The following is a 140275-nucleotide window of genomic DNA, read 5'->3' on the forward strand; positions in this document are numbered from 1 at the left end:
AGCTGTGTTTTATGGAACTTAAATATTTAGTTCTCATCATTCTGCTGCAATATAACCAAGTCTATTTATTTTGCAATAATAAACTTTCAAAATATTTTAAAAATCATGACTACAATGAAGATTTTGGTGTAACATCTGAACCTAATGGCAACACCTTGAAATTAGTTATACTTCCAATAACACTTTAAACTCTCAGACAAGCACTGGCTTCTCTTCAGATTGTATAAATCTAAAACTCTCAAACATTATCAAATCATAGGCAAATAGAATTAGAAACTGTTCTGCCAGAATCCGAAGTGCCTTATCATTGGGGATACAAATGAAGTATGCCTATGGACACTGTGCCCTTCCATAAAGATTATATTGCAATTTTCTCTTAATAACACTCATGGCATTACCCCATAAGCAGTGGTTTTTACAACATACAAACTTAGAAAGCAATGTTTTCACTGTAACTAAAAGCATAATCTACCCCCCTCCTTTAATAAACTGCCAAAGAGAAAAAGAAGATGTCACTTTGATATTTGGATGAAGCATTTGGTTGGATATTTGCCAAGTTGTACGAATCACTAGTATTATAGTTCATTGTCCTTCCTTCCTTCTCTCTCTCTCTCTCTCTTTCACTTTTTTTTTTTGAGACAAAGTCTCACTCTGTCACCCCTGATAAAGTGACATCTTATTTTTCTCTTTGGCAGTTTATTAAAGGAGGGGGGTAGATTATGCTTTTAGTTACAGTGAAAACATTGCTTTCTAAGTTTGTATGTTGTAAAAACCACTGCTTATGGGGTAATGCCATGAGTGTTATTAAGAGAAAATTGCAATATAATCTTTATGGAAGGGCACAGTGTCCATAGGCATACTTCATTTGTATCCCCAATGATAAGGCACTTCGGATTCTGGCAGAACAGTTTCTAATTCTATTTGCCTATGATTTTTACCTCAAATACATAGGGATATTTACCTCAAATACAGAGGGATATTGTCTGTGTCATTGCTCCAGTAACAACCCCCCCGCAACGATTCCTACGTAGGTGTGTTTGCCTTTCACCTGGACTGCTGGGTCCCCTAACCGTAGCGATGTGCTTACGTGCAGGTAATTGCTATCATACTTGCTGAGGATCCAGTCATTAATCCATATATATGGCCAGATAGCCCCAGTTCTGCAGTGGTTAACATTTTATAATGTTCAAATGCTAAAAACTAGATTGCACTATAAAGAAAGATTAAATCATAATTGCACTGTGTTCTTTTATAAAATACAAGGTCTCTCCTTTTGGGGAATAGCACATAATGTAGAAAAGCCAATTCTTAGTTGATTGAGTCCCTGATGAATCAGACGTTTTACCTCCTTTTTTATAGGACCCGAAGTGTACATTGTCACAAACAGTGTAGTTCCTAGAAAGAACTTTTCAAACACAATTATATAGATGAAATTGCCCATACACTTTTCTTCAAGGTGCCAAAAGGCAATCCACAAATAAATTATACAGCACCAGGCTCCTTTGCACTGGGCCATAAAGTTTCTCCACATATGAGAAAGCCTGAGTCCTAATGTGTGGAGAAAGTAGCAGTGCTAATAACTGCTTACTGTCATGTAAAATATTGGTAGAAGAAGTTGTTAAGAAGATATTTTAATATCATTTTGTATTTGCCTATATGCACAATACTATCCTTAAATCTAGTCATATTCAGTGCTTGAAAAAAACTGTAAGATATTCTTAGGCATAACTGAAGGTGGACTTGAGTTCTGGCTATCAGAATAGACAAAGAAAGGAATATACAACTAATGAATAAGTAAATAATTTAAATGTCAATTTTTAAAAAGGAAATCTCAGGAGTTTGAAAGAATCACTTTATTGTGGCTCAGAATGAAAGATTTGACATGAATAATGTGAAAAAGATGGCAGAATCTGGCCGGGTGCGATGGCTCATGCCTGTAATCCTAGCACTCTGGGAGGCTGAGATGGGTGGATTGCTTGAGGTCAGGAGTTTGAAACCAGCCTGAGCAAGAGCGAGACCCTGTCTCTACTATAAATAGAAAGAAATTAATTGGCCAACTAAAAATATATGTACAAAAAATTAGCCGTGCGTGGTGGCGCATGCCTGTGTTCCCAGCTACTCGGGAGGCCGAGGCAGGAGGATCACTTGAGCCCAGGAGTTTGAGGTTGCTGTGAGCTAGGCTGATGCCACGGCACTCACTCTAGCCTGGGCAATAAAGCGAGACTGTCTCAAAAAAAAAGAAAAAAAAAGGCAGAATCTACAGTGAAATTTTTCAGTAAATATTTGAAAAATCATGCTTCCATATTTTCTTAATCTTCGGGCCTCCTATGAAGCATATTTTTCCCTATAGTTAAGTAGATTTATAATTCATTCAAACTCTTTTTTTCTCAACTGTTTTGCTCACTCAGGATTTAAAAGATTTGATACATAAGTTAGAATCTTCTGTTTACATCCTTGCTGTTAAAGTGTGGTCTATAGACCAGCAGTATTGGTGTTACATGCTTGTTAGAAATGCAGAAATATCAGGCCTCACTCTGGATCTATTAATTCAATAGAATCTGCATTTTAATAAGATCCCCAGTGATTCATATGCACATTAAAGTTTGAAAAACACAGAAAAGAACTTGAAATAGATTAGTTTTATAAAGAATAGTCACCACAATTTCAGTAACATAATTTTACACTCTCAATTTATATATCTACTTAAGAGGCATAGATATCAAGAAATCAAATATTTTTGTAATCTGTGAAAACTTATGGCTAAACAATTAGCACCCCATTTATCCATAATTATCAAAGAAAGATTTACAGTCAAAACTCATGACTCCCCCTATAGCTTGGTAAGTATATTTGGCCATCCCACTCTATATTAGTCCCTGTTTCCATCGTCCCTGCCTCTAAGCACACGTTCCTGGCTTGTGGCTGGGGCATCCTGCTTTCCCGCCTACAGGAATGGCCACTTGCAGGTTGCAACCCTTTAGAGAAATAAAACTCTCAAATCTGGAAGCATCACATTACCAGACTTCAAACTATACTACAAGGTTATAGTAACTAAGAGAGCATGGTATTGGTACGAAAATAGAGACATAGACCAATGGAACAGAACAGAGAACTCAGATATAAAACCAACTACCTACAACCAACTCATCTTCAACAAAGCAAACAACATATGCTGGGGAAAAGAAACTCTATTCAATAAATGGTGCTGGGGGAAATTGGATAGCCACACGCAAACAATGAAAAAGGACCCCTATCTCTCAGCACTCACAAAAAATAATTCAAGATGGATAAAAAAACTTAAATGTAAGGCATTTGGTTATGAAACCATAACCATTCTAGAAGACATGCAGGGAGATAGGACTGCAAATAATACAACTTTCCTCTTTGGAAAGTAGTATGGAGATATCTCAAGGAACTAAAAGTAGACCTACCATTTGATCCAGCAATCCCACTACTGAGTGACTATCCAAAGGAACAAGGGACATTTTATAAGAAAGACACCTGTACCTGAATGTTTATAGCAGCACAATTCACAATTGCAGAGATGTGGAAATAACTCAAGTACCCATCAATACATGAGTGGATTAATAAAATGTGGTTTATGTATACTGTGGAGTACTACTCAGCCATAAAAAAGAATAAATTAATGCCTTTTGCAACAATTTGGATAGAACTGGAGATCATTCTCCTAAGTGAAGTATCTCAAAAATGGAAAAACAAACACCACACACACTCACTATTACATTGGAATTAACCAATGAGCATGCATGTGCACAGAGGGAAGTAAAAGTCATTGGAAATCAAGCAGGGGGGAGGAAGGGAGGGGCAAAAATCTACCTAATGGGTCCAGTGAACACTATTTGGGTGATGGGCACATCTATAGCCATGACTCATGTATTACAAAAACAATTCATTTAGCTAAAAACATTTGTGCTACTTTAATATTCTGAAATTTAAAAATAAACTCCCCTTTCCAAATTATGAACCTTGTTTTATATATATATGTACATATATGTATATATATGTATGTATGTATATATTTTCTTTTTTTCATTAACAACACTATGATGAGTTTTCCAAGAAAAGCTGAAGAAGTACCAGTGGCGTGCAAATACCCAAGTAATCTGGCTTCCTCATCTTCCTTATCTTATCTCCTCCCACTTTCCCTCTTTCTCTCCTCTGTCCAGAGTAACCTCTTGCTCTTCCCAAGCACACTGGGCATGTCTTTGACTTGGGATGTTTACAACTGCTGTGTACTCTGTTCTGAAATGCTCTTCCTCTAAGTATTTTTATGGCTCAGTCTATGATCTTACTCAGATTTCCACTCACATGGCTCCTCCTCAGGAATGACCTTCCTGGCCACAATACTTGGAATTGAAACAACACCCCCCCTCACCCTAGCAGCTTTCTTTTTTTTTTTTCTTTTTTTTTTTTTAGAAATTAGTATTAATATTATTGTGTATTCTAAATGTTTTACTTGTTAATTTTATATATTGTCTGCCTCCTCCCAAAAGATGGTGAGGATTTGAGGCCTGTTTTTGTCCACTGCTGTACTTAGGTGCCTCCTAGGCCTTCAATTAATATGTGTGAAATAAATAAAGTAAAAATAGTGTGATTCAATCTGTGTTCTGAAAATGATGAGACTTTTAAAAACATTTCGGAGACAATAACCACCAACCCTCCAAGAGAAATATTTTTCTCAATGAAATTGAATATTGATGCTGTGGTAAATTTTTCTTTTCTTTTCTCTTTCCTTTCCTTTCCTTTCCTTTCCTTATTTCCTTTCCTTTCTTTTCGACAGGTAAAGTTTTCTTTTTTCTTTTCTTTTTCTCTTCTCTTCTTTTTTTCTCTTCTCTTGTCTTTCTTTTCTTTTCAACAGAGTCTTGCTCTGTTGCCATAGCATCAGCCTAGCTCACAGCAACCTCAAACTCCTGGGCTCAAGGGAACCTGTTGCCTCAGTCTCCCGAGTAGCTGGGACTACAGGCATGTACCACCATGCCCGGATAATTTTTTCTATTTTAGTAGAGATGAGGTCTTGTTCTTGCTCAGGCTGGTCTCGAACTCCTGACCTCAAGCGGTCCTCCTGCCTCAGCCTCCCAGGGTGCTAGGATTATAGGTGTGAGCCACTGCGCCCGGCCAATTTTTAAAAATATCTATGTTTGTTTGTATTATTGCAGTCTGTCCCCTTGAGATTTTAGTATCCCAGCATTTTTAATGACTATAATAATGTAAAATTGGACTAGGCCCTTTGTAATTTGCACATATTAACTACTTGCTTCCTGTCCAGCACCTCTTGTCCTCACGGCAATTATTAACTGCTGATGCACTATTTATTTGTCATGCAGGATGAGATGACATCAGGGTCACAAGGAGAAATTATGAGTTTCTTTTGCAGAAGAAATGAATGTTGTGAAATATTTGCAACTAGATGCTGACACCTAGAAGTCTGATTACACAAGGTGTTATTGGAGACTGAAAACAACGCGGACTTCTCCCTCCCTTTCCCCCATCCTGCATAAAAGCTCACTGCCTCATCTCTGCAACAAAATAGATTAGAGAAATTCGCTTTCTTATCTTCTTGCTTTAGCCAAAGCCAATAACCTTTCTTTATCTCCAAACACCAATGTCACAGTGTTTGGCTTTAGCTGCACATTGGGTTCAGGAGCCCAGATTTAGGGTTCTACAACATTATCTAAAAGTAAACAGGAAACTTCTGGAACAGAGATAAGAGATATTCTTACTTAGAGTGATAAACTTCCCTGTTCCCCTTTGCCCTAGTTCTTTCTGCTCTGCAGCAATGTGATAAGAGCCAGATGGGCAGAACTGCAAATGCAAAATTAGCTATAGGATAAAAATCCAAAAAAATATGAATTTGGGAGTTTATAGACATATATTATCCTCTCTTGTCCTGAGATCGAGAAACTTGCTCTCCCTAATAAACAATTATAATTGAGAGGAGAAAAAGAGTCCTGAGTTCTTATCTTTTGGAATGTACATAAATGTCTCCAGGGATTGGATGAATCCAATGCCTCCAGCTTTGCAAGCCCTGGAGTTTCCTGATTCCAGATTTTATTCCTCTTTGAAATGTAAACACCTGCCTCAGGGAGAGCAAATCTCAGCTCTCACTCTCTTTCCATTTACCATTTAACTGCCAAGGTGTGTTGGTTAACCTAGGTCACAGATTTCTTTGCTCAGAAAGCCTTAGCCAAACAAAAACATGAAAATATTTTTGCTATAGTCCTACTGTTAGGGACTGACCTTCCACAGCCCCACCGGACAGAAAAGCAGAGACATCGAGGATGCAATCACACAAGAGGAGGTTTATTTTCTGGCTAGCCAGGGTCCAAGCCCCAGAGCACCAACGCAGTGGCCACTCTCGCAGGCAAGGACCCCGACCGGAACAACGGCATGCCTTTTATCCCCATGGTGCACAAGCTGCCCACAAGCCGACTACGCATGGATCATGCGTTGACCTTTAAAATGATTGGTTGCCCACTATTGCCTTTTGAAATAATTGGCGGGTTGATTGCCCTCTATTGCCTGATGGGCCAGTCGCCCGTGCTTCAATGACCTCATCCCATAATTCCCCCTACAGCGGTGTAGCAAGCAAGCAATGACCAGAAGCAAAGGTTTGCGGTTAGCTCATTGCCCCACCCAAGTAAATTCCCGACAATTGGAAGAATTCCTCTGCCCTTCCTCTGCCCTACAAATTCCTCTGCCCTACACTACCATCTGGGTATCTTTTTACTTATATTATGTGTTAGGGTGGAAAAGGTTAGGTGCTCACGGCGAGGGTGGAGAAAGATTTCTCACACAGAGAAAAAGTTATAAAAATGAAAAACAAAAATGTACTTTATCCTTAGAAGGAGGAGGAGGGGGAAGAGAGCAGAGAGTTGGTGTGGCATCCCAAAGACAGAGAAGGGCGATGCCCGCAGAAAGACCAATCAGCTTGCTGCTTTTATGGAGACCAAGAGAAAAATAGTACTTGTTGTGAAGTAATTAGCAGGCAGTCTGGAGAGATCAAATCGTCCCTCTTTCAGGTTTCCTCTGTTTCTGGAGACGTGGTTATCTCTGAGATATAGTCAGTCCTATCACAGGGGATGTGATTTTTTGCCCCTGAGATATGGTTTCATATTTGGGGCAGGAATTGAAGGCCTACCAGTGTCCTCAAACTATGGCCCATGGGCCACATGCAGGTGTTTTTGCCCGCTTGTTTTTTTACTTCAAAATAAGATATGTGCAGTGTGCATAGGAATTTGTTCATAGTTTTTTTTAAACTATAGTCCGGCCCTCCAACGGTCTGAGGGACAGTGAACTGGCCCCCTGTTTAAAAAGTTTGAGGACCCCTGGCCTAGACTTTACCCCCCTGTAGGCTAGTCCCAGAGCTTCTCGGGAACTCCCTCAGGCTATAGAAACAGATTCTAAAGGCTGAGAGCTGGTGACTGTAAAGAGAAAGATTTTCCTTTCCTTTCTTTCAGCTCTTTTCTCCTGTTTGTGAAAATAGAGTCCCAGCAGGTTGCCTGCTACTTTGGGACAGAAACTAGCAGCAAAGAGTAGGCAGACTATAATCCTAGCACTCTGGGAGACCAAGGCGGGCGGATTGATTGAGGTCAGGAGTTTGAAACCAGCCTGAGCAAGAGCCAGACCCATCTCTGCTATAAATAGAAAGAAATTAATTGGCAGACTAATATATAGAGAAAAAATTAGCCGGGCATGGTGGCGCATGCCTGTAGTCCCAGCTACTAGGGAGGCTGAGGCAGCAGGATCGCTTGAGCCCAGGAATTTGAGGTTGCTGTGAGCTAGGCTGACGCCACGGCATTCTAGCCCAGGCAACAAAGTGAGACTCTGTCTCAAAAAAAAAAAAAAAAAAAAGTAAAAAATAGAGTAAGCAGAGCTCAAGATTAACCTTCAGTGGTTATTAGGAAATTGGGAGATTCAAGGCCGATGTTAACACTCTTTTCTTCTATTATTTTTAGTCTGTCTTTTCTTCTAATATTTTTAGTCTTTCTTCTCTATGAGTTGTTTTTAATTTCCCAAGTAACACACACACACTGCTACACGATCACATTATACAACTATCAACTATATATGGATGAAGCAATCACCCACACAATTTCACATTGTTGTTCTGACATCTTTCCAGCCCAGTTTATAGGCATTTGCCTATATGTATATGTATACTATTAGTAAAATAATGCACCTATATTGAGAAATAAAATAATGATATTTATATATTGATAGATAACTATCTGTAAGACATTCTTGAGTGACAAAAACTGGGGAAAAACAATTTATAGAGCATGATCTCCTTAATGTAAGATACACAAAATAAAATTATATCTCTACTGAATGGTTAAATGCCTTTACCTCCTTTTCTCCCTAAAGAGAATCTTGTTTCTCTCTTCCCTCTTTCTTCCTTTGAGAAATTTGAGTTGTCTTTTACAACTCAGCTCATCACATACTGTCTTTTTAGGAAGACTTTCTCCACACTCAGGCTAAGTCAACTTTCTGCACTAATTGCATGGGAGGTTGGGAGGAAAAGAGAAGTGAGGACAGGACTAAAGGAACTGAAGCATCTGTAGAGTTTACCCCCTGCAGGAGTGTCTGAAAATCAAGGCACAAAGTCCATTGGAGTATAACAAACTGGAGGGTGATTGTGGATGCCCATTGGAGAAAAAGGCTTTAGGTGGGGAGTCTCCTAAGTGGTGATATTTGAAAATCAGTGGATAAGAGGGGGAAGGCTCGGTGTAGGGGTTCCAGACCTCTTCATATTCTGAATAATATTTTCCTCAGTAATTAGAATGACCAGGAGAAGCATCTGATCCTAACGTAGATAAAATCCGAGCACATATCAAGATCTCTTCCAACTAGTCTAAAGGTCGGCACAGAATTCCAGTTCAGGATAGGGCCAGGAAGAAGTTGTTTCATGTGGATTAGCACACTTTTGAAGTTAACGGAAAAGGCAGTTTGGAAAGCGCAGTGAATAAAGTGAATTTTCTCAGAAATGGTCTTAAAATGAGAAAATGAATTTAAAACTCTCTTTTCTTCTACCAAGCTCTGTCAAGCACTGGAAGGAATAACACCACTGTAGATTAAAATCTTCTACCTGAAATTGATCAAAGTAGGGAAAGTGAAGATATTTACTCTTCCTCTTTTTAATATATTTTCTTCATATGGTATACTTGGTGGCAGTCTTATTATAGTGTGAACTCCTTGAAGGTAAGTCTATCTCTTATTGAACTGTATGTGTTCAGTGATTAGCATCTGACACTTAGCTGATACTAAGAAAACATTTTTTAAAAATAATTTTTAAATCTTAAGTAATTTAATTTTAAAAACTGATTATTTCAATCAGAAAAATGAGACAGATTTATTCACTCTCACAAAACTTAAAAAACAGCAGGAAATTAGTAACAGGGTATCATTGCCTAGTCCATCTAGCTGCAGATATAGACGTTTGCCCCTAGAGGGCAGAAGTCTCCTGTACTGCTAGAATAGTCTAAAACCTCAGAAAATTCTGGGCTTGATGAGGAGATACAAAGTCATCAACAGAAAATTAGTCTACTGTTTTATTTAGAATGTGCCATGTGGAAAAACAAATAATTTAAAGTAATTAAAAGATATAATTTTCGTCTTCAAGAAGCCAATATTTAAATAATTAATAAGTAGTTTGTTTATTTTTTCGTATCCACATAGCATCAATTTTGTTCAAATTCTGCTCCAATAGTGAAATGCAAACAAGTCTCAATAAGCAAAGTTTGAAAGGACTTATATATTTTTATTAATAGTCTTCTTTTTCTATAATATACTTAAAACTTTAAAAAAATGTATAATGCCATGAAAGAATAAAAATTAAGTTAGCGATTATCTAGGAAGTGGAAAAGATGTTTATTTTCATTTCACATATTAGAGTAATATTTTTGTTTTTTCTATAGGTTTTTTTGGTACTATGACTATGTATGTCTTTTGTAATGAGAATGTGAATATGAGGAAAATAATTAAGACATTTGTGTGTCACTTTTTTGCATTAGTTGAGATTGAACAAATCTGGCAAGAGAACCTGTAACTGAGAGGACGGTCCAAAAAAAGAAAAAAAATGTGTTTTCTGTCTCTCACGAAAGCCAGCTTCCCTGCCTGAGGCCAGCAGCTGGGAGGGCCAGAAGAGTGTTTTCTTTGTAAAACCGTCACCCTTTAGAGTGTTAATTCTGTCTCTCACTAAAACAGGCTTCCCTGCCTGAGGCCCCAGCTGGGTGGGGCAGGGGAGTGTTTCCTTTGTTCTTTGCATTGCAGGAGATAAAAGGCCCAGGGCAGTTTGGGTGGTTTGGCAGCTCCAGGGCAGTGTGGGGTCCCAACAAACTCTGGAGGTGAAAGGATCAGAACCATCAATAGTAGTTGACAACAACATCCTGAACCTGAGAACACTCTCCCTATAAGCTCTGTATTTTCCCTTATAGGGGAGGAAAAATTGGATTTTGGGAGGGTAGTCTGCCTTTTTCCTCCTTTGCTGGTAAAGTAATAAATCTCTTTCCTTCTTTTCAACTACTTTCCTTTTTTTCAACTCCTGTCCAACCGTTAAGTAGATAGTGAGGGATTCCAGGTCTCCTAGGGATGAAAGTGGGTGCTGTTGCCCCCATCTTGGTCCTGCCCAGCCCTGATTCTCCATACCTGGGGGAGCAGGGACTACCTTGTGGATCTACCAATCAGAACTTGGGCGACAGCTGCAAAAGATGCAGAGGACTGTCTGCCCATGGGCCAAGCTTCATGGGTACCATAAAGTCTAGAAAGTGACCTAGAACCCACATGTGTAATTAAGGCTCAGGTCATGTGACTCCCAACCTGTCCAATCAAAGTGGTTCCATGGTGACCTCTGAACCTCAAGGGAGGGCCCTATCCGGACACTCTAAAATAGGATGCAGATCACAATCAACTTCTCTCTTGGGCCTTCCTCTTACATGCCCTGCTGCGACAGTGGGTCCAGTTGTCATCTGTGGTGTATGCACCATGCTCTATAAACCTATATCTTGCTCTTGCCCTATAATCCTACCTTTCTCTTGTTGATAAACCACATTTTCATGCTTACCTAACTTTGTCGTGTCTGGTCATTCTTCGGACATGGGTACACCAAGAACCAGCGGTTTTGGACTGAAACCTAGCACTAGTTCTTTTAATTTGGCTTCGTGAACAAGTGCTGAGCTTTCTGTAGCAACTTACTGGTGAGCACTTAGTCACCTGAGCTCTTGCAGGTGAAGGGCTCCCCCTGAAATGCAACTGCCAGCGCAAGAGCTCTCAGTTAATCATGAAACCACCTGTTTACACAGATGCTGATAAATCCAACCATTTAGCAATATACTAAGCAATATACTAAGAAGAAGAACAAAAACAGCACTGTTAAAATACATTTTCTCATATTACTGGAATCATGTAAGACTTACCTGAAAAAATCATGAAACCTCCAGAAGGATGAAAACTAAGTCTTAAGCAATTGAAAGATCTGGTGATTTTACGTAGAAAGACACAAACTCACACAGATAACAATTCTTTCTAAGTTAGCTAATAAAAGCAATAAAAATATAAGCTTTGTTTTACATTTTAATTAGACATGTTGATTCTAAGGTCATATAGAAAAGTCAGGCCCAGTGATGCCTCACTCCTACAATCCTGGCACTCTGGGAGACCAACATGGGAGGATTGCTTGAGCTCAAGAGTTTGAGACAAGCCTGAGCAAGAACGAGACCCCCGTGTCTTCTAGAAATAAAAAAATGGCCTGATGTCGTGGCACACGCCTGTAGTCCCAGCTACTCGGTAGGCTGAGGCAGGAGGATCGCTGGAGCCCAGGAGTTGGAGGTTACACCCAGGGTGACAGTGTGAGACTCTGTCTCAGAAAACCAAAAGGAAATTGAACCTCTCTCCTTACTTCTCCCCTTCCTATTGTTAGGGACAGCAAACGAGGTAATGGAATGATAGGAGCAGAAAAACAAGAAAGAAGAGACAGTTAGAGAAAAACAATAAGAAGGAAATAGTCACAGAAAAATAACCAGGGAAAATCAGTCTTAAAGAATGGGGTAATTAGACCATGGAACACTGACTACCAATTAGAAAAGAGAAAAACAGCATAAACGATGGCTTTCCCCATCACATGTATAGGAGAAAGGAATGTCTGGAACATAACCTTTAAGTTATGTCCATACCCGGAAAACATCCAGGCCCCAGAACCCGTGATACAGAGTCATAAATGGCATAAGTCATAACTGACCTTACATCAGCATACACTTCTTGCATATAAAAGGAAAAACAGACAAGAAGACAGGGTCTTCTCCACTTGCAGAGACAGACCCATTTCCCCTTAGGAAATGTACTTTCACTTTCCACCCTTAAACTTCGCTTACAATAAATTCTTCACACACACTTGCCGTGTGTCTGCCATCTCTCTCTGTCGCAGGGGCCAATGCTTGCGATTCCTCCAAGCCAGGAGCCCAAGAACTGGAGAAACACTTCAGAGTCAAGCCACGGACAGGGCCATGACATTATTAAACCATCTATATTAAAAAAACACAAACAAACAAGAAAAGTCAACAAGAATAGCCACATGTAAGCTCCTTCAAGGAGGCTCCTTCGTCAGTTTTTTAAAAAAATTTTTTTTAATTAAAAATAAAAAAGATTTTAAAACATTTTCTCTTTTTTTATTTACTTTCTTGATTTTTCCCATCTGATTTGGTGTGTATCCTTCGTCAATTCTGACTGGGTTGCTGTAATGCCCTTTCCTCCTGCCCAATCTGTGGGTGCCTCAGTATTCCTCATCAGTTTCTTTAACCTTGCCTGTATACCTGTAAATAGTTTCTTCTTTAAATCTTCAGGGAAACCTTGTTGAGTGAAATGATATTCCTGCTTTAGATTGGATGTGGTGGTTCACACTTGTAATCCCAGCACTTTGGGAGGTTGAGGCTGGAGAATCACTTGAGGCCGGAAGTTCAAGACCAACCTGGGCATCATAGCTAGACCCCATGTCTCTAACAAAAATACAAATATTAGCCAGGAGTGGTGGCACATTTCTTTAGTCTCAGCTACTCAGGAGGCTGAGGCTGGAGAATCATTTGAGCCCAGGGGTTTGAGGTACGGTCAGCTATGGTGATGCCACCACACCGGCATCTTTGGAATGTCCATACAGGAGTTTGACAAATTACCTCTTTGGAGACACAACAACATGGGGAAAAAAACGAAATTCTTCTAAGTCCCGCACATAAATGGCAATTAGAAAAAGGACTGACAATGGTGGTGATGCATAATAGGATGTCGTGTTGAGGCCAAACTTGATTGGAGAATTTGCAGACTACTGTCCCTCAGCAACACCAAAAAGGGGAAGTCTGGTTAAAACACCCATGAGTCCAGTATGGGGCCAACCAACAGTAACACTTGCCAGGAAGCAATGGGGCAGAAATTTCTATGTTCCCAGGCTCTGCAGTGTGCCCGCGTGTGACCTTTTACATCACTTTATGTACACAACAGGAGCTACTTTTTGTCCTCTTTTATTTTTGTTTAACTGTTGCCCAGCAATAGCGGTGACTGTATGGATAAGCCCACAAGTGCCCTTTAGGATGCCTCATGGGAAAAATCAGTTGTAATAATTCCAAAGCATGAATATATTTACTATATAGCACTGTGGCTGAGAAAGAGGAGCCCGAGGGACAAGTCCATGTGGTAGCGGCGACTTTGCACTCGCCCTTCCTAGCTGGCCTCCCGGAACCTGCCCGGGAACCGGGCCGCTCTGCTGGAGTGAGCTGAAACATCAGCAAAAATAATTTTTAACAAGCTCCTTGTTCTCTACTGTTTGCCAGGAACTGGTTGGCAAATTACTTAGCTGTTATTTTTTTTTATTTCTATTTTTATTCTAGCCCAGGTAGCAGAGAGAGAGTTTGTAAAAAAAAAAAAAAAAAAAAAAAAAAAAATTCCTGCTTGACTACAATACAGTTGTAAACAAACAAAAGGTTTATTTATTTGTTTTTGGTAAACTTGGAGAAGGGAAGACTTTTTCCATCTAGAACTCAAAATCAGATAGTATATGAGAACGTGAGATAAATTTGACTACATAAAATTAAAACCCCCTGTTCTGCATTGAAAAAGAATTACAAACAAGATCAAAAGATAGTGACAAATAGCACACAATATTTGCAACTCTAAATATGGATTAAGGTGTAATCTTTCTAGCATGTAACTTAGCTCCAAAAAAGTTAATTAGGCAAAGAACTATAACTGAAAAGAAAAAGGATATGAAAAAGTAATGTAAAGAAAAAGAAATACAAAAGGCTTTTAAACATGAATGGAAGCTCAACCTCATTCATAGTGAGAGAAATGCTAATTAAAACTATGCTGAGTACCATTTTTCTATCATATTGGCAAAATTTATTAATACAAGCACTAATAGTGGTTATCTAGGGGGAAGAAAAAAATGCGAATTAATCAGATAGATGGAGGATAAAGATGGGAGAGATACATTTCAGTATATCCTTTTATACTTTGTTTTGTTTTGCTTTTTTGGAGTCAGGATCGCCTGTGAGGTGCAGTGGCTATTCACAGGCGTGACCAGAACACGCTACAGCCTGAACTCCTGGGTTCAAGGAGATCAACTCCTGATCAACTCAAGATCAACTCCTGATCTTCCTGCCTCAACCTCCTGTGTAGCTGGGTCCATAGATGCCTGCCACCATCCCAGGCTTCTCTTTGACATTTAATCCTATTCTGATACAATTTGCCATTCTCCCATGAAATATAAAAATAATAAATAACTGAGGTTTATGTCATGGAAAGATATAGTTTCTAGAACTAGACATACATTTGTCCCACGAGGGTAGTCGTGAATCCAGATGTGCAGCTTCAGAAGAGAACTAAAATCCCAAGTAAAAAAGCTTCCAGGAACTTCTCTTTTTCCCATACCTGGTCTTTTCTTCTCTCCCTCTTTGTCTCCCTTTACTCCTTAATTCACAGTTGCAGGGGTGAGGGGAAACTTCTCCTTTCCCCTCAAAGTTTGCTGAAAGATCAACTCACAATTAAGGCAGGTTAATAATAATAAGAAGTTTCTTTATCCTAGAGTGATTAACCAATATCCCAATGGGATTCAGATTGTTTTTTTTTTTTTTTTTTTTTTTTTTTTACCTCCCTTTAGAGGGTGGGAGAGATGAGGAATATAGGTAATTCTGTTTAGGGGCAATTAGCCTTGAGAGACAGGTTTTTTTTTATGGGTTTTTTTTTTTTTTTTTTTTTTTTTTGAGGCAGAGTCTCACTGTTTGCCCTGGCTAGAGTGCCATGGCATCAGCCTAGCTCACAGCAACCTCAAACTCCTGGGCTCAAGCGATCTTCCTGCCTCAGCCTGAGTAGTTGGGACTATAGGCATGCGCCACCACATCTGGCTAATTTTTTTTTATTTTTAGACCAACTCTCAACCAGCAAATATCTTCTACTAAACATCCCATCCTGAGAATAGGCTGGCCTTAGAATGGAACGTTCTCTGATCTCCTCTTTCATCAAGCCACTCTTTCATCCCACTAGTCCATACATACTTCTTCCTATTAATAGTTTCATTGATGCCTCTATAGGAAAGAAAAACTCTTTCTGCCTAATCCTTAAGATGCTTGCTCATCTTATGGTCAGAACCTTTTCCCTATTGCAATAACCACCTTCTACTATTGCAATAATTCATCCCTACTTCCTAGCCTCTGCCTCCTTGAGATAATCCTTTCAAAGAAAATACTTAGTAAATCCAGATTTGTTCTTTATTTGATATTACAATTATCACAATCCAGAAGGGATATTCTCCGTATCACTGCCAGAGTAAATGCCCTTCTGAAATACAAATCTGACCTTGTTTTTTGGAAGTAATTGGCTTGCCCAGTTCCACCTCATAATACCAGCTCTAAACGCTTATAGACTTGTTCTTCACTTCCAATTATATATGGCTTATGTCCTAGATAAGAAACTTTTTTCATGTAGAGCCATCTTTCTTTCTTAAATCTGTGCAAAAGTACATAACTCCTGAATTACTTTAGTGCCCCTTATAATATACTTTTAAAATGCAGTATTCTTTCCTTATATTAACCAATATAACATATATTGTAATATAAGTCAATAGGATCATTATTTATTTAGTGCCTATCTTCAGTGATAGTCTAGGGCAGGGGTCCTCAAACTTTTTAAACAAGGCGCCAGTTCACTGTCCCTCAGACCGTTTGACGGCCGGACTATAGTTTAAAAAAAAAAACTATGAACAAATTCCTATGCACACTGCACATATCTTACTTTGAAGTAAGAAAACAAACCGGCAAAAACACCTGCATGTGGCTCTCGGGCCGTAGTTTGAGGACGCCTGCTCTAGGAATTCACAAAGGTGTTACCAAAATCTCAGCACTTGTCCCCAAGGCCACATCGGAAGAACAAGGACAAGTGGTTGAGAGAAAGGAAAGAGGAGTTTATTAATTTGCCAGCAAATGAGGCAGATGGTAGACTCCTGTCTTAAAGTACCACTTCCCTAAGAATTAGGAGAAGTACAGAGCTTTTAAAAGGAGGGTTTCCAGCTTCAGGTTACTTTAGTTGGTGATTCTGATCAATCTCCTCTCTGGCAAAGACAATCTCATGACCTACACCCTACCACAATTGCTTTGAGCCATCTCCTGTGACACAGTGAACAAAAGACACTACCCTGCCCCTACCCGCCACTGGCCTGAGGCAGGGATGCAGGTTTCAGTTCTCAAAAGGGTGAGGGGGTTTTAAAGAGACAGAAAACATTTTTACTCTGTTTCAGGCTGTTGCCTCTATCCAAAGACAGGCATCTGTGTACACCGGGACAGTTCTGTTGTGCAAAGAATAAAAGCCACCCCTCTGCCCCACTGATCACTGGCTTCAGGAAGGGATACAGGTTTTAATTCCTAAAAGAGTGGGGGGAGTTTTAAAGAGACAATTTGTTAAATATTTTACCTCTTTTCAGGCCATTCCCTCTGTTACAAGTGAATATATAGGTGTAATATAATGCAGAGTGGATACATTTAATAAGCTATCTATGAAACATACGTTGAGTTTTAAAAAGAAGAAATTATATTCTAACAAAGTGGAGTAGAATGTGTCTAGCAGATGACTTTTAATAAAGGATAAGATTTATAAATACTGATAAAAGAATGGCACTTGCTATTACAGATGCAAAGAACAGTAGCAAGGTGAAGAAAATAAGAAATGATTTAGAAAAAGCATTTTTGGCAAAACATGGGGGATATATATTAGAATAAAAGAAGACAAATCAGTAATTATGGCATAAAATAATATACTGAAGAGCCTTGAAATCTTATTTGAACAGCTTAAACATAATTTGAATATTTAAAAAAAATCTCTGCATGTGTCTGATTGCAAAGTGAATAACCAAATTTTGTAGGATATATTCGAATGAAGAGAAACTGACAGAAGTTTTTTCCAAAGTTTGTAGATTATCATAATAGACTATGTGGAAAGTAATAAGAAACTGAGCTTTGATGTTAACCCTCATAACAGAAATTTGAGCTCAGTCCAAAACTTATTTTAAAAAAAAAAAGCTTTGCATCTGATTAAATATGGAGAGTAAGGAGTTTACGCTTGATTAAAATTAGGGATTTTAACCCAAGTGTGGTGGCATTTGCCTGTAGTCCCAGCAGCTCAGGAAGCTGTGGAGGAGCATGTCTTGGGCCCAGGAGTTTGACACCAGCCTGGATTACATAATGAGACCTTCCCATGTCAATAAAAAATAAATGAATAAATAATTAATTAAAATTAGGGATTTTAGAATTATGTGCAAATTCTTCAATATCTCATTAGAGTGCGCGTATAGATTGGCTCCTTGCTTCCTGCTATAGAAATTGTCAGAAAAGGTTAGCAGATTCTTTTACAGGTGGAACCTGCCATCGTGTCATTCCCTTGTCTGTAAGCTATGGGCCTGTGAGCCAGAAAGGAAGGAAAGATGACAGCGGGCCGGGCAAGAGGGTTCCAATCTGACTCTGTTGCATATCAACAAAAACTTGAAAGATTTCTACTCTCTTTACAAGGTTTGTAAAATGCTCTTGTAAGAAAAATGGCCACATTCCAACACTACATCTATTTGACTGCATACATTCATAGCCACTGCTTACTCCCCTGTGTGGCTTAAATGCTCAAATAACCTGGGTGACATGGAATTGCTAAACCACCTCTGAGCCATGTATTTCAGGACTTGTTCTTTCGCCTGGTAGCAGAGGGGCAGAAGGAAGTAGGAAAGGAGAGCAATATGCAGATGCGTTCTCATTTACATTTTGATGATAGCCATTGTTGTGTGTGCCTCCCTTTTGGCTATACTATAAGAACCTGTTAAGTAATTCAATAGAAACATACCTTCTTGCTAATATTTTAATGGTATAGATCTGATAATGAATTCTCTTAGAACCGTTACACTTAGTGTACTCTGTTGCTTTACGTTTGATTTTAAATTGAGCATTAAGGGAATGCAGTATTTTAATCAGAAATCGGCCAGTAGTTTTATCTAGAGACCTGTTGCCATTTTTGTCTTCTGTGAAATTTTTGTCTCGAGAAAGGCAGGATTACATTTTTTCCTAACAGATGGAGTTGATGTAGTGTATTTTTGGTTATCAAAATACTCACATAGCTTTGGGATTTGGGATTGGTAAATATTCACGATGTGTGAAAAAGCATGATGCATACTGTATGATCTCAATACCATGAAATTGGATGTTGGGTAAGTCAGGATCTAGAAGGACACATCCAACGTAAACTGCTTGTGATTGTGGATGACTTTGTTCTTTGCTTCTTGTGTTTTTCAGTTTCCTATACTGCATACATTAACTTTTTTTTTCAATAAAGGTTATTTTAAAAACTTCAAAAAAATAACGTGGGTGAGTGACAGCTTCCTTCTGGGAAGTCTATCTTGAGCTTTGAAATATATAAAAAAGGGAGGAAGCCAATAAAGTTCAAAACTCAGAAAATAAAGGCTTATCCTCTTTATCTACAGTGAAAGAGAAAATTATTTTTTCCTTCTTTCTGACAATAGGATTTTATAATATAATAAAGTAATAAACTTCAATGAGAGTAGATAGCAACTTTTTTTACAAAAGGAACTATGCACTGACAATTTTTTTCTGAGCCCAGAAAAAGAAAACTTGGAAGCATTCTTCCCAGGGACTCTGAGATGAGGCTTATTAGAGCCAGAACTGTCTGAATAGTTTCCAGCTACTGTGGGCTTGGCTGTTGAAAATTGACAGGCAGGACTTTATTAGCATTTTTGCTTCACTTGGACTTCTAATGACAGAAGCATTTATAAAATTAGAATTAAACTTGTTCTATGTTGAATGGCTCAGTAACATTGGTTTGATTCTTAGCTTCTTTTTATCTGGTGTTAAAAGGGGTGTTAGCTGAATCATCTACTTATAGGTTATAGATAATTGTCTTACTCCCTTATTAACTTTCTATGAGATGTGTATAAGAAAGAGATTGGAGGACATAATGTGTAGAGTCAGATTGACTCTTACATTTCTCTGTGTTTTAAAATATAGTGTATTAATAGAAAATGTGAGGTGTAGAAAGACCAACAGAGCAAAAGATGATTGCCATTGAAAAGGTAAGTTTTTTACTCACAATTCCCAAGAGTAGGAGGCACATCACATCATGGGGGTACCAAACAGGGAAGCACTAAGGTCTGTCAGCAGATAGAGGAGGAAGGAACTATTGAAGACCTTCATTATAGTTTCCACAGGAAAAAAAAATGGGTGAAGTGGTATAAGCAGACTTAGGTTGGATAGTGTGAATAATTCCAGTGGGCTTTGGGGTATAAGAGCTGTCCCTAGTGTCCTGGAATCTAGCCCTGGGGCCATTAGGGCAGGTGTGTAGTGACCTGGAACATGAGAATGAGAGCCAGATAAAGAAGAAGGTTGGACTTGGTTGGTTCACATTTGAAAAGCCTACTATCAGGAGGAAGACTCCTCCCCAGGAGGTAGGGTAGGCAGTCAAGGGCAGGTGACTCAGGCATATTATCAAGGTTGCTCAGAACAAAGTATACCTGGCACAGTGCCCAGAGGGCAGATGCCAAAGCATAAAATTTACAGAAGCTGGAAACAGTGTTAACATGCTATGTTTTTAGAACTGTTTGCTTTCAAGGCTCAAGTGCTTTGCTCAGTTGCAAGGAATCATTGTTATTCATGAAAGGAGACATGGTCAAACCTTGCATTGCATTGTCTGAGAGTCTTTGCACAAAATACTTCTAGTATTCCTCAAACCCATGCTTCTTATATCTCTTAAACTAGGGTTACCTGATGTAGCAAATAAAATACAGACTGTCCAGTTAAATTTGCATTTCAGGTGAAATAAAATTTTAATTGTGAATGTAAGGGTGGCCTTGCTGAAATAACATGAAAATATCTAATTCCACAATTTTCTATTAATAATAATAGCAAAAGATCAATTCTATGAGCTTTCTCTCTTTTTCTCTCACTAGCTAGCAGGCACTCTGCAGGGATTCTGTTTTGACAACATCTAAAAGGAACCCAACAGATAAAAAGGAAATGTAAAACTTTCTCCACCTGTACCCTGAGCACCTACTAGTCTTTCCACCCTAACATTTGGTGGCTGGTACCTAAGAATGAGTATAACCCATGCAATGTTTGGGAAATACTTATGCTATTTTTTTATTGTTTGTATAAAATTCAAATGTCGGTGGGTAGCCTCTATTTTATCCACTACTACTTTGGACCCCCTCTCTTATTTCTCTCCATTAAGGATGGCCTGAGTAGAACAATCCAATGAAATTCTCATGTGCTGCATAGCACATGAGCCAACTATGTAAACAAGCTTAGGCGTAATTCAGGGAATCATCTGTATCAGGAGATCTGATTGGCTTCTTGGAACTCTGCAAGGAATTCTGACTTAGTTTTAATTTGGAAATTGGGTAGGTTAGTTTGCAGAGATATGTCCTTATTTTCCAGGACCCCTTCTGTTTTAGTCAGCAATTACTAAAATCAGACAATAAACAGTAGTGACTTATAAAGCAAAACATTCATTTCTTGCTCACGCTGCTATGTCTCATCTAAACTCTGCTGAAGTTCGTGTGTCTTTTTAGTCAGGGATCAAAGGTGAAGGACTAGCTACTATCTGGGACACTTTGTTCTCATGGTGGAGGGACAGAGTCAAAGCACACAGAAGCATTTCAAACTTTCACTCCGACATGGTGACATCAGGTTTGCGCACATTCCATGGCCAAGTATGAAATATTTGGAGTAGGGAATTATACTCTGTTTGCAGGTAGCAAGGCCAGTGTATTAATTTCCCAGGGTGCGGGGAGTTAGCTATGCTCCCAAAAAAATCGGGTCCCTTTGGCAAGGGTCATCGCAAGAGATATGGAAATAATATAAATCGAAAATGGAGAATATAGAAATAAAAGAAGACACAGAAAAGAAAATATAGTTTTAAAAGATGGGGGGTTAGGGGTCCTCCAGCATTCAGGTGAGCTGTGAGGCCATGAGTGAAGTCCAGCATCAGAATTTATTGGTGCACCAATCAGTTGCCAGTGGTAAGAGATTTAAATAATAACAGGTAATTCGTTTAGGTTTAAAGTCTCCCCAAAAGCTTCTAGAGATTCCTTAATTAACTATTTACATGAACGAATGGTTACGAAATCTTTCTAAGACAAACTTGTGAGTCCTAAGATAAAATGATCACTTAGCAGAAAGGCTAAACAGAAATATAGTGGTTCTGTATTTCTTTATCTAGTTTTTTGTTGATTGAGACAGGTAGTCAGGAGTGAAGCAGGAACTGTCCCTGAGGCCAATTGTTTCTAGCCACAAGTGTCTGTCAGGTGGGCTCTGTTTGATCAGCTTTCACCCTGTGGCCCCATGCGACCCTTGTCCTACAGAGGCTCAGGTGCTAGCCAACAGGTCTGAGACAGCATTGTCATGGAAAGTGCTATTAATCTGTGAGATGCCCTCCTGAGGCATGCAGCTTTTGATATGTGTACTAACATGTTCACATATTCCTTCAGGGCAAAGCCCTGCAAAACTCCTGAAGTCTTTTATGTCTCTCTATATAGACCAACACTAGGGCTGTCATAACAAAGTGCTACAAGCTGGGAAGCTTAAAACAACAGAAATTTATTCTCTTCCCAGTTCTGGAGGTTAGAAGCCCCAAAATCAAGGTGTTAGCAGAACCATGCTCCTTCTGAAACTGTGGGTAGAATCCTTCTTTGCCTCTGCCTGGTGTTGGTGTGACAGTCAAGACTTGGCATTTCATGGGCTGCAGCTGCATCATTCTAATCTCCACCTGCATCTTCAAATGGCATTCTTCCCTAATACGGTCATATGGTCTTCTCGTAAAGACATTATTTGGATTGGATTAAGGGCCCACCTTACCACAGTACAATTTCATCTGAACTTATAGCATATACAATGACCCTATTTACAAATAAGGTCCCATTCAAAGAGCCTAAGGATTAGGATTTCATCACCTTTTTTTCTTCTCTTCTCTTCTCTTCTCTTCTCTTCTCTTCTCTTCTCTTCTCTTCTCTTCTCTTCTCTTCTCTTCTCTTCTCTTCTCTTCTCTTCTCTTCTCCTCTCCTCTCCTCTCCTCTCCTCTCCTCTCCTCTCCTCTCCTCTCCTCTCCTCTCCTCTCCTCTCCTCTTCTCTCCTCTTCTCTTCTCCTCTCCAATCCTCTCCTCTTCTTTTCTCTTCTTTTTTGAGACAGAGTCTAACTCTGTTGCCCTGGCTAGAGTGAGTGCCGTGGCATCAGCCTAGCTCACAGCAACCTCAAACTCCTGGGCTCAAGCGATCCTTCTGCCTCAGCCTCCCAAGTAGCTGGGACTACAGAGACACTGTGCCCAGCTAACATTTTTTTCTATTTTTTTAATTGTTTGGCTAATTTCTTTCTATTTTTAGTAGAGACGGGGTCTCATTCTTGCTCAGGCTGGTCTTGAACTGCTGAGCTCAAGAAATCCTCCTGCCTCGGCCTCCCAGAGTGCTAGGATTACAGGTATGAGCCACTGCACCTGGCCTCAACATCTCTTTGAAGGACACATTCGACCCATAATGGCAGAGAAGGAATACATTCTTATAAGAAAATCATAAATCTACCCTCTTTTTTCCTTACTTTTGTTCTTGTCCCTGAACTTCCAAGGGTATAAACTACAAAATTTACCTCAGTAATTGAAAAAGTGGAGGAATGATTAAGATTAAAGGTGAAATCCTTTTCTAGCAGACAGCTGAAGGTAAGGAAAATGGTGGAAGAATTCATAGCTTCTGTATCTTTCCTCTGCGCCAGTATGGACCATGTGGCACACTAAGCTGGTCAAACTGGAAGATGAAACCAAATCTATATCACCAAAAATTTAGTGTCTAATGAAGCACTTTCACTTGTACTTATGTTAGCATCACAATAAAAAGATATTAGATAGACAGGGTAGATAGGATCATTTCCCAGATAAGAAAACTGGGTCTCAGAATAGTTCGGAGATTTGCCCAAGAATTACAGGGCTACAAAGAAACAAGAGCAAGTGGTATTCAACCAGGTTCATGACATGTTTTTTTCGGTTTTCAATTCACTTTACTAACTGCTTCTCAAATCAAGCTCCTCCCCCTTATGAACAATTTTAGGCTTATGACTTTTTATTAACTGAGTAACCAGAATTATTATCTAATCTTGTTTTTTTTTTGTTTGTTTGTTTTTCCTTTTGGTGCACAGCTGTAAAATATTTGGATTTAGGAAATGTGTTATTTTTGCAGCCTTGATATTCAGGGTGGATTGTAAAATATAAATTTTTGTTTGAGATTTCAAAGATTAAGGTTATTTTGATAATATTATTTACAGATTTAAAAGATGTGGTTATCACAAGTCTATTGAGGAGAAAACTACTGCATAAAATGACTAATTTGGAATAAATATTTTGCATCAGTTTGCAAAAAAAAATGGAATAAAAATACATATTTCCATCATCCAGTCTCTTGATAATTAAATAATTGTTAATATTTCTTTTTTATTAGCAGCTGTAGAAGAATAACTATTTCTTTCTTTCTTTTTTTTTTTTGGTGATAGCCAGAATGGTTCTGAATTAGAAGAATAACTATTTCTTTATAGTACTTACATGAGTTACTGCTGATATCTATAGCAATAATAAAAGCATTGTGCTATACATTTTGTACCTAATCTCATATATTCTTCAAGCTCTTTGAGGTGAATATAACTTTTATCCTCAGTTTACATCTGAGAAAACTGAGGCTTAAGAAGCCTACATAATGTACCCTAAGTCACATACTTAATAAATATTAATGCCAGGATTCAAAACCTGGGCATTTTCTACCTGAGCCCATATTCTTAACAATTATGCTAATCTGTAGTAAACATATGAAAGGCTCCGTAAGTTTTTATATTCTCTTTAGCATTTTTTTTTCACCTGAAGATTACTTCTTGCCTCATTTCCTGTGTCACTTGTACTATATACCATCATTTTCGCAGTTTTGACAGTTCATTTTCTCTATTTGTGCTAATCGTCATTTTTATTACTCCGGCATGAGAATGATCTAGCCTGACAATTTGGAGATTCTGTGTTTATAAGATATTACTTTAGAGAACAACTTGTATTAAAGCTACTCAGATGTTGACTTTCAAACTGAAAGTGGTTCCAGTGGCCCCAGTGGGTGGAGGTAACAGCCCCCTTTTTGTATAGCTCCTTGATATGGAGAAATTTGAACCTACCTGTTGATACCATTTCTGGAGATTAGACTCGTTGAGGAGTATATTAGTCTGGGTTCTCCTGAGAAACAGAACCAATAAATGGGAATTGGCTCCAGTGATTATGGAGGTTGATAAATGAGAAGTCCCATCTGGGGTGTGCAAGCTAGAGAACTAGGAAAGTCAGTGGTACGATTCAGGCCAAATCTGAAAACCAGGGAAGCCAATGGCACAACTCCAAGTTCAAAGGGATGCCGGTTTCTTCATGTAAGTCCAAGAGTCTGAGGCCTTGAAAACCAGAAGCTCTGATGTCCAAGGGCAGAAGAAATGAAAGATGGAAGGATGTCCCAGCTTAAGGAGAAGGAATTCACCCTTACTTCACCTTTTTTTTTTCATCTTCTTTTATTTATTTATTTTTTATTTCAGCATATTATGGGGGTTCAAACATTAAGGTTACATACATTGCCCTTGTCTCCCCTCCCCCCCTTGAATCAGAACTTTAAATGTGTCCTTCACTTTTTTGTTCTCTGCATGTTCTAAGCAGACTGGATTATGCCCAACCACACTGGTGAGGGTGGATCTCATTCACTCAGTTTACTGATTCAAATGCTAATCTCTTCCAGAAGCACTCTCACAGATACACCAGAAATGTTTTGTCAGCTATCTGGGCTTCCATTAGCCCAGTCAACTTAACATATAAAATTTACCATCACAAACTCCACTTGTTCTTCTTTCTGAGAGTAGTAGGCTCAGGTGGACAAAAGCTGCCATTTTGTTAGGGAGATGCTAAATGCAAAGTGAAAGCTGTTAAACGTTTCAGATTCCAGTCATGTTTTTGTCACTTTGTCTTCTCCCGTCACCCCACCTTGATGGTGGTGGGTAGACTTGACCACATTCCCAGTGGCACAGAGAGAAACCTCACACCCTCTGGCTACTTCAGGTCTGAAGCTATCTCTTAGCTATGCACACAGTTCAAAAGTACCAACTAACTTCTGTGCACCAGCCTATGATTGACTTGCTTAGTACAATTCTCAGAACACAGGTGTATTTGAAAATGCAAATATATTTGTACCTTATTAAAAGGAGAGAAGAAAAGGTAGATAATTAAAAGACTGCATCTGCTGAAGTTCTGGGCCAGACAAGTGCACAGGGCTGTTGGACAGCTGTTTGTAACCCCAAAGTAGCCAAGCAGCCTTCAAAAGCAGTCGTGTGTGCGTGTGCACCCATGTAGATATGTGTGTCTCTCTTTCTCACTCACTCCCGGGTATTGCTGCCGCTTTTGTGCTTATCCCTTACCTTCAGGGTGAGGGGTCCTTAATATTGATCCCAATAATCAAAAGCAGGTTCTTGCTGTCCATATACATTCTGTGTGCTCTTTATTTCTAGCAGAATGAGGGTGGTTTTTTTTTTTTGTTGTTTTTTTGAGACAGAGTCTTGCTTTGTTGCCCATTCTAGAGTGAGTGCTGTGACATTAGCCTAGCTCACAGCAACCTCAAACTCCTGGGCTCAAGCGATCCTCCAGCCTCAGCCTCCCGAGTAGCTGGGACTACAGGCATGCGCCACCATGCCTGGCTAATATTTTTTTCTATATATCTATTAGTTGGCCAATTAATTTATTTCTATTTATAATAGAGATGAGGTCTCACTCTTGATCAGGCTGGTTTCGAACTCCTGACCTTGAGCGATCTTCCCGCCTCAGCCTCCCAGAGTGCTAGGATTGGCGTGAGCCATCGTGCCCGGCCGATGAGGCTGTGTTTTGCATGTCTTGCTATCTGAGCATGCACAACTGCTTGTCCTGTTCTCTTTGGGAGACCCTGGTGCCAGTCAACTCTGTCAGGGAAGACTTGTTGGGTAGTCCATGTCCCGTGTCATCTCAGGTCAGGTGATGTGAGTGACATCATCCTCTCTTTAGCTTCCGGTGCTAGTGTGCGTGGAAAACAATTGATGCTGTAGTTGGTTTTGATGTGATGGCCATGAAAAAATATACCAGATGGTTGTGTAACATTTTCATCCTCACGATCTGGTTTTAAATAAACTATTTTGGGGGAGCTATAATGGGAAAGATCAGGGATTCTCCCAGGAATATCCTAAACTTTGGAAAGCAAGTTGTACTCTTCACTCCCAATAACCAATGGTGAAAATCAGAGTGAAAAATAAAAGATCAGGAGGCCAGAAACTGCTTTTGCTATCTTTATCTAAATATGTTTATAAAAGATAGTCTACTCCTCTATGGAAAATTGGTTCTTATAAATGATTTATTAGGAGTTTCCTAATATCACACAGATACTTTAGTTATCTGTATGAAGAGTACATGCCACAGATTATCAATGCTCTCTTTACTGCCGGAAATAGTCATTAGTGTCCTTAAACCTAATTACATTAGAAACCAAATTCCAGAAACTCTAGAACCAATTCAGGAAATTCATCCTTAAAATTATGTTCCTGTGGACCCACTCTCAGTACATAGTGCTGTGTTGGTCAGGGTTCTTCAGGAAAGCAGATTTAATAGGATATATATGTACATGAAAGAGGAGCTATACTATGGGACGTGGCTCACATGACCGTGGAGGCCAGTATCACGTCTGGGGTGTTAAGTATGCAAATCGTCCTTCTCATCCTTACCACAACAAAAAGCTGAACAAACCAAAAACGAACAAATCTTTTAGGTCCATTAGAGAATTGAGATCACAAGGTGAACTACAGCCCCCAATACTGTAGAGACAGTAAAATATGTGTTAGGTGCAGAGCTGAGAGAGAGAGACACATACGAAGCCACGTGTGTAGCAAAATGCTGTTTATTTTGAGCATTTGGGTGCAGATGGGTGGGGGCTGAAAAAGCATCCACCAAGAGGGAAGGGAAAGCCTTGGGTTTTATAGAGGGTTTTTCCCAGGGAAGTGGGCAACATATGCAGGGATAGGGGAGGGGGTCAGCTTCATTCTTATGGGAGGGGGCATAGGAATGCTGGTGTCATTGCAGCTGTCTGCTCTGCGGTGGGAGTTGGATTTACAACCTCCGGACTCTCCAGACTCCTGCTGCTTTTGTTTCACAGGCTTTGTGATCGTTATCCAAGTTTTCCATTAACCACATTACATCCTATACATACTTTTTGGGTTCCCACCCCACCCTAAGCAAACCTAACATTCCACCCTTTTTTATTATATACATATGATATTCCAAATCACAAGAGGATAGTTACATTGTTCTATAGTTTTTCTTTGTCTTATTCTTTGCTTCTATATTTAATGGAATATTAAAGGGGAAGTAAATATACCAAGACACATGCTTAAATGCAGACTGAATTTTATTTTACACTGCCTTGTCTCCCCAGGGACAGAATCTACTTCAAATACATGACATATTTCCTTGTCCTAAAGAAACAAAAATAAAAAAAATAAAAAAAGGAAAAGGAAGGGCAAGGTATGGGAAACGAAAAAAATAAAAATTAGAAAGATTGGGAAGCAGGTGTCGTCTTTCTGGCTGCTGCCTTGTTTTTTCTGTTCCTGGAGCCTTGGTTATGTCTGAGAGGTGGTCAGGCCTGTTACAGAGAGTGTGATTGTCGCCCCTGAGAGGAGATGTTGGTCAGGAAACAAAGGCTTGGAGTACACCCCGCTGCCGCCTGTCCAGAAGGTCTCTGGAACACCTGGAGGCTGTAAAACAAATTCTAAAAGCTGTGAGCTGGGGAAATGTAAAGAGAAAGATTTATATATTTTTTTCTGGGCTCGTTTTAGGTGTTTGTGAAAATAGAGTCCCAGAAGGTTGCCTGCTGGTTTGGGAGAGAGATAGCAAAGAGTGGGGAGAGCTCAGGATTGATTTTTAGCTGTGATTGGAAAATTGGGAGATTCAAGGCTGCCCTAACATTCTTCCCCTTTCTGTTGTCAAAATTAAATTTCTATTTAAAATGAACTCAGAAGTTGAGAAAATGAGTGGAGATCTTTCTTCTGTAGCTACTTGGAGTTGAGAAGAGGCAAAAAGATCTTTTTATGGAGTTCATTTAAATTATTGAAAGGGAGGCCAGGCACAGTGGCTCATGCCTATAATCCTAGCATTCTGGGAGGCTGAGGCGGGAGGATCACTCAAGGTTAAGAGTTCGAAACCAGCCTGAGCAGGCCCCGTCTCTACTAAAAATAGAAAGAAATTAGCCAAACAACTAAAAATATATAGAAAAAATTAGCTGGGCATGGTGGTGCATGCCTGTAGTCCCAGCTACCTGGGTGGCTGAGGCAGAAGGATTGCTTGAGCCCAGGAGTTTGAGGTTGTTGTGAGCGAGGCTGATGCCACAGCACTCTAGCCTGGGCAACAGAGTGAGATTGTGTCTCAAAAATAAATAAATAAATAAATAAATGAAAGGGCGGGGGTTGAAAATGGACAGTCTTGAAGTTAGAATAGAAGTAGGATGGGGTTTTACTGCAGAGAAATAATTAGGGGCCGATTTTGCTTCCATATGAACATTACTAGATAGTGGAGAATGTAGGGTTTGAAAATCAGAGCTGAAAGAAGAGCCATATGTAGCACAGCATATAATTGGAGCCTGGTATCCACGTGGTGGGTGGGCTGGCCTTTCAGGGAGCTCACCGTGGGTGGAAGCAGGTTCTGGAGGGCCTGTAGGTCTGAGTCTGGAGACATGACTCCCGGATGGCATTCTCAGAAGTTTAGCTGTAGTGGGGGAAGCAGCGAGAATTTTTAAAAGGTTGAAGGGGACCCAGTTTGTACTGGGAAATCCTGGAATAAAATCTAGTCTCTAGGCTGTTAAGTGTTGTGGTCTCTTTAAGAAGTTACCTAGTGAGTTTCATTGCTGGCAGGTAGGCACCAGGTGGGTTAGGGGTGGTGGAGAAAGATAAGGGAACCAAACTTACTAATTTCATTTCTTGAAATCAGTCTTTACAATTTTATATGCCTGTCTCTTTTGCAATAGCCCTTAGGCCTAGAGATGGATTAGATTGGGCTAGATGGAATTTAGTAGTTTAAATCCAGGAGATAACTTTGTTATTTACTTAATACTACTTCAATGGCTTTGGAAAGTAGAGCAAGAAAAATAACAATGTTTTAAATAAAAAGTCATAAAAATGTTAGTTCTTTCCATGACATTTTTCAAAGAAGCAAATCTTCGACTGCAGTTGATTATAAACCATTGTTTAAGAAGGATTGGTGCAAAACAACAACCATCTGTGGCTCAGGTTTTAGTCTGAAAATGTTGGTTTTGGGCGTGCCCAGGGCCAGAGAATGACCAGACACACCAAAGTCAGGCAAGCATGAAAATGAGGTTTATTGAGGAGACAAAGATAGGATTATAGGGCAGAGCAAGATATAGGTGTATAGAGGGTGACACAAGTGCCACAGATGACAGCCAGACCCGTTGCAGCAGCAAAAGGAGAACACAAGGGAGGATGCAGAAATGGCCTGGCTGTGGTCTGCTTCTTGTTTTATGGTGATCAAATTGGGACCTCCCTCGTGGTTCAGAGGTCACCATGGAACCACTTTAACTGGACAGTTGGAAGTCACATGACCTGGGTCTTAACTATGCAGGCAGGTTGTTCTAGGTCAATTTCCAGACTCTATGGTACTTACGCGGCTTGGCCTCTGGGCTAGAGAGTCCTCTGCGTTCTTTCGCAGCTGGTGTGCCAAGTTCTGATTGGCAGATTCATAGTGTATTCCCTCCTCTCCAGGTATGGTAGCCACTCAGGAGATTGGGGTGGGGCAGGACCAAGGTGGGGGTCAACAGCACCCACTTTCATGCCTAGGAGACCTGGAATCCCTCACTATCTACCTAACGTGGATGGTAAAGATTTCACAATAGTCATGGTTACAGATGTAAAGGAGTTTGGTTATATTTGTGACACATAATTTGTATAAATAATTATTATTGATAATGTATGTCAAGGCATACTAGAACTTTAGGAATTTCACACAGCCTTGGGGCAGATATTTATAAAAGTGAATTAATATTTTAAGAAAACTTTGTTTTATCACATACTAAATTCTTTCATAAATTCCCTTTATAAACTTTATTCCAACCCGCACAGACCATCTACCAAACACATCTAAAACTTTCTGTTTTGTCCTGATTTTTTATTTTCTAACTAACTAGTCATTTCAGGACAAAAAAAATTTCGTGTAAGATCCTTTCTTACCAAAAATATATTTCCACACTCATTGCCTTTTTATATCTCATTCTCTTATTCACAAGTTATTTTTTTACTTTGTTTTAAATGAACTATTTAATGTAAGCCAATTAATTAGAGCTCTTTACATATTTTGGCAGAGAAATATTACATATATATGACATATATAGACATGCAAACATATAGATATATAGAAGGAGATAATTTTAGGTGAAATAAGAGAGAAAGTTCTATAGTTTGAAAGCTCAGAGCACACCAAGTTGCATGTAAAGTTCTAGTTAAGATCTTTTCCCAGTGGGGTAATTGAAAAGTATAAAAATGGGTGGACAGGGTTGTTTGATTTTTCTTGTGCAAAGGACCTGAACATAAACTTTTCAAAAGAAGACAGAATAATGGCTAACAAACATATGACAAAATGCTCAACATCTCTAATCATTAGGGAAATGCGAATCAAAACCACAATGAATTTGATCCAGCAATCCCATTGCCGGGCATCTACCCAAAAGATCCAATGACACTCTACAAAAAAGACACCTGCACTCGAATGTTTATAGCAGCACAATTGATAAATGCAAGGCTGTGGAAACAGCTCAAGTGCCCATCAATCCAAGAATGGATTAATAAAACGTGGTATATGTATACCATGGAGTACTATTCAGCTCTAAGAAACAATGGTGATATAGCACATCTTATATTTTCCTGGTTAGAGCTGGAACCCATACTACTAAGTGAAGTATCCCAAGAATGGAAAAACAAGCACCACATGTATTCACCAGCAAACTGGTATTAACTGAGTAGCACCTAAGTGGACACATAGGTACTACAGTAATAGGGTATTGGGCAGGGGCGAGGGGGCAGGGAGGCGGGTATATACATACATAATGAGTGAGATGTGCACCATCTGGGGGATGGTCACGCTGGAAACTCAGACTTGGGGGGGAAGGGCATTTATTGAAACCTTAAAATCTGTACCCCCATAATATGCTGAAATAAAAAAAAAATTAAAAAAAAAAACCACAATGAGATATCACTTATCTCCAATAAGAATGGCCTTTAACAAAAAGTCCCCAAACAATAAATGTTGGCATGGATGCGGAGAGATAGGAACACTCCTACATTGCTGGTGGGACTGCAAACTAGTTCAACCTCTGTGGAAAGCAATATGGAGATACCTTAAAGCGATACAAGTAGATCTACCATTTGATCCAGCAATCTCACTACTGGGCATCTACCCAAAAGAATAAAAGACAATCTACAATAACGACACCTGCACTCAAATGTTTATAGCAGTACATTCACAATTGCAAAGCTGTGGAAACATCCCAAGTGCCCATTAATACATGAGTGGATTAATAAAATGTGGTATATGTATACTATGGAGTAATATTCAGCTCTAAGAAACAATGGTGATCTAGCACCTCTTGTATTTTCCTGGTTAGAGCTGGAACCCATACTACTAAGTGAAGTATCCCAAGAATGGAAAAACAAGCACCACATATACTCACCAGCAAACAGGTATTAACTGAGCAGCACCTAAGTGGACACATAGGAACTACATTTATGGGGTATTGGGTAGGTGGGATGGGGAAGGAAGGGACGGATATATACATACATAATGAGTGAGATGTGCACTGTCTGGGGGATGGTCATGCTTGAAGCTCAGACTGGGGGGGGGGTAAGGGCATTGTATGTAACCTTAACATTTGCACCCCCATAATATGCTGAAATAAAAAAAAAAGGGACGGGTGGACAAATGAAGACTTCATCTCCCAGCAGACAGAAAAATCTATGGAATATACAGAGGGTTTGTATTTTACCTTTCACTCTGATGATGGGGGTAGAAGAGGGAAATAGAGGCCCTGAAAATACAGGAAGAGCAAAGCACGTGGCTCTGGCATTAGTTCTTACCTGTGCCAGAGACTTACCTAAGGCTCGGCCACCCTGATGTGTCAAAGTTGAATCTGTCCCGAAGCCTGACGTGCCCCTCCGACTGAAGCAATTTCAGAGGGTCTGTGGGTTTGGAGGGTGCCCGTTCAGGGTGGGGCAGCCAGTTCCAGAAGGTCGATGTGATCTCCTGTTTTAGGAAGAACATCCTTGCTCTTCCAGTGCCCTTGTTTTGTCAGACGGGGGATAGTCCTGGCAGAGCCCATTTTCTGGAACATTTTTACTCTAGGGACCCAGAGTCATAGTGGAGGCATGGCTCAGTTCCTGTAGAAGGGTGTGGCCTTGTCTACTTGCCTGGGGCCTTTTTGAGTAACTTTCTAGAAAAACTTTTTTGTAGGGGCAGCCAGCCACTATTTGAAAAGTTTTTTTCTATTTTGGGGACTGTTGTAAGTTCCACTCTCTTTTTCCTTCACCTTTCCCTATCTTAGTTATGAAAGACCTTGAAGGCCAGTCTTAGGAGATTTTTTTTGTGAGGTTTGAGGGCCTTTAATTTAGGGGCTTGTGCCTGATGTCAGATGTGGACTGGGAGATAAAATGCATATTGAAGAATAAAGTTCCCTCAGGAGTTCCTACTTGATAATCCCATAATGAGTCTGTTCTAGGGATGGTGACTGTCTCCCCTACTGGCTGGGCAGGGGTATGTCTATGGATTTTATCGTCATTTCCTGGGCATTAAGCCAAACCCTTGCCTTCTCTTCAGGAGATAAAGGAAAGAAAAATGTAGAGGTCATGCCAGTTCAGATCATAAGATTGAGTTAAATAGAAGGGACATACATCTGAGTGAAGTCTTTTACCCCAGTCCCCTCCCTGAGTGGGTGTAAACCCCTTGTGGGAGAGTCTACAGGTCCCACGACTTGAGCAGAATAACAGGAGTAGAGGGTTTTAGGGTAGAGGAAGCAGGGTGAATAGGTTGTACTTAAATAGGGATTTTTAGGGCAATGAAACTATTCTTTTTTTTTTTTTTTTTTTTTAGTGCTCTCATAGCTGAGCTATTTGAAACTATTCTGTATGATACTGTAATGGCAAATGTATGATGTCAACACTCACAAAATTGTATACAACAAAGTGTGAACCCTAATGTAGACTATGGACTTTAGTTAATACTAATGTATTCATATTAGTTATTCAATTCTAACAAACGTACCGCAACTATGCAAGGTATTGATAAAATGGTAAACTATACAGGAGAGTAGGGAAATATAAGACCTTTCTGTTCTATCTCCTCAATTTTTCTAAACCTGTAATTGCTCTAAAAAATAAAGTCTAGGCACTCTAGCCCGGGCAACACAGTGAGACCCTGTCTCAATAAATAAATAAATAAATAAATAAATAAATAAAATAAAATAAAGTTTGTTACTATTTTAAAAGACTCAGTTACAATTCCCCTTATCTTTATCCTGTCAATATCAAACTCTTGTTATTTATGAAACACACTCCATAGGACCATAAAACTCAATCCAAAGGAAGTAAGTGTGTGACACAGAACGAAAAGAAAATGTCCAATAGTCATGAATAAGGAATAGTCATGGGGGACCTTTTTGTCACACAGAGGGGACAGCTCCATGCTTCTTTTCAGTGTTTTAGAGCAGGACAGCTGTACCATGGCATATCTGCCCCGATTATTCTTTTGAACTTTCATAATAGATTTATTGACATATTTCTGGGGTAGCTGCTCAAATTCTGAAGGTCGAGATAAAAGTTTGAAAAACTGGTGCTGTCTGGAAAGGAAGAGGAAAGTTCAGACTATTTGATTCAAACATTTTGTAACTCATTCTGTACACATTACTCATGGAGAAGAATGACGTTTTAGGACCAGTTTGTCAGCTGTTTTATTCTTATCAGCAAATGAATCTTTAACATTTGGAGGATTTTGCCAAGGCTGTGTATTGAACCTCAATGTCACAAGTTATTGTTTACAAGTAAAAATAGATGTTCTGAAAGGTTATACCTCTTCAAATTGGCTTGTAGCTCATTTTATGCATTTTTGGATTAGTGAATAATTAGTAAAATTAATTACTAATTATTGAATTGGATTATTCTTTAATCCAAAGGGAACAAATAGAGAAACAATAAGGGAAACATCCAGATCCTTATCATTAAGAAAATTAAAATGAAGCTATGTTATACAGTTAAAATTATAGTATGTATTAAATTTGTATATTTAATGATTAAGTATTTTTTTTTTTTTTTTGAGACAGAGTCTCGCTTTGTTGCCCAGGCTAGAGTGAGTGCTGTGGCGTTAGCCTGGCTCACAGCAACCTCAATCTCCGGGGCTCAGCGATCCTACTGCCTCAGCCTCCCGAGTAGCTGGGACTACAGGCATGCGCCACCATGCAGGGCTAATTTTTTGTATATATATTTTTAGTTGGTCAATTAATTTATTTCTATTTTTGGTAGAGACGGGGTCTCGCTCAGGCTGGTTTCGAACTCCTGACCTTGAGCAATCCGCCCGCCTCGGCCTCCCAAAGTGCTAGGATTACAGGCGTGAGCCACCACGCCCGGCCTGATTAAGTATTTTTAATACATGTTTTCTTTAACTCAAATAATATGATTGACTACATAAAACCAAATAATATCATAAGCTAAATTTGGACTCCTGGTTATTCCTTCTTTATTTTGATTTTCCATCATGAAAAGCCTCATTTCTCAGACACCACTTAACTCTTTTTACTTTGGGTAAGACTGGATATTATTGCCCTTTCTATAACAACTATAGATCACTTAACTTCTTATTTTTCTTGAATGGATCAGTCACTTTTATTCAATAAATACATATTCAATGTCTAGCCTACTAGATGCCAGGGAGTGTGCTAATTACAGAGCAAGATCATATTTTCAAGGTACTTATAGTCAAATAAAAAAACTGAACAAGTAACTATTATTAATAATTATAGCACAGTGGAATAAGTGCTAGTTAGGAGAAAATACAAGATTTGAAAGTCACTCAGAGAGATGCAGTCTTGTAAAAGTCAGGCAAAGTCTCCCAAAGGAAGTGTAATCTAATTAGAATTGCACAAACAAGAACTTGTTCCAGGTTTGGAACTAACTCTATTGTAGGTTTTGACGAAGTGGAGCAAGTGAAGACAGAGTAGGTGCAGAGAAGTGAAAAGAAGAAAGGTGAAGGATTCATACATTCCACAAACTCTTGATCATTTAATTTTCTCATTCTCCTGTCTGAATTCCAACAGTGTCAACGGCTACATTTACCTGGAAATTCTACCCTACACTATTGTGTGATTGGGAACAGAGAGAAGTGAGGTTTCTAAAATGATAATCCAAAAGTGCGTGATGTTTATTAATACATTCTTTCCTTAGCTGTCATCTTTTTTTTTGTTTTTTTCAGGGCTGCTTAAGAGCTGAAGGCAAAGATTTTAAATAGATGCTTTCCAATTGACTTGTTAGGACACAGCCACGTATTACAAAGCGTTCTTTGGTAGGTTTCAGTGAACTAAACTAGTTCTACTGATCCAGGGTCTTCACTGCCCTCCTAGTTCCTCCCTGTCATTTTCTTCTCTCCCCCAGCCCCGCTTCTCTAAGTTTATTCTTTTGAAGTTCAAACCTATCCATGTTATTCATTAGTGAGTAAACAGGGATTCCCTCTTCTCTATTTCTCTTATGTTTTGCTCCAGGCCTCTTTTTGCTCCCCTTCCCTTTTACTTCCTCTCCTTCCCTCTCCCTAACCCCCCGAGGCTATTGGCAAATTTAGGAGTTTGATTATGAGCCAAAGAATAAAAAACTAATGGCAGAGGCTTCCTACATTTGTGTGAATGAACATGACTCTGAGTGGCTAAATGCATCTGCACGTATGTATTCATATCCATGTTAATCATTGCATCACAGATTTCACAAAGCCAAGCTCCACAGATTAATCTCCGCCTCCTCTGGCATTCAGAATAAAAACTCACCAGAAACATTCCAAATGCATAAGTGGTCCTCATCTCTTTTTTTGCAGCTTAATGCCTGTCTTGGTATTGGAAGAGAACTAAACTAGATCATTCCATTTCTTTCAGAGGATCATCTGAACAGGTTGTACTTTTATTATTATTGATATTAACACTGAGTTTTTAGGGCTAGAATATATAGTATGCAAATTATAGATACAAATCTTTTAAAAAAGAAAGCACAGAAAGAACAAAGTAATTGATACTTTAGTAAATTAATAATGTAAAGCCTTTAACACCTTTTAAAGTTATATGTTTGTCATTATAAGTAATATCTTATATTTATATAGTGTTTTGCCATTTAAAGAGCTTTGACATAAAATCACAGGAGTATAGCTACCTTGCAAGTACTGAATGCTGGGCTTGTTCTCTGCTTTACTGATGAGGGAACAAAGTGAGCAGGGTAGAAACAGGTAGAATGGAGACTGACTTCCAGTCTTGTGGTCACATCTGTGATTGGGGCCTTGCAAACAGTACTGTTAACTTTTACATTAGAAAGTTCAGATAAATTCAGTATATATTCAAAGTCCTTGGTAAATCATTGACAGGTAGCTTAGATAGTACGTCTGTTATCTAGGAATCCTTAGTAGAAACTGCAGAGCACAGAGAGATTTGCTTTGATAATTAAATTTAACAAATATTTCTGAGCAGCTACTTTGTGTCACAGTGGTGGATCCTGGGATAGAAAGATGTACAAAAATATAGTCTCTTTACAGGAAAGCTTGCAAAAAAAAAGAAAAACCATATATATATATATAGTTTTTGCTTTTAGTCACTTTACTCGAATCCAGGTAAATCTAAGAGAATGAGGACTGTGAGAACCCTATGCATCTATACTTACTATAGCCCATAATATTCCAGAGTTTGCCACAATGCTAGGAAGGGAGTAGGCATTCATACAGCGATTATTTACTAGATAAAAAGCAGGTTGGAGGATGCAAGAGGAGAGGATTAAGAAAGGCAGGAAGAGGCACAGGAAGGAAAGAAGGAAGAAAGAGAAAGAAAAAACTTTCTGAATTTAATCAAACTTCTGAGTCACATTTTTAATTATCTTTTGTTGATGTTTCTGAATAACTGTGATATACATACTCAGGGTATAAAACTGATGATTTCTAAACTGAAGTATGTTTTTTGAAAAAAAAAGAGAGCAGCTAGAAAAGAAACCCATACATTGTGCTATGAGACAATTTCTGAAAAGAAATAAAACTAGGAAAGAGATTTTATTACATGCCCCCTAGTTTACCTTTAAGACCAAAATTGACCATGAAGGGGCAGCTAGAAGTCAGCCAACCGTTTAATGATAAATCCACCACTCCCAGCTCACTACAAGCCAATTCTTACAAACTTGGCTGAACACCAAGAAAGAATTCACATGAATAAACAAATCAATGGGCAGGGAAAGGGCAAATGGTGCCTTTAATACATATTTCTTTTAGTGAAAGATCTATTTTCTGAGAGCAAGGAGCAGGTTTGGGGAACAAGTGATTTATTGACAAGACTGATTTCTATTTTGGGAAAAGAAATCTCATCATTTTGGTCAAATTCCATCTAATGTGCCTAAGAGAAAAGTTTTTTTTTTAAAGTTGCAATGTGTGTGTATAATATAATTTACCAGGCAGCTTCTTGGGTAAAGGCAAATAAGAGGGAGATCTAAAAAGGCTCATGTCAAGGAAAGAGAAAATTTGCTGGGATGCTATGTCTTACACTCAAAATAGAGTAAGTGTGGCAGTTACAAAAAAAGGCACCAAAGGAAGTTGAAAGCCAATGAAAGTTTGCTTACTTAAAAATCTTAGGACTAACACTGAACTTGAAATGGATTGTCATGGAATCAGGAGATGAATTAGCAAATAATAACCACCTTGCTTAATTTTATCATTTTCAATCAAATCATTTCCGTGAAAGTATCCATTATTTTATTGATCAAGTGAAAGGAAAAAATAGGGGTCACAAGGAAATTTTCTCTACCCTCAAGATTCTGTGCCTTAAATATAACCATCACAGTGTCATTAATTTCATCTTCTTTTAAATACCTTCACCAAGCAATTTGAATTCTTTTCCCTAAAGGACACATATTCAGAAACTTTTTTTAAAAGGTCTGACTTAGAGATCTGGCAATAATAGTCAAATGTGACTATCAATATTAATTGTTATTTAATGTATGCATAACTGAACCCTTTGCCAAAATCTTGTTGTGTTTCTGGACCTCTTCTTATGGGCTCCATAAATTTTGACAGAAATTGAAGGCTCTGTTGTTTCTATTCATAGTTGAATGTATTATGTATATCTTGCATTTTTCCTTAGTTTTAAGGATTTTACTTTATCATCTCTTGTAATTTCTTATATTTTCATGTGTCCGACACCTTCCTAATAGGATTAAAAACTCCTCAAGCACCGAGACTATGTCACATACAATGTTAATATGCGTTTACCCCAGATTTGCAACAGCTGAGATGTGCTAGACATCTGAGAAGACCTCATTTTACATATTTATAATGCTAAAACATTGTAAAGTATATACAAGATATGAAACATAACTTTTTTTTTCAGTGTATCACTCTCTGATGGATCCTTCCAACCCTGAGTATTATGAATACTTCAAAGAAGTCCATGGGATTCCAATATATAAAGATTTTGCTAAATATTGGAATAATGTGGAAGCATTCCAGGCAAGACCAGATGATCTTGTTATTGCCACCTATCCTAAATCTGGTAAATCTCCCTGTGATGTTGAAGTTTTTTTTTTCCCCACTCAGAAATAATAAATCCACCCTGAATAGTAAATGTTAAGGTGTTTACTTCTTATATACTGATTCTCTACATTAAATAAAGATAGATGTAGACAGAAAAAGTAGCTCTATTTTGTAACTATAATCTGTACCTATCACTTGAATAGCACAATGACAAATGGATATTGTTGATCACATTAGAAACCTGTGTAACATAGAGAGATGGATTTATATTTACCCCATAATGAAATTTAAAACTACCATTTACCTTATATCATTAATGTCATTGTATACACAGAGTATAAGCACTTTACACAGATATTTTAAAACTTTCAGCTAATCAGCTCTTCTTTAGGTCTATCCACACGATTCCATTTTCAAGCCAAGCAACGCCTCTTTTTTTTTTTTTTTTTGAGATGAGCTCAGCTTAATCATAGTTCTAGAGTTTTACAATCATAGACGTTAGAAATTAGAATCCAGACGTCTCTAACTGGCTATTCCATTTACTGCTTAAAAATAAATACATTTAACACTAAGTACATCTTTGGCTGCTTTGATTTTAAATCTGTCCTTTATTTTTCTTCCTTGTTGAAATCAATGTCAGCACTGAAGAAGAAACCTAAGAGCTATTCTTTTTTTTTTTTTTTCTTTCTTTCTTTCTTTTTGAGACAGTCTCCCTTTGTTGCCCAGGCTAGAGTGAGTGCCGTGCCATGCCATCAGCCTAGCTCACAGCAACCTCAAACCCTTGGGCTCAGTCGATCCTGCTGCCTCAGCCTCCCAAGTAGCTGGGACTACAGGCATGCGTCAGCATGCCCGGCTAATTTTTTCTATATATTTTTAGTTGGCCAATTAATTTCTTTCTATTTTTTTAGTAGAGACGTGGTCTCACTCTTGCTCAGGCTGGTTTCAAACTCCTGACCTTGGGCTATCCGCCTCCCAAAGTGATATGATTACAGGCGTGAGCCACCACGCCCGGCCCTGAGAGCTCTTCTAGATTCAATTGCTTTTGCTTCCCACATGCAATCACTCACACTGTTCTGCCCATTTAGTCTGATAGATATGCCTTATAGGGTCTCTATGCTTCTTATAGGGTCTCTAAACATAATCCTGATAATTTTGCTCTCCTGCTTAATATATGCCAATGCCTTTCCATAACTGTTATAAAACAACCCAAACTCTATAGTATGCACTACAATGCATTTTATGCTTGTCTTCTCTTTGCCTTTCGAACCTTAACTCCACTCATTTCTTCAGGTAGACTCTTTGATTTAGGTCATATAGACTATTTCCATTTTTTTTCCTCACCAGTATACCATTCTTAAATATCCTACCTTAGATTTTTTTTAACCCTTGATCTGACCTTGCAAACATATATATATATATAAAATATATATTTATATATATTTTATATATATATAATATATATAATATATATATATTTTTTTTTTGTAAAGAGAGTGGTCTTCTGCCTGTTTGAACCCTTCTCCATCTCCCACAACTGGTGAATTTATGTGAATAACTTACTAAGGCTACACCCAATGATCACATCCCCTTGAAGGCTTTTCTTATCAAAACATCATGGCAGCAGCAGCGACAGTAGCAGCAGCATAGTCTGTTATATATTCCTCCTTTGCAGTCATTTAAATCCTTGTACCAATCTCTGTTATAGCATCTTAAGAAAAAAAAAGTGTTGTAATGATTGGACGATGTTACTGACACTTCAATGGACTTTTGGCCATGATAGGACAGGGACTAGATGTATCCTTTTCTACACTCTCTGAACTAGGACCCATCTGAGGCATAATACCCTATCAATCAGTACAATTTGTGATTGAAAGCGTGCTTGTGTGTATCATGTATTAACTCAAGTCTCCTTACTTTTTAGAGGTAAAAATTGAAGTCCCAAACTGTTATCAGCTTGCACAATGTCACAATTCATTACTGGCAAATTTTGACACATTTCCCAGGTGTGCCTTACTATGATATTAATCTTTATTTTTGAAGGCTATTTTGGGGGCTTGTAATACCAAATATTAGATAAAATATTTCTTAAACCTTGTGGCTATTCAGACACCCTTCAAATAACATTGCATTGGTACCTTCCTATTTCATACACCCATAAATCCAGGACTCCCATTATCAGCCCTGCATAGCAGCCGGGAACTCAGATTTTTAATTTTTTTTTACAGGTACCACCTGGGTTAGTGAAATTGTATACATGATCTATAATGAGGGTGATGTGGAAAAGTGCAAAAAAGAAGCGATTTTTGATCGCGTACCTTTCCTGGAATGCAGAGACGTAGACGACTTCCTCAATGGTAATGTTCAAGGTGCTTTTAAAAGCTGTGTGCATGTATTTGAAGGTGTACACGTAAATGGTACAAGCACAGAGGTGATAAGCAAAAGTGGCAGTGAAAATTAAGTCTTGCACATAAGAGAGCACATTTACACCTTGACAGGGTTTATAGCGTATCATGTGTCTGTCATAGAGTGAATAAAGAGTTCTTATATGCCTTCAGCAGAGCCAAGGTAATACATGAACATTTATTTCCCTGTGGGCTGAATGTGATGATATTTTAAATACTGGAAAAATACCCATACATTTTTCAAGGATACATGCAAAAGGATATTTATCACAGATTTTTTAATATTATAAAAAATTAGAAAAAAACCTAAACATTAAGCAACAAAAAGTGGTTTCAATATAATATATTGAGAAAAAAGGTGTTTAGAAGATATCAAAAATATCATTTCGGTGTATGCTAATGGGACAGCTGTGAATTGGGGCATATACTATATTTATATGCAAGGTTGCTTACCAAAATGTTAATAATGATTTTTCCCAGGTGGTGAAATTTTATTTAATCTTATTTTTTTCTCTATGTGTTCTTCTATCTAGACTTCTTGCCTAGTAAGTATATATTATTATCATGAACGCAATATAGAATCTTAAAGTTACTTCTGTTCTTTTAAAAATAGCTATAGAAATCCATATAAATATTTATAATTTTTGAAATTGCTTAACTTTTAATTTTTTAATATCAGGAATAAAAAAATTAGAAGGAACGCCATCTCCTAGAATAGTGAAGACTCATTTGTCACCTGAACTTCTTCCAGCCTCATTCTGGGAGAAGAACTGCAAGGTAACCAGAACCAGAGCCAAGTGTTCTCAGAACTTCATCCAACTCTGAGCCCTTTTAGAGTAATCTAATCAGACATCATCTTAACTGGGTCTTATACACACATGCTTATTTTATATTTTCATTGAGTCTGTAAACATTTAATAATTGTGGAATATAGTCAGAATAGTCAAAGAGTTTAGATTTTAATTCCAACTTTGCCATTTGCCAGCTGTGGTTCTGAAAAAAAAAAGTGAGACTCTCTCAGCCTCAATTTTCACATCTGTAAAAGAAAGATGATAATATCATCTTCCTCATAGAGTTTTTAGAAGTATTAAATGAAATAATGCTTATAAAGAGTGTGACACAGTCCCCAGCAAATAATTAACAAAAAACAGTAGCTACTTTTGCATTTGTTGTGATTACTATTTGTATTGAATGTCTTCCTTTTACAAAAATATTGTGCTTGGCATCATAAAGCATGTAAGTGAACCAGAAAAGGATAAGTCAGATAAAGTATCATTTAATTATTTATTGAGTGTATATCATGTGCTAGAAACATAGCAATAAAACACATGCAATCCTTATCTTAATGGGCACAGTTCACTGGAGGAAAACGATGAGTAAACAGTTCAGGAGGTTCCATAGGTCAAGTCAGAGAAGAATTCTAACCCCGACACTGTGGGCAGGGAAGGCATCCAGAAGCAAGAAGCATCTCAGCTGGTATTTGAAGGATGCATAGGAGTTGGTCTATGTAAACCTAGAGACAACATGAGGGGGGATACGAAATCGGTTCATTCTGGCTAAAATGTTAACTGTATACATTGGCTGAATGAGTGAAGAGAGATGAGCTAAGGATTGATTACAAGAAACATCAGAAGCCAGATTAAGAAGTTTGGGCTCTACTTCAACGATAATGAGCAGTTATAGACATATTAAGCTGATGATTTACATGAGCAATTTTGCTCTTTGGAAAGAATGTTATACAAAGCTCCAAAGTACAGGCAAAACATAAAGTCTGGGACCACTAATGCTATACTTCAAGACCTTTCTAACTTCATTAGGACACCCTCTGACCCATATTAAACATGTGAGATCATAAAGTACTATATTCAGTTATCTCTAACAAAAACGGGGATTTATAACAGTCATGAAACATTTCCATTTTGTACTCTGATGTTTCATGGCATATTTGACATTTTCAGAGATCAATAGCCTAAGATTCCAAAGATTCCATTTTTTTGATTGTAAGTAATCCTAGATAGAGCATATATTATAAGTCCTGCTGAAGTCATTCCATACATAAGGGCTCTTTTATTAGTGAATACTAGTTATGTATGGGGCAAGAGATATGTCATTACCATTTTTTCAAGATATTTGACCAAGCCACTGTTTTCCTTTGGAGAATGGGTTGTAGGCTTGCTGTTAACGCTTTACTTCTCAAATGAAAATAGGTACCATACATTTGCAAAAGCATAAGTCTTCGCAAAACTGTTTATATTTTGGAGGTCACCAAGAAGTAGGAGACAGCTAGATGGATTAATGTTTGGAATATTTCCAGGGCGATTAATGGTGGAACCAGGAGACACACAGATTAAGAATATTTGCAAAAGTGCATCTAGAGTGGTGGACCAGAAACTATAAGTGAAGAATAGAGAAAGTGACAAAGTATAGCAGACTAATAGATAAGAGAAATAACTAAGGCTAATTGATTTGAGGCCTTTCTGATATTGGAGGAGAGGAATATTGAATAACTGATGGGGAAAAACAAAGAAGCAAGCCTTTCTTGGAAAAAACCATTATGGCCCAGGATAAGCTGTCATAAGTGAAAACTTCAGAGTGAATGCAAGATTCAGGATGTGGTTATAAAAATCATTGGCCAAAAAAAAGAAGTGATGATCAATGAGTACCTAAACTTAGAGAGTCAGATGGATCATGCCTACAGACACTAAAACTACACAGAATGATAAAAGGATTTAGAATGGACAGTGATACCATGAGGCAGGTGTTCAAATCTTCAGTGAAATTAAGAGAATGACCACAAGCTCAGAAATGGCATCACGTAGAAGAGGTATGAATTGGTCAAGTATGACAGGAAGTGTAGGATTTTTAAGAAACATTATATGATCCCAGGTGGACTGTGAGCAAACTAGCAACTTTGGTGAGAGCTGCAGGGGAAGTTGTATCTGCAGGAAAGACGTAGATTGTCATTGCATGCAGAAAGAAGGGCATGTGCAGTGAAGTTTGGGCTATGGAAAGAGATCTGCCAAAAGAGAGAGAATATAAACTGATGGGAGTTTAGGGAAAGGTCACTTTTTTTCCATCTAGTGGAATAAAAAGACTCCTTGAGGAACTGAGCCAAGGTATAAAATATCGATACCATTTTTTGAGATGCAAAAAATATCCAGGAAAGAGAAAACAGCATGAAGAAAGGCAAAAGGTGAAAATCCTGAAGTAAATTCATGGACATAGTGGCAAAGAGTTCCATTCAACTAATAGATGAAAAGAATTAGAGTTGTAAATCAGATTGGCTAATGATAGCTTTCATATGGAAAAAAATTCGCTTTTATTCTGTAGTGATTAGAGGGTTTTATAGCAGGACCATAAAAATGAGCTCCCTACTTTTAAGAATAAACTAGAGTTCTTAAAATTTGTGTGAAAATGGAGAGACAAGTTAGTGGGCCTAATTATATTCAGCAAACAGGAGAGTCAAGGGCAGCCTTCTTTAATGCCATCGCTTAGGTGCCATAACTGTACTGGGATTGATTTTGCAGATCATTTCCTGCAGAATTGAGTACTGAACCTAGAGTAGGCCATGGATGTCGGACCCAACTCAGTTATTTAACAGAGATAAAATTTAGGTACAGAATGATTGGTACTTTGCATAAAGATGATAGAACTTCCTAGTGCCAGAACTGGCAACTAAACCCAAAGCTCCCTGATTATGAATTCACTTGTGTTATTTCCACACCTAAAATGCAAACTCAATAAGATGTCGGTAGAGATTATATTTTCACTGAGATCAATGTGCATTTAAATGGAACCTCATGAACATGTTTTTTTTTTTTTTTCTGCAATATTAAAAGTGAAGAAACAGCAGGGCTCTTTTTTCTTTTTTCTTTAGTATGTAGAACAGTGGTGTAATATAAAGACCAGAGGACATTATTGTTGACTGCATCATTTACCAAATTGTTTACTTTTAATGATTTACTCTCAAAATGCATTCTTACTAAACTTCAGTTTAGTTTCTTCACTTGTAAATTGGGTGCTGGGCCCAGTGGTTCATGCCTGTAATCCCAGTGCTTTGAGAAGCCAGAAGTTCGAGACCAGCCTAAGCAATATAATGAGACCTTGTCTCCACAAGGACATACAAAAATTAGCCAGGCTGTAGTCCTAGCTAATCAGGAGACTGAGGCAGGAGGTTCGGACCACTTGAGTCCCGAAGTTCAAGGCTATAGTGAGCTACGAGCAGGCCACTGCACTCCAGCCTGGACAACAGAGCAAGGCCCAGTTTCTAAATTAAAAAACAAAAAGGTAGGGGTGATAATAAATAATCTAACTGACTCAATTTATATTGATGGAATTTTTGATACCCAAACGAGATATTATATGTAAAAATAGCGTCAAAATTAAAAGTGAGAATGAACATTGAACAATGCTACAAAAGTGGCTGTCACCTCACATCACTGAAGGAGTTTTCTTTATAATTTTATATATTTTATACATTTTGTACAATAAATATGTGTTATGTTTGTAGTTGAAAACACAAATGCTTTCTTTTTATATCTTGGGACCGTTTGAAACAATGTTAAGTGACTTAATATATGATTTCATCCTCTTAGATGATCTGTGTTTGCCGGAATCCAAAGGATGTGGCTGTTTCTTATTATCATTTTTTTCAAATGGCAGCCGGTCATCCCAATCCTGGATCTTTTCCAGAGTTTGTGGAGAATTTCATGCAGGCACAAGGTAAGAACAGCTTCGTATCTCTGATTTTCTTCTAGGTAAGTGATACAAGACGCTGACATCTCTGAGCAAAAATTTGTTCTGTTATGTTACCGTCCCTGATCCATAGTCAAAAGACAGAAAGAAATTTTAGGCCCTTAAGGTTCAGAGTAAGCATAGGGTTTCCAGATGTAGATGGCAAATTGCATGACTTGGACACTCCAGTCCTACAAATAAATATGTAGGAGTATGTTTGGGCTCAGAAGTGGTAATTTCCTTTTCTTAAGATTGAGACTCAGTGTCCAACTCACTGCCTTTTCTATTTTTATTAGAAAAGTTCTTTTTACAACTTGTTAAGACAACCCTATTGAACAAGGGATGGAGGAGAGGATAGGGAAGATGAAATGTCTATTTGTTTCCAAGAAAAATGCTAGGTGCCATACGAAGTCAGAATTCACAGAGAAGGCTGAATATCTGCAAAATCCTTGCTCATTCTACCCTGTGTGCATCCGGAATATTGCAACCTGATTTCTCTGAAACTTTTTAAGAATTACTTGAGTAGACGTTCTGGGAAGTTTTGTCTCCTTGTTAAATCATCTAAGTGTTTAGATTTGAGCAAGAAAGTGTGCTGGAGACTGTAGTATTCGCTAAAGAAGGCCATTTGATCCTGTAGTAATAATTCTAAGGAAAAGTAATAAAGCCATTGTATACCTACAGAAGATAATATTGACTCAACAAAAGTAGGGTCTATGTGTTTTGTGTTCGTTGCTACATTTTGGAAAAAAATTATGCTAAAGCATCATAAATAAAACAGATGCCTCAAGATTGTCATTATAAGGCAGAGAGAAATACTATTGCACCTCTATAAAAACAGTGAACAAGAATCATGGGGAAGTGTTTTCTGTAAAGAAAAATTGCCTAATAGAGTCAAAGAAGAGGAAGTACATAAAGAGTTAATGCAAAGCAGAACACTTTGACTCACACATCATTATATTATTTTGTCAGTTTTTAATTGGATGAAAAATTTTTATATGGGTGAAGGAAGAGAAAGAAAGAGAAGGGAAGAGAGAGTATCAAATCATCTCCAAAATCTTCTAATTTTCTGGAGTGAGAATGACACTAAAGGTCCCTAAGAGAACACACCTTAACATCTAAACTAGTAGCATAATAAGTACTCAGATAGCTACTAGCTTCAGTTGCCAAAGCTAGTTTGTAAATGGTAAATTTGAGACCTAGACTGCACTCTACTGACTGTAAGACCATTCCATTCACTAAAAACCTAATTTCTCTCTCTCTCTCTCTCTCTCATACACACACACACATACCAGTTTTAAAAATGTTCTCATGAGTTCTAAATCAAATTGATGAGAAGAGGACCTTCCTCACTTTTTTGTCATAAACCATATTATAATGATAAAGGTTGACAATATGTTTCTGTACATGGTTTATTCAACATACTTTGCTTCTCTTGCTTCAGAGAATTTTGCTTAAGATGCACAGCTGATCTATTGCTTCTCATTTCATGATCATTTATTTATATGTATTTGTTGCTATTATTTGAACACTTGTTTTAAAACTGTATAAAGATGATACTATGCATTTACATTGTTTTTCTGTCTAATTTTAGTTCCTTATGGTTCCTGGTATAAACACGTAAAATCTTGGTGGGAAAAGAGAACGAATCCGCGTGTGTTAATTCTTTTCTATGAAGACATGAAACAGGTGAGAAATTGAAAACACATAGGCAACTTGGTAATTTCTAAGATGTGAACATTTGACAACATTCTGGATACAAAATTATGCCTTTAAATAAATGATGGAAGCTAACTCCAAAAATTTTAAAAGGAAAAGACTGCAAAATCTGGACACGTTAGCACAGATTTGAGGCTAGCAAATAAAAGTAGTCTGTAGGCCGGGCGTGGTGGCTCACACCTGTAATCCTAGCACTTTGGGAGGCCGAGGCGGGCGGATTGCTCAAGGTCAGGAGTTCGAAACCAGCCTGAGCGAGACCCCGTCTCTACCAAAAATAGAAATAAATTAATTGACCAACTAAAAATATATATACAAAAAATTAGCCGGGCATAGTGGCACATGCCTGTAGTCCCAGCTACTCGGGAGGCTGAGGCAGTAGGATCGCTGAGCCCCGGAGATTGAGGTTGCTGTGAGCCAGGCTGACGCCACAGCACTCACTCTAGCCTGGGCAACAAAGTGAGACTCTGTCTCAAAAAAAAAAAATAAAAAAAATAAAAGTAGTCTGTAAAAAAATTTCAAACTTAAGCCTCAAAAAATTCCAAAAATAAAAATTGAAAGAACTGGAGTTCACAAAATAACAACAACACACACAGACAGACATACATATAAGGAATCACCAGAGTCAACTGGTCTTCAAATCTATATAGGTTGGAATTATCAGATAGGAGTTATAAAATAACTATGCTTACTACATTTAAAGAAATGAAGGATGAAAATTTATCAATTGTAGAGAAACAAGAAGCTACTAAAACTGACAGTGCAAATTTGAAAAATAGGACTTCTAAAAATATTAAAAAAATTAAATATAGAAAATTAAGAAATAGGTTAAATAACAGATTAGACATAGCTAAATAGTGAATTGGGGAAGTGAAAGATAGAGCTGAGGAAATTCCACAAAATGTAGTACATTGATATAAATAGAATACTCGATAAAGAATAATAGGTATATAGGATGGAGTGATAAGATCTCACATATATCGAATCAAATTTCCAGGAGAGAGTAAAAAGAATGCTGAAATAGAAATATGTAAAGGTATGATAAAATTAAAATTTCCTCATAATCTAATTTTTCTTTAGCTTCATTAGTAATCAGAGTAATTCAAAATAAAAATCACTGTGAGATGCCCATTTCACTTACAAACACCATCATATTTAGTTCTTCTAACAATCATTGAAGTATCTTTTATATCCATTTTATGAATGAGAAGAATTATACTTAGAATAATTTTAAAATGCTGGGCATGGTGGCTCACATCTGTAATCCCATCACTTTGGGAAGCTGAGGTGAGAGGATTCCTTGGACTTCGAGACCACCCTGGACAACATAGACCCTGTTTCTACAAAAAGTTTTTACAAACTAGCTGAGCCTGATGGCATGCACCTATAGCCCTAGCTACTCCAGAGGCTGAGTCCAGGAGTTCGAGGCTGCAGTGAGCGATGATCATGCCACTATACTCCAGCCTTGGTGACAGAGCAAGATCATGTCTGGGCAAACAAAAATGAAAACCAAATAATATTTTTAAAAACACTTTCAGGATGGTGGGGAGGAGGAATTTTTTTTCTTGCTCTCTCATTTTTTATCCTAAAAGCAATTTATTCAATTTTAACAATTTTAGCGATTTAATTCTCAAAGCATTTTACCTGTCTCTAGGATATCAGAAAAGAGGTGATGAAAGTATTCCAGTTCCTAGAGAGGAAGCCATCCAAGGAGCTTATGGACAAAATTGCACAGCACACTTCGTTCCAGGAGATGAAGAACAATCCGTATACCAATTATACAACACTACCAGAGGAAGTGATGAACCATAAAGTGTCGCCCTTCATGAGAAAAGGTGAGAAAATCATGGTTTGCTTTTATACTGTAGGAAATTGCAAGTTGACATGGTGATAGGCAAAAATTTAGTGAGGCCTATTCATGCCTGTGGACCCAGCTTGTGTTTGCTTCAGGGCTTGCTCACATTAGATCACCCACTTTACTGAGTTCCCAGTTTTGCAAGCACATAAAACACTACTACTACTACTAAATTGTGGATAATCATTGATCACTTAGTATGTGCAGCATATTATATTAAGAATGAGCAGTAGACACCCTAACCTCAGCACTAGAAATAATATCGCTCTCTACTAGCTATCATTTATTAATACTAAGCCTATGTGCCTCAGTGCTGCACTGTGTACCTTATAAACATTGTCTCTTTAAGTTCTACGCAGAAGCTCAGGAGAAAGGTTCTGTTATTGTCTCTTTTTGAGATGAGGAAACCAGCTTAGAACAATTAGTCAACATATCCTTGAACAAGAGACAGACATTTTTCAAGACTAAGTGGCAAAGGTAGAAATTCAAATATACCTCTGTTTAGCAAAAATACCAACATATAAGGAGGTGAAATTCTATTTGGAAGAAGGCATGGCCTGATGAGGTATAGTCAGTTTATTAATCTAAAGGCATGTAGCAGAGCACTGGGACCTCTGTCTTACTGGTAGGTGAGGAAGCAGAAATAGAGAAAATCTTGCTTGTCCAACCACATTGTCAGTGAAAGGGCAAAGGAATTTGTAAAATAACAGGAATAACAGATGTGCCTCTGGGTAGAAACAGGGAACCACTCAAAACAGATTCAATTCTCAGATTATATTTTCATTATCTTTTCCAAAATGTCTAAATATATATTAATATTTAAGATAAAACAAAGGACTCAAAATAATTTTCAGGCTTGCAAAGGATGGCTTACTGTGGAACCCTCAAATCCTACCTGATTTGCAGGGTACACTTTTTATATCTTTTTATTTTGGGGTTATTTCAATGGGAAAATTTAAACTTCCTTGGGCCAGGGGGCAAGTGAACTCCTGACTAGTTTACAAAGGGGGCTGATTTTCTTCTACAACAAGAGTGTTGGAAGAGCCTGCTGGACCATTATAACGACGTAGTTGGAAAACACTCTCTAACTGGCAGTAGTAGCAGAAGGGAAGGGAAGGCAGTGCTTACAAAGAAAGCCTGAATAGGAATAATGAATTATATGTGTGGCTGAGGGAGTAACGTGTAAGTTTGTGCCTTGGATACCTGGTGTTGCCATTAATCAGGTTATGAAATAGTACGTAGAGAAAACAATTTGGTGGGGACAAGAATTATTATTATTATTTTTTACCTAATTGAATTTGGAATACTTGGAAAGCATCTAGGTGGTAATTCCATGTAGGCAGTTGGATATGGAGGCATGAGTATGAATTTCAGTGTTACCAGCTTTAAGATGATAGTTAACACTTTGGGAGTGGATAAAACATGGGTCTAATCTTGGAAGCCCCAACATTTGAGGGGAAAAATTAAGTAACATAAGAGGGAAGAATCAGAGAATGAATTTTTTAATTTATTTTTTGACAAATCAGGACAAATCCATCTTTGTAAGCTCAAATAAGTATATTACTTAGGATATACATTTTATTCCAAAAATCGAGAATTACAAGAATAATATTTAAGTGTTAATTAAAGTCCCAAATGTTAGAAAAACCTCAATAACTTAACACTTATTATTCTTTCTCCTTTGTTACAGGGATTACAGGAGACTGGAAGAATTACTTTACAGTAGCCCTGAATGAAAGATTTGATAAACACTACGAACAGCAAATGAAGGGATCTACAATGAAGTTTAGAATGGAGATTTAGATACGTCTTTCTTTTCTTAACATATCTAAGATTAAAGATGTCTTTTCACCATTCTTTTTCTTATTTTAGATTAATATAGAAGGAATCATGTAAAGGATCATGGGTCAGTTTCACATGTTTATTCAGCTGTTCATATAAAGGAGAAATGAGTTTTTTTCCTCCCTGTAATCATCTTTTTAATTTTTCCTTTGCTTCCTCTTTTCTATTTTTAACAAATGTTATACAAAGCCATATAATCTATGGGAATTATGTAGTAACACAGATGTTTCAGCTTTTCAGCATTTCATTAAAAATAAATAAGCACTCTGGACTATTTTTTGATTACTATTTTCCATTTAGTAGGACATTTTGTATATATATATATATATATATATATATATATGCATACATGTATATTAATGGTTATACATGAACTTCAAGGACCCTAGAAAAATCAAGGAATATAACAAGGAACAAGGCAAAAATATCTGCTCTTATCACTCTTATTCGACCCAATATTAGAAGTTTTAGCCACTGAAATAAGGAAAGAAAGAGCAATGAAAAGCATACATTGTAAGGAAGGAATAAAGCTACTGTGTCATGCAGATACTCCGTGGATCTGTGGAGACACCTTTGTGGCAAAGAAATGAGGTTGTCTGACAAGAGCTAGCAAGGAGCGGAGATTGTACCCAACAGCCCAGCGAGTGAAGCATCTTGGAGGCAAATCTTCCAGTTCTGGTCAAGCCCTCCGATGACCTGGAGTCCTTCCCAACAATTTGCTTGAGCCAGAACTCCTCTGCTAAATAATTCCCAAACTCCTAACACTCAGAAACTGTGTGAAATAATAAATATTTTTGCTTTTAGTGCTTACATTTTAGAGTAATTAGTTATAGTATGATATATAATTCACCAATGTAGGAAGGATATTTTGAGAGACTAGCTATATCTCTTCAGAAAATACTAATCAATAATAAAGAATAAAATGATGACATTATGATATAAACACCTATCAGACTCTAGTAAGACCAGAAGATCAAGGATAACATATTTCTTTTCTCTCTTCAACCTAAATAAAGTTAAGCTTCATAAAGACAAGGAATTTGTTTTTATTCATTAATATAAGCCAACTGCACAGAAAAGAAACTTGTACACAGTAGGTACTCATAAATATGTGATGAATGAAAGAATGGACGATGAATTGATGAATCAATAATTACCTAGGAACATATGTACATCTCTATTATTAGCAAGACTTTTAGAAAGAAATTCCTTCATTATTTATCAAAGAAAATTCATTATATATAAGTTATTTTTCTAACTTCCATTAACTCTTAGAACGACTGAACAGTAATCCAGTACTTTTTTCCAAATCTCTGAATTTCAAGATCAAAGTTGTCTGTGAGGGGGAAGCTTTATTATACATATATTAGAACAACTACTGCTCATAGGTAAAACATTAAACTAGTCTCCAACTTAGTAATTATTTTAGGAAAAGTCTGTGAAAAGTGATTGTATTAGCCAGCTTTGCTGAAGAAACAAAAACAATCTCAAATCTCTCATTACCTATAAGGACAAAGGATTATTCCTTGCTCATGTTACTTTTAGGTTGCCACATGGTCGTAGGATTTAGAAAGTCTGCGATTCTGTTAGGTATGTTTTTCACTCTGGGATCCTGGCTGAAGTAGCAGTCCCCTCTGTGGGACATGCTCATTCTCAAGGTGGAGGAAAGAACAAGAGACTGAGTGTAAAATGCAATGTCTCTTAAAAAGCCTCATTTGCATGTTCTCACTTCTGCTCTTATCTCATTGGCCAAAGATATTACCAAGTCCAAAGTCATTGGGGCAAGAATGTAAACTCCTCCCACAGGAAAAATAGAGAGCAGTGAATAGCTGCTAACATTAATATAATCAACTCTTCTGTTCTTCTTTTACCTTTTTATAAACTTCCATAATCAGAACTGTGGGTATCTGTTTGATATCCTGCAGGAAATACTGGGCTATCAAGAGTTCAAGCCCTCCCAGTTTCACTGTTAACCCCATCACACCTAGAGCCCAATCAGTTATTCATTTTTTTTTCCCCCTGTGTAGATGCTGACTTCAGCATATGGTGCTCACAATAAGGCCTCTGGCATTCCCAATATTTGTCAAAAGTGTCAGAATCCCTTGAGACTCCTGGACCATGGCAAAAACAAAATTTTATCACATTTTAAAGGTTATCCACAGTACATATGTACTGCCAAAGCTTGTGTAGTTGGAAGAAACCAGGGATCACGCCGTGTTCTTAGGTTCAGTCTTGTCAGAGCCAGGGTAATGTTGATGAAATCCACTGTGATACCTTTCCTTCAAAAATTCAGAGTTTTGTTCCATGTACAATTCAACTTTAGACTAAAGCATATCTTTCCATTTTTTCAATCTTGTTTTATATCTTTACATGCTGTGTGCATAGTGATGTGTATATCATATATATGTATATGTATACACACATAATATGCATTATATAAAAACAGGTTCTGTAAATTTGTAAAATTTACCTCTAGAGAACATTTATTTTATAAATATTTATCCCTACAGAGAAGTTTTTAATACTTTGTGTTTCACCGGTCAAATTGTCCATGCTTTCAGAATAGCAATAATAATTAGGATTTGAGAAAGTGGACCCTGTAAAACATCATTCACACGTACTGTGATGAAAATTAAGACTCACTTTCTACCTCTTGCATTCTGTTCTCTGCCGTAAGAGGATGATGAGTATGGACTACATCATCAGAATCCTGGGCCCTTTGTTTCTATTTGGCAGATGTGAGGGAGAGAAGAGAGTAAAGCCAAGTTAGTATTTCCCTGGTGTTTTCTCATGAGATTAAATTAAGAGAGCTGCATTCCTCCAAATTAATGCCTTTGTTTTCATTATGATAACTTTTTCGAGATATATCTAGTGACTCTAAATCCTGATCCCTAATTGCAATGTTTTCAGAACATAAATCTCCAGTAAGGCAGAGGTGGAAGCATGCTAAAAGTCTAAGGATCGTTTTCTGGCTGCTAGGTATTGGAGAAGCCAACTAGGAATCTTTATTTCATGTTTTGCAGACCAATCAGTAAAAGCACCCAATTGCCTCCAGTTGTTTTGCCTTCAGATAGCTCTATAGCAGCGTGACATTCAGGTTGTTTCTTGTTTTTTTCCCTGGAGCAGACTGTAAGAAAAAAGTCTTGATGAATAACTTTCCACTGGAGTCAAAGAAAATGTTTGTTTGGGATGGATGTTTGTTTGAGGAGGATGATATAAAATAAGTATATTTTTATATGTTGTTAAATGAAAGCTTTCAACTTCAAATTCTACTATTGTACGTAATGATTAACTTGCAGATTTAAAAACTTTGCCCCTTGTCAGAAGCGTAATTTAAAACCTAGAGACCAAAAGAGACCATGTTATACCATGGTTTTGCATGGGTTGCAAAACCATATTTTGCTTATATGAAAAATGACAAGAATCTCAAACCAGTTCTTTTTATTTTGAAATTCTTACTATTACCAAGAGGCTGAGAAAGGTAATAGATATAACAACCTGCTTCTGGTTGGTGCAGGCATCATTTAAACAGCACAGCGTGCTCCAGCTTTTCTTGGCTGTGTTTCCTTTTCCCTTTTCTCCATCACGGGGAATGTGCTCTTGCCTGTCCAACTTGCCCGTGCAGTTCTAGAGGTGTACAGAGAAATCATGTTTAAGTGAAGGTTTCTACTAGGAGCACAGTTGCCATGAAACAGGATTTGTATTTTGCTGGGCTATTTCAATTGAAACCAGATATACTTAAAATAAAAATAAAGGGTCTTTGTTTACTAAACATGATTATTTGATAGCAATAAGTCCAGATGCTAAAATCAGTAGATTTCCATGGGCTCTTTGTTTTACTCTGTCTCATACTACATGCAACAACCAACTGTAAAGCCTTCCTTTAAGCCGTGGATGCTTAAAACAATAACAGACTTCATACAGCTTCACATAACTCATTCGACTTCTTCTTTTTCCTTTCTAATCACATAAAACGAATTAATCTTGGTTGACTGAAACAGCATATCAAGGGGGACTTCTAGTCACCAATTGCTGTACAAAAAAAATCTGGGCTTCAAGTTCCTCAACACAGGCACCAGGTAAGTAATTTGTCATCTCTGTCTTAAAGTGCCCGTATTTTGAATAATACTAAATTCAACAATTGAAAAATCAGAGAATGAAAAATGAAAACGTTTAGAACAGATAGTTCACCATAAAAGGAAAACATAGGGAGATTCCTAGCTCCAGATTTTCTAGATTTCAAGATTACTGTTTATATTTAAAATTGTGTTGAGGTAGTCCACTCTTCTAATTTTTAGGTTTGTAACAGTAAAAGTAATTTTAAAGGCTCTTATTCTTCCACCTTCTCAGTATTTCTATTTATTTCAAAGGAGTGTTCTTGCAGTTAGAACTTAGAACTTTCAGGCTGCATGCTAAGAAAATCTGTGCTTGGGAATATGAAAACCAGAACTTGGCAAGTATACAATTTTAACAAGTCTGCTTTTGTAGATTTTTTCTAGATTCCCCAAAACAATGTGTTACATAGAGGCTAGGTAAATAAATGCCTTTGCCATGGATTACTGCTTTATTATTCTCTTCTAAAATATTTTGAGTATTTGGCATATTTTTCACTAAAATACATTTACAATTTTTTTTTTTATCATTAAACCAAAACCATCACAGTGAAGTGCTCTTCACATTTCTGGAAATTTATTACTTTCAAAAAGATTTTTAATAAGATTTGAGCTTTTGTTTTTGTTCCCCACGCATCTCCCTATTGTCACTGTATTGAATAACTACTGCAGTTTAGTCTCTTATACATCTCTTTCTCTTTTGCGTTCAGATTAATAACAAAGCAATGTTCTAAGAAACTCATGTGAGTACAAAAAATCCTGGTAAAATGAAGAGTCACACAAAACCATTGCTTATTGTAGTAATGTAAATGTTTAATATTGTATTTCAACCACAAATGTAAAAGGCTAAATGCATTTTAAATCCAAATACTTTAAATTAAAACAATTTTAGTAAGTCATGTTAATCTCTTTAGGCTAATTCCTGTGACCCACCATTATAAATTTTTTCAATGGATAAATGTTTCACTATTACTATTTTTTCACAAAAAATAGTTTGTTTCTTTTTAAAGAAAAGTCTAAATATTTTCCTAAGATATATGAAAATTTATATATTTACATTGTATAAGCCAATGTTCTAAAAATGTTATGAAATTACATTTTTATTTTTAATGAAATATAGATTTGCTAGCTATCAGCATGTATAAAGCTACTGTGGACTTTACAATCACTACATCCTCAACTTACAATGAGGAGAATATTATTTTAGCTGAAGCCCACTTTGTACTGTTATATGATATTCAAATTTCCAGATATATTAAAAGAGGTTTCATGAGTGAGACCCCATCTCACTAACAATACAAATAAATTAATTGCCCACTAAAAATATATAGTGCCCACTAAAAATATAGCTCAGCTGGGCATGGTAGGACACGCCTGTAGTCCCAGCTACTCAGGAGGCTGAGGCAGGAGGATCGCTGGAGCCCAGGAGTTTGAGGTTGCTGTGAGCTAGGCTGATGCCACGGCACTCTAGCCCGGGCAACAGAGTGAGACTCTGTCTCAAAAAAAAAATCATTTTTTTTTCTGTGTTGAATGACTCATTCAGTATTTCTTGATGGCCCAGGATAGTTAGAGGATGTTTTTACACATCAATTTGAGTCTTTATTCTCTCTAGGATATTAGCACATTTATATTTTTGTTCTTTTGTTCATTGACTCTAAGAGCAACTTTTTCTTGTGTTCTCAAACTTGATATAACTAACTCTAAAAGACTCTTTGAAACTAAATGTCAAAAGTGGATAAAAGAAGCTTTCAAAAGCCTCTCATGTTGCCTAATACTGTCACGGACTTGTGACCAGACGAAATCTAAGAAATTTCAGTCTATTGTAAGCAAGTGGTGAGAGCAGACAGACATCTATTAATACTTCTATAAAGAATCGAACAGCAACTTTATTCATCTTCACAATGTACATGCCTCATCACATCACATCTTATTTTACTACATCCTGAGAACAGATTTTAGATAGGACGAAGAGTAGAGACAACATTAATCTTTTCCAGTGAAGAAAAATTCATTGTTTGAGAAATGGTCTGAAGATATACATGGTCTAGTTAAATGTTCTTTAGGTCTGATTCAACTCACGATGGATCACTTTGCCCTTTGAAATGTGGATTTAAGTCTAATGATAACTCCAGATTTCTCCTCTGGTTAGTAGAAATTATGAATACCTTTGGCCTATCATATACATTATAGTTTCTCAAAGACACTGAATTTTCTACCCTATCCTGAAAACAAAAGAAAACAAAGCAAAACTCTTGCTATAAAAGTTAAAGTACTTATAGAAGTTGCAGATAGGTGAGGAAGAAGGAAATACATGTTAAAGAGTGATGAAATACTTTTATTAATAAAAGTATTCTCTATGTCAGACATGGTAATCCATGCCTGTAGTCTCCGCTACTGGGCACGCTGAGGCAGAAGGATCAATTGCTTAAGCCTAGGAATTTAAGTCCAGCCTGGACAACATAGTGAGACCCTGTGTCTAAAATAAATATATTATTAATTAAAAGTACTCTCATATTTGTTTAAAAATAAATACTCTGTGTGTGTATATATGTACATATACATGTATATATATAAATATAGGCCTCCACCAAAATGATAGCAATAGAATTCTCCCAAAAGATAGGATTCAAAACAAAAAAGTATTAAGTGATAGGTAAATATAGGTATGAAAATGTACATATTGTGTATATTAAAAATTCCGAGAAGAACTAACAGAAACATAAACATAGAGGGGGTTCTTACATCATATTAATCTATCCAATAGGTTAGATTTTTAAAAAGATATTTAAGATTTGAAATATAATATTGAATTCATTTGTATGTGTATATATATCAGTATACACATTTATGCTTATACTACCAATAAACAATGCAACTGGAAACAAAATGATTATTTATTGGCACAAGAAAATCACAATCAAATGTAAATGTAGAAATTGTGATGTTTGCATTCTGTAGACAGCAAATTAACATAGAGAATCTAATTAAAATTTATTTTCAAATGCAATTGAATAGAAATTTAAAGCCAAAACCTAGTATGTTTTCTATAAAATAATCTATATGGTCAGGAAAATCACTATAAAATCAAATACAATTTATTTAGTAACAATAAACACTGGAAATGCTGAAATCTCTATGATTTGACCAAAGTTGTTATATATGGCTAATTCTTTCATCCTGAGTTAAAAAAAAGAATATGAACTAATTATTCAACTAATAAAAATTAAATAGGATGATCTTCAGAGTCTAATAAAACTGATTTTGATTTTTTACTTTACTGCTTTAAGCTATTTTACTAAATTTGGAAAATGTTTATAACTTCTCCAAACTTCAGTTTTCCCTTCTTTAAAATAAGGACAAATAATATGTCTCTCAAAAATTATGACAAAGATTAATTATTAATATAATAATTATTTTTAATATTTTCTTGATCTTTGCCACATGTCAGAGATTATTCTAAGCACTTTACTCATTTCACTGTCACCACTATTCAATATGGTAGGACATAAAATTATTTCTATTTTACAGATAAGCACACAATGACAAAGAAAATCTACACACTCTACACAAATTACCCCAAATCACATCTGGGACATCTAGTATGGTCCCAGATCCATACCAGATGTTCTACAAATAATTTCTGCACTTAGCTAAACATGACCTTCTTTTGATCTTACAAAATAGGAAACTTCCAGCCAATTGTCTAACAATCAACTCTGTAGGATATTGTTTATTTTTCCATCTCCTACTTAAAATTTCACATAAAACCATACCATCATGATAAAAGCATTATGACAGGAAAACCAAATCAGTAAAGAAACAAAGATAAAAGAAATTAAACACACATACAAACACATGTATATAAGTATAGTTTCAATAAAGGTACATATTAATATTTGTTATCCTATGTTTAATATGTGTTTGTTTTGTTTAGATTGAAAGACAAGAAGGAAGATCTTTCTTCTTTCAGAGTTGTTTATGCTTTTAGGAACTGAGAAAATGATCTAACCAATCTCTTCCACTGTTATCCTGCTGGGAGAGCTGTTTTAGAGATAGCATAAGGCCCTAGGGATTCCAAATGGAGAAGAGTATAATTAACTCTTCACCATCAAATATCTACATTGGGAGACCCTGAGAATAAAAGATTGCCTACTAGCAAATAATTGATTATATCAAGGAACAGGGTACATTTCACCTTAGAGTATCTCTGTGAGATGCAAGAGACAGTAAGTACAATTATCTTCACTTGAATGTAAAGTTGCCAAACACTTAGAGGGTTGCCAAACACTTGATTTGCTCAAGATTGATTAGATGGAAGAGATTAAATAAAAAAACTTAAAATCATTATTTTTTTTTTGCATGTGACTGAGAGAAGAACAGAGACTACTTTTCTAGGTGAAAGAGAATGTATTTTTCTTTTGATTTTTTTCTAGTGTTCAAATAAAAAGGCATGAACTTTGAGATTATGATGATATAAATGGTGATAATATGATAATAAATTTAGTAATAATTAAGCTAGATTGAGCAATTTCTACATGTGAGACAGCATACAGCATATTAACACACATGAAATTATTTCATTTATAAAATTTTGACGATGGCAGTGATTCTTAGAGAATCTGCTAAGATGAAGAGTCCTCTACTCAGTAACAAAGTTCATTTGTCCAAAACTACATAGCTGGCAACTCTGAAAATATCTAAGAATAATATGAATTTCAAAGCTACTATTATTAGCTTGGAATGTAAATGTATGATATAGAAATCATAGTACTTCCAAGCATTCAGGAAATATTAATTTTCTTCATTTCCTTTAATATTGTACCTTCTCCCCATTTCTGTTTATTACATTTTTTTTTTTAATTTCAATAGATTTAGGGGTACAATTTTCTTTTGTTACATGGATAAGTTTCATAATGATGGAGTCAGGACTTTTAATGTACCTGTCACCAGAATTGTATAATTACTTATTAATTATACAATAAGTAGTTACTTATTACTTATGTAATAAGTAATACGATAAGTAATTTCTGATCTCTCACCTCCCCCATTCTTCCCTTTTCTTAGTTTCCAGTGTCCATGAGACTACTTTATGGCCATCTTCCTTGGAATTCCAGACATAGATTAAGTTTGAGTCTTCCAGTTCCCTGATTAAACATGATCCCTATCTTCTTCTGTTTCTAATGCTTTAATGGCACTTCAAATTACTCTCCCTACTCAAGACTCAGTGGCGCTAAAGTCTTGAGTGCTGAGCATGTAAAGCCAATCAGACAAGCACAGTTCCACTTTTATTGAATATATAATGTAATGTCACATGAATTAAACAGGCAACTCTAGGACTATAAATATGCTTTTAGCATGGCTACAAGATGCTTTGAAAAAGCGCAAAGGACGCATACTCTAATCATGAAAGATTCCTTAGAAGAAGTTCCATGGCAGCTGAAGGACAATCAGCAATCAGCTGGGGAAAAATGGAGCCTGATGTTCCAGGCAGAGGGAATAATATGTGTGAAGCTCTAGGTAAGTGAGTTCAGGGCAAAGTAATTCAGAGTATGTGGCTCAGGGAGTGAGAGGGAAGGCCGAGTGACGCATGTGTCTGACATTAAAGAAACTTGAGAGCATTCATAAAGAATATGGGATTTTTGCCTTTCAGATTTAGAAACAATGAGACCATTCTTTAATAGCTTTGTAAATTGCTGATTTAGTGGAGTATTGGGGTATGTGTGGGAAGAGAATTCCTGTTGCTAGGGAATGAGAAGCAAATGAAAAAGAAGGAAACAGATACAGGTTTTTGTTTTTTTTTCTTTCCTATGACTGAAAGATATTAACTGGCAAGATATGATATCCTGCTATTAACCTTGCCACTAGATGAGATATGTAATAGGAGTATTGTTCTCCTCATTCTCCTTCTATACCTCCTTCTCCTCCTAATCTCATACGCTGATTGGTAATTTACCAACATCACTCTGGCTTATGAGTGGACCGTTTATCAAAAGGGACAACATTAGAATTAATAAAGCAGTTAAGAAGCTGTTGTTATTTGAATGAAAGAAGATGACTTCTTAAGATGAACAGTGAATATCAGAAGTGAGCAAATGAAGACTGGCTACCTGGACAGATCAGAAAAAGTCATGGTGACTCACTGAGGCATGGGAAGGAAGGGAGAGAAGACAAGGTTATAATTTATGATATGGTCTGGTTGTCATCAACAAAAATAGCAAAATAGAAGTCTTTCCCCCGCCTCTTTCTTTGAGGCAGGGTATGAAGACAATGATAGATTCAATTTTGGATGTATCAAATTTGAAATGTTATGGGATATCCAAGGAATATGCCCAGTAAGCAACTTAATATATAAACCTAGAGCTCAGGAGACTGATCTTTTCTTAAATATAGAATTAGATATAGGAGCTTTCCTAGGGAAGAGGGTGCAGTGTTATCAGAAAAGAGGACCTGGGATTTGGAGGGAGTGTGATCTCAAACATATGGTATTTAGGGAATGGGCAGAGGAAATGAGGTCACAAATAATTCCCCCAAAGAGTTCAAGATATAAAAGAAGAAACCAGTACAACTGAAGCTAAGGTGCAAAGAACATTTCAAATGAGGGAGTGGTCAAATGGTCAAGTGCTGTAGAAAAGGTGCATGCAGTGCAAAAGAAAGTGTTGCCTTTATATTTAACAGCAGTGTGATTATTCTTTGATGACTTTGTAAATTGCATTATTTGTAAGTAAGCATAAAATCGGGAGAAGGTAGGAGAAGAATCCATGCTTCCATGGGTTAGTGGAGTGAAAGGGAAGTAAGACAATAGAAACAGCAGGTATGAAAGATTCTATAAGTAAGTTGGCTATGAAGGAGTAAAGAGAACTAGTACTTTGCATATGGTTAATATTTAGTGAATGATTAGTGAACAAATGACAAGAAATGCCATGTGTTACTAGAATCTATTTTGATTTTCTTCATTGTCATCACTTTTGATGTTGGCATAGCTTCTCAGCTTAGCTCTTGGCACCATATAAATTGCATGATAAACTTCTCAGGATTTCAGATTGATCCTGGCCTTCAATTGTTTATGGAGGAACTGGACAGTAAGTTCCTTAGCAATTTCAGTCATGCATGGGACTTCTCCCTGGGTTAACTGTACATATGTCTGTTATTGGGAAATTACATTGTATTCCAATGTGTGCCTTTCCTGGCCACTCTATTGTGATACTAGAGACATTGTCTAGGCTTGAAAACAATATTCATAGTAAGCTGCTGAGTGTACACCATAAAACAATACGAAACTAGATATTTTACACTTATCCCATTTAATACCCATATCAACAATGTTGATTGACTATCGTATCCCATATTTATTGGATTGGAATTCTAGTACCATGACTGGAGTTCCATATACATTCTTTTACAATTAAGAAAAATGTAATTTTTTCCTACCATTCCAAACAGTCATAAGCAGTGCAATAGGATCATATATTACAGTAATAAACTGTCAAAGGTTGTATGAAAAATCCAACATAGTATTTGTATTGCTTTTCAGTTTTTTTAAATTAGTTTTTTTTTTTTTTTATAAATGTGAAGTTTGAGTTTTCTAAAAAGTGAAATAGTGTTTTAACTAGTGGTATCCCCTGGGAATTTTGCAGCAATAAGGGAGTGGTCTGTTTAACTACTCATCCCTTTCTTGTTTCGGCCATTGTGACTTTTTAAAGCATACAGTTTGATAATAAAAGAACATTTACTTTAGTTAGAATTATTGTATAATATTAGAAATAAAACAAACTAGAATGACCATTTTGTACATTTCTCATCTTTTTTTACACAAGTAAAATAAGGCTCAGAAATATGAAATAAGTAGCTCAGGATCATATTGTGGGTTTGCGGAAAAACTGAACCCAAGTGCACTGGGCTCCCAGTGCTATGCTTAGAAGAGCCCCACAAATACAATAACCCTACCATTAAAATAGTTTAGCTCTTCTATATGTAAAGAAAAGCTAATAAAATCTGTCCTGTCTATGTCAAAAATTTGTTGAATATCAAAATATCGCTTTCTAGGAGAATAATGCATGAATTATTATCAGTTTAATATTTACTTTTTACAGTTAAGGCACATAATATCATTAGGTAAATATTTTCTTATTTCAAATCACTCATGGAGATGAAAGTCAATAGTTTTTTTTTTTCAGGTTAACATGGACTAACATTGACTATCGTCAATACTCAGAATATTAAACTGTTTCCAAGTTCTCATAATTATCCTCTAGAGAAAGTTATATTTCAAGAGACATTTGCTGAGAAGTAAACAAAGAAGAAGCCTTAGGGGAATAATCACCATCTTCTTTCAACATTTCCTGAGCTTTCAACAATTCAATATCTTTCCCATATTAAGCTATATACCACTCAGGAGTACTACCCTTTTAATGATTTTTTGGCTCTGATTTTTCATCTGAGGATATTTACTTACAGTTCTCAAGAGTTTAAAGGTAAGTTAAATTTGATGGCGTTTCTCCCATGAACACTTTGGTTGTGGGTTTTTTAGGAGCAATAATGTACTTATAAAAAAAAAATGAATCAGAGTCAGGAAATATTAAAGCATCCTGATGTGATTTGTTTCCCTTCAATGTATCTTTTATAATCACCATATATTGAAAAAAAATAGATTTTTCAGAAGGTGCAAAATACTGTATATAAATCAAATTAAAACATATTTCATTAAATGGTTTTCACACATGAAACAAGGTTCAAAATGTACAATTTCTCCCTTCACAGATAATTCCATAAACTTTTAGATTTTATGTAATCAGGTAAAATATGTGAATACTGAAGGAAGACAAATATTGCTGAAACAAATCATTTGTGTGATTCAGTTTTCTTAAAAGTCATTTCGTATGCTCTTTAGTATATTACATTCCCCTATATTTATAAAACACTTTCATGTATGTGATATGTAATATCGTTTCTCTGCATATTCAATCTAGAATATTCTTCTGTGTCTTTATATAGCCATACTTTGTGGTCAAAAGCCCATACTATATCTCTGTTGACCATCTCACCATAATGTGGCACTTCTCTTATGTCGTCTTGTATTACAGTTTATTTTTTCAATGGTTATATTTATAAGGCAGTAGAGAATAGTGATTAAGAGTGCAGGCCCTGGTAGCTTATAAAAACAAAATAGTGATGATTATGATGATGATGATAATAATAATAATAAAGATTGCAGGCTCTGGAGTCAAACTGTCTGGGCTAAAACCAAATCCTGCAATTTAGTGACAGGGTAGCCTGAGGCAAGTTGGTTAAATTTTCTTTATGCTGATTTTCTACTTAGTAAAATGAGATTATAGGGCTTAAACTAGAAGATTTTTTAATGAGGATTAAAAACATAGGCTGGGCATGGTGGCTCACTCCTGTAATACTAGCACTCTGGGAGGATCGTTTGAGCTCAGCAGTTCGAAACCAGCCTGAGCAAGAGCGACACCTCGTCTCTACTAAAAGAAATTAATTGGTCAACTAAAGATATATAGAAAAAATTAGCCGGGCATGGTGGCACGTGCCTGTAGTCCCAGCTACTCGGGAGGCTGAGGCAGGAGGATCGCTTGAGCCCAGGAGTTTGAGGTTGCTGTGAGCTAGGTTGATGCCACGGCACTCTAGCCCCAGGCAACAGAGTGAGACTCTGTCTCCAAAACAAACAAACAAAAAAATCCATAATACATGTACCAAAAGGAGAGTTCTCTTGTGTGTGCTTTGAATAATCACATAGAAGTCCTTGTTGACTGAGACTATGACCTACTTTTTTTCTAATCTAGTCTTGAGGGCTCTCTCTCAAGTGTGGCGATAAACTCTAACCATGCCCTGATGGAGCTGCAGTGAATGTGGTCGTGGATGTTCACAAGGTACTTTTCAGGGAAAACTTCTTTTTCCTGGTGGACAACCTAATGCTTAAGTGTCCAAGCAGTGACTAGGTGTCTCTCACAGCAAACTTGCTCATACTGGCAGCTGCCCTTGTGGCTCTTATCTGATCTGTCTCTAATTTATTCCTGCGAAGACAGCCACTGTCTAGCGAAGCTCTGGAAAGAAAAGCTGGAAAAGTCGTTAGGTTTGGCTGTGTCAGTCAGGTGAGACACAGAGATGGCAACTCAACAAAATACATAAAATTACAGAAGCAGTTTATTACTTACAGATTCAGAGAGACGAGGGCAGCACACTCTGTAGGGGCAATGGGAAAAGGGGAGCTGACCGGTTGGCTCATGCTCAACCTACAGGTGGGGAGCAGAACAAAGAGAGACCTGTGGGCTGAACCCTTTATTGCGGTCCAGGGCTTTACCCAGACAGATTTCCTGCAAGAAGTTCTAATTCATGGGTTTAGAGCAAATAGGCATGAGTTCCATGGGTGCACGCCGTGACTGGGAGGTGGTCACTGTGGCATCCATGAGCAGTCCATATGGAGTGTGGGTGTCCGTGGGGTAAGTCAAGTAGGCTGTATCCAGCTGCCTCAGAGGGTGGTGGTTGTATAAGGCAGACATCTGGGCACCACACAGGAACTGGGAGGAGGCAGAGAACTAGAAGCTGCGTCCAGGATGACTAACTCCTGCTTCTGATATGAGAAAGTCCAACTTACATTCAAAATGGATGCCAAGGTAACACAAAATTATAAACATTCACTATACCTACTGATACCTCCCACTATATCCTGAAGTGCTAGCTTGATGATCAAAATTACAATGGTAAAGATAAATAATTCAATTCCTGATTGTTCCATTTAGTATGTTAGAGAAATTTCATTTCATTTCAATATACATTTATTTACCTAAAAAAAGTAAAAGGCCTTGGAATTACAAAGTCAAATATATGTCCCAATCCTAGGACAAGGAATCTAAATTTTAATTGGAGAAACAGGTGTAAACAGATAATATTAATAATACAGTGAAATATATAAAATAATAGCAGTATGTTCAAGATATGAGACTGAGGAAGAGAGAGTGGCTAATTTTGTTTATGAACTAGAAAGACTTTTCAGAGGATGTCAATTTTGTACAAGATTTTGAGGAATGAATAGTTTTCTAGATAGACAAGAGAAGTAAGGGTATCAGTTCAAAGACAAAGAGACATGCAAGTACAACCGCTTGATGTGAAGGGGGATAGTCTATCCTTTTTATTGCCTTGTTTTATTGCCTTGTAGAGGCTTGAACTCCTAGCCTTAAGTAATCCTCTGTCTACATTCACATTGGTAGTACATGGCAGGCCTAACATATGAACTCTGAAGCTAGAGACCTTATAGTCTTAACCACTAAACCAGTTTATGAAGAGAAGCTGCTGTTTCCAGGGACACTTGGAAGATAAAAACAATCAGGTAGATGAGTCAATTGGTTGTGGAAGAGTCAAAGACAAGACAGATTCTAAAATAATTTTCAGATTCCAAACTTGAGTGATAGGGTGAAGGTGGTGCCACTAGAATGTGCAGCACACAGCAATGGAGGACAAGGACTGGGTCAGTGGAGAGAGAGCAAGGCTAATGGGTTAAATTTGTGTTAATGAATTTGAAACGCCTGAGGAATATCTGGGGGAAAATGGGGAATAATAGTTGGTGATAGAGATCTGGCTCTCAGAACATGAAATATATTAATTAGTAACAATAAATCTACATTCTGTGGGCATCAGCTTATAGTTAGTGGTTAAAACCATGGAAAAGTGTGTAAACAAAGATACAAGAGTCAAGTATGGGACTTCAGGGAAAAAGAATGCTTCTGGCCTGAATAAAACAGGAAACATTTAGAATGAAGAAAGAGAGATAGGAGATCAATGAGAATGTGGTAATATGGAATTCAAGAGAAGAGAGTTTCAAGAAAAACATATGGTCAAAAATATCAAATACCATATAGAAATCAACTAAATGAACTTAACTTCATTTACATTGTGTTTTGGCATTAGGGATTTATGAGGAGAGTTTATCTGTTTCTTTATTTTCATTCATCCCTTCTTAACTCTTCCTCAGTTTCCCCACTGTGTCATTACTCATGCCATTTCTCTGTTCAAAACCTAAACGATCCTTCGTTTCCTGATTCATTGAGTCCAAACTTCGGAGTCCAACATTTACAACTGTCTGCAATAGAAACACTTTTTTTGCTCGTATCTTTGATTACCCATGAGAAAGCAGATTTTATGTAGGCAGAAGATGTTTCTGTCTCATGCTGGGCCAATTTGGGCTCATAACTGGCGCTCAGTGGATATTACTGACGTTATCAGTGAATGAGTGAGCTCCTCTCCTACACATGTAGTAACCAATAGTCAATCTGATCCACTCTCTCAGGAACATACTTCACGCTTCCCTCCTCTAGTTTTTATTTTTTACATTCACTTTTATTTTTTGTATTTTTGAAGATAAGGTTTTGCTCTGTCACCTTGGGTAGAGTGCAGCGGTGACATCATAGCTCACTGCAGCCTGTAATTCCTGGCTTCAAGTGATCCTTCTGCTCATCCTCCCCAATAGCTAAGACTACGGGTGTGTGCCACAACATCCAAATTTTTTTTTTCAATGTTTTGTAGAAATACGGTCTCACTATGTTGCCCAGGCTGTTCTTGAACTCCTGGCCTCAAGCGATCTGATCCTCATGCTTCTGCCTCCCAAAGTGCTCAATTACAGGTGTCGACCCCCCCCCCCACCTGGCCCCTCCTTTACCTTTTTCATGCATTGCGCACTTACATGAATAATCATGATGTCTATGCCTGCTAAACTACTGCCAATCCCTGACACCTGATCTCAAATGCTATCACCGTTCTCCATGTCTTCCCTAATATTCATAATTATTAAGAGATGTTTTTTATCTTTGAATTTTTATCAGTATATTATTCTATTTTATTATATTTATATCTATTCAGCTTTGGCATATAAATATTTTATTAAGAATTTGCATCAAGAATTATATATTTGCTGAGATCAGGGCTTATAAAAATAAGCAGTATTTGTGTGTGCGCATTGCACATGGTAGGTACTTCAATAACTATTGACCATAATACATGGAAAAATATATTTTAAAGTTTGCAAAAAAGCGAATGTATTGATCAGCTTATCTTATATCCATGCGTACATAAATTGTTATATGTAACTGCAGTGTAAATACTGTAATATACTCTCTTGACAAATCATCTGATACATTTGAGTATATTTTATCTGTTGGGTTTATATTTTTCAGTGTCATAGCATAGATCATAACCTGATTTTCATGCTGGCTAAACCATGATTTAGAATTCAAAAATATTCACAAATTCATAGAAGGATAGATTTGGAAGGGCTCCTAGACATAATATATTTCAATGTCTCATTTATAGATGAGAAATCAAGGCTCAAATAAGGTAAACTGATATACTGTGCACCTCATAAGAAAATTATGTTCATAAAGGAAGGCAAGCATGGTTCCTTAGGGAGGTGAAGTGAAGCCAGTAGCCAGTTTTGACTCCATAGGCAAGAATGGCTTCTTTTGTTTTTGAGATGAGTTGCCCAGGCTGGACTCAAACTCCTGAGCTCAAGTGATCCTCCCCCTCAGCTTCCTGAGTAGCTGGGACCATAGGCACACACCAACACATCCAGCTAATTGTTTTTATTTTTTGTAGAGATGAAAATCTCCATATGTTGCCCAGGCTGCTCTCAAATTCCTTACTTCAAGAGATTCTCCTGCCTTGGCCTCCCAAAATGCTAGGATTACAGTCTTGAGAGACCACTGCACTGGCCTAGGAACATTTTTATTAATATATTATTCGATATACAATTTATGTACCAGCCATAAGGTTTGGCACATAGTATCTCAAATAAATCTTACAAAAGCACTGTTATTAGCCCTATTTTAACAAGCACTAGACCAAAATAGGCTACAGAGCTAGGGCTCATGCTCAAAACTATCCAATTTCGAAAGAGAAACTAGGAAGTATATGAGGAGACCTATTAGTAAATCAGTATAGTAAATAACTGGTTTGAGGATAAATTGCACAGCTTAGAAAGAGAGTTAGGAAATTTGTGTTTTATTCTATAGGCAGCTGAAGCATCAATAAAAGGTTTTAAGCAGGGAGCTAGGCCATTTTAGGTTGCATGAAGGATGGATGTGAAAGTAATGACTGGAAGAACAAGTCATATGAGTAATTGTTACAGTATTATGTTATTTATGATAAGGGCTTCAAGTAGGGTAGTGGTAAATAGAATACAAATGCAGCTGCATTTCTAAGAAATATTAAAGAAATACAACTTGTGGGCTTGGTGATTGATGGAATGTAGAATAGGGGAAGTGGGAGCCAGAAGTAATTCCCAAGTTCTTTGATTGGTCATTAATCTAAATAACATGATAAGAAAAGCAGATTTGGGGAGAAAGTGATACCTCAGATTTAAACATTTGGAATTTGCAGAACTGTTGAGACATTTGTGGAAATGTTCAGACAATAGCTGAATATCTAAGTCTCTGTTAGGTTGAGAATATTGATATTTATATGTGCAGATCTGCATGTAGAAGATGTTTAAATCTTTGACCTGGACGAGGTTATTGAAGGAAAACTTGCAGGGTAGACAAGAAGAATGCTGAAGCTCAAGGCAAGGTTTATCACAGTTAGGTGTAGACACTCATTTATCTATTTTTTTAATGTATGAATTCCAATTATCATTTTTCCTTACCATTGATCTCTTCCCTCTTTATCCTTTACCATATTTTATTTCTCTTCATGTTATGTCTCTTCATGTTACTTCTCTCAATATGATATAAAATCTATTTACTTTGTTTATATTAGACTGTAAGCTCCATAAGAGTAGATATTTCATCTGAGAATTTTCCAGTACTAGCCACACTCTTTGGGGCTATACTGTAGTAAAGAATTCCAAACACCAAATTTCAATGGCATCTGAACCCACAGACTCCAAGGCCTCCATGACAGTGGAAGAGAGGATTGGAGGATCAAGGAATTGTTTTATGTCACCTACATCCCTTTTGCCAGAACCCAGACATACACACCCAATCTAACTGCAAGGGGGCTGAAAATTGCAGTCTTTCCCCATGTACCTGGAAAGACGAAAAGGTGCGAATCACAGCATTTTCTCTGTCCCAGTCCCTGCTCTATCACCAGCACTTGGAATAGTGTTTGGAACTCAGTATTTCCTAGCAAACATTTATTTAATAAATATGTCATATCTTTTGCCATATAAGAGGAGACAAAACAACCTCTAACTGTGGACATTTTAAACATTACATTTCACATGCTTTCTTTTCACAAGCAGATATCCATGAACTTTAGTGAATATTACCAGGAAGTATTGCTGGACCAATGTCACTGAATCACAGCCCAGTGCTGTTATGCATTTATTTTTAAGGTATAACACACACAGAAGCAACTTAATATTACCTGTTTGTATGGTAGTTATAAATCCCAAGAGCTTTGAGCTTTGGTGAAAGCAAAAAATAAACAAAGAAAACTAATATCTTTAATTATATACTTCGTGATGCCAAGGGGTATCCTGGCACCAGCTGCACATCACCACCCTCTCATGTTAGGACAGAGCAACTGTTGAAAGTGGGACTTAGGGAGGGTCAGTGGACACCCCATTCTGGTGGAAACTAGCCAGAAACCCACTATATCCTCAATTCACTTGCCCAGATAGAACCCTTGTGAAATTAAATTATTCAAACTTAAAGCTGTCAGAACTTTAAATTATTTTGAGTCTTGAAGGAATATGGCAATGTGGCTTGAGTTGTGTAGCACGCAGCTGCAACTTCTGTTTTTTCCTATAAATGATAGAAACAACTGAATGGTATCAGATCATTACCTCTCCTCACTGTTAGAGTGTGCCCCTGACTGACAGACGAAGTGGGCTCCCTGTGCCAAACTGAGCTGCTTAAAGTTAAAACAGAACAGGTGAGGGAGAGGTCACGGACTCTGTGTTCTCAGAAAGACATAATGAAAGTGTCACAAGATTTTTCTTTCTACAGTCAAGCCCAAATAGTTCCTGTTGTTGAATGCCAAAGTAAACTGTGGCTGGAACCCCCTTCACCATTGGCTGTTTGAAGCAAACATCTGAAGGAGACTTTGGGTCTTAGAAACCACCCAGAGCTCAACTATTTCAATCAGAACTAAGCAAGTTGGAGTCCTTCATTTGCAAAAACAGACCTGATCAAACACTGGGGTGAGAACTTCTCTCTATTTAAGCCAGACCCTACCTTTGTTCTTTGGAAAACACACTTTTATTTGTGCTGAAGGCTATGTCTTCCCAATCGGCAGGGTTTTTTTGTTTTGTTTTAGAAAATAAACTTCTTCCTTTTTCCTTCAAAGTTTTCATGGTCTTTTGTTAATATCATGAAATGGTTATGCAATCTTCTGTGAAATGTAGCAAAGCTGTAACAAAATTAAATATGCACTGGACTTTTATAAAAAATGTTGAATCCTCTTGAAGTTTGTTTCTTCCTATATAAGTGAAGCCTTACCTTCCCCACTTGGCACAGTGATCTCATTCTTTTGAAGGGGATGTGCTTGCTCAATGGCCATCCTGGGTTGCCATCCTCACTCAAGATTTGTGCTCAACTAAACTCAATATTTATTTTCTGACTCTCATTAAGGTTGGTGCCCTGAATTCTCTTGTTTCTTACCACATAATTTGGCAAAGTATTTGTGTTCTTTTTGTCCCTTTCTGAACTCTAGGCACACAGGTCTGATTTGTCTGTCCCATCATAGAGGCTTTATACATACTATTCCCTGGCTAAAAATTTCTTTTTTTCTGCAAGTTAACTCTTGCTCATTCCTCAGGAGAAATGTTTCTAAACAGATTTAGTCTGTAAATGCTGACATTTTTATTGATATGCCTTTGCTTCACAGCACTTAAAATGATAAAGAATTTTCAATTGATTGCTATGGTTGATTTAGAGGCCAAAGGAAAACTTCCCCCTTGCCCTCTGAAGGTTCACTGAAAACCAACTGACAAAAGACAGATTAATAGGAGAAAAGGAATACAAAATTTTATTTTAACATGCATAGCATGGGGGAATCCCAGGAGAATGATTGATTACCCAATAACTCAGCGCAGTACAGAAACTTGGACATGCTTTTCTTCATAGAGGAGAGGGGAGGTGGGGAACGTAAACAATTCTTTTGAGGGGCAGTAAATTATTAGAGAGAATGAATGAGAGGTGGGAGACAGCCATTACAAGGAGGTGAGAGGTAGAGCTGCAGAGGACAAAAGGTTGTCTTATAATGCAGATTAGGTCACCCAGGTAATCTCTTAATAATCTCTTAGGCATGGTAATGACTTCCAGTCGCTGTCTTTTCTGGTGGTTGATCTTTCTGGATTATTTGGTGAGATCCTCAGGGTTTAAGACAATTGCAATTTTGGGGGGAAAGAGACTTTCTTGTTCAGATAAGGAAATTCTAGAGAGAATCACTTCTGTGCGTGATGAGGAGAAAAGGTTAGAGGGATCTTAATTCTGAGGCAGCTTCTAAGGTCTCTCAGCATGTCAAAGCATCAGTGTTTAGGGTCTCTCTTCCTGAGCCACAACTGTTAGGGACTGGCTTCCTGCACCCCGCCAGGCAGACGAACAAAGACACCAAGGATGCAATCACTCAAGAGGAGCTTTATTTTCTGGCTAGCCAGGGTCCAGGCCCTAGAGTGCCAGCGCAGTGGTCGCTCTTACAGGCAAGGACCCTGACCAAAGCTGGGGCTGCCCTTTTATCCCCCCTCCCTCTTGAACACCCGCGCTGCACAAGCTGATTGTGCGTGTTAGTCTTTAAAATGATTGGTGGACTGGTAGCCCGCCAGCGGCAAAGGGGCCTTTCTCCCTTATCTGGCACCGTACCTATGCGTCTAGCTGCAAGCAAGCGATTCTCAGAAGCAGAAATATGCGTTTAGCCGATAGCTCTACCTTTGGGCCCCAAGCTAGCAGTTTCCAGAAGCCGATTACTCCTCCCCAGGGCCAATTTTCTGTTATCCAGGCTTGCACAAGTGAGTCAGCAGCTTTGGGCTGCAACCAGGCCCTTACACAACATTGTTCAGTTTCTCACCCACCCGCTTCTAAGCGCCACAATCATAGAGAAGCTCGAGGTTTTCCCTTTCAACATTGGAGTCCCCAGTTCACGGTGTCTGCCAGAAGTTAAATAATAGTATTCGATAAAAAATTTTAAATTAATTTTACTTTCAAGACATCATGCTTCATGTTAGTATGTATGAGTGTGATGAAAATAACAACAAAATTTACTGTTATAAAACACAAAAAACTGGTAGCTAGCCAAGAACCTGTACATTTTGCCCTTTGCTTTCTGATATTTTTAACATAGTGGAAAACATGGTTGGGAAAGTTATTTGTTTTGTCTACTAAAAATGTTAAACTTTGCACAATCTGCAAGGATGGGAGCAGATTGTTTACACTGGGTGAAGCAAGGATGGTTAGACTCTGGAAAACATTAATGAACTTAATACATATAAAAGAAATTTCCAGAAACTTCTCCCTCTAGGACCTTTTTGGTTTGTTTTCTTCAGGGAGAGAGTATATATATCTCTTCTAGAATTTCTTCATCACCATAGATGAGTTTTATATAAAAAGTCATATTAAAGCACAAAGAGCCTATAACTAATGGGATTAATTGTAAACCAGGTAAGTTTTCATGCGGCAGGAGTAGAATGGAGGATGGATGATCAACATGTCACTAAACTTATTGTCACCGAGTAACAGCCCCTCCTCCCATAGACATGGAAGCCTAAAATTAATAGTGGGAAACACGTACAGAGGGAATGGTCTGAAAAAAGAAATGGCAAAAGATGTTTTCTCTCTCTTTAAAACCTCCTGCACTCTTTCTGGGAACTGAGACCTGTATCCCTGCCTCGGGCAGGTGGTCAGGAGGGGCAAGGGAATGTCTTTTTTCTTTGTGTTACAGGAAATAGGTGAGCTGAACTGTGGGCTTATCACATTCCCCCTTCTCCCACAAAAAACCCACTTTGCTTGAGCGAATGCTATTAATAGTCAGTGGACAAATGAAAAGTGCCATTGCTATGTAATAATGAACAGCACGTAACACACAGTATTGTAATCTGATGATGGTGTATCTGAGTAATGACAATACTATTACAATATCAACTTATTTTAAAATTTTATCAATGTTGCATTTTGTTTTAAATCTAGTTTTCCCAACATGGACAACATGCAGAATGTCTTCAGGAGGGAGTTAGTGGACGTTCAGGGTATTCCTCTCTTCTGGAGCATAGCTGAGGAGTGGTCCAAGATTGAGTCATTTGAGGCCCGACCAGATGATCTTCTGATCTCCACCTATCCCAAATCTGGTAAGTCCCTTTCATCTAGCTGTTCTAGATACTTAGGTAGTGATTCATTTATGTAAACCCACTGATCTGCTGCCTACTAGTCAGGTCTAACCTGAGATCATTAAACAGTTGTCAAGGGAACACTGTTGGTGGTTGCTGGGAGAGTTTCGACTTCAATTAGACAAATTCTTTCTCTATTCTGAAAGGCTAGCAATTGAATGGAGGATATATCTGAGACAAAAATGAATGCTGTTGTTTTGTTTTTCTTTGTAAATTCAAATAAAATGATCAAAACTGCATATATATGTGATTTGGGTACATTTACATATATTCTAGAATACATATATTTTGGGTATATTAGAATATATATATCTTCTATACATTTTGATGTTTAAATATTTTGTTTTTATATTTAAACAACTACTGACCTAAGTATACAATCTCAGAAAGGAGAATTTTAGAGTGCTTGAAAAGAATCAACGATTTTTATTTTTCCAGGTCTATTTATGACAGTCTTTGAATTACCCAATGATAAATGTACAAAGAGAGTGTGGACAAATGAGGCTCTCCCTCTTGCCTTTTATGCAATGAAATACTTGAATTCAACATCAATCAACTGTTCTAGTTACTAACCCTCTAATGTAGACTTTCCTTAATATCCCAACCTCATTTCTTAAAGGAAGAAGTTTTTAGTAGCTATATTGACTACCGATCTTTCTTTTAGATTATACGCATCAAAATTATTTCAAAGTAATATTTAACAAGTTCTGGGATGAAAGTCCTGAATGTGGGGAATCTAATATACCAAAACCATAAACACTACATGAAAACAAAGGGTTCCTACTAGGGAATAAACAAATAAATGCACAATGAAGACCTCTATAGATAGTAGAAAAGCAAGTTCATCTTGGCAAAACATCTTTTTTCTTCCTTACTACTTTGCATTGTTCTCCTAATAGTTTACCAAACCCAAATTAAGACCCAAACCACTTTGTATTTCCTTGTTGAGATAAGTGCTTAGAGAAGGGGGCAAAAGCAGACACAGAATGTCTATGCTCTTTTGTTTTTGCTATTTTTAGTATATTTAAAAGAAGAAAAGCATTTAGATAATCTTTGAGTCAGACAAGGTGGCTCTTGTATGTAATCCCAGCCAGCTACTAGGGAGGCTGAGGTGGGAGAAGATCATTTGTGACCACAAGTTTGAGACCAGCCTAGGTAACATAGAAAGACTCTGTCATCAAAAATAAAAATAAGGCCGGGTGTGGTGGCTCACGCCTGTAATCCTAGCACTCCGGGAGGCCGAGTCGGGTGGATCACTCAAGGTCAGGAGTTCGAAACTACCCTGAGCAAGAGCAAGACCCTGTCTCTACTAAAAATAGAAAGAAATTAATTGGCCAACTAAAAATATATAGAAAAAATTAGCCAGGCATGGTGATGCCTATAGTCCCAGCTACTCGGGAGACTGAGGCAGAAGGATCGCTTGAGCCCAGGAGTTTGAGGTTGCTGTGAGCTAGGCTGACACCACGGCACTGTAGCCCGGGCAACAGAGAGAGACTCTGTCTCTCAAAAATAAATAAATAAATAAAATAAAATAAATTAAAAAATAAATAAAAATAAATTAGACAGGCGTGATGACTCGAGCCTATGGTCCCAGCTACTTGGGACTTGGGAGGCTGAGGTGGAAGGATTGCTTGAGTTCAAGAATTTGAGGCTGTAGTGAATTGTGATTATGCCACTACACTGTAGCCTGGGAAACAGAGAAAGACTCTGTCTCTAAAAATAACTACCGGATTAAATAAATAATTAAAAAAATAATATTTGGATGGTATCCTTTTGCAAATAGTTCATCTACAAATATGCTCTTTGAAGCTGAATTTTTTCTGACATAGTAAAAGCTAGATGGCTACACATAGCTTGATCACGTGCTCTTTGGTAGATTTTTTTTTGTTGTTTTTCGCTTTATAAGCTATTGTGAACATGTCTTAAAGATATTAATATATCGATGCCTCATTAATTTTGTTAAAAAGATCCAAATTAACTATCTCCTTTTATGAGCTAAACTTTATTCCCTTTTTCCAAAATCATGCAAAACAAATTTTTCCAATACAAAGCATACGAAATAGCTAAATTGGCATTTCTTTCAATCAGACTTTATGGGCTACAACGTGAACAGCTCACTGATAGATTAAACAGGTTACATTGTACTTTGGATTTCAGGGTTTTTTTGTAATGAATTATTGCTTAAGCCTAAGCCAAATCAAAAGTTCAAGGATGCTGATGTTGATTTGGCTCACATTTTTTGTTTTCATAGTATAATTGTCTATGATAGGATAGGGGAGATTGCCTAATATAAGTATTCATGATTTATAGTCAAGAAGAAGAGAGTTGACCACAAGAAAGGACTAAAAAAGGGGTTCTGAAGTACTCTAGTATCTGGAACACACAAATGTGCATCCATATGTAGATCACTCTTCAAAAACATTGCTGTGTGCATGGCTTAATTAACTGATAAATTCATTAACTTAATTTTTTAGTTACCACTCACTATAATTTAATTTAGAGACTATCATTACACCTTTGGTAAAGAGAAGGGAAATGGGAACCATAAAGAAGAGATTTTCTTCCTATGTCTTATAATTATTTTTCAGCAGCACCTCTTGTAACTTGATCATTGAATGCTATAGACAAGTACACCATGGCCTCACATGCTTTAGATCCATTTCTCAAAAGACTGGTGAGACACGATATCTTAAAGATCAGAGTGGCTTGATCCATTCTACTCAATCAGAATCGACTGTCTTTTGTTTGTGAGTGGCACATTGGTCAGTACATATGAAATCTCGAGGTTCTTTTCATTTTCCTTCTTCACTTCTCTTTTTTGAGTCTTATTTATAGAACATTTTAATTGGAACTTACATGCACACTATATATATGTATATGTTCAAGATAGATAAGGATCTCTTCTAGGTAAGGGGAAGAAGAAAGACAGGAAGTAAAAAAAAAGAGAACATTTTTGTTTTAGATACTGTTATGAGACTTGTCTACCTTCTTACATGCTTTTCAACACGTAAGATCAGAGTTTCTTCCATTTTTTCCCCCTTAGGAACAACCTGGATCAGTGAAATATTGGATTTGATCTATAACAATGGGGATGCAGACAAATGTAAACGGGATGCCATATACAACCGCGTGCCTTTCATGGAACTTGTAATTCCTGGAATCATAAGTGGTATTGTTTTCTGAATATTTCTTTTCAATATAGGAATAAATCTTTTGTGATGTCTGGAGGAGTCATGATGGAAAACGATCCAGATGAAGCTGGACAGTCATTAATAAAGTCACACGTGTCTATAATGGAAGAGTCAGAATTTGGCTATACCAATACCTATATTACACTCTTCCTCCACCTGAGGATAATATCTGCTTAAGAGAAGGTTTTATGTAGCATTTTTTTTCTTTTTTTTTAAATTTTTTAAAATTTTTATTCATTTTTTTCTTTTGTTTTTTTAATTTGACATATAAAGAGAGTAATTTATGTAGCATTTTTTTTCTTAAAAAGACAGGTGCATGTCTTCAAGATTTAATATTGAGTGATTATGTAGAGAAAATTCAGTGTTTGATTCAATATAGAATCATATAGCTGATATTTGCAAACTGAAAGAAAAGGATTATGGGAATATTTGGGTTTGCATTATTAATTTTTAAAAAAAATATAGTCATGAGCCTTACTGCTTAATTTGGTCTTAGAATTTGAATATGGAAGAGATGGAAAGAGATTTGAAATCCTCTAGTATTATTTTGTCATATAGTAAATAAGAAAAAAATGAAGGAAAAATCTGGACATCTTGACTCTTGACCTACTGCTATTTCTGCTTCATCACAGCAGCTATATGTTATATAGCTGAGGATTTGTCGACTGTTGCACATAGGCAAAAATCAGTCTACCAGAGTTTATCATATTTTTATCTCATTGTAGATTTTTAAAGTATATGAAATCACATGACCATTTCAAGCCATATAGTAGAGTTTATAGAAAGTTTAACATATATTGTAAATGACCTTTATAATTCCACATTTATAATGTAATTAAAAAATTTTTGTGATTGTAGGTGTTGAACAGTTGAAAAACATGCAGTCTCCTAGATTGGTGAAAACACACCTACCTGTTCAACTTCTCCCTTATTCCTTTTGGAAGAATGATTGCAAGGTAGCAAATTTTAAAGAAAAATAATAGTCATTTGTGTTGTAATTTTATTTTTTTACCAATTATGCAGAAATGCAAGAGGAGGGAGTACAACCCCTGGATCACTGCAAAAATAATAAGGTGCCCCCTGTATCCCAAGGATTAAAATAACACCAGTGGACACCAATGTTGTGAGGAGCAATGACACTCAGCACCCAAGCACTAGGAACCTGTCGGGTTCTCTCAAAGATGCCCGTCACTCTCTTAAATCCTTTGATTCAGTGTCAACTATGTGATAAATATTCAAATAATCCCACAACTGCTTCTTTGTGGTTCAACATAATTATAATTTACTAATATGGGTTTATTATTGGTTGTAGGATATAAATTATATGTAATTATATATATTTATGGATTAAGTTTAGGCTTCTTTTTTAATAAACACTTTTACTCAAGTATATCATTTAGGAGGAAAAGTCCCTAAATCTTAAGTATACACCTTGATGAGTTTTCACAAAGTGAGCATAAGCCAGGAAACCAGCACCCAGATCAAGAAATAGAACATTACTAACACCCTAAAATCTCTTTTACTGCACACTTCCAGTTAGTATCTCCTATCTTCAAAGATAACCACTATCCCAAATAGTTTCATAAATTTTGCTTGCTTTGACCATAACCATAATGTATATACTCCTGAATATTTGCTTTATTTCATTCAATATAATATTTGTGAGATCTATATCTATTGTGCTTGCTATTTTGTTTTTGTTTTATTTTCTTTGATGTAGGCTACTGTATCCCAAAATGTGAGCAATGCTGCTCATTAGATATGGAAATTATTAGTCCTCATTCAGACCTACTAAGTCAAATATTATGAGGCTGAGGTCTAGAAATCTGCGTTTTCACAGGACCCCCATGTGAATTTGATTCAGTCTAACATTTAAGAACTAATAAGGCATTCCATTATGTGTATGTGAATATTCCACAAGTTAATTATCCATCATACTATTGGTGGACAGTTGATTTGTCAGTAATTAAAATAGTGTTGCTATTCATATTCTTATACAAGTCTTTTATTTTATATGTGTACAGATTTCTCTTGGTTATACATCTTGGGATAAAATTGTTATATCCTAGAGTATTAGTTTGTCCAAGTTTAGTAGATATTTTCAAATAACTTTTCAAAATATATGCACCAATTTTCACTTTGAACAGCATTGTGTAACAGATGAAATATAGCTAAAAATATTTAAATTTAACCATACTAGTAGATGTCTGGTAACATCTCATTGGGGCTTTACTTTGTATTTCCCTAATACGAATTAGGTGCAAGGCCTTACAGAGCTTATTGACCATTTAGGTATTTTTTTTTTTTGAGGTACCTATTCAAGTCTTTTAACTCTTCCTCTGAAGGTTTCCTTATTTTCATTATTAAGGGAGAAATTCTCTATATATTCTGGATATAAGTCCTTTGACTGATTAATTATATTTCTTTATATCTTAACTCACCTACTCAAATAAAAATTGCTTCAATTTGCTTTTTGTCTAACATCATTTCCATAGTCTAAATAAATATAAATTAAATAGCAAATAATAAGTCATTAGCAAAAAAACCATAAAGTAAAAAATGTGCATTAAAATGATGTATAACATAACCACATTGATTTAAGAATGTATTCCAATATCAAAGGGAAAATTTCAACAGTGCTAAAACTGTGATTACTCTTGCACCAACCTAATATGTGGCAAAGAAGTTTCATAGATGAAAAAAAGTTGATCAGCATCCTGAAGAAAGAGTAGGGGTATTTTCAGGTATACAGGATGTTTTATAGAGAAGAAACTGGATATGCACAGGCTAAGAGATGTGAAACAGCAAGAGATGTGTCAGAGCTTTGCAAATGGCTAAGTACAATGTATAAAATGCAAAGCAGTGAAAATGAATATGCAAAATAGGCAGTCACCAAATCTCTAGATTTGAGAAAGGTTTTTAGAGTACACTTTGATAGAATGAACAAGAGATGTTTTTCCTTTGACAATTTGACTGATTATACTTTCATCCTTATTATACAAAATGATTATATTTGTGTAATTGTATAATTTGTATAATTATTATACAAAAAGTCTTTGCATAATACAAGTGTTTATGTGTGATTTCCTTTTTTCCTTTCAAAGTCTAATTAAAAACAAGAGAGATAAGGAAGTAGGGATGTGTTTTATTTTCTTAATTCCAGTAGTAAAAATCTATAGAAGCTCCAGAAATGCATGTCTTGTTATTAGGAGAATTATAGGGTATCTTCAGGGCAGTCTTTTCTTTTACACTGGGGCAAGCAGACCTCACTAAATTTACAGCTGAGGAGGATAGATAAAGAAAATGGTTTATTACCGTAGTCTCTTGGTATTGCAATAGGAAGTAACTGGGAATGTTTGTAGGTTTAGTATTTTCTCAAGAAGTTATGTCAGCAACCATCTTAACTCTTAGAACTCAAGCTGTTGAAAAAAATGCTTTTCTGCTACTCTCTTTTTATCTGAATCCCTGTCTCCAACTATGAGAATCACTACCAGTAACTTGGGAATATAAAAGTTCCTATTTCCTTTGCCCATCAGTTGGGGAAGAAGGAAGCTCTGATCCTACTAAGTTTAAAGAAGGCTTCTTCCTGAATGTGTTTTCCCTTAGAAATATATTTACTGCAAGGGTGGCTGAGTCCTCAGTATTATTAGGTGTGCTTCATAGGAGAAGTAGGCTTAATAGATTTCACTGAACTTGCCCGAAAACCTAATTGCCGATGAGACATAACAATATCATTTCTATTTGGAAATGTGTTCAAAATTTCTGCCTTCATGCAGATTCAAGGGATTTATACATAAAAGAAATTCTAATCTCACACCAGTCATGACAAGCAGCAATGATTGTTATGTAACTATGATCTTGGACAGAATGAAGAAGGTTTAATCTTTTCTGACTGTAAATTTATCCAAGTAAGAATTTATTTTCAATAAAACATTGGGCATTTTTTCATCCTTTAAAGTTTCCTTCTCCTTTTCATTATTGGTTTTAATAAGTGATACAGAAAAACATTCCAGATTTAAAGATAATATTAGTTAATTTTTATTGATTTAATGGTTATTATAATTCTCATGTTTGATTTTCCATGTTTTCATGTTTTAAGAGATGTTCTTGCTGAGCGTAGTGGTGCACACCTGCAATCCCAAGTACTAAGGGACTGGGGTGGCAGGATTGCTGGAGTCCCAGAGCCCAGACCGGCCTGGGCAACAGTCTGTTGAGACTCTGCCTCAAACCAAAAGAAAAAAAAGAGAGAGAGAGAGAGATGTTCTTTTGGAGGGCTAAAGAGTAAACAGAGGTGTGAGAGATGAGAATTCTCTGTGTTAAAACCATATACAGCTGTGAATATCCTATGTCAGGATATAGAAGTAAATGCCAAAATCAGAAAAGAGAAAATAAGTACTCTATCAAAGTAAACAGAAGTTTAAAAACTGCTACACAATAGAAACAAATGCTAATTCTCCCATATCCCCTACAGATGATCTACGTGGCACGGAATGCCAAAGACGTGGCTGTGTCTTACTATTATTTCTACCAGATGGCAAAACTGCACCCCGAGCCTGGAACTTGGGAAGAGTTCCTGGACAAATTCATGACTGGAAAGGGTGGGTCCAACTCTTCCTTTAATCATGGAGTTCCGTAATCAAAAGTCTTTGTTGTAAGGTGATATGAAGTTTAAATATAAGTCTCGTGTTATAAACCAATTATGTACCTAGCTCTCTACTAATGCATTAGGAAGACTGCAGAGGAAGCAGAATATATTGTCATCTCTTCTCTTAAAGGACTTTTAAGGAACAAGTGACAGATCTCTGAGTCCTTAGTCTCACCATTTCATTAGTGATTAGTGACTACTGCCAATTTATTTAAGCGCTTTCCTTTTTCAATGAGCATGCCATTGCACTGTTTTCATTTTATATGAATTCTTGAATTCTCTCTTATCTATCATTTCTTCATATTTATTATATGAGTGAAAGTTTTGTTTTCAAAACTCTGTTCTTCTACCTGTGTTTTATCTTCTTCAGGGAAACATATTTACATCCATGGGACTAACCCTACTTATAATTTTCAGATATTCTCCTACATAAAGTCTCTCTTTTAGGCAAATACATCTCAGTGGTATCTTCCATAGATTATCCCTGTCATTGCTTGGACTATTTTTTTTTCATAGAATGTCATCCTCATATTCATCATTATCAAAGCCCAATTCTTCTTTTTAGATTCAAATGAACTCTACTTCCTCTATAGCCCTTTCTGAATTTCTCTGTTCCTATAATTCTCTCTTATTCTCTCTCTCTGGCCTATGAACTTCCATATCACTTCCTGTATGTGTTAGTATCTGTCACCTTGCTATTGTAGTTTTAGTTTTATTTATTAGAAGTTGTATTAGTTTGTTGGGGTTGTCATAACAAAATATCATAGACTGACTGCCTTAAACAGCAGAAATTTATTTTCTCACAGCTCTGGAGTCTAGAAGTCCAAGATTAAGGTGTCATCAAGATTAGTTTCTTCTGAGTCCTTTCTTCTTAGCTTGTAGGTAACTGCCTTTTCTCTATATCTTTCAATGGTCTGTGTGTGTATGTCCTAATTTCTTCTTCTTATAGAAATATCAATCATATTGATTAGGGTCTACCTCAATGACCTAATTACCTATTTAAAGACCCTATCTCCAAATACAGTCACATTCTGAAATATGGGGGTTAGGAATTAAACATATGGATTTTAGGATAACAGAATTCAACTGATTACAGTATTATTTTGTAATTCATTGAGAACAAGAGTTATCTCATATACTTCTCTTATCCTTATCTTTCCTCTTTCTTGAACTGATAGTTAATCAATGTGTATGTATTGATAATGATTACTTGGAATGACATTTAACCAGTCTTTATTTTGCCAAACATTTACCTTTCAATTTAGTGTCTTTTGGTTCCTGGTATGACCATGTGAAGGGCTGGTGGGAGAAGAAGAAAGATTATCGTATCCTTTACCTATTTTATGAAGACATGAAAGAGGTAAGAAACAACTGCAATTTCTTCTTTATTTTTGAAAGAAACCTAAGATTCATCTTCTTTGTATCGTACTTTCCTTTCCTCTTGGTCTATAATTATGGCTAATCTACTATTCTATCAATTGTGCCTTGAAAATAGATCTTGTACCCACCTACTTCTTGCTAGTACTACTTATTGCCTCCCACTCTATTCATGCATCTATCTCAACTTTCTTGGGCTACCTCATCTTGCTTCTGTTATCCACCCAGAGAGAATGATCTTTTTAAAATCGGAATCAGAGTATGTTCACTTTCTTCTTAAAATCTCTCAATGGCTTCTGGTTCTGTATGTGATATAGAATAACAAAGGTGATTTATAGAGCTTGGCATTATTTAGTCCTTGTCTATTTCTCCATCTTGTTCTTGTGCCACCTTTCTCTTTCTCACTGAGTGAGTCTACCTGAAAAAAAAAAAAATTCTCCACTAACTTCAGATTAACCTTTTCCTTCAGGTCTTTAACATCTGAATTTTGTGAGCCATACTGACATTCAAAACTAAAGTCTCTAACAGGTAGAACTGTTAGTCTGGTTTACCTGCCTTAACTTCCTTAGGACTCCTCAGTCCTGACTTAGCCTCATCTTGGTTGCTTAGGTTTCTGTGAATTCCTTAAAGATGGCCATGACTCCCATTCATCTCTAATTTAGGAAACCTCTTCTACATCTCAAGATAAACCACCTCACTCAGCTAAGGTAACTACCTCTATCAGGTTCCTTAGTTAAATTCTCAGCTTCTTATGCATCCTGTTTAAACCACTTTGCACTTGTCACTCTGAATTATGGGGAGATATTACTCTAGCTAGGAGACTAGATGCAAAAAAAAAAAGTGTTTGGGTGTGAGTCTTTCAGAGGATAAGCATAATTTGAAAGAAAACTTTCTTACATTAGGTTGTCATAAGATCTTAAAGCTCCTCAAATATGGGAAGAAAATTTACATCTTCTGGAAAAGAAGGCTCAGAATTACTCATGGGTCCATAATTCTTTGTGTCATCAGATCCAACATGCCATGAATATTCTCACTCTAAGCTTTAGCATTCCACCCTTTCTTGGTCAGTTTTCCATTTAACTTTCACGCAATAGACTTGGCACAACTGTGAATTCAACTTTCATTGTGATTCTTCCACAAATTAAGATTTGTGTATAATCTTCAACAAATTCAGCTCTGTGACTATAAGAAATAGATTATTTTAAGGCCACCACAGTAACTCTCTGGTTCCATTTCAATGAAGTGAGATGAGTCACTCAGGAAAGCTAAATCGCATGTTGTCTTTCTTCCTGATCTCACTAGGTCCCCTAAGATTATGACTCTGCCTCAGTTTGGTTTGGACCACTGAGAACAACTACCTGATGAGTAGCAGAGTGCAAAATATTTGGCTTGAATGCCATTATTTTTCACTGTATCTAATAAGACTACCTATGTCCAGTGTGAACAACAGAGAAGGGAAATCATAAGAAATACATCAAATTGCATTGGTGATATAGTGATGAGTGTAGCTGCCTTCCAAGAAATACATCAAATGAATCTCTTTTCAACATTGCCTTTATTCTTCCCACCATCCTTTAGGTTGAAAAATGCACATGATTTTATTTGACATTTTCCCTTATATACTCATATTATGAAAAAGTCTATGTAGGTATGAGAAGTAGAATCTTCTTTCCACTGTGAGAGAAATCTTCCTTTAGGTAGTTCATTCCTGATGTTAGATATGCTAACACAAGAAGAAGAGATCAAAGGATTATGAAAATTATACTTAACAATAATACCAGCTTGCTCTCTTACCATCTGTTATTCTGTAAGTTAATTCTATTTTTGAATGTGAAAGGTTAAATATTAATCTAATCTTTTAGTTTGCATTTTTGAAACAAATTTTAATCTCACTTCTTAGAAGATGGTTGCCTAGTATAATGAAAGGCAAAATATATACTTGGGAAAGTAAAACTAAAAATGCACATAAAAATCTAAAATTATTTTCTTCATTACTTTGGCATATGTAGGACCTTGGTAAGAGCATTCCCTGCTTTATGACTAAATGTACCTGAAATGATTCTTTTTCTGTTTAATTTATTTAGAACCCAAAGTGTGGAATTCAGAAGCTGTTGAAGTTTCTAGAGAAAGACATGCCAGAAGAAATTGTGAACAAAATTCTCTATCACAGCTCTTTTGATGTGATGAAGCAGAACCCGAGTGCCAATTATACCACTATGGGAAAGGAGGAGATGGACCATTCTGTGTCTCCTTTTATGAGAAAAGGTGAGGACTTTGTATATCAGTTTCTGTACAGCTTGCTACTTACATCATGGAGAGTGTAAGTGGTCAGATATGAGAAATATCTATCATATAAAATGGAAAGAAATGAAGTATGCTAGGAAGAGAAAAATTAGAAACTAAACCTTAGAGGAAATAATCTGTGGCAAAGAAATTCCATCTTTGCTGCAAGTCTAACATGTAAGATAAGCCTTCTAAAGAGAAATGTTTATTCAATAGCTTATGCATCTGTAAGCATGAATTTTGGCACCCATTGCTATATCAAAAGAATATCCTTCATTTGTCTGAATTATCTAGATACTCTCCATCATCTACCACAAAAATTTTCCTGTGCTAGGTAGCTAGCTTAAGTGATATTAGGCATACTAAATTAATGAAGGAAAATGTCTACTTTTGAAGTTGTTGCTATGTCTTTGGTAAATCATTGCATCTTCATTATTGAACTCAACATATAGCATCAGGCAAAATATAGTCCTTTAACAAATATATGTTAAGTTAAATTCTGTTTGTGGTTGTGCATGTGTGTGTGTGAGAGAGAGAGAGAGAGAGAGAAAGAGAGAGAGAGAGAGAGAGAGAGAGAGAGAGAGAGAAAGAGAGAGAGAGAGAGAGAGAGAGAGAATGTTGTATATGTATTAGTCAGCTTTGCTGTAAAACAAACAACCCCCCAAAATCTCAGTGGCATACTGGTCCCCTATGGCTGCTGCAGTTTTGTTTGTCTCTCCTGGGCTCAATCCTTTGTGTCTTCACTTTTTGAAGCCCAGGCTGAAAGAGCTGCCCATGTGTGGTATATGCTCAATATCAGCAGAGAAGAGGAGCAAGAGAGCTGATGGAAACTTAAAATATCGTTCACAGTTTCTCTTCAGATGTGATGTATGCCACATAGAGTCAAATACCATTGCCAAAGCGTATTCAAAAACCCAAGCCCAAAGTTAAGGAGACAAGGAGAAACTGTGCAGCACATGATGGTGGACAGAGATGTAAAGTCTTCTTATGGGAAAGAAGGGAGTGAATAAATATTAGCAATAAAAAAATTAAGACATTTTTTGAGAGACAAGTGATTTGGTGAGAGGCTATAAAGGGGTTGTTAAGGGTAATTTTTACTATAATATGTTTTATAGATCCTACAGGTTTTCAGTTTTTATAGAATGTTAGAAAGTATGCCGTGGATAAGTTTTGGCTTGGCCCCAGGTGCGATTGCTCATGCCTGTAATCCTAGCACTCTGGGAGGCCAAGGCAGGATGATCACTTGAGGTCAGGAGTTTGAGACCAGCCTGAGCAAGAGTGAGACCCTGTCTCTATTTAAAAATAGAAAGAAATTAGCTGGACAACTAAAAATATATAGAAAAAATTAGCTGGGCATGGTGGTGCATGCCTGTGGTCCCAGCTACTTGGGAGGCTGAGGTAGGAGGATTGCTTAAGCCAAGGAGTTCAAGGTTGCTATGAGCTAGGCTGATGCCATCGCACTCTAGTCCAAGTAACAGAGTGAGACTCTAAAAAAAAAAAAAAAAAAAAAAAATTGGCTTGGAATATCCGATCTTAGCCAGGTATAATTTTTGTCTTCCAGGGAACATTTGGCAACATCTGGAGACATTATAATTTTCACAACTAGGAGGAGGCTATTGTCATCTAGCAGAGAGAGGCTAAGGATGCCATAAAACATCCTACAATGCACAAGACAATCCTCCCTTCCTCTAGCAAAGAATTGTCTAGTGCCAAATGTCAGCAGTGGAGATATAAATAAAATAGCGTCAAAGTTGAGAAACTCTAGGCCAGTTGACAGTTATTTTGGCATGTTTTCTTCTTTCTCTCTTCTATTTCCTAAAACTGGCTTCCAAATGTGTCTTCTCGGTTATTTTGTAAGATAACCTATGAAAATGGCATTTTTTAAAAGCCAGATATTCATTGTAAATGCTGTGTCCTGTATCCTTCCTTCAAGGTTTTTGACATGATTAACATTTTGAAGACCGGTCAATCCTGAAGGAAAGAAGTATGTTTAATTACATTTAACCCAGTAATATTCAATCCTATTTGACCATGGATCTTTTGTTGATAAATTGTCATTTGGCATGGGAAACCAGTTTTAAAATGACGGAAAAATTCTCTATATGTTTTGTTAACAAAGCTCTTGAAGCCAAAGAATCAAGATTTTTTTTTTTTTTTTTGAGACAGAGTCTCGCTTTGTTGTCCAGGCTAGAGTGAGTGCCGTGGCGTCAGCCTAGCTCACAGCAACCTCAAACTCCTGGGCTCCAGTGATCCTTCTGCCTCAGCCTCCCGAGTAGCTGGGACTACAGGCATGCGCCACCATGCCCGGCTAATTTTATATATATATATCAGTTGGCCAATTAATTTCTTTCTATTTATAGTAGAGACGGGGTCTCGCTCTTGCTCAGGCTGGTTTTGAACTCCTGACCTTGAGCAATCCGCCCGCCTCGGCCTCCCAAGAGCTAGGATTACAGGCGTGAGCCACAGCGCCCGGCCTCAAGATTTTGAGGTTTGGATTTTTTCCCAATGACATTTCTCTAAGCTATTTAAAGGATTATTTCTTTACATAAGATATTGGAAAGAATCCATGGGACTTTTTGGAAGACTTAGAAGGCCCAGGAGTCTGGGAATGGAAAGCAGGATTTTAGGATTAGAATTTTGGCACAGGTATGACACCCTAAAGTTAAAGGTTTAAAAATACAGGGTATAGTAACTAAAACTAAAACTGATCTCCAAAGGGAAATTTATAGAGGTCTCAAATTTGCCATTTTGTATTTTCCTTTTAGGTATTTCAGGAGACTGGAAGAACCAATTCACTGTAGCCCAGTATGAGAAATTTGAAGAAGATTATAAAAAGAAAATGAGAGGATCCACACTGCAGTTTCGATCAGAAATCTAAAAGCATCTTCTCTTCCTTCATCTCCTTAGCTAGCTCCTGAATTATAAGAAAAAATCCCTTCAAACATTAAGTGAAAAAAATCTTGGTAGTGATGTTTCCTTATTTACTTAGATTAGTGGTTTGTAATAGAATAATCAAAGAATTTCAAAGTCTGCACAGGAAGTGCTAGTACTGTCCCTATGATTTAATTACCTTCCACAATTATTTTACTAGTGTTACAAATGAAATCATAAAATGAAGTTTAAAATCTACAAGTTACATATTTTAGTTTTAAAAACCAAGGTCTGAATTGTTATACTTGCAAAGATGATATTTAGGGGAGTTTTCAAGATGGATGGATTAGAACCAAAACATTCCTGTAAAGAAGCTTTAAGATCTTGGAATAATACCGGTATGATATTAGATCAACAACATTTTTTGTACAATGAGTTCACTGAAATTTATTGCCCTAGAACAGTTTACTATAGATTAAATTTTGGATAGTTTATTACTCGTAGAGTCTTACTTTATATACTAATGATCTAAAATAATACGAAAACAATCAGTAAATATGTACTAGAGAAGTATTATTTGCACAGTAATGTATTAGCTACTGTCAGAGAGGAAAAAAAAACAGTTAACAGTTATCATAATTTCAAACTAATCAAAATTTATTAAGTACCTTTTGTGTATAAATAATGTGCCTTAGGGATAACAAAAGCGAAACAGGGATTCTGAATGCAAACAGCTTGAAGTCAGATCAAAGATAAAAGAAAGAACACAGGGAAAGTTTGTACCTTCTGCTCAATTTTGCTGTGAACCTAAAACTGCTCTAAAAATTAGAGTCTGTCTTTTCCATTCTTGTGATAAATTCACTTAGAACGATGGTCTCCAGTTCTATCCAGGTTGTTATGAAAGGTATTAGTTTGCCCTTTTTTATGGCTGAGTAGTATTCCATGGTATATAGATACCACATTTCCTTAATCCACTCATGTATTGATGGGCACTTGGGAGGATTCCACATCTTTTCAATTGTGAATTGTGCTGCTGTAAACATTTGAGTGCAGATGTCTTTATTATAACATGTCTTCTTTTCCTTTGGGTAAATATCCGGTAGTGGGATTGTTGGATCTGATGGGAGGTCTACTTTTACAAGAATGGAAAAACACACACCACATGTATTCACTATTAAATTGGAATTAATTGATCAATGCTCATGTGTACACATGTTAATATTTAAAACTCAATGTAAATCAAACAGGTGGGAGAGGGAGGAAGGGATGGGTAAATTCATACTTAATGGGTATAATACAATTTGGATGATAGATACACTTATAAATTTGATTCAAACTGTATAAAAACAATTCAAGTAACCAAAAAGTTTGTACCCCCGCAATATTCTGAAATAAAAAAATAAAGTCTATCAAAAATAAAACAAAACAAAAACACATACATATAAAGGAATAATTATGAGAAAAATTTAAGCAACAGCTGCAATACTGATAGCTGGAATTTATTGAGAACTTACTATTTGCCACACACTGCTTTATACAATTTACATGGCTTTACTTTGGCTACTATTCATTCACATATTTATGATGGGTATTATAATTTTTCATAATTTTACTTTGTAATATTCTTATAAAATCTATTTTATGTCCAAGTTGACTAGGTTCAAATATTTTTATCCTTATTCAACTTAAGTCTAGCATCCTTAACCTATTGATCCTTTTTTCCCCCTGATCAATGGGAAAAGATAGTGTATCCCAAGAGTTACCTAACATTTATGTTCCCACTTTGCTATGGTATTTTATATTTTGTGTTTGTATTTGCTTGCATTGCTTATACAGTGAGTGCAATAAAAAAGCATGGCTAAGAGAAAGTCTAATGAAACTCTTTTCTTCCATGTTTCCCTTTTCCTGTCTTGTCATGTGTTGGAAAAAAATATAGATTTCCTTTTCCAATTTGGAAGACACAACTAATATTTCTATACTTTTAATGCTGACCCTTAAATTTTGTAGCATATAGTTATATATTATTTATTTTATTTTACTGATATTAAAATTAATTTTATATCTAGACAAAGACCTTGGCATGGTTTATACCATCTTACCTTTCCCTTCCCTACTTTCCACAACACTATGTAGAGTTTTTGCTCTATCTTCTATGCAAATATGTCATTTCATTACCATGAATATTAATACTATTATAATAATTATACAAATTATATTTTATTGATGTTTTCCTCATTGCTACTTCTTGTATTTTTCTCCTTTCCATTAAGTTACTTTTTCTTCTTGTTGAAGTTGTACAGTTATTTAAATTAAGGGTCAGGGGTGGGGGGTGAAGTAAGTATTTTTATTTTTATACGTCTACATTTTCTCTACAATTGTGACTAGTTCAGCTGGATGTACAAATTTTGTGCTGACAGTCACTTTTCCTATGCACTTTCAAGATATTACTCCATTGTTGTACGGCTTCTTGTTGTAGGTGAGAAGTCTCCTTTCAACTCAATTGCTGTTACTTTGAAGGTAATCTGTTGTGTTTCTATGGTAGCTTTTAACATGTCATCTTTGTCCTTGGCAGTCTACAGTTTCAATAAGATGGCCCTAAAGTCTCTTTTGCAGTCAATCTGAAAGATCATGTGCACTAATTTTTTATACTCTCCAGAATGAGCCTTTGGTAAATCCTTAAGTAAAGCCAAGAGGTAGCTGTCTATTTGTTTACTTCTCTTCCTGCAGTTGTACTCATGACACTTTCTAGTTGACACTGATACGTCATTATATATCTTTCCCATAATGCATAGCTTATTTTTCTTAGATTTCTGTGCTTCGTCAGTACTCACTTAATCTATATTCCCTCTCGGGCATGTGTGTGGGAATGGTGATAATTAACTGGTAATACTCCTAACATGTGTTTTCAACATGGAGTTTTTGGAGACACATCTTTTACCCAGAATGTGTAAGAGTGAGTAACACTATTGGTAGCAGAATTTATTTTTTTTTAAATAAAATCTATACCTACATGAGGCATGGAGCTAGGCTGTGAGTTCCTAAACTTTAAGCAAAGGCTCACACAATATTGACAACCTGCTTTAAGGCTAGACTTCTCTGATTTGCTCTGGCACAGGCTTCCCGGAGGCAACAACTGGTTCTCACTGGCATTTTCAAGAAAAAAAAAAATTTAGGAATGAAGTGTTTTTGTCTTTTTGTGTAGTTGTATCTGAGCCCTAACATATTACATATGTATTGATTTTATTGATTTTTTTAAACTTGCATATATAGACAAGCTTTGCTTTCTGTGATTTTTATTGCAGGAAAGTAAAAAGGGTATTATAAATAGTATTTGTTATAAAAATTAGATATTGTGTCTAAAAGGATTAAAAATGATCAAAGCAATAATGCAATAGTGAAATCATCATTTGTCTTTGCCTAAGTAAAATATTTATATTCCACTCCTTTCCATGTCTAAAATTCTGCTTAAGGAAACCAGCAATGAGCTGTGTGCTGGTTTAAAGAAGGGAGAATGGGAGAGGTTCTATCAAAATTTTTCTAGTCTTTGAGCCTTCTGTGGACTCAAAGACTATTAGACAATGAAGCCCTGGCCAGGAACAGTTGATAACAGCCAGGAAAGGGCAAGCTAGACAAGCTATTCTACAGTCTGTAGGAGCGCCTAGAACTTTAGAACTGGGCGAGGCATGGTTTCTGCCCTCAGAAAAGTTACCGTCTAGTGAGAAGGTCATTCACTATAACTCTCTCAAAAAGCTCAGGTGAAAAACAAGCACTCGGAGCTTTCCCACAACTTCTATCTGACCTTAGTGGAACGTGACGGGGACCTCTTGAGGTGGCTGCTCCCGTGAAGCTGAAGTCAGCAGTGAAAATTTCCAGCAACATCTCACTGAACTGGATGGAGACGACCTGTGTTACAAGTTGCAGCCAGTGTTTCACTGTCCCCTGCACCTGGCCGTGCTATGGCACCACGAACAGGAGCCTGCTGCAGACCGCAGTGCTGTTATTCTGGTCGCGCAGCTCCGCAGGGACAGGCCCCGGTGCTGAAGGCCTTCCCTAAGCACTGGGAAGGCCCATCAGCCTGGCCCGCTACCTGTCCAATCTCAAGGCCCAGCAGGTCCTTGCTATGCACAGGGCTCTAAGCTGCTAATGACCCCATGACCTTGTCTGCCGCATGCTGTGAGAAAGGGAAAGTTCTACCCCATGAAGCTGCCGTGCAGCATGGTCATGAAGCACATCAGCACCCCTGCGTGTCACTGTGTGACAGCCACCGCCTGCCTGTGGGCAGGTGGGCTCTGAGTTCCTCAGGAAGTCCACCCTCTAGCTCCACCTCGCTACAGCGAGAAAGCGACGATCATTCCAGCATTCCAGAGGCTGGGATACCAGATCTCTTTTCCCAGGTCAAAAGCAGAGTGTGCTATCAATGCTGGGCATCTCTTCACATGGAGGTACCATGTCTGGATGAGAGGCCACACACTCATGAACTTTGCCAAGTGGCAGAGGGACACCATGTCTTACCAGGTGGAGTGGAAAGCAGATAAAGCCATATATTGTCAGGAGATGTGACCACCCTGAGCACAAATGGAGTCTGTGGGCTTTGGTTGGAATGACGTGGCTCATATCATGGAACTGGTGTGTGGAAATGTGAATTCATTGTGCTGCTCAACACCTGCATGATCCACACGACTTACACCCCATCAGACATTACTAAGTTCTGCTTCAACAAGCAATACCACGTCTGTCTCAAAGAGTGTCAGCAGGACATGTCCCATCTCTATAGGTTCGCCTCTCTGAAATAACAGAGCAACACGTAGCACCCAAAAGCTTCTACTAGTGAGAGACTTACTGCTGGGAGACCAGCCCTCAAAATCAACATGGAGCCACGCTCTTTTGACTTGTTCTTATTTGTCTCTTTGGTCCAACAGATGCCCTCACTACAGAGACCTTGGGCAGGGATCGAGGCAGCCTCTCTCTGCCTCAGGACTGGCATTCCCTGACAGAAAGTAAAGGGGTTACCATTTTCTAACAAAGCCAGCAAACCAAGACCAGTCTTTAGGAAGTTTCCATTGCTTTGTAACAATTATGTTTCTTGTCATTGCTGGGGAGAAAGGGAAATCATGGTGATGGGACTTGGTCATCCCAGGAAACAAAATTCTCTTCAAAAAGATAAAATACAATCCTGTTTAGATGATCACAGTCATAGTTGTGAGTCCTATACTTATCTCCTACTTCACATGATGGCTCTCTGACTATGCTGGGCTTCAGTGAATGATTTCTGTGGTGATTACATTTCTACTCAAACAATTCCTGTTTATATATCCTGTGTCTGAAGGAAAGTTGGGTCAAATATTTGTCTCAGTGTTTTGACCTTTCGGTTATTGTTGGCAGAATAGCAAGTACAGGAAAATGATAGCTGCTAGCACTCTGGTGGTCTTACGGTAATGGTCCCACATTATTCCATCTCATAAAAAGTAATGAACAAATGACTTAGCTAAGATAAGAATTAATCTCTTTTTAAGAAGGAGGTTTAATATAAGCTGATTAAAATTCTGAGTTCCCAGGAAGAAAAACAATCTACACACAGATTATTTCAAAAGGAAAAGAAATATATCCAAGCTGTGGAATTGAAGCTGAGTCTTTTAAGCCAGAGGGAGTAAATTTTTTCCTCCTTTCTTGGGCTAAGGTTCATTGCTTATTTGTTCTCAATTACTTCATTACACCCACTTAATTACACCTTTTCTATCCTTAGACAAATACCTCTCAGTAAATTCTCTAATGTAGAATCAAATGTCCTACTTATTTCAAAATTGTTGTTTTGCATCAAATTCTAAAATTTTAGAGACTCATATTTTAAGTATGAAATTCCAAAAGTTATTTAGACTTTCTCTGTTGGTAGCTTGGAATACTATATAGTTGCCTACATTCCTTAAAAATATCATTATGTCCATCACATTTTGTTTAACTGTGTTCTACTCAAATGAAATATGCAAATAGGAAAGTTATTCTTCCTAGATAGAAAAAAAAATTGAAATGGGAAAACCATCCTTCTGTTTTTTGGCAAAAAGAAAATTTCAACCTCTGAGCAAATTACTGTCTTTTATTATACAATGATTTAATAAAATTTAGAATTTACTTAACGATTAAATGAAAACCCACACTTAAAACTAACAGCATATTGTTTGGCTGAAAGACCCTTTTTTTTACATTGGGTCATAAATTGTTCTTTTGCTCTTATCACATCTTTGGTAATGAGCCAACACTAAACTCTATATTTTACTCTAGCTAACAGGTGAGAATTATCATTTAAATTACAGAGTTTTGTTACTAAGAAAATAGATTCTTTGCAGAATACATGTCTTTTTAAACAAGAAAAAAATTATTTTGTTTTATTTATTTTTTTTTTTCATGAATTTTTTTTTTTATTTCAGTATATTACAGGGGTTCAAATGTTTAGGTTAGATATATTGCCTTTGTCCCACCCAAGTCAGAGCTTCAAGCCTGTCCATCCCCCAGACGGTGCACACTGCACCCATTAGGTGTGAATATACTCATCCCCTTTTTTGTGCCATACAATTTTACTGTTTTATTGCTTACCCACCTTTCTTAGTCCATTATAGGCTGCTATAACAAAATACTATAAATTCACTGGCTTATAAACAATAGAATTTTATTTCCCACAGTTCTGTAGGCTAGAAAATCTGAGGTCAAGGTACAGACATCTTTGGTATCTAATGAGAGGCCTGGTTTCTGGCTCATACAACCTTTTAGCTGCATCCTCACAAGGTAGAAGGGGTGATTAGTTTCTCTCATGACTCTTTTTCAAGGCACTAATCCTATTCGTGAGGACTTCACCTTCACTACCTAATTACCTCATAAAGGCCTCACCTTCTAATTCTCTCCCTGAGGGTTAGAATTTCAACAAATGTTTTGTAGATGTCTGTGAGACCCATTTGTTCCAGAGCTCTGTTTAAGTCCATTATTTCTTTGCTTACTTTTTGTTCAGAGGATCTGTCCATTTCAGACAGTGGGGTGTTGAATTCCCCTGCTACCATGGCATAACTGTTTATCATGCTATTTAGTTCATCTAGGGTTTGCTTTATATATCTGGGTGCTCCTGTGTTTGGTTCACAGATATTAAGAATTGTTAAATCTTGCTGGATTTTTCCTTTCACCATTATATAGTGACCATCTTTGTCTTTCTTTATTTTTGCTATTTTAAAATGTATGTTGTCTGAAATCAGAATCTCTACCCCCACTCTCTTTTGGTTTCCATTTGCCTGGAAGTTTGTTTTCCAACACTTGACCTTGAGTCTGAAAGCATCTTTGTGGGTTAGATGCATTATTCTGGAGACAGCTTTGCTTATTTTTGTAAAAGGACAAGCAGAAAAGATAATCCAAGAACTAACAAAATTGGTTATCTAAAGGATATGGATGGGAATGACAGGAAGGGTTGGGGGGCATGAGAGGAAATTTTTCTCATGGTATAATTTCTACTTTGGGATCACGTTTTTGTTTTATATAAACAAAAAAAATAAAATTTAAAAATCAGCGAGGATGACAGGGGAAATCCTATAATAGAACACAAACAAAAACAAATGTATCTAACTGTATTTCAAATGAATAACATAACCAAATCAAAGGGGAAAATAAAAAGAACTCATCCAAGTAATGCACACACACAAAAAGAATTTCCCCCTTTCAGCATATGAATTTTGAAGGCATACAAACATTTAGACCATAGCACTATCTACTGAACTTTTATTTCAATGACTATGTTTGTAATTTTTTTAAAAATTAGTTTCTTTCTTACAGCCGCAGAGTCATTTTGATAGCTTAATTTTTATTAATATTTTATTTCTTAAATATTTTATACATAATTAATAAATTGTTTATCTGATATATGCCATATCTGACACTTTAGAAAGTTTGTGTTCATTATGTTTGTTTCTGTAATCTCTATTTGGTAGTAGATTATTTCCTCCTGAAATATATAATTTTATATATATTTTATCATGAAGTATATATAATTTTATAATTTTATCATGAAGTAATAATTGTGTGGACTTTGTATGATGGAATCTTAAGGGCCTCATGTTTAACACAGTTCTTTTCAGAGAATATCTACATTTCTCTCTACTAGGCATCAGCAACCACTATCAGCCTAGGAGAATGTTATTATAACTTTAATATCTGGGTTCCAATTTGTAGGAAGCATATATTTAATCATAGGCTCACATGCCCACAGGCTTATGGTTATAAATTCTAAAGTGTATTATTATTATCAACTTAGAACTTTGTTAGGGAAAGTCAGATTTCATGGTAGGGTTTTCCTGATTTCATTGGCTCTGCATTGTTTTCATTGACATAATAAATTCTATTTTGTTGTAGAGAGATCTTCTAAACATTTGATTTGCCACACTAAAAAAAAAAATCCCGTTTTTGTGTATTCATTTTTCCCTTCCTTTGGTCACTGCTGGTGGTTGAAAATTACTTCACAATGGCCCCCAATAAAAGATTGATGCGTATCATAACAAAAAAATTAAAAAGCAGGGGCCCCATAGAATTTAAAAAATGAAATTTGAAACAACACTGGCTTCATCTCATGGAACTTAATGATGAATTGTGATGGTTTTTATTACAAGCAACACACTTCCAAAAATGTGCCCATGAGACCAGACTCCATTAGTGTTTAGCTGGAGCAAAACTGGGAAAAGAACATAAATAGTTTTTTATTAAAAGAGCTCTAAAAACTAGGAAGCCATATGTTCTGCTTCTCTCTAAGGCCACCAACAGTCTTCATTTTCAGGCAGTGTTAAGAAGGAAAACATCTGTGCATATATGGCTTTGACAAGCAATTGGCACTGATATTTGTGCCCTACTTACATTCCTTTGTTAGATAGCTGCTAAAGATTAGAACATGAGGCCTAATAAATCAAAACCATAGCTTAACTCAGCCATTCATGGTATATTTTCCTCTGGAAAACAAATAAATTTTCAACAAAACAGAAGTTACAACTCCCAGAGGATACACAGGGTCTATATTAAGACCTTCTATGTCTGAGGCACTATAATGCTTTCAAAATTCCTGAGAGCAAATTTGGTAAAAACAAAAACAACAACAAAAAAATGTGAATAGTGGAAGGAACAATGGAAACTTTGGATGTTTATGGCATGTGAGTTTTTGAGGTTGAGGTGTTATGAGGAAAGAGGATAGTAAAAAGTACCAAAGAAGGGGAAGAATGCAACATACACAGAAATTTTATATGTATACATAGATATATAGTAGCAGTAGGCATCCTTGGAGCTTTCTGTGACAATGGAATGAAGAAATCGAATGTGAGTCTGGACACCGCCCTTTGAAGAAAAGTAGATTTAGCATAGTTGAGGAGGAAGCCAGTTATGATGGCAGTTCAGGGGACAAGTCTCTACCATCATGAATAACTTATTTGTGAGCATAACTGTATCTGGCTCATTAAGAGTTCTACTAAATAGCCCATTTCTGCCTCATCACACAGTGCTCAGAAGCTGTCTCCATTGTTCTAGCCTATCCTGGTATTGAATCAGAAAAGGAATTCAGAAATAATAATGAGAAATGTCCACACTTGCCTCATACTGACTACAGGTGATTGTACTAAGTGCTTTACAAATACTACCTTTTAAAATGTGTACACCATCTCTGTGAATTAGGTAAGCATTATTCCCATGTATGTATGCTAAAACTGAAATAAAGAGAGATTATATAACTTCTCCAATGTCCAACAGAATTGAGATTTCAACCTAGACAATTAATTCTGCTTTGCTATAAAGATCCTACCTTACCCTGACCCCAAATCAATGATTTATAAGTTGGAAAATTGACACTGGAGAAATTCAGAACTATTTCCCAGGCTGTATTGATAGCAAAGTAGCAGAGACCAGGTTAGAAAATGTCTTGAGGTTTGACTCTCAACTTTAAATCTTTAACACAATTGGTAAAAAAAAAAAAAAAAAAAAGGTACAAACCAGAAAGTGAAGGGGATTTAAAAATAAAATTGTGATGAAACAGAACATAAGATAACCTGGCAGGAAAGACACACAAACTCTATGAATGAAGTAGAGGGCTGAGATGTCATACAGCATGATATGCTTCTCTGTATTTAACCCTCATGGATTTTTAGTATGTTCAAACTGTCTCATAAAGTTACAGATCTTCAGGAAAGATTAAAAATGATACCAAGAATAGCAAATGCAGGAGCCACGCTGTATGAACACAAGTCTGAATCACTATCTTGTGTTTATTTTCTGGTTAAAGTTTTTTATTATTTTATGAGTACATTAAGATTTTTATAGGGTGTGGATTAAACCATCTACGTCAATTAGAACACTGTGTAGTGAGGTGACCTGTATTAACTCTAGAGTCAGCTCTTTCTTTCTTAAACTTAAGTTTAAATGTAAGGAATTTCATGGGTCTGAAGTTACTTAATATAAACTTGGAAAGTTCAATAATTATAATGTATAATATCACTTTAATTTTATGAAAACTGAAATAAAAACCTTTATTACACCTTTTGAAAGAAAGATACCTTTTATTTCCTGCAAATGAAAGAAATGATTTATTTTGTATTTCAAGTAGTCATGGAACAACTGTTTTAGACTAGTCACTCTTTGATGTGTTTACTTTATCCAGCTATGAAAACCAAAATTCACAAATGGATTAATACAACTTCTTCTAAAGCAGTAAATGATTACAATCATCTGCCAAAGCAATTTGGGTAGGAATCTAGATGGTATTAATAGATGGATAAAAGGTAACAGGAAAATCTTCTAAGGACTTGTTCAGCTATGAAATGATAATGCCTAAGGATATTTAAAACAATTGTTTAGATGGTAGTTTGACCAGTTTATACATGTAAAAATAATACTCAATCTATTATATAAACCATTAGGTAGTAATTTTTTAAAACTTATACCAAGCAATGCATTCAATAGGCACAGTTGTCTAGCCACACACTTTATCAAGTTGAGATTGGATGAGGATCAGAGATGTGACAGGTATCGCCAAGGCTGTAGAGCTCAGGGAGGGAGGAATGTTGGGGTAAAGGTTGAAGATATTAAAGTACAAATGATCTGTCAATAAAAGATATCATTTTTACGTTTTGCTGAGGCAGCTTACGAGGTCTCAGGCCAAAGACACACTCCCTTAAAATGGCGTTTGGTTTCTCTCTTCTTAAGGAAATGGAAACTGCAGGAGTATGTATGGACAGTAGAGGCAGCTGCTTACCTTTCCCAAAGCTCCTAAAGGAAAGAAAAAGCCAATTTGCATCTTCACTTGATTCTTTCCCCACCTTGGCACAAAGAGCAGAGGGAGTCTTGCAACTCAAGCCCTTTTACTCTTATGGTGAAGAAGAGCAGGGCTACCGTCCCGTATTTTATTTAAGTCAGAGTGTGCATGTGGGTATGGCTCCTGGGAAGCAACTCTCTTATCTTCTTTTTCTGCCTAGAAAAGGACTGTGTGTATTTGTGTTGAGGGTGGCGTGGGGTATGCATAAGTGGGAAGGACACTTAGGTATATGTGAGCATCAGGTAGCAGACTTTGTTATTTCTTTCTCCAGGGGCAAAAGAGAGGCCAGAAGTAGATACAAAAAATACAACCCTCAAACAAGGCTTCTTTCCTTGGCAACAAAGAGAGTAAGCATGGATCTTCTGGAAAATGGCGGAGTAGGGGTGCCCTCCTGGCTCTCTGCTCCCATAGCGAAAGGTGAAGAAAGCGGACGAGCGATCTGCACTTCCACGGGACCAGCTTCGCAAGCCTGCAGACATCCAACAGGAAACGGAGGGATAGGACCATTTACAGCCTAAAGCAAAGGTGAACCGATCATTCTTCCGCAAAACTTGGGGATTCGGAGGCACACAACAGGGAGGGAGCGAGGCGTGGTTTAAGCTGCTGCCGGCGGGCAGTGGCGCCAGCCTTACCCTGTGCTGAGAAACACCCCCTCCCACACCGAGCTCCACTCCCACGTAGGCCGTAGGCCGGGAGGTGCCTGAAGTTGGTGAGAAGTGGCAGCGCAGGATTAAGCCGTGTGGAGAGGAGACTAGAGCAGGGAACGTGCTGAGTTCTCCAGAGCACACAGCTGCCGCAGTTTAAGGAGGGGGAGGGTTCGAGCCCAGCAACCGCTCTCCGCGCATCAGGAACCAGAGCCCACTCGGGCATCTCCCTGCATAACACTCCCAGGTCAAGGTTAAGGGGAGTTTACACAGAAGGAGGCTTCGACTTTGGATATAGAGGAGTTTTGGGATAGCACTGAGAGGTCAGAGTGTGCAAAGTTAGACTCTTTAATCCATTAGGACCCCCCTCCCTCTGCCCCTCCGGCACCGCTCCCGCCCCCGCATTCCGGTGCTGACTTGGGCTGGGGTTTGGAGGGGAGGTGCAGAGAGACCGCTGGTACGCGCCCCTGCTCCACCAATTTAATATTAGACCCTCACTTGCTGCACAAGTGGCACTGACTCTGTGCTCAGAGAGTGGACCCTGCCTGGACGGGGCAGTACTACAGGGGAGATTGCCTTTGGCGGATTTAAAGCAGAGAAACGTTGCCTTCCACACTCTCCTGCAACCCAGAGTCCCACCCTGGGCTCCAAAGTCTCTGTCCCTGCCTTGGGGGTGGAGCTGAGATAGGAACTGTTCTCATTCCTGCCGCTTATCTCCACCTGGGTAATTAAGGAGACAAAAGGCAGGGATAGGTGGGTCCCATTGCCTGCCTGCCCACTTCTGGTCAGTCTCTCCCTGCACAGGTCTCCCACGTGCTGTGCCCAGAGTGCGGAGCCCACCTGGGCAGAGCCGGGCCTCGTAGGAAGCTGCCTTTAGTGGTTATAAGGCAGAGATATTTTACAACCCTCACATCCGGGGATTTGGGGCTAGGCCTTTGGCTCCAAAGTTTGTATCCCCGCCTTGGGGGCGGAGCCGAGATAGAAACTGCTCCCGTTCCTGCCGCTTATCTCCACCTGTAGAATTAAAGAGACAGAAGACAGGGCCGGCTTCACATCAATCTCTCACTACACAGGTCTTCCACTCTGTGTGTCCGGAGTGCGGAGCCCGCCTGGGCAGGGCCTAGCCTTGTAGGAGGCTGCCCTTAGTGGCTATAAGACAGAGAGACTTTACGTCCACCACGCTCCAGTGTCTTGTGGCTGAGCCTTTGGCTCCAAAGTCTCTGTCCCCGCCTTGGGGGCGGAGCTGAGATAGGAACTGTTCTCATTCCTGCCGCTTATCTCCACCTGTGTAATGAAGGAGACAGAAGACGGGTTGGTGGGTCCCTTGCCTGCCTACCTGTTTTTGGTCAGTCTCTCCCTGTACAGGTCTCCTGTGCTCTGTGTCCAGAGTACGGAGCCCGCCTGGACAGGGATTACCCTCATGGGAGACTGCCCTTAGTGGCTATAAGGCAGAGAGACTTTACGTCCACCACACTCCAGTGTCTTGTGGCTGAGCCTTTGGCTCCAAAGTCTCTGTCCCCGCCTTGGGGGCAGAGCTGAGATAGGAACTGTTCCCATTCCTGCCGCTTATCTCCACCTGTGTAATTAAAGAGACAGAAGACGGGGATCCGTGGGTCTGGCTACCGGCCTGCCGGCTTCAGACCAGTCTCTACCTGCACAGGTCTCCTGTGCTCGGTGTCCAGGCCCTGGAGTTTACCTGGGCAGGGCCAAGCCTCGTAGGAGGCTGCCTTTGGTGAATACAAGACAGAGAGAATTTAAGACCTACATACTCTGGTGACTTGGGGCTGGGCCTTTGGCTCCAAAGTTTCTAGCCCCGCCTTGGGGGTGGAGCTGAGATAGGAACTGCTCCCGTTACTGCCATCTATCTCTACCTGTGTAATTAAGGAGGCAGAAAATGGGAGGCTCCCGGAGCAGCCTGGAGACCAGCGGGAAAGGTAGGGGAATTGGCTGTTCCCCTCACTACATCTAGGACTGCTGGTGGGCTCCCCAGTGGGTAGAGAGACCTGCAGACACCAGCCCAGCGACGGCTGCTGCCCATGAGCAACACCACCTACCGGCTCAGAAACTAAACAAGACGTGTGAATACCCAAACGAAAACCTAAAGGAAAGAAACAACAACTGAGCAAAATGAGAAGAAATCGGTGAAGGAACTCCGGAAATATGAAGAAACAAATGGAAAACACACACCCAAAGAGGAGTACCAGCCCCTTAGAAACAGACAACAACCAAAACCTGGCAACCAAAATGACAGAAGAGGAATTTCGAATGTGGATCATAAGAACACTCACCAACCTGCAAGAACAACTCAATAACCAACACAAAGAAACCACAAAAAGCCTCCAGGATATGGAAGAAAGGTTCACTAAAGAGATTGACACCGTGAAGAAAACTTTAACTGAATTCCTGGAGATGAAGAATCAACTCAGGGAATTACAAAATACTGTGGAAACTCTCAAGAACAGGGTAGATCAAACAGAAGAAAGAATCTCAGAGATTGAAGATAACACCTTCCAATTAAATAAATCAGTCACAGAGATAGAGCAGAAAACAAGAGAAAAGAGCAAAGCCTACAAGACATGTGGGATTATGTGAAGAAACCTAATGGGAGGGTCATAGGGTTAGCAGAAGGAGAAGAAGACAAAACTCAAGGGTTGGACAAGCTTTTTGAAGATATAATAGAGGAAAATTTTCCAGGCTTTGCTCAAAATCTCGATATACAAGTTCAAGAAGCCCAGAGGACCCCTGGGAGATTCAATGCAAACAGGAAGACGTCACGTCATGCAGTCATCAGACTGACCAAAATATCAACTAAACAGGCCCTTCTAAGAGCTCTAAGACGAAAGAAGCAAGTAACTTGCAAGGGAAAGCCAATTCGAATAACACCAGACTTCTCTAATGAGACTTTACAAGCAAGGAGAGACTGGGGCCCCATTCTCACTCTTTTGAAACAAAACAATGCCCAGCCTAGAGTCTTATCCCTGCAAAACTAAGCTTCGTATATGAAGGAGAAATAAAGACATTCCCAGACAATCAAAGCCTCAGAGAATTCACCAAGACAAGACCAGCCCTACAAGAAGTACTCAGAACAGTGTTACACACGGAACACCATAATACAAACTCACGAATATAAAAATAACCAAAACCCAAAGACTAAAGGCCAGATATCACTATGGCTCAAGAGAGAAATCAAAGCAACAACATCCAACCCAACAGAATGAACAGTAATGTACCTTACCTATCAGTTCTCTCAATAAATGTGAATGGCTTAAACTCTCCACTCAAGAGACATAGGCTGCCTGAATGGATAAGAAAATACAGGCCAAGTATATGCTATCTTCAGGAAACACATCTAACTTGAAAGGATGCATATAGACTAAAAGTAAAAGGATGGAGATCAGTATTCCAGGCAAGTGGAAGCCAAAAGAAGGCTAGCGTGGCAGTGCTAATTTCAGACGATTTAGTTTTTAAAGCAACAAAAGTAGTGAAAGACAAAGAGGGTCATTACATAATGGTGAAGGGCACAGTTCAACAAGAAGAGATAACAATTTTAAATATATATGCACACAACTTAGGTGCACCCATATTCATAAAGCAAACCTTACTGGATCTAAACAAATTAATTAATAGCAACACCATAATCACTGGAGATTTCAACACCACACTGACGGCAGAAAATTAACAAAGAAATAATGGACTTAAACAAAATTATAGAACAATTGGGACTGACTGACATTTACAGAATATTCTACCCCAAATCCACTAAATATACATTCTTCTCATCAGCTCATGAGACATTCTCTAAGATTGACCATATCCTAGGACACAAAGTAAACCTCAAGAAATTTAAAAAAATAGAAATCATACCATGTATCTTCTCAGATCACAGTGGAATAAAAGTAGAAACCAACCCTAACAGAAACTCACATTTCTACACAAAAACGTGGAAATTAAACAACCTCCTACTAAATGATTACTTCATAAATGAAGAAATCAAGATGAAAATAAAAAAATTCTATGAAGAAAATGACAATGGAGAGACAAGTTATCAAACACTCTGGGACACAGCTAAAGCAGTTCTGAGAGGAAAGTTTATCACCATAAATGCCTATAACCAAAAGACAAAAAGATCACAAATAGACAATCTAACGAAACGACTCAAAGAGCTAGAAAAAGAAGAGCAGACCAACCCCAAACCCAGCAGAAGAAGTGAAATCAACAATATCAAATCAGAACTAAATGAAATTGAAAACAGGGAAGCTATTCAGGAGATTAATAAAACAAAAGTTGGTTCTTTGAAAAAATAAACAAAATTGACACACCATTGGCTAAGCTAACAAAAAGCAGAAAAGAGAAATCTCTAATAAGCTCCATCAGGAGAAGGAGATTTCACAACTGATCCCAAAGAGATACAAGATATAATTTATGAGTACTACAAAAATCTTTGTTCACACAAACTGGAAAATGTGGAGGAAATGGACGAATTTCTAGAAACACACAGCCTCCCTAGGCTCAATCAAGAAGAAATAGATTCCCTGAACAGACCAATCTCAACAGCTGAAAGAGAAACAGCAATTAAAAATATCCCTAAAAAGAAAAGTCCCGGTCCAGATGGCTTCACACCTGAATTTTACCACACTTACAAAGAAGAACTAGTACCTATCTTGCAGAAACTATTCCACATCATTGAGAAGAACGGAAACCTCCCCCACACCTTTTATGAAGCGAATATTACTCTGATACCAAAACCAGGAAAGAATCCAACAAAAAAAGAAAACTACAGACCAATATCCCTAATGAATATAGATGCAAAAATTTTCAACAAAATCTTAGCTAACAGAATCCAGACGCTTATCAAAAAAATCATCCATCACGACCAAGTGGGCTTCATCCCAGGGATGCAGGGATGGTTCAACATACGTAAATCTATAAATGCAATTCACCACATAAACAGAAGCAAAAACAAAGACCACATGATTCTCTCAATAGATGCAGAAAAAGCTTTTGACAAAATTCAACACCCTTTCATGATACGAACACTTAAGAAAATAGGCATAGAAGGGACATACCTAAAAATGATACAAGCCATATATGACAAACCCATAGCCAACATCATACTGAATGGGGAAAAACTGACAGCATTCCCACTTGGAACTGGAACCAGACAAGGCTGCCCACTATCTCTACTTCTATTCAACATAGTGCTGGAAGTCCTGGCTACAGCAATCAGACAGGAAAATGGAATTAAAGGTATCCAAATAGGGGCAGAAGAGATCAAACTTTCACTGTTTGCTGATGATATGATACTATATTTAGAAAACCCCAAAGATTCAACCAGGAATCTCCTGGAGCTGATAAATGAATTTAGTTAAGTCTCAGGATACAAAATCAATACACAGAAATCAGTGGCATTTGTATATGCCAACAACAATCAAATTGAGAACCAAATTAAAGACTCAATAATCTTCACAATAGTAACAAAGAAATTAAAGTACCTAGGAATATACTTAACCAAGGAGGTAAAAGACCTCTACAGGGAGAACTATGAAACACTGAGGAAGGAAATAGCAGAGGATGTAAACAGATGGAAATCCATTCCATGCTTGTGGATCGGCAGACTCAACATCATTAAAATGTTTATACTACCCAAACTGATCTACAGATTCATTGCAATACCTATTAAAATCCCATCAGCATTCTTCACAGATATAGAAAAAATAATTTTATGCTTTGTATGAAACCAAAAAAGACTCCGAATATCAAGAGCAATTCTAGGCAACAAAAACAAAATGGGGGGTATTAATATGCCAGATATCAAACTATACTACAAAGCTGTAGTAATTAAAACAATATGGTATTGGCACAAAAATAGGAATATTGATCAGTGGAACAGATGTGAGAATCCTGATATAAAACCATCCTCATATAGCCATCTAATCTTTGACAAAGCAGACAAAAACATACGCTGGGGTAAAGAATCCGTTTTCAATAAATGGTGCTGGGAAAACTGGGTAGCCACTTGTAGAAGGCTAAATCAGGACCCACACCTTTCACCTCTCACAAAAATCAACTCACGCTGGATAACAGACTTAAACCTAAGTTATGAAACTATTAGAATTCTAGAGGAAAATGTTGGAAACACTCTCCTAGACATCGGCCTAGGCAAAGAGTTTATGAAGAAGTCCCCAAAGGCAATCAAAGCAGCAACAAAAATAAGTAAATGGGACATGATGAAACTAAAAATCTTCTGCACAGCCAAAGAAACAGTCATGAAACTGAACAGACAACCTACAGAATGGGAGAAAATTTTTGCATCCTACGTATCCGATAAGGGCTGATAACTAGAATATACTTACAACTCACGAAAATCAGTAAGAAAAAATCAAATAACCCTATTAAAAAGTGGGCAAAGTTCTTGAACAGAAACTTTTCTGAATAAGACAGAAGAATGGCCAACAAACATATGAAGAAATGCTCAAAATCTCTAATCATCACGGAAATGCAAATCAAAACTACAATGAGATATCACTTAACTCCAGTGAGAATGGCCTTTATCAAAAAGTCTCCAAATAACAAAAGCTGGCGTGGATGTGGAGAGAGAGGAGCACTCCTACACTGCTGGTGGGACTGCAAACTAGTTCAACCTCTGTGGAAAGCAATATGGAGATACCTTAAAGCGATACAAGTGAATCTATCATTTGATCCAGCAATCCCATTGCTGGGCATCTACCCAAAAGATCCAATGACACTCTACAAAAAAGATACCTGCACTCGAATGTTTATAGCAGCACAATTCATAATTGCAAGGCTGTGGAAACAGCCCAAGTGCCCATCAATCCAAGAATGGATTAATAAAATGTGGTATATGTATACCATGGAGTACTATTCAGCTGTAAGAAACAATGGTGATATAGCACATCTTATATTTCCTGGTTAGAGCTGGAACCCATACTACTAAGTGAAGTATCCCAAGAATGGATAAACAAGCACCACATATACTCAGCAGCAAACTGGTATTAACTGAGTAGCACCTAAGTGGACACATAGGTACTACAGTAATAGGGTTTTGGGGAGGAGGGAGGGGAGAGGGGAGAGGGGGGCAGGTATATACATACATAACGAGTGACATGTGCACCATCTGAGGGATGGTCATGCTGGAAACTCAGACTTGTGGGGGGAGGGGGGAAAGGGCATTTATTGAAACCTTAAAATCTGTACCCGCATAATATGCCGAAATAAAAACAAAAAAGAGAGTAAGTACTCCTGTAGATTTCAAGATTACTGCAATTTTTGTACTGAGACATTCACTGTCTATTATTCTATAAACTCATTTTTATTAACAATGAGAAAGACAGACCAAAAATATATATCCATCCTCTCAACTCTGAGAACCTTGTCTTGCCTAACCAAACTTCCCTTTATTGAGAAAGAAGAGAATATATGTGGTTGGTGGTAGTTGTATGTGAAAGTTTATTTTTGTGCTTGTTTTGGTTTCAATAGTTTTTTTTTTTTTTTTTTTTTTTTGAGACAGAGTCTCACTTTGTTGCCCAGGCTAGAGTGAGTGCCGTGGCGTCAGCCTAGCTCACAGCAACCTCAAACTCCTGGGCTTGAGTGATCCTTCTGCCTCAGCCTCCCGAGTAGCTGGGACTACAGGCATGCGCCACCATGCCCGGCTAATTTTTTTTTATATATATATCAGTTGGCCAATTAATTTCTTTTCTATTTATAGTAGAGACGGGGTCTCGCTCTTGCTCAGGCTGGTTTTGAACTCCTAACCTTGAGCAATCCGCCCGCCTCGGCCTCCCAAGAGCTAGGATTACAGGCGTGAGCCACAGTGCCCGGCCGGGTTTCAATAGTTTTTACCCCACAGGCAACAAGTAAGTGGGAAAATATGGTTTTGAGCTAAACTTTATCTTCTTGATACTAAAATTCATCATCTTATCACTGTATTATGATTTCGCTGAAAACTGATTACTTGTACTTGGAGTCAAATTAATAGAGATAAAACATCGTGAGATTAATTAGATGCTAGTATTTACCAGGTAAAATTGACTAAATAATATTAATCTATTTCCTATATCTAGGGCTAAAAAACTTCTACTTAATATATCGCACAACTCTGTGATTATTGACACCTACCTAAAAGCCTTTCATTCATCAAAATTTTTACTGAGTGCATTGTAAAAGCCAGGGTCAGTGCTGGTCTATAGCAGCAGTAAGCATGGCTGTGCATGTTGTGCGCCATACAACTTAGGAAATCCCATTCATATGCAGCACACAACCTTGTGGCCTTAAAAGGGATCTTAAAAAACAATGACTGTATGAAGGGGAAAAAAACAACATGTGCTGCCATTATAGGATTTTAAACTGGTGGTGCACAGGTGGATTACCTTGCTTCTAAACACATCTAATGCAGGAAGATCCAGATTCTGCTAGCCCACTTTAGAACGTTTTCATTTATTTTCCAATGTCAAAAATTTTTATTTCTTCTGTACAGTACTTTATCCAATAATGCCCTTTCACTGTTACCATATTTCTCCCTCACCAAAGATTACTGAGATATATTGGAATGCCAATATTCAGATGAGGGACTTCTTCAGTCGTGAAAAGGGAAGAAAGGAAAAGCATTCTAGTAACACATGTCAGTATAGTGCACCTTCAGAGAGAAAAGTAAATTCATTTCTGTTCTAATCCTTATTGTCTCAGGTAGAGGACTTAATGGTGACATAAATAATTTCAAGAATGTAATTCTTACCATTATTTTTATCACATGAGGAAAAATATTAACCTATGCTCAGATATTTACATGGCTGCTTCTTTGAACTCACACATTCATAAGAAGGGTAACTGAAAAAAAAAATATCCACACAGAAGCAACTGGTATGTGATCAAAGAAATTTGGGGAACTCACTTATTAAGATATCAAAATGCATGCTTCTAGATCAGAAAATAAAACAAACATCCTCAAAATACAAAAGAGAACTAGGGAGAAGATCATAATATGAGAAAAACTGGTATCGATTTGGCCTCATCATAGTAGGAATGATACAGAGATTTCTCACAGGAAAGATGCCAAGGTTTCAGCTTACATGTATCTCTTTAATAATGAACATTTTATATTTTAAATAATTATTTTGATAATAGAGTTCTTTGAAAAAATATGAGGGCTAGAATATGCTCTACACACATTACTTATATTAACTCATTTAATAATCAGAACAACTGACAAATAGAAACTTTTGTGCATTGTTTTCGGGAATGTAAAATGGCAGAGACCCTAAAGAAGATAGCATGGTAGTTTCTTACAAAAACCAGGGGGAGATGGAAACGGGGAGTTTTTCTTTAATGGGTACAGAGTTTCAGTTTGGCAGGATAAAAAAGTTCTAGAGATTAGTTGCACTACAATGTGGATATACTTAACACTACTGAACTCTACACTTCAAAATAGTTAAGATGGTAAATTTTGTTATGTGTATATTTTCCCACAATTAAAAGTACCCAAATAGTTATGTAAAGAAGGTGCTACCATTTCTACGGAGGCACAGTGGGTTGTATTTGCTGCCTCCTTCACAAAGCTGGTAAATCATCGCATGGGGGGATATTTTTTTTTTATTATTATTTCAAGAAAACATGAGAGCACAAACATTTTGGTTGCATTTTATATCTTTGCCTCTCCCTAGCAATGAATGGTTAGAGGTATGCCCTTCCCCTCCACAATGCTCACCACATCCCTCAGATGTGGGTCTACCCCCCCACCCCCGAATCCCTGGTGAACACCACCACCATTGGAGCACCATAGTGTTAATCAGTCAGTACCAATTTGATGGCGAGTACATGTGAAGCCCATTTTCCTGATCTTGTGTCACCTCACTTTGGATAATGGGCTCAAGCTCAATCCAGGATAATATAAGTGATGCTAGCTCGCTGTCATTTCTTAGAATTTAGTAATATTCCATTGCGAACATATACCAAACTTTAATTATCCACTCCTGAATTGATGGGCACTTAGGTTGTTTCCACATCCTTGCAAAAGTGAATTGTGCTGCCATAAACATTCGGGTACAGATGTCTTTATTACAGAATGTCGTATGCTCACATGGGGAATCTAAAGCACAGGGCTTGTTGTAGAGCCTGCCCTCTTGCCCACTAGGCCTCTTCTGCTGCCTTTAGTGTCCTGCTTCCTGCTCCTGTTTTCCTAGCTTCACAATTGTGGGTTAGTGCAATTAACTTTTTTTTTTTTTTTTTTTACTAATAAGTTTATTTTAAAAAGCCTGAGGTACAATTCTGCAGGTTTCCAAAACTTGCCGATTTTAGGCTGCCTGGATGTTCATTATTGTCTTTCCCATTTAACTGGTTTTGAACATACACTGCAAGTTAGTTTTCAATCACATATCTCTATACTCAATTGAAATATAATTTTCTCACTTTTTTTTTTCTCATTGGAACATATCAGTTGATTGCATAAAGTTTTGTAGGAAGGAGGGGTGATTTATGGGAGACAAAGGCTTTATGTGTCATCAAAAGAGAAAACAAACAAACAAAAAAACACCATTAGTTTACAGAATAACACAATCATTAAAAAATGAACAAACTAGCTTAGAAAACATTTAAGAAAAATATCAAACATTCCAGGTTCTCAGTCAAAGAGAGTCAGATTGACATTTATATGACAGGTCTCAATGTTCTCAGATTCATGTGCCTGATTCACTTAGAAGGATTCTTGTTCCCCACAAGGGCAGCAAAATACAACTCTAATAGGTGCACATAAACACCGTTTCTGTGTATCCTCTCTTACATACTCTCCCACTGTCCATACAAACTGAAAATAAAACAACAATCCTGGCTGGCAAAGAAAATTAAGAATCCATTGGCAACATCTGTGTACACGTGCACTTATACCCCACATGCACTTATACCCAAATTCACACATATTCAAGTCCCCACAGTCAGCCCTTCCTAACCCCACATATTGGAAAAGTCAGCCACGCGTAGGTTTCACATTCACAAATACTGTATTTCTGATCCTCATTTGGTTGAAAAAAATTCTCCATGTATGTGGACCAGTGTAGCTCAAATCTGCCTTGTTCAGGAATCAACTATAGCAGACTGGATGAGGCAGAGGAGACCAGACCAGATGAGGAAGGGGAGACGAGACCAGACCAGACCGGATGAAGAAGAGGAGACTAGGCAGGAGGAGAAGACGAGACCAGACCAGACAGGATGAGAAAGAGGAGACCAGATGGGATGAGGAAGAGGAGCTGAGACCAGACGAAGACTAGACCAGACTGGACTAGGAGGAGGAGACCAGACTGGATGAGGAAGAGAGTGCTAGGTCCTTAATATGCAAGATCTCATTCAGACCTCATGAATCATCTTATAAGTATTGTTCTTTATCTTGTTAATGATGAGGAAACTAAAGCTTAGAGAAGTTATATAGTTTGCCCAAGGTAATGCCTTAACTCATGAAACTGAGAATCAAAACCAGGCCTGGCTCCTGAGTTTCTGCTGTTAGCCATTATGCAAGTCAGATACCTTGTTTCTGCCTATATGGCTGTTCCCACAGCTCCCTCCAAAGGTGTCCTCAGGCCGGCCTTGGGGCTGAGCCATGGCTGCTCTCCTGCTGATTTCCAATCCTAGATTTTATTTTTACTGTGGATGGGGGAGGGGCACAGTCCTGGGCTGGAGGGCGGTAATTGGGCTTCTTGTGCTGTTCTGCCTCTGGCCACAAGAGGGTGAACTCTCAGCAGGCATCTCTTGCACTAGGACTCACTTGCCCCATGGGTAACATGGGAAGAATAATCTTGGTGCCTGCCAAAATTACTCTTTTTTTGAGATCATATATGGAAGAAATCTGCATAAAGGATGAGCATGTAGTAGACTACGTATAGATATAGCCCCTAACCAAAGTTTCAGACTTAATCCCCAAAAGTTCCCAGCAAATTTGAAAAATCTCCAAAGAATCCTTAACTCTCTGCCTTTGTTCATGCCTTTCCATGTATTTGAAAGGCCTCCTCACCTTCATCTACCACAATCCTACCTATCCAAAAGGCCTAGTTCATAGGCTTCCTCCTAGAAGGTGTTTGTGGACAGCTGTCATGGAAGTGATCCATTTCTCCTACCTAATCTTTGGCTGTAAGCACTTAAGCAAGCATCGCTCCTAGCGTCTTACCCTGTAATACTGGTGTATAGGACATCTCTTCTATGGAGGACATGTGTTGGTTTTTGTTTGCCTAATATCTTCTCCCCTTTTTAGTAATGGCAACTTGATTTTCCTTTGGTGAACAACCTGCCCTCACTTTTAATTCATATGATTTAGATGTGGTCAGCCCAACTTCCAAATCCAGAGGTTGGCATGTGAGTAGGCCTATTCAGAGTTACTATAATGGGTTCAGTGAGGGGCAGGTGACTCAATTAAAAACATTGAGAATTACTCCTAGGACTTTTGCTAGGACCATTGGCATTAAAAGCTCTATTTTTGCTACTATTGGATGTAAACATGGAGCTGTGAGGGGCTTTCACATGGAAAAAAAAAATCCTGAGGATGAAGCTACCCAAGAGAGGTTATAGAAAGAGACCTAATCTGGAGGCTAATATTGTTGGAAACCCTTGGATCTTAGATTCAGCTATTCCTGAAACTATTAATAGAAGTAACCTGCTTAGAACAAATGAATTCTGTCCCATGCCCACATTCCTTTTTTCCTTTTAAGCTAGTCTGTGTTGGATTTTTCTAATGTAGAATTGGAAGATAGTAACAAATCCTCAATTAGTTTACAAACTTTAAGGGGTCAAAAGTCTGACCTTTTTAACTTTACATTTCTTAGCATGGTACTGGGTAAGATCAGGTTCTTGAGGTGTGATGATCGATTCATTCAATCTCACTTTCCCTGAGCACCTCCAATGAGCTGAGCTAAGCACTGGAACCACAAGGAATAATTAGACATAGTCCTTGCCTTGGAGGAGTTCTGAATTTAGTACAATGAGGAGGTATAAAATGAACATTTTATAATATAACTTGGGCTATAATAGAAATCTGAACAAATTTTTGTGGGATCCCAGAGGGTTGGAAGTTTTGGGAGATGGGAGGTGGGAAGGCTCCTCAGAGGAGGTGACATCTGAGTTGAGTTCTTAAGAAGAAATAGAAGTTCCCAGGCAGAGAAGTGGCATGAAGAAAAGGTATCCCAGGTATTCCAGGTGGAGAGAACAAGATTATATATTAATAATTATAAAATTAATAATAATGTCATCGTCTCCTGTTCTTCCTGTGGCCTCTTCACAATCTCTTTCCTCTTTCCTTTCCTCTGCCTCATCTATCAGTGGAAACATCATAGCGGTTAATGGCACAGGCTCTGAGTTCTGAAAGATTTTGTGCCTGCCAGATGGGGTGCTCCATGCTTATAATCCCAGTGATTCAGGAGGCTAAGGCAGGAGGATCACTTGAGCCCAGGAGTTTAAGACCAGCTTGAACAACATGGTGAGACCCCCATCTCTACAAAAATAGAAAACTTAGCTGGTGTGGTGGTGTGCACCTGTAGTCCCAGCCACTTGGGAGGCTGAGACAGGAGAATCACTCAAGACCAGGAATTGGAGGATGCAATTAGCTATAATGATGCCACTGCATTCTAGCCTGGGCAACAGAGCAAGACTTTGTCTCAAACAAACAAACAAAAAGATTTGGTTCTGCCACTTACTATACACATTACCTTGAGCAAATTCACTTACATTTTACAAATAAGGGCAGTAATATATTTGCCTTATAAGATTGTCAGGAACTGCAGGGCGAGAGTAGTTGAGGCAGGCCCGCGAGGAGATCAACTGCATCTCCCCACCGAGCCACATCCCTAAGATAGGGGTCGCCACAGAGGATAAGGAAATTGATAGGCAACAGAGAGAAGTAAAAGAATACACAGAGACTAAGGTATAGTTTATAGTTATATAAATATATATATAGTTTATAGTTATATAAAGATCTTTATATATAAAGATCAGATATAACACAACAGGGAGTACCTACGAGACTGGAGTATCTCCATAAACACCAGCAATATGGTTAGATTCATATAGGTTTTTATAATCACAGACATCAATTACCAGTTGTCAGGGCAACATATTTGCATATCAGGGAATGCAGTTGCTAGGGGATACAGGTAGTGGGTTAGGGTCAAAAGTCCTCTCAAGGGGCTTCTAATCTATCTAGATGAACAAACAGGTACAAAGTCTTTCAGGGGCTACCTTCTAAATTCTAAGAGGTAGTTGTCAATTAACAAAGGTAAAACAAAAGAGGTATAGTCAATATTTCTTTGATTAGTTATGGTGGACTTAAAGGTACAGACAGGAGAGAGCAGGACGCCCATCTCTATAAAACAGGTTGTTTATAACCACCGGGGCGCATCTCTGGCAAAGTGCACTCATTGTCTCCGGCACCCATTCTGTGGGCCGTATTTGCCTTGTCTTGTCTTTCAAGACACAGGGAAGCTTGCAGATTTTGAGACACTGGGAAGCCTTCCTGGAAAACATCCCTACCGGAGATCAGAGAGCTCTCCCATGATAGCAGCCTCTAATAAGTGAACGATTGAGTCCACACATTCCTTCAGGGCAAAACCCTGCAAACTCCTGTTTCTGTCTTTAATATGGTAATATTGGGTTATACAATAAAATAATGGTCTTATGAGCTACATCTCATTAATTCCTCAATCATATTTCCCCAACAAAGAACATTAAACAAAATTACAAATATAAAGAATGTGCCTGGCATGAGGTAATTCTCAAGAAATGTTGGCTGCTATTATTTTTATTGTCATAATCAAGAACCTTTAAACACTAAGGAATAAAAAAAAACAAACTCAAACTGGCCAAAAAAAAAAAAAATCACTTGTATACATACACACATATTTATTATTTTTCCTGGTAGTTTAATTAAGACAAAAACCTCCTTATTAAACAAGGAAAATTATTACTGTGCTAGATCACTGACTGTAATTTCCAGATTTTTTTTTTTTTATCTCCAATCATAGGAAATTTGATGCCATGCCATGATATCTAATTAGGTCATAGAGATAGTGGAGACGAGCTCAGTGTCTGACTCAGAAACAAATACTGTGTGTTCTCACTTGTAAGTGGGAGCTAAATAATGAGTACACACGGACATAGGACATGGAATAATAGACATTGGAGGCTCAGAGGTTTGGGAGGGGGTAATAAAGATGAGAAATTAGTTAATGGGTACAATTTACATTATTTGGGTTATGGTTAACTAAAAGCCCAGACTTCACCACTATGCAATATATATGTAACAAAACTGCACTTGTACCCCTTACATTTATGCAAAAAGACCAAAATCTCAGTATCTGGTTTCTTTTGCTTCTCCACTTCAACAGAAAAGAGTACATGCTAGTCTAATGATGAAGGCTGCGTTTATAATCCCTCTGGAAGTGGTAAAGAACATACCTTTGTGGTCAGATTGATCTGATGTTTTTCTGGCTATGCCATTGCCTGAATCCATGACCTTGAAAATATTAATTAACCTGCAAAAGCTCTACTTATATTAGTGGAAAAATAGGGAATATAATAAAACTACGGCACAAGTTTTGGGGAAAGATTATGACAAATAGTATGTAAGTATTTAGGATATTTTCTGACTGTAAATAATACATACAGAAGTAAATAGTATTACTAGTCTAAATAGTTCAAGATTCATTCATTCACTTATTCATTTGTGTATTCAGTAAACACTTAAAGAATATTCATTAATTCATTAATTTACGTACAGGAAAAGTTCTTCATGAGTTTCTTTTTATAACACATATTGTTTGCAACATTTGAAGATGAATGACACACACATTTGCCTCAAGAAACTCACAAGGGAGTGCAAGAGGAATGTACACAAATGAATGCTGAAAAGAGCTCAAAGTGAATATATGTGCCAGGAACACTCAGTATTGAAGGATGCCATACTGAATAAATAAATGTCATCATTATATACAATTATAGGGGTAATAAAAAGGGAATAAGCAATGCCCAGTGTTTATACCTATGTCCTAAATTGCAACAAAACAGGAAAGTCTGGGCTTTGGTTGGCATTTATTTTATCAAAAACTTTCTTGCAAAGCAAATATGTTTGTTTATATTGTAAAATTTATGTGTGGATCAGAAGATCATCGGAATGCTTTATATATAACTCTTTTATTGCTTAAGTCTGTGTTCTTCTCTGTTTTAAATAACATCCTTACAAATACGCTACCCAAAATATGTTTGTGTTGATCTCTCAGATACGTTCCAAAGAGCTATTTCCATCTGGTGAATTAGAACAAAGTGTAATAACCAGGGACACATCTTTGTCTAGGGAATGTTTTCAGTTAAAGCATTTGCAATTTTCATCAAACCATCGTGGATTAATATATGTTGTAATTCAATAGGATATATTTATATTTCTAAAATAGGAAAAGTAAATATTTCCCTCCAAGAGTACTGGTGATACATTAAAAATTTATTCATTTTTCAAATAAATATTTATAATTACCGAAGTATGATAGATTAAATGTAAATTTATATCCCAAAAGTTTTACTTTTAAAAAGATGGCTTAGGGATATTATATGTTTAATTTTAATGTTATTCTTCTCACCTAAATTACAAATAAAGCACAAGTTTAGTAAATTAATGGAAAACAAATATCCTCTGAGTATCATACAATCTTTGTTTATAAATTCTGGGAAATGATACTTACCAGCTTTCCATTTCACAATTTGGTAATGCTCATGACCAGTTCTTTGTACAACTTCCAAAAATAATTCATGAAATAAAATATGCTTTGATTATTGATCCAGAGTGCTTAGTGATAACACTGTGACCTAGGACTATTAGAGACAATGAAAGTATCTCTCTCAGAAGACTATTGTACAGCCTATGAATTTATACAAAAAGAAATTAGTCCTTCTTAGAATACCTCTTTAAAAGTTTGACTCTGTTTAGTTATATGCCACCTTTCCAGTTTGGGAGTAATTACTGAATTAAAAAAAATGATGTATTAATGCATTCAGATACAATGAAAGTCTTTCTTTAGGTCTTCTACCTTTTTGATAGAATATAGTAGCTTTTCCTTTATATAGAAATATTTTATTCTTTCATACTTTTTCTTGTTTATGTTTGGGGATTGCTCGTGACTGAAAGAATCACTTCACAGTGACTCATAATGAGAAATCTGATGCCATTTCTAAAAATCAAATGTCTGGAACTGCACTTCAATTCCACACAAAGATTTAAAGTGCCTAAGTTGCAAAGCTGAAGAAAGGACAGATGACCTGTAGTTTATTAAAAAGAGAGCAATTAAGACTTGACTTGGGCAATCAAATGGATTCATAAAAAAGAAAAATTTGCTTTTGAAGCTTTAATTTTTCAGCATCATTAACCGGGCCCCAGTTTTTTTCCTTTGACTCTGAAGTTCCAAATTCCCTAAAACTAAATTCCCATTGTTACCTTTTTGTAGGCTGTTTCTGCTATTTCCTTAGACTAGTACTGACAGAAAAGAAATGACTTAACCCTACCTTATTTATCTCTCATATATTTTGACTTTGAATTAAGTTTCCCTCCCCAGCCCCATGGTCCAAGAAATGCTGTTTACACACTGACGCTATATTTACTAGCTCTGCCCAATTTCACGTTGCTAAATACTTGACCCAGGACACGTTGCTCCAGTGCTATCTACTGGGTTTCAAGTTGTTCCCTGAGTCATAGCTCATCTCCCTGCAGTATCTCTATTTGCATAACACGGTTCATGCTCCAGATCATGTGGTTCAGATTTTGGAAGTGTTATTTCTATAGCATAACTCATTTCCAAGTCTCTAAAGCTCCTGAGAATCATGATTTGGGAACATAATTGCCTTCATCGTACGTCTGAACAGATTTGGATCCCTTAAGAGTATCTTCAGTGTGCCAGACAACATGACAGCCACTGCTGAAAACTGACACATCTGGTGCCCAAGAGAGGCTCTCTAGGCTGAATCTTCACTCGGTGCTCCCGACAAACTGTCCCTTCTGCTTACTATCCCACGCTGTGTGTCTCCTTGGTCTCTTTGGTAGATGTTTCCTTGGAATATTGATTTCTCAACTCCAGCTTTGCCTTAGAAGGAGTCATTTATATCTTCATATGCAGCAAGATCTTCTGCCTGCAGATATTATTGCATGTGCCAAATTACATGCCAATCTACAGACATTATTTTCAGCAGTTAAGTAATATTTGTAGCTGCCATGTAATGAATACAATATAATTTGTTGTATTTTGCTACAGTATATTTATTGATGACTATTTGGTAGCTGTTTGTATGTGCCATTAAGACTTCTAAATGACCCATATTTTGACATCGCATGTCTGCTTTTAGTGGCTATATTAATTTTCCACCCCCAAAACATAAGGACTTGAATATCTTTGCAGAAATTGAAACATGAAAACTCACAGCTTCTGCCTCACTAGTCAATAACTCTGAATATTGGTTTTTGTGCATGGAAAGGGGGCTACATCAGGAGGAGGTTGGAGGTGACATAGAAGCACAAGCAGCTCACGGCAGAGGATAAGAGCACAGAGTCTCGAGTAATTAGAGCCTTTTTGGAATCTGATCTCTGATGCTATCTAACCATGGAAACTTGAGCAAGTGACAACTTCTCTGTGCTCGATTCCTTATCTGGAAAATGTAGACAATGAGTAGTTCTTGCAAAGATGAAATCAAATAATACATAAAACAATTAGAACAATGCTTTGCATACTTCAATGTGCTCTTTCAATATGAGCTATCTTGAAGGAAATCATTGTTAAAATCTTAAAATTTTATTTACCTAAATGACTTTAAGGTATTAGATTTCCCATCCCATACTGTTACCTGACTTCAAAATGTAAAAATATCTTGCAAGTTACTGCAAGACAAAGAAGTCTGTCTTTATTACTTTACCATTGCTTTTTGTTTGTTGTTTGCTACCAACTTAATTTTCCATCTATGTCAAGTATTCCCATGTAAGGCATTACTGTCCAGTACAAACATTTTCAATGAAAGTCGGTCATCATTATTCAAAAGAAAAATAAAGGAAAGCTGTGTAAATTTGAATAATTCTGCAAATGACACACAGATTGTGATAATCCTGATAATCAAGCCTTTGAAAAAAACATAAAGGAACATTCGATACAGTCACATAGTAGATTGAAATTTCTCCATAAGAATTTTATTGTGTAGGGAAGTCTACATTGTTAAACTTAGCATTGGGTTATTATGTACATTCACACATATGTTCTAGTAGTAATGCTTTGTAATTATCTTGCTAACAATGGAAAGAATGATGCCTTAGCATTTTTCAGGAAATTCCAGTGAATGCATAGAAAATAATTTTTACATGTGCTTGAAAGTCTTAACTACAAATTTTCTTGGCTCTATGATAATCATAAGCTTATTAGTCTGGATTTGGGAAATGGTTAAGTACAAATGGAACCTCTCTCTTACTTGATTTGTCACGTTATCTAAGAGAGATGTTCATACAGAATCTTCTCAGTGGTTTACAAGAACAAAATAATTTCTTAATAAGTATAGAAAGGGTTAATAAAATAGCATACATATCAATTGTGTAATTTAAACATCAACATGATATGTAGACTAATATATAATTATATTTTATCACCATTCTTATTGATAATTTATTAGCTATCAAACAAATTGTAGATTAGTACACCCATTTTAAAGTGAGCAAACTGAGCCTTAAAACTAGCTTTCAAATCTAAGTCTGTGTGACTCCAAAATGTCATTCTTCATTCATTATATGACACTATATAGAATTATATGTAAATAAGCTCCTTTAAATATTTGATGTTAGATATAGACTACCCCTCAAAATATTGTCCTAGCAATATTTAGGTAAGTAGTGCAAGCTGGCAATGTAAAGGTTCTAAGCTCCATTCACTCCCAGAGCCCTACCTTTGCAGGGACACTGAGAACCTGCGAAGATTAGATTTCACACATTCTGAATGCTTTTCCTCTACATACCATGTCATAATTGGTGCTTGTTTATAATCTTAAATCGTGATGGCAACAGCATAGTTCAAATTCATCCAGGGTAATTTGAGTTTCGACTATTGAGTTTAAAACTTACTAATTAGAAAGGAATGTCTCTGGTAAAATGCATAGAGTCCCGATGAATGATTAATAAGATAGTTTTGTAACTTTTGTAATTCAGCCTTTTCACAAGATGGGCACTCACTGTACTCTGTCCTGTTCTATTCAGGGTGGAAGAAAACAGGCTGTCATAAATCTTATGGGAAAAGTTCTCATGCAACTTTGAATGTGGAAAGAAAAGGAGAAGAGAGAACAAAATATTTTCTTACAGCTTAGATGTTACAGTCCTTCCTTCCTCTGGTCCTATTAGCAGGAGTACCAAAATTGCTGTGCATATTAAAAGCATATGTAAAGAAAGAAATATTCTTGTGATTTCTCCCTCGAGGTTCTCACTCAGAAAGCCTGACAGGAAGGCCCAGATTATGCATTTAATAGGTATACACCAGAAAATACGCAATGGCTGTATTATCTATTGTAAATTTCAAGTAATGAAGATGAGCTACTCTTGTTTTTCAAATAACTGCGGCATAGAGAGATAGACAGACAGATATAACAGCTACCAAGGCAACCCTTTTGTACTGATTGGATTCATGTTTAGAAATGCAATAAATAAATAAAATGGGCAAATAAAATCAATGGTTTAATGTAATTTTAATGAAAGCGGGAAGTTCAGTGAATCAACCCTGAGCCTTTAGCCAAATGTGCTCTGTCTCCAAATAAAAGAAAGGGGTAATTTTCTCAGTCGTTTGCTCAGTGTGTGAACTATTCATTAGTTTAAACAATTAGTATAGGTTGGAATTCACTGGGGACATTTTTCTTATTTCCTGGGTAATTATTCCTTCCATTGTATGAAAGGTAAGTTTCTGAATATATTAGTGTGTGTAAAAAGTATACTCTCCCATTATTTTACCTGAATTGTTCTTATTGTCATTTTTGGGGTCTTTGGCTTGCAGAATGCTGGGCCTCTACAACCCAGCCAAAATGGAAAAAAAAAAAAAAGTAAACCAGAAAGAGGTCAGGATATATAATAAGATAAATAGACATAGTAAAGTCTTTTCAAAGCATTAAAGTAGTCAAGGTATAGTATATTAAAGATATAAAAGTTCTACTCTAATATCTGAATTATTGGTCAGTGAAGTTTTACTTTTGTTGTTGTTGTCGTTGAAGTATAACATATTCACAGAGGAGTGTACAAATCATAAGTATACAGGTAAATCTTCCCAAATAAACACATCTGTGTAACCAGATTCATATCTCAAAAACAAACCTTACCAACATACCAAAGACTCACCCTCCCAGTCAATATTACCCCAATAAAACCACCATCCTAATTTCCAATACTATAGTTATACTTTGTTTTTGAAATTTATATTAATGGAATGATACAGATGGACTCTTTTGGCTTCCTGGCTTTTTTCACTCAAATTTGCATTTGGGAGATTTATCTGTGTTGTTGCATATAGTTGTAGTTATTTCATTTTGATTACTGTATAATAGTCCATTATGGCAATATACCAATATTTATTTGCTTTTGATGGGCATTTGAAGAGTTTTCAGTTTGCTTTTTTACAAATGATACTGCAATGAATATACTTGTTTATATTTTTGGTATGCATATTTTGGGTACATCTGCCTTGGGTTCAACCCAGGGGTTGAATTACTAGATAATATTCTATACACAGGTTTAAGATATACCACCACAAAGTTTTCCAAGTGGTCACACTGATTTACAATTACACTAGCAGTACATGGAGATTTCAGTTCCAGATTCTTCTCATTACTTATTATTTTATGTAGTTTTCATTTTAGCTATTTTGGTAACTGTATATCATGTTCTGACTATAATTTGCATTTCACTGATAATTAATGAAGTTTGAGTGACTTTGCATGTTAATTGGCCATTTTGATATCCTGTTTTGTGACATGACCATTTAAATACTTTGTTTATTTTTCTATGTGTTGTCTGTCTTTCTTAAAATTGATTTGGAGGTGTGTGCATGTTCATCTCTGTGTGTATGCTTACACATATGTATATAAGCATATATATACTTTGATTGTAAGTCTTTTGTGTATTACATACATTTTAAATATCTTCCCTGATTCTGTGTCTTGGGTTTTTGGTCACATAACAGTGTCTTTTGATATTCTCTGTCTTATTATTGTCCAATTTATAATTTTTTCCTATATAGCAAGAATTTTGTATCCTATATAAGGAATACTTGTTTTCTAAAAGGTCATTAAGATGTTCTAATTTTTTTTCCTAAAGGATTTATTGTTTGCCTTTCACATGTCAATCTAAAATCTATCTGAAATAAATATCTACATGATGGGACTCCAGATATGTTTCTCTCCCTAGAGAGAAACCCAGCTGACCCAGCGCAATTTATTATAATGACCATACTTTCCTGACTGAACTGCAGACACATTTGTCATAAATCTGTTGTCTTTATATCTGTGGGTCTGTTTCTAGACTCTCTATTTTATTCCTTTGGTCTACTTTTCCATTTTTTGCACTAGCACTGTATTGCTTCAATCAATATAGTTTAATAATGTAACTGAGTGTCTGATAGGAGAACTATTCCAATTTTATTTTTGTTCAAGATTACCCTATCAATTACTGGCCTTTTGTAATTCCATATGCTTTTCAGAAGAAAATTGTCAATTTCCATTTAAAAGAAACCCTGTTATAATCTGTATTAGGATCACATTTATAGACCAATTTGTGGAGAAGTGACAAGATTACACCAAGCATACTTTTATTTGGGACCTCTTTACTTTGCCTTTACAATATTTTGTTGTTTTTGGTGTAGAATCTTATATGATTTTTGTTATATTTATTCCTATATATTTAACATCACTTTAAATGATATCTTCTTTAAATTTCATTTTACACTTTCTGTTGCTGGCATATAAAACTGAAATTGATAACCTTTTATCAGGAGAGAGACTTTAGTAAATATATTTGTTAACTATAATAATTTGTGTGCAGATTCTGTCAAGTTTTTTTACATATATTATTATATTCTCTATGAATGATAGTTTTTAATTCTTCCTTTACAAACTTTATATATTTTTCTTTACTTCTTATTGTACATTCCAAAACACCTAATACAAGATAGAAGAAAAATAATAAATTGAGCAGTTAGGTCTTTATCTCAGTCTCAGAGGTGAAAGCTTTCCATATTTTACCAGTAATTTTATTTTTTATAGTTTTTAAACAGAGATTCTTTGATTTGTTAAGATAATTTTCTTAAATTTGTGGATTGCTAGAATCTGTATCACTTATTCATATATTGAGAAAATTCATTTTTTTTTCTTGCTTATTGTGTAGAGGTGAATGATATAAACTTAAAAAAATAAGACTAATACTGCATTCTTGGGATGAGGCCTATTTGAATGTTATGAATTATCTTCTTTATGTATTCCTGTATTCAATTTACAAATTGTTGTGATAATTTCACTTATATTCATGAGAAAGAGTAATCTATAAAAATTATTTCTTATATTTCCTTTGTCAGGTTTGTATAAATTCATGCTTTCCTCATAAAGAGTTGGGAAGTGCACCCTCTGCTCTCAGTCTATGAAAATTTTGGATAACGTTGAAGATATTTCTTTTTTAGGGTTCTGTCAAAGTCATCTGAACCTGACATTTTCTTTGTGGAAAAGTTTTAAATAATGGATTCTGTATTTCAATGTGCAGAACAAAATATTATGATTTTCTATTTTTCTCTCAGTTTTGGTAAGTTGAGCTTTTGGAATCATTTTTCCATTTCTTTCAAAATTTCATTAATAATTTATTCTTTAATTATTTTATTTTTACTTTGTCTATAGAAATTCTAGTGATGTTCATTTTTCATCCATAATGTCTCTTATTTTTCTTGCTCTTTCTTTTTCTTTTTAATATACCTTGCCAGGTGATTGTCAACTTTACTACTCTTTAATAAAGAATTAACTTGGCGTTTCAATATTATATCAGGTATTTCATTAAATTCTAACCTTTATTTTTTTTTTCCTTATTTAAGTTTGGTTTTTTGTTCTTTTCAAGTTTCTAATTTTCCATATTTATGGGGCATATGCAATATTTTGATACATGCATACAATGTGTAATGATCAAACCAAGATTATTGGAATATCCATCAACTAAAGCACATTAAGGGGGAAACAATAGCAGACTAGAAGCAGTCTGCTAGCACAATGTTCCCAAGGAAATAAGTGAAAATTTCAGGCAGCTGCCTATGTACAGATTGCTCTATCAAAGTACATACAGGAAAGAAGAGGAGACCAGAGTGCTGGAGCGTGGTGCTCCCCCTGCTGGTGCCATGAGAGTTATAAGACAGCTCCCTCCACCACCAAAGAAAGACCTCTACCTTGTCAGACCACGGACCTGCCTGAAGTCTGTGCAGTCATTGCACCAGACAACAGGCCCGGTGGGGTTCAGGCAGCAGCTAGAGCCATCCTAAAGCTCTCAGGTGCGTGCACAGCACCAGGTCATCCCTGGGCTGGGAAGGGAGTGGACTAACAGGAGGAGCCCCTGAACTGAACCCTGTGACTGGAAGCCTAGTGCCCCTCCCCTACAGCACAATGGAGTTTGAGTAGAGTATGGGAATTGACTGCAGCACTGCAGGCTTGACCTGGGAGGCTTTGGGTGACTGCTTCAGCAAGTACTGGGTGGGATAGGGAGAACTCTGTGGTCCTTCAGCGACTGGAACTGACCTCCACTCATGTGACTTGGTATCCATGCACTCCCCAAGTCTATGGAACAACCAGACACTTACTGAGCCTCTACTCTGCCCTCCAGGCCCCAGCTGCTTCCTGCCTGCTTGGCCTTGACCCCTCTTCCAGGTCTGATCAGAGCCCTGCTCAGAAGGTCTGCTTCGGGTTCCTCCCCAGTCCCAGTTCTGAGGCTCGCACGCTGGAGCCTAAGGCTCTGCAAGACTCCAGCATTACACTTGGACTCCAAGACCCCACTCCAGAGCCTCCTCCACTACCACAGGACCCAGAAGAACTGCTCCAAAGTCCACTGCCCCCTCCAGGAACCCATGGCCTCAAACTGCCAGTACACTGCAACCTAGTCTGAGCAAATGCCCACAGCCCCAAAACCCATGACAGTTGTCTAGATACTTTCATCCAGTTGCTACTGTGACTATTTCAGGGAGACCCTGGAAAGAGCAATTCCCATAAAACCAGCCTCAGTGAAGAGGGTCTCACCCAGCTCCCAACTCAAACATCCTATAACTATCTGGTGAACAACCCAATACCCAACACAAAGAGCATTCAACACAGGTTTGAGCAGAAGCAATCACAGGCCAACAGAACATATCACAACAGCTGCATTACAGGATTCTAGTGCATATGCATTAACATTCCAGAGTAAAAAAACAAAACAAATCAAAACAAAAAAAACCAAAAGCACCATCTACGGACCTTTTATCTAATCTAGCAGGAGAGTTCCCATCAAAGAACAGGTGCCCTGTAAACCTATTAGCCCTGAGTTGGGAAAAAAGGTTTTAGATGAGAAGAAACCAGCAAAAGAACCCTGGCAACATGAGCAATTAAAACAGATTGACACCACTTAGGGATCACAATGGAGCTATAGCAGTGAACTCCAACTACAAGGAACTTGTCAAAATAACAGAAATGGAAATCAGACTAAGATCAATGGAATTGAAGAGAAAGTTGAAACCCAACAAAAAGAAGCTAAAAATTATTTCAGAAAATTGATGCAAAAGTCACTAGAGAAATAGACAACATAAAGAAGGATATAATAGAACATGAAGAAATAAAAGAGTCGTTTAGGGTATTTCAAAACACAGCAGGAAGTTTCAGAAACAGATTAAACCAAGGAAAAGAAAGAATCTCCAAACTTGAAGACAAGGCTCTCGGAGCTAACCCAGTCATTTAAAGAGGCAGTGGAGATAACACTAAAGGCAGAGCAATCATTTAGAGAGATATAGGACTATGTGAAGCAAACTAACATGCGAATTATAGGCATCCTTGTGAGAGAAGAAGAGCTAAAAGGATGGAGAATCTATTTTAGGGAATTGAGGAAAACTTCTCTGAGTTGCCAGAGATCCAGACATTCAGATTCAAGATGGTCATCAAACACCAGGAAGATTCATGGCAAATAGAACATCTCCAAGACACGTAGTAATCAACCTGACCAAAGTCAAAAGAAAGAAAAAATTCCACAAGCAGTTAGAGGTAAGCAACAACTGACCTAGAAAGAAAACCCATCAGGCTAACAGCGGACTTCTCAGTGGAACCCTTACAAGCTAGAAGGGAGTGTGGCTCTGTCTTCAATCTTCTTAAACAGAATAACTGTCAGCCTAGAGTTTTATATCTTGCAAAACTAAGTTTCACAACTGATGGAGAAATTAAGTCTTTTCCACATAAGGAAACACTAAGGGGATTTGGCATGACCAACCTGCCCTTCAGGAAATACTCAGAACTGTGTTATACACACAATATATATATACTCACCAGTGTAAAATTGCCCCCGAATGGCTATAGCTCGCAACTCCTATAAAACAATAGCACAGGAAGAAAAACAAAGCAAAAAGGTACTACCCAATATAATGAACAGAACAGCATCACACATATCAATTCTATCTCTTAAAGTCAATGGCTTGAATGTGACAATCAAGAGACATAAACTGACTGAATGGATAAAAACACACAACCCAAGTATCTGTGGCCTCCAGAAGACACATCTAACCCACAAAGATGCACACAGGCTCAAAGTGAAAGGATGGGAAAAAATTCCATGTAAATGGAAACCAAAAGAGAGAAGGTGTAGCCATTCTCATATCAGACAAAATTGAGTTTAAATAAACAATGCTAGAAAAAGGCAAAGATGGTCATTATATAATGATAAAGGGAGCAATTAAACAAGAAGACATAACAATTCCAAATATATATGTACCTAACACAGAAATTCCCAGATACATAAAACAAATTCTCTTAGAGCTAAGCAAGGAAATAAATAATAGCATCGTAGTTACCAGAGACTGCAACACCCCACTATCAAAGCTGGACAGATCCTCAAAGTAGAAAATAAATACAGAAACAGTAGACTTAAAAGGGACTCTAGAAAAAATGGACCTAACTTAAAAATGAATACTTCCTTAAAATTTATAAATTAGTCACTTTACTTGTTTCAATATAATCCCAGATCTACTTAGCACCAAAAAGGGCTTAGAATTAGCTAAAATATGCTAAAGAATTTATAGGCTAAGAAAATACTGGGTGAAAAACATAGAATATATAAATTGTTTTAAAAATGCATTGTATACACTCAAAATAGCTAAGATCTTACAGAAGAAAAAAAAAGCACTGACATTGGATTAAAGTATAAAGTCATCCAAAGTGATGCACAAGTTGATAAAAAAGAACAGGGAGAAACTCAATAGCCTGTGGAAAAGTATTTGGTGGTCTAACTGCAGAGGCAAAAGTCTCCTCTAAATGATTATGCAAGGAAGAAAGATACTAATTTCTTGTTCAAACATTTGTATTTATAGATTTCTTGGTATTTACTATAACCAATAGATAAACACATCCAGTACAAGTAATTAATATTGTCAGCAATAATCCTGTGAAGTGTTTGAGATTCTGAGAACACTAAGCTTTTCAGAAAAAGATTTTCAGCTTAAAACAACCAGAATTGGTTTTATGTTTTGGCAACTAATTTAAAAAGTCTAAGAATCATTATAACAAGAGTATGTGTTTTTGTAGGTATGTTTACCAATTTACAAGTTTATCTGTTATGTTATTTATAAAATAATTTTATTCAGACAGAATGTACCCATCAAGGCTAAAAATTAGTGTCCAGGAAAAATTCAGATATATTGAGTTTCAGCAATGAATTAATGTGAAAATAAAATAACTAGACTATATAGGCATAGATTCACATGTTTATACACATGCCAGTTTATGGTTTTATAATTGGCCAGTGACTATATTATTAACAATTTTAAAGTTGTCACCATCTGTTATATGCCTTGTCTTTTGTCTCCAATAACTGGCTGCAGACTGTATCTAATTATCAGATAGATACTTTATTATTTTTACTATTAATACAATTTTTCAAATCAATATGATAGACTCAATTTGCTTGTGCCTTTAAAAAAAATATAGTGGGCTTATAGGAATAACAACAAAAACAAATTCAGGAATATCAAGGAATGTTGTATAGTTCTTATAGTTCATGCTTAGGGTCTTTGTGAACTCTTTTGTTAGGTGGTCCAAGAAGACCTATGGGGCCATTTAAATATACAATTAGGATTAGATTATAGGATTATAGGTTATAAAAATAAGCCTTTGAAGTATTTATCAGTATTAGGAACCATATAATATTTTAACTTCAGAATTCCTTCCAAATCCATGATTCCCAGTACAAAAGTGCTTCTGGTGCTTTCTAACTAAACACCAAAAAAAAAAAAACACCAAAAAACAAAAAAAAAAACTCAGGCTGTGCTGTTTGGCCAAATGTCAAAGAGATGAAAGATAACTGCCTGGGAGGGAAGTGAACAGAAATACATTGCCCTGTCGGTGGTAGTGGAGATGCTTCTGAGGTTTTTTCTCAGAAAAGGAAGTCTGTGTTTTTTAGTTCCATGCTACTATTTTCTCCTTTACACATTCTACATCTGGAGAGGCAAAGTGATGTATCTAACTGGTAAATTTGGGAGAAAAATTGGCATGTTCTGCCCATCTCTACTGTCTGTCTTTTGTATGTGAGCCTATGTTCTTTCTCATGAGATGAATTCTTTCTAATCATGGAGTCTATTAACTCTCTTTAGCTGAGAAATGAAATCATATTTTCTATCTTGGCCTCTATTAGTAATAATGGTAATATTTTGGTACCGTGTTTAACCATTTATCTTATTTCTCAAAATCGTATAGAAGCTGAGACAGGAAGAGAAGTGTTAGTTATTGTGAGCCCACAAAGAAATCATTTCTGCATGTGCTGAAAACATTAAAAAATTAAAACTTTTTAGATAGAACATACATAGGGAGAAGCTCTTGGTGTAGGCAGAGCATTGGGTTTTATTTTTTAAGCTTTATTATATGGGGACATATTTTTGATGTTGATTATTTAATAAAGATTATACTGGGCCCAATTTGACTCCTGCAGCCTTGGTGAGAGGCTTTGTATCAGTTACATGGTGTAGTTGCTTTGGAGGATGTCATAGTCCATGTGTGCTGCTATAACAAAATACTACAGAATGCATAACTTACAGACAGTAGAAGTTTATTTCTCACAGTCTGGAAGCTGGGAATTCCAATATCAAGGTGCTGGCAGCTCCAGTGTCTGTCTGAGAGCTGCTCTCTGCTTCCAAGATGGAGCCTTTTTGCTGCACCTTCCAGAGAGGACAAATGCTGTGTCCTTATAACGTGAAAGGGACAGAGGGGAAGAGGGGAATTAGCTAGTTCCCTGCAGCTTTTTTTTATAAGGTCACTAATCTGATTTATGGAGGCTCTACTCTATGACCCTATTAATCATCTTCCAAAGATCCTACCTCTTAATATAATAAGTGACCTATCTCTATTTCTGTTCTTAGCATGGTAAAGTCACAAATTGAGTATTCAATATGTGGCTGTTACAGACATTCATGAAAACCATACAGATCTATACAAATATACATTGGTAATACGATTATGAGTAATATTCATATATTTTGTCAATTCTAAAATGTAAGACAATTGTTAGCTTTTCTTTTGCTTAGATAAGTCTTGAGATAAAAAGATAATTTTACATTAACAAGGTAACAAATGGATAGGTTTATAACTTATGGAAGCTATATTATCCTGGGTTTATTGGTAGGGTTTTTTTTTTGTTTGTCTTAAATATGGCACTGACAAATAGTCCTCGAAGCATCTTTCTACTAGAAAATTCTAATAGGTAATTATATTGGTAGGCAGTGAATTTAGACTATTCAGAAGATTGTCTAGTTATGCCTGTATCAGAAGTAAATGATTTTAATATGCCTTTTCGTGTGTGTGGGTCCCTACAGCTTTCTTAGGAAGGGAAGAGAGTTATAGCACAGAGTGTGGTTCAGAAACAGTGCACCAGTACCTGAGGGGGTGAGATCATTCCTAGTGCTGCATAGAAACTGTCATTCAGATTTTCTTCCATTCCTGTCACTCAAAGTTTCACAATAAAAGGACAAATTTGGACAGATACAGCAAATAGTTACCACTTCAACACTAGCAGCAGAAAAGATAATGCCCATGTGAGCTGGAAGAAATCAGAGACTACCATGATAGCTGGGGCTAGACTAAATGCACACCTGAGACATCCCCTGATGATTTCCAAAGAAAATCCTGAACGACTTTAAAGACAAATGAAATTCATGCAGAGTAGGTGAAATTAAACAGAAAAAGTGTTTTCATATTATGTATATGATTCTATCTTTACTCCTATGCTATTGAGTCCCAAGATGGGTATAATCTATACTTACAGGCTTCATTGTCTTATTTTCCCCTTGACAATTTATGTAGTTAGCAGTTTGGAACACCATCTTTATGCCTTGTAAAATGGGAAGCAAAGTTAAAATGAAATATGAAGTTATTTTAAATACATTGATGCTCCTCTCCACTTTGAGTACTTTATGCACAGAATATAAAGTCTTTCTTCTACTTGTTTTGGATCCCTACTATAATATTAAATTTTTGAAAATGAGGTATTGATTATTATCTGCAATGAAGTGGCAAATGAGAATTTCATACCGGATTTTAGCTTTTGAAGTATTTTTTTTTTTTGGCCAGTAGAATTTTAGAATTTTCAGCATTGTCATTGGTGCTGAGGTTTTTGTTTGTTTGATCTTTTTGTTTTTCTTCCTTTTATTTCATCATGTTATGGGGGTACAAATATTGTTAGGGTTACAAATATTGCCCCTGTCCCCCCTCACCCCCATGTTTCTTTTTTAGGAGTTTGAATTATCTTTAGTTGTTGGCATTTAGCTTCCAGTTCAACATAAGCCCCACTACTCTCTCTTGGTTGCTTTATATTAATACTTATGTGACTTGCCTAAGCCCCTAAATCATTTTGTTTTTTTGTTATACTAGAAAAATCTCATCTAGATTCATCTCTAAGGTATATAGTTCCTCTCAAAGCAATGTCTTCTATTTGCACAATTTGATATTAGATTTAATCCTATGTTTCAAGCTGAAATATATTATTTTGTTTAACCATTCAAAAATTTTTTCTGTTACCGTCAAACACACACACAAATAACAGGTGGAAAACAAACAACAGGTGGAAAAACAAGGTACAAAAGTAAAATAAGCTTATTCTTTCAATACACACACACACAAAAATCCCAGATTAGCATCTGAATGCTTTCAATTACTAGTGCCATGATCTTGACCAGTCAGTTAGGAGGTCTGATTCTATTTCCACATTGCTAAAAAATATTTCATGACATTATTAATATAATAGAATAAAATAAAATATTATAATATAACATGTACAAAATCTCATATACAGTACATAAAAAGCATGTAAGAAATAGTAATTGTGAGCATTAGTGTATTTTGAAATTATATAATGAAGTAGTACATTACAGTTGTTATTAATAAGATTGTGGTCTTTGGCATTTCCTGTCAGGGTGATATGGGTCAGGTAACTTAACCTTTGTCTCAGTTTCCTTCTCTGTAAAAATAAGCACAACTATAGTACCTACTTATGGGAGAGTAATGAGAATAAAATTAGTAAACATATGTCATCTTAGAACTGTGATTCACACATAGTGGGTCTCAATAAATGTTACTCATTTCATTAGTGATTATTCAGAGAATCAGTATGTTGTTATCCGTAGATACTGGCCTGGCACAAGCAATGTTAACTCTGAAAGCAACATAATTTTGTCTAAAAGCAAGCAAGGGGCAATTGTCTAAAAATGAACATGACACAATGGAAACACACAGACACAAACACAGAGCAAGTGGATTTTGCATAGAAGGGAAAGACTAGGAGTATGAATTCACAAGCTTCTTATCAGTATAAAGAAGAAAAAAATACATTTGAAAACAATATCAAAGTTTTGATGTAGTCTCTTGCATCAGTAAATTTTTTTTCTGGAGTTTAATGGACAGAAATGTATTTTTAATTTTTAAATTTAAAATAAAAGTAAGAATCCTGAATTCCTTACTGAAAATAAAAAATTAGAAAAAAGTGGATCTTAATGGGAGAAGCATATACAGAATATTGACTCATAGTTGTTTCTATAAAATCCATATGTCACATGCATACCATGGAATGTAAAATTAAATATGATTAATCTAGTATAAAGGTGCACTTCAAAACACATTGAGCAACAACACAAAGAAATTACGAAAAGAAGAAAAGAGAAGGCAAAGGGTGACAAACTCAGACTTGCCTAGAACTGGGAGGCAGTTAAAAACTCCTCCTGCCTGAGGCAACCAACACCTTATTTTGTAGCTGTGTTGATTCTGCCCCATTCAGCTATCACAGGTGTGTTTAGGTCAAAGCATTTATACAGCAAAATTTCCCAGATAGTGAGAACGTTCTGACATTGGTAATAATGAGGAACTGTGTGATATGGTTGCCAAAAACAATGTTATAAAAACCAGCTTTACAGATCCTGTAAAGTCTAAAGTGAAACCCAAGGAAATAAACAAGAGTCTAATTTTATGGTTTATGGCTTGTGTATTACAGATAAAAGAATGAAGTCACGAAAACCAATATCATTTGGCTATTCTTTTTCTCAAATGAAAATAATCTTACAGGATTCAGTGTCACTAAAGAAGTGTAAATAGTTTTCAAACTGAATTCATGCAGAATTTTTCATTTTGTCCTGTTCTCCAAAGACCAAGAAAAATTATTTACAAACTCAGAACACAATTGATTAAGCAGCTTTTGTAAATGTTATAAAATGAAAAAAAAAAAAACCAACCAGTTTTTTCCTTTTCCTTTCCTTCTTAAATTTCATTTTATCCACAATATCAGTATATTCTTGCCCACTTTATCCTACTATACGTTAAAAATAATTCTAATTACTTTATCACATTTTCCATATAATTTTTAACTTAAAATCAATGCATGAAAGTCTTATGACAATAAGTTAGAAAATCAGTTTCCATCCTTAAAAAACACTTATCGGTTTTTAAAAATGCATTTTTTAAGACAGGGTCTCACTCTGTTGCCATGGCTACAGTCCAGTGGCATTCTCATAGCTCACTACAGCCTCAAACTTCTGAGTTCAAATGATCCTTGTGCCTTTGCCTACCAAATACCTGGGAATATAGGTGTACACCACCACTCCTGGCTAATTTTTTAAATACATATTTTGTAGCGACAGAGTCTAGCTATATTGCTCCAGCTGATCTGGAACTTCTACCCTGAAGCAATCCTCCTACCTCAGCCTCCCCAAATGCTAGGATTACAGATACATTGAATGAGTTAACTTTTGAAATTTTGAATTGAATATGATAGTCTAAGGTAAAATATTACTAAGGGCTTCTGTTTTGTTGGAATTAAAAAAATATTCTTTGGTACACAGTCAAGTTAGAAATTCCGAGTGACAAAAATTATCAGCATGAATTGAGCAAAAATACTTAGAATTGGACTTGATTTTTAATTTTGCTTAAGTAGCTATAAGACTGTCAACTCAGTTCATTTTTCTGTGTCTAGTTTCTTCTTCCTCACAATGGGAATAATCACATCTTGTCTGAGTTTGATTCTCAACAGTCACCAAATCACCCCCTTCAATGAGAGGAGTGTTAACACATTAACTGCCATGTGAGTTATATTTAACTCACTAGTTCTGAGGCCGGGGCCTCGTGAAGCAAAACCTGGGCAAAACCCTCCAGTTGGTTCATGCAAATCTTACATGTTGATGTTGTTATTGTTACTATTAATATTGATAATTTAATTCTAAAAATGTGGATTAAATGAATAGAAGTCAATAAATTTTGTTTTTCTATTTATGTTTAACTTTAAATTACATTTTAGCCTGACAAGTAAAAAAAAACCATTTTGCCCTTATGAACTATTTTTCAAGTTTTCACAGTACTCTTTGAAAATTATCAATTTTCAAATTTTTAGATTACTTTTTTATTGAAAAAACACAGAAAACAATAAAAACAAATTTTTCATTAAATTAGAAAGGATAATTTTATTTTCAAAGTTTTTATTTCATTTTGGTAATAAAACACTGTGGCCCAAGGGAAAAATTTTTTTTTCTCTGGTGTGGCAGTCAATGTGTTAAACATCACCAAATGTGATTCTTTCATAAGCATGGGTGCCTTCTGGGAAAACAGCCAATTTGTCTCATAAGAAGGAGATTTTGCAGGTGTTCAAACAGGTGGTTTGCATGGAGGTGAAAGAGGAGATGAGGTTTGGTTTGATTACACCTCACATCATGCAGATTTTGATATAAAGAAAATCTCTAATTATAAAAGCAAAAGAAAAAAAAAGAGTAGAACTATGGTAGTGTGCTTTCTTTACTTGAGTTATTTTTCTTCAAGAACATTTATTGTCGGTAGCCAGTAGCAAATGGGAAGTGAGGAAAAAAAATCAGGAAATGGAGATTAAAAACAAGTTAAAAAAAAGTATAATGAGGAGCACTCAATAGTATAAAAATCTAAGTCAAATATTGTTGAGTTGAAGGTTTAAAGTCTTATATAACAACCCCTGAAGATTAGGGTTACCTAAGTAATTTCTGTACAGAATAATAATTTTTCTGTTTATTTTCATTAGAGCTTTGAAAATAAGTTTTGTTGCAAAGAATCTCTATGCTAGTTCTATTCAGACTGCTTGGGTTTGAAGAATCTCAGTTTCTTCTTCCCCTAGATATACATATTATTGTATAACGAATGCTATTAAAATACCACAAACTTATTCTGAATTACTTTTCAAACAGTAATAAAAATACACACATAGAAATATGTAATAATTTTAACAATTCTGTGCAAATGAACCTACTACTATAGAACCCTACACTGGAAAAGTCAGGAAAGGTCTATAACACCTGGTCAAAATACTAAGTGATTCATTTAAGAGTTGATATACAATCTGCTATATAATAAAATTATAAAGATCTTTATTACTTATTGTAATATTTTGATATTTTTCATCTGACATATATTAATACATATCTAAAATACATACACACACACAAGCAGTTCAATAATATTTTAGGTTATCTGCTTTTATGTAACAAACTATCCTCCAAAATAGTGATGTAAAACAAAACCATGTCATTATCCAAAGATGCTGTGGATCAGGAATCCAGACAAAGTAAAGAGAGATGCCTTGTTTCTGCTCAATGGTGTTGGGGGACCTTGAAGCTTTCTTTCCAGACCTCGGCTGTCAGCACGTGCAGCCCTAAGCTTGAAGGACAGGCAAGGGGTGAATTTATGCTTGGAAGATAGAATGGGGACAGAGCTTCAACTTGAGGCTTGGTTTGTCCAAATACATTTATGTGAGGCCCTTCTGGTGGTGAGTAGAGATGGGTTGGAGTGTGGGCTAGGGTTTCCATTTGTCCTCTTGTCCTGACCTCACAAATGTTAAAAATGGGTCAGTTCCAGGCTGCTCTTTATTTGGTAAAAAGCAAAAAGTGGTCAATCATGAAACGACTCCTCTTCCCCATTCTCCCAGCAAACTTATGAATTTATTTTTCTGACAGATGAGTTAGTAGAGATGAAAATGTTAATGTATTTTGGCCTAAGTGTAGCAATATTTGTCTGAATAAAAGGTGTGAGATATTCTTTTTTTAGAAAGTAACAAGCCCCAGAAACTTTGGGTTCTAAACATTAACATTATCTCCAGTGATCCTGTCAAAAGAATAACTACATAAATTAGAAGCTGCCTTTATTATAAATCGATCACTTTAATGACTTCAGTGAGAGTATCACATCAATAAAATTCTGTTGAGAAGAAATTTTATCTGTTACCTTATTAGATGTTATTTATTTTTCCAACAGATATATTTAATTACATCCACAAATCAATAATTTTGACATTACATACATTTTTATGAGAATTGGTAACTGTTAATTGTTAATATCAAAATGTAAATATATTAAAACTCATTTTCAGGAAAAAAAAAGAAAAGAAAAAATAATAAAAAAAATGTAAATAAATTTAAAAAAGGTTCAGGCTATACAGTCATCCATAGGAGTACCTTCCACCCTTAGCACACCAGGTTAAAGCTCTGAGCACACATTCCTGAGGGACATTGTTGCATGGTGGATAAGTCATACAGAATAGCTTTATGTACAGCACTCCATGGAGTTAATCGTTTCTAGGAAAAGTGTTTTGTTCAGGCTGGACTGAGAACTATGCTTTTATTTATTTATTTATTTTTATTTCAGGATATTATGAGGGTACAAATATTTTGGTGACACTTTATGTCTTTGGTTTACCCAAGCAAGAATTAGAGGCATGTCCTTACCCTCTACAATGCTGACCGCATCCCTTAGTTGTGAGTTTACCCTCCGAACCCCCTAAGCCCTGCAGAATATTACTACAGTGTCAGCACCATAGGGTTGATCAGTCAGTGCCAATTTGATGGCAAGTACATTTTGAGCCTATTCTTCCATTTTTGTGATACCACACTTTGGATAATGGGCTCAAGCTCTATCCAGGAAAATATAAGAGGTGCCAGATCACTGTCGTTTCTTATTATTGAGTAATATTTCATTGTATATATATACCAAATTTTAATAATCCACTCATGAATTGACAGGCACTTGGGTTGTTTCCATGTCCTTGAGATAGTGAATTGTGCTGCCATAAACGGGTGCAGATGTCTTTATCATAAAATGTCTTTTGCTCTTTGGGGTAGTTGCCTAATAGTTCTATTGCTGGATCGAATGGTATTTCTATATTTAGCTCTCTGAGGTATCTCCAATTGTTTTCCATAGATGTTGCACTAATTTGAAGTCCCACCAGCAATGTAAAAGTGTTCCCATCTCTCCACATCCTCGCCAGCATTTGTTGTTTGGGGATTTTTTGATAGAGACCAATCTCACTGGGGTTAGGTGATATCTCATTGTGGTTTCAATTTGCATTTCCCTAAAGATTAGAGATATTGAGCATTTTGTTAATATATTTGCTGGCCATGATTCTGTCTTCTTTTGAAAAGTTTCTGTTCATTTCCTTTGCCCATTTGTTGATGGGATTGTTAGATTTTTTTCTTGTTTATTATTTTAAGTTCTAGGTAGATTCTTATTATCAGCCCTTTATTGGATGTGTGGAGAGCAAATAATTTCTCCCATTCTGTAGGCTGTCTATTCACTCTAATGATAGTTTCCTTGGCTGTGTAAAAGCTTTTTAATTTGACCAGATCTCATTTATCTATTTTTGTTGCCACGGTGATTGCTTTGGGGGTCTTCTTCAAAAATTCTTTGCCTAGGCCAATGTCTGAAAGAGTCTTCCCAATATCTTCTTCTAGAATTTTTCAGGTTTCATGCTTTAGGTTTAAGTCTGTTATCCATCTTGAATTGATTTTTGTGAGAGGTGAGAAGTGGGGATCCAGTTTCAATCTTCTGCATGTAGCTATCCAGTTTTGCTAGTTCCATTTACTGAAAAGAGATTTTTTTAACTCAGTGTATACTTTTGTCTGTTTTGTCAAAGATTAGATTACCATATGCAGATGGTTTTATCTCTGGATTCTCCATCCTGTTCCAAAGGTCTATGTCTCTGTTCTTGTGCCAGTGCAATACTGTTTTAGTTTCTATAGCCTTGTATTGTAGCTTGAAGTCTGGTAGACTGATACTTCTCAGTTTGTTCTTTTTACTTAAGATTGCTTGGCTATATGAGGTCATCTCTGGTTCCACACAAAGCATAGAATTATTTTTTCTAGATCTGTAAAGAATGATGCTGGTACTTTTATAGGATTCCATTAATTCTGTAGATCACTTTAGATGGTATGGACATCTTAATGATATTGATTCTACTAATCCATGAGCAAAGTAGATGTTTCTGTCTGTTTACATCTTATACAATTTCTTTTCTTAGTGTTTCATAATTCTCCCTGTATATGTCTCTCACATCTTTCATTAAATATATTCATAGATGTTTACTTTTCTTTGAGGTTATTGCAAAAGGTATTGCATTTTTGATTTGAATTTCAGCTTGACTGTTATTGGTGTATATAAATGCCTCTAATTTGTGTGTATTGATTTTGTATCCTGAGACTTTACTGAATTCATTTATCAATTCTAGGAGTCTCTTTGTTGAATCCTTGCAGTTTTCTACGTATAATATCATATCATTGGCAAAGAGTGAGAGTTTGATCTCATCTGCCCCTTTGGATGCCCTTAATTGCCCTTTCTTGTCTAATTGCTCTGGAAGGACTCCGAGCACTATGTTGAATAGAAGTGGAGATAGTGGACAACTTTGTGTGGTTCTGGTTCTAAGTGAGAATGGTTTCAGTTTTTGCCGATTCAGCATGATATTAGCTGTGGGTTTATCATAAATGGACTTGATAATTTTAAGATAGGACCCATCTATGCATATTTTGTTAA

General features: G+C 36.9%; 2 protein-coding genes and 1 long non-coding RNA gene across 3 annotated transcripts; 2 read left to right on the forward strand and 1 right to left on the reverse strand.

Annotated features, from left to right (window-relative positions):
• Window positions 1–28020: 28020 nt before the first annotated feature.
• Window positions 28021–37181, reverse strand: LOC142864746 (uncharacterized). Its single transcript, XR_012915096.1, has 4 exons — window positions 37051–37181; window positions 32751–32899; window positions 29279–29359; window positions 28021–28353 (listed from the first exon to the last, which is right to left on the reverse strand). It is a non-coding gene; the product is annotated as an uncharacterized LOC142864746 (long non-coding RNA).
• On the forward strand, window positions 36675–52756 carry SULT1E1 (sulfotransferase family 1E member 1). The gene is made up of 8 exons (XM_012785943.3): window positions 36675–36795; window positions 39258–39419; window positions 41626–41754; window positions 42482–42579; window positions 46398–46524; window positions 48128–48222; window positions 49904–50084; window positions 51795–52756. Exons 2-8 carry the CDS (start codon window positions 39272–39274, stop codon window positions 51905–51907), a joined length of 891 nt encoding a protein of 296 aa, XP_012641397.1. The 5' UTR covers window positions 36675–36795; window positions 39258–39271; the 3' UTR covers window positions 51908–52756.
• Window positions 52757–74524: 21768 nt separating this feature from the next.
• Window positions 74525–91611, forward strand: LOC105883075 (sulfotransferase 1 family member D1). The gene is made up of 8 exons (XM_012785945.2): window positions 74525–74654; window positions 75180–75337; window positions 78420–78545; window positions 79426–79523; window positions 83039–83165; window positions 84478–84572; window positions 86674–86854; window positions 89638–91611. Exons 2-8 carry the CDS (start codon window positions 75190–75192, stop codon window positions 89748–89750), a joined length of 888 nt encoding a protein of 295 aa, XP_012641399.1. The 5' UTR covers window positions 74525–74654; window positions 75180–75189; the 3' UTR covers window positions 89751–91611.
• Window positions 91612–140275: the final 48664 nt, after the last annotated feature.

Source organism: Microcebus murinus, chromosome 26 (genome assembly GCF_040939455.1).
Source record: "Microcebus murinus isolate Inina chromosome 26, M.murinus_Inina_mat1.0, whole genome shotgun sequence".
Taxonomy (NCBI): domain Eukaryota; kingdom Metazoa; phylum Chordata; class Mammalia; order Primates; family Cheirogaleidae; genus Microcebus; species Microcebus murinus.

Coding starts and splice junctions, on each gene's coding strand:
- SULT1E1 (XM_012785943.3), top strand. CDS start 39,272: ATGGATCCTTCCAACCCTGAGTATTATGAATACTTCAAAGAAGTCCAT. Junction 42,580..46,397: donor TCTGGGAGAAGAACTGCAAG/GTAACCAGAACC, acceptor TCATCCTCTTAG/ATGATCTGTGTTTGCCGGAA. Junction 50,085..51,794: donor GTCGCCCTTCATGAGAAAAG/GTGAGAAAATCA, acceptor CCTTTGTTACAG/GGATTACAGGAGACTGGAAG.
- LOC105883075 (XM_012785945.2), top strand. CDS start 75,190: ATGGACAACATGCAGAATGTCTTCAGGAGGGAGTTAGTGGACGTTCAG. Junction 78,546..79,425: donor AATTCCTGGAATCATAAGTG/GTATTGTTTTCT, acceptor TTGTGATTGTAG/GTGTTGAACAGTTGAAAAAC. Junction 84,573..86,673: donor TTTATGAAGACATGAAAGAG/GTAAGAAACAAC, acceptor TAATTTATTTAG/AACCCAAAGTGTGGAATTCA.